Raw genomic sequence first — 105344 nt, 5'->3', positions numbered from 1 at the left:
TGATCAGAAACTGCTAGTGCACTTTTAAAGACAAGGTTACAGATTGACCTTTGACCCCATAAAGAATTAATCCAGGTTCCTCACCCTTTATCCTCAAAGGAAATTCAGTTTGCTTTTGTTTTATAAAATAAAAGCAAAGCTTGTTTTTAGAATTTTTTTTAATTATTTAAAGTTCTTTTCACAAGGAAAAAAAATTGATGAAAAATTATATTAAAATAAATATTATTCACATCCATATTTTCAAGGCTATGGCACATTGCTGCCCTTGTTGTCTACAGTCAAGCTTCAATGTGTTGATTACATATTGTTAGAGCTATTAAATCTATGTTGAGTGTTTTAGTAAAGCGAGCATGAGCAGACTTTCCTGAGCCATCTGTCATCTGGGCTTCCTCGCTGCGGGGTATTAAACATGCTGCACTTCTGCTTTTTAGACCTAAAAGTCTTAAACACGCCACCTGGAGTAAAAGCTAAAGGTGACGGAAGCTGTCACTTTAACTGAAGACAAATTTACAGCACACTGGCGGTTCCAGTTCACTCACACTGATGCCAGAGGTTGCTCTGTACAGGGACCATTAGAACAAACTGATCCCATTCATATTCTGCTGAAGAAGCAGTGGGATGGGTTAAGTGTCTTGCCCGTGACACATCGGACGTGTGGCTGCAGGAGCTGGGGATCTTTTTTTTTTTTTTTTTTTTAACTTGTCATAAAGCGGATTGATTCCAACAAATGGTGAAATCTCTGCAATCAGCGCATTTAAACATATTCACACATCTCTCTCCTCCCTCGTGTCCTCAGGGTTGGAATATCCAGGCTTCTGCTGAAGGTGAATCATTATTTGCTCATCTGATAGATGGGGGGAGTGTTCGCCTCGAGGTGAGGCTTGCTGAACTGTTCACTTGCCAGGTCAGGTGTGTGTGTGTGTGTGTGCATGCGCGCGTGTGTGTGTCCTGACCTGCCTCTGCTCCACACAGAGCAAAACCATACTGCAGTTAGAAACAGCAAGTCCACAGAAGTAAGTAAGTCAGACAGAGAGCATTTGCTGGAGATACTAAATTGATAGGAGATGACAGTGTGTGCTGGTTTAATTATAGGGCTGAGTCAAAGAATTTACGCAGCCACCAGAGTTTATTTCTAACCCCAGAGAGAGTGAGAGAAACGGCCCACTTGGCGAGGAGAGCTGGTTATTTTGCATCAACACTGAGACGAGGTAGCTGTAAACACCGAACACTCCAAAAGGGACGAGTGCAGACAGTGCAGTGAGAGAGAAACACTTTGACTAGCTGGAAAGTGTTCGTCAGACACATAAAACAAATCTACAGACATGTTTAAACACAGGACACAGAGCACCAGGATTGTTTCATCAAGCAGTCAGAGAACCAACAACCCCCGCTGTACCACAGCGCCCCTCCTCTGCTCTGATTAGTAGCTGCACTGATGGCAGTTAAAGGATGGACGTGCGACTTCTTCATGATCTTGTAGATGTCGCCCTAGAGCACCAGCATGAAACACAAACAACTCAAGCTGCATTGTTGCGCTAGCAGGCTAATGGTAGCGCCCCTTTAGTTAGCTTGTAGCTTCACACTGAATGCAAATTTAAAAAGTAATGACCACGATCTAAAAACGCTTGTGTGACGTTCAAATAAACAGTGAGGACAGTTTGTTATTCTTCTTTTCTCTAGTTCTTCAATTAAGCTTGATGAAGTTTTTATACGTAAGGGGAAGAGCTGGACGTGGAAACGTGACGTAAACACGCCTCACACAACATCACAGCGGGCAGTTATGACTCACAGAGATATTTGGATTTCTTCTGTAATTATGTAAAATGTCGCACATTCAGCCTGTAAAATAAAAACTGCTCAAACAAAATGGCTGCACTAAAAATAAACCCATAAATAAATGGTCCCTGCATTGACGTTCTCCCCACATGCTCCCAGTGCATCAAACCAGCATAATGTGAGTGCAACGCCACCTATCCTGCACTTTACACTGTTGTCGTCTTTTTTGGTCAAAGTGCTTCCGGACAGTCACGGCTGACATGTTGAATGTAACGCTGAGCACAGGGTTGAACTATTGTAGCCAGCGGTTTAACTCCAACATGTGAAGCACCCCCTGTAGATGAACTTTATTTGGTCTTTTTCCTTTGCTATCCTTGGACTACATGAAAAGTCTGCCACTCCTCCCCGGCCAACTCGGATGAAGAGAGGGAGCGGAACTCATCTAAGTCCTGACACAAAGAAATAAAACTTTTTCTTGTTTTTTTACAGGCTGCCATTCTACAGGGCGAATTAAAAACAAGTCTATCATGGAGTAAATAGTAATGAATGGAGTGACGACGAGTGAAGAGGAGGAGTCAAATTAAGTACCATGGACAGCTCCTGCATCATGACAGTCCTTCACAGCGACAGAGACTTCATAGTTCATCATGTTAAAAATCTCAAAGTGTTTCAAACTGACTCGGTAAATTTGAGTCCATAAAAAACAATTACCTCCATAATGTGTGTTCATTTAAGATTTGGAATGGCAGCCTGAGAAGTGATCGTGTCTCTCTGAGACATCTTATTCTGATTCTGTAAGAACGTTAGCATTGTGGGCTACACACTAACTCACGTCACTCAGCTAACAGCTCATCTTGCCCTCACTGGTAGTGTTAGCTGTAAACACTGACTGTTTTTTTTATCTGCTTTGGTATTGGTGCTACATAAAATGGCTCCGTTTTCAAACTCTGGCTATGATGTCACAAAGTTGGAATGATCTGAATTTTCCACCAAAGGTATTAATTGGATTGAAGGTCAAAGGAAACGATGAAAATTTCATTTTAAGCTGAAAATACAGGCCAGTTTGTCACCTAAATCAACACCTGCCAGAAGCTTGTTACGGTAGTAGTCGTAGTCGTGAAATGTTACGGGAGTAAAGTTATCTACAATGAGTACTTGAGGGCGCCCCTTGTGGTCATGACTGCAGCGAGTGTAGGTTTGAATCCAACCTCTCTCTTCAGCTGTCAGCAAGAAAATTAAACAACCCAGAAATGAGTACTCGAGTAACTCGAGTAGTGAAGAATATAACCTTTGAAATGCAAGTAACCCATTTGATGCAATATCAGGTTAAATCGTTGTGTAACTTAAAATGACTATCAGGTGAAGATCTTCGAAGAGAGATGGGAACAATGGGAGAAATACACCATTTCTGACACACTTCCTTGAAGTATGTATATTAAGAGATGTACGTATGAACTAAAATATGAATTTTGATGTGTGTGCATGTCAGCAAATGACATTATATACGTTGTTGCCTTTTATTCATGAATGAGATTCTCTCTCTGTACCATAAATGCTTCAGAGGAAGGACATACTTTCCTTTTGAATCCTGGCACAACATGAATCCAGGGTGCCTTGCACTGAAAAGCGATGTGGTGAAATGCTCATGTAACAGAAGAGGCGTGCGTGCCTACCTGGAGTAGGCTTGAGCAGCGTCCCGGGGGATCGGGGGGGATCCTGATGTTATCAGGTGACATGTTCCTCACCTTCTCTGAGAAGAGAGCTGGCAAAAAGACAAAACATAGAACAGATGAGGGATGTGTACGTTTTCACACCAGCCGCTCTCCTTCTCTTCTCTGCCTTGTCCCGCTTGTCTCTACATGCAGAGTAAGGATGAGCAGAGATAACACTGTTATAAAAACAAAGCGAATGTATTCCTGTTAGAATTAAAAGATGACAAGTAAGAGAAGAGGATGTGATTTCTATCTGAACTGGAGAACAAACAAAGGTGGACTGAGTGTAAACTTTAAACATATGTTGCTGAGCATCCTGTTGTGCTCGTGGTGTAACAGAGCAGTGTGGTATGAGGAGTGCACATCCTGGGCAGGGAGTGGCTGTTGTTTGGGCTTGTAAGGAGAAGGGAGGCTCCCCGACCCACCCTCCCCCCCCTCTCTCTCCCTGCCTTTGGACTCCCGTCTTGATTTGGCTCTCCCTGCTTGACTTGTCTGTCTCTGCTTTCTCTGACTGCAGGCCAGACATTCTTCAGTGTCACTCTTTATCCCAATCACACAGATAGTCGTCAATCATCCTCTGAATAAGTGCTGCATGCTGTGCGCAGTGTGTGTGTGTGTGTGTGTGTGTGTGTGTGTGTGTGTGTGTGTGTGTGTGTGTGTGTGTGTGTGTGTGTGTGTGTGTGTGTGTGTGTGTGTGTGTGTGTACAAACGCAAGGGTTCATCCTGCTGAAATTCTGCACAGATTGTCAACAAGTACAAACTTGACTGGACACGAGATGATCATTTTCTGCAGTGCTTTCTTTTTGCTGAGCCTGGCTGAACATTTGTTCTTATAAAACTTAAGAGGGAAAATTCCACAGTCCTGACATGTCGGAGCATCATCACCCTTTTTCGTTTTTTACTGTTTGTTTCTTTCCAAGTGTTTCGTCGTGATCGCAGATATCAACTTTCACTTGAGGTTAAAACTAAGTTGGACTTCAAGTGGTTTCACTGAGGGCTGGGCAATTTGACCTCAAATCAATATCACCATGAACGGAAGGTTTGACTTCAATATTTTGTTTTTCGCTCTCTACTGTAAATATGCTCCACTGTTAAAGCTGGAATATTAATTCTAATAAAAGAGTACATATCTAACTATTCTGAGGTTCTTTATTGAGTATTTTGAACTGAAATCAAAGCATTGTTTCATATATAAATGACAGTTTAGTTTTAAGTACAAATTAACTGTAATCTGCCGTTTTTCCACAGTGTTTACATATCAATTCTTTTCATTTGGTGTCGTCCTCCCTCAAGATAAGATGTGTCCATTGCTTTGATGTTGAGGATTGGATCTTTTTTTAACGTGCCCTTAGAATAACTGAAATAATTGACATGAGCGAGATTATGTCGTTTAATTGTTCTGAAACATGGAATTCAATTAATTTTCCATTAATTTGCATTTTCCCTATTTTCACTTCAGTGACCGGCGCCTGCATCCCAGAACACTTGACCCCAAAGAGCAGTTCATCTGATCAGAGTGAACGCCAACGTACCATAGTCGAGAACCAGGCACGATTCATGTGTACTCAAGTACGACCTGCGGGAGTTGTGAACCCAACCACGACGGTTTCATGACGCAATTCAAACCGGCTCCTGTCACTTCAAAAACTGGCATCCGCGCAGCACAACGCGGCTCGTCCTCCGAGCTGCACGGTAGATGTGGAAGTAGGAAGAGGGCTGTTGTTGTTGGCGTCTCAGAAATAACAAAACCCTTCATAGCAGCAGGATGGACTCAGCCTGCAAGTGGCTGCCATGGTTACGGTTTATATATAGTAAGGAATGATGTTAGCAATGTGGGCGGATGTGGATCAGTGGGTAGAGTAATCATCTCTCAAGCGGAAGGTCGAGGGTTCGATCCCCAGCTCCTGCGAGCAGCATGTCCGATGTGTCCTTGGGCAAGACACTTAACCCTGAATGTATGCAGTTCGCTGCTCCTGTGGTCGAACGCTTGGTGCGCTAATTGCCCCACGAGATAAATAGAGTGAACGCAAACCATCGTGCCCGGTATGAAACAACTGCGCCTAATGTGAAAACGCCCGTTTAAAAAAAAAAAAAAAAAAAATGTAACCACAATAAAGAATCTATTTGATTAAAAAAAAAAAATCTGAAACTAACTCAGACCACCTGTGAGCCTGACAGTTTACAGCGATTGGAGCTGAACGTGATGAAAACAACTATTCCAGCATGCACATGTTTACAGTTAGTTCCTGCAACAATTTGTCATCGCTGATGTCTTAAATATTGACTCAGTAGCTATTCTGTCTTTCGATGTGTGGACAAATCTGTAAATGTTTGCAATGATTGCAAACTGGTTCATTAAAAACAGATTGAGTTGAAGTCGTGACTGCACGTGCTCTTGTGTTAAGAGTGACGGACGCAGAGCTCTTTATTTTAATGTCGCTGACATTATTCTGATCAAGATGAGGTTCAGTAGCCGCAGTATAACACACTGTGTCTATACCTTAGCTACAACATGTCTGTTGATATAAACATTGCAACTCTGCAGTGAGGCAATCCCTCCTCGTGCGACTGTGCCAGATTTGAACTTTGAAGTGTTTGTGTGCAGACACACTCTCTCCCAACAGTCCCTCCCTTCTCCATCTTTGCTATTTACCTCGGTCTACCAATCATGTGGGACCACAGGTCCACACGTGTGGATCGACTTGCCACCTGAGCTCGCTTTGCTCTGGAAAGTTCATAGCTGATTTTGCGCTAAACGGCTCATCCAAGTCAAAGGTGGGGCAGGGCGTCGCCGTTTGTTGGCGAGACTCGTAAGTAATGCTAAGCATGTGCATCCAGTATGCATGCACATATGTTTTTGTTTTTTTTTGTGAGCAGGTATGCAGTTACATGACAATAAACGGTTCCATACATGTAACCGTTTTGTGCAAGCCTCATTGTAAAAACACGGGAGAGAATGTAGCCTCAAGGCACAGAAAAACCTGACAAGGCAAGCGAGATGAGTCACAGGCAGGAGGTGCTGGCTGTTTCTCACAGTCACACACATGCACATAAAACCACCTCAGACAATTACACATTGTCGCTGCCATGGGGGTTTAGTCTGCTAATCCACTCGAGATAAAATGGATTTAGTGGATTATTCCACAATCTGAACAAACTAATTTAACACGAAACACCAAAATAAACTCTGAAGCCTCCAGAACTGTGAGGCTGTGTAAATAAATATCCCTTTTATTCATTCAGATAAACATTCTCTCACATAGAGGGAGCACTGTCACAAAGTGCATGGAGACGCAGAGTGATGAACAGACGGAGGAAAGATTCTATTCTGCATGAAAATTTCCATTCCCCCCCCCCCCCCAAACACCACACAGAAAGTCTTCATCTGTGCCCTCGGGGTCTTTTTGGGCAGACAGACAAGGGCTGCTTCTTCAGCGAACAGACAAAGAGCCGTCTTCAGCCTGCTGACACGGAGGCCTTCTGTCAAGACTCGCTGTGACATTTACTGACTGACAAGCAGAGGAATCGAGCTCCGCTGCAGTCATGTCAAGTGTCGAAGCTGTGAGTCAGAGTACGCGCTGGGAATAGGAAGCCCAAAAGTTGCTCCAGCGTTTCCTCACTTCCCTTGAGACTTTTTTATGGCTTCATGGTATCAGAAGGCCGGTGCTAATGGAGAAAGTAAATATATGGGCAGCCGTCTGTCCCACGTGTACTGCAATGTGTCATAAAGGAAGAGTCCTTTGGATAGTTTGTCATCTTTAAAAAAAAAAAAAAAAAAAGACAGGAACTCAAAGTTCTCGCTTGTTTCTTCGCCTGTAAGAACTGGATACTAATGCCTCCTTGTGACTAAAAAGCAAAGCTTACCATAAGTTAAAAAAAGGATGCTGATCATCCCTGACAAAAAGTTGGCTAAAGAAAAGGAATTTGAGGCAATAATTTAATTTCCTCTTGTGTAATCGCTCCAGTAGCAGCTCCAGCTTCCTCGTGTTGACGTAACATCTGGTGTATCCATGGCAACGATAAAACAGTCCATGTCTGTCATGGCGATAGTCGCTACAAGAAACGGCCCGATACGACTACAACAGTGTGGATTTCTCTGGCCTTGATAACTGTTGGAAATATGTCAGGTAATGTAACAGGTTTAGTCCATTTTCAGTCCCAATAGTTGAGTGGAAAAATTAGAGCTGTCACTTTAAAGCGTTAAGATTAATTAATTACACTGCAAATTAAAGCGTTATAAAAAATGACGCAAAATTAATTATAGCACACCTGAATAGAAAAATCAATGTAAATTTTACCCAGAAACAATAGATTATAAGAAAAGCGCATTTCAAACTTGGCCCATTGAAGGACCCGTACTTGTCAGTGGCATGTCATTTCAAACATGCAATGCCATTGCGATCCAAACCCAGCGCCATACAGCTTTAGCCAAACCAAACAAAGCAGGACTGAGGTGAAAATGTTGTGTCCATTCAGCAGCTCGGAAGCAGCGCAAACTCCCCTGGAGGACGGAGCTCGGTTCATTTATAAAGTCAAAAGGGTGGAGACAGCGCGCAAGACGACGGACAGCAGCCAGGACCAAAACCCAAACCAGGAAGCCAGGTCACTATGTGTCTGCAAAGACCCAGGTTCTACATTTCCCCTGATAAAAGATTTGAGTAAAGAAAACACTGAGATAGTGAATCGTGATTAAGCAATAAAAATGTAGAATTCATAAGATTTGAACAATTTTAATTAAAGAGTAATAATTATAAGATTAAAGGGCATTTGAATTGAAATGTCATATTATGAAAATAACTTCTTTTTAATAAAAACTTTTTATTCAATCACAAATCTTCTCTTAGTGTATTCATTTTATTAGTTGTGCACTACAATTTTGTAATGTCATGAAATTTTAATTCTTTATTTGGGGACCTTAAACAGATATGAGATTAAAATGAGATTAATTAATTTCAAATCTGGTAATTAATTACATTAATTTTTTTTTTTTTTTTTTAATCGCCTGACAGCACTAGTAAAAATCTAATTCTACAGATTATACCTTTAAACTCAAACAAACTTTTAAAGGGCTATGAGCAATCATATTTTTGTAATTATTATGATTTAGCTCTACACCCACATTGCGTCATAGACGGGCTTCAGGAGTCGTTCACAGTTTTATTTTGTATTCAGATGACAGATGAGCGCTGTATTACATTCTCTGTGCTATCATCCGCATCCAGCCACGGGTCCACGTAAACAGGGAGCACAGAGGGAACCACACGTGGACGGGCTTCCATACTTGTGTGTGAGTGATGCCACTCCCTGCATCACTCATATCCTGTCTGATCAGATCCTCACTAACACACCTGAACTGGTCAGCCATTACTCACTAACCACTGCCAGCTCCTCAGGGAGCCTCAATCTGACTGTCAGTGGACAAAGAGGCTTTCATAAACACACCTCAGTGATTCATACGTTTACTGCAGTAACAGTCAGCTGACACGATCAAAGACAAACTTTGATTCTCCCGGCATGCTAGAATTGTTTTATTATACGTGCATAAACCTCAAGGGGTGGCTCTTATTGTGCTCCTTACTCCCACTCATAAAGATCAGACAACAGTAAATATTTTGTCAGAATTTTAACTCTCGGACCCAAGCTCAGAGTTTGTTCCTGAAAACATCATCTATCCTTTTGTTTTCTCAGACTGGTTGGAGTATTTTGCCGTCACTGTCGGGATACTTGTTTAACCCAAACAATAAAGTTCAAAGGATCAAAATTCATGGAAGACATTTTTAATATCATATAGAGAGGAACCAAGTCCAAAAACAGTTTCAAATTCAACTTGCTAAATTATCAAGTATAATCAACATAAATGTGGCCTGGAATGATTCAAGACTTCTTGAAGTTTGTTTTTTTTAAAGGTGCAACAACAACTCTTAGTACAATTAGGCAATAAAACAAGTAGAGGCAGCCCAATGAATTTAAAGAACTATTTAGCAGTAAACACTGGATTATCTGAAGTCATTCATTCTAAAACGTAAACTGATGCTCGTAGTGTGACGATAAGCTTTCTACATGTTGGAGTATTAATGAAAGTTAAATGGACTTGAACTTGTTTAGCTCTTTTCTGGTCTTGTAACTACTCAAAGCACTTCTCAGGTCACATTCATGATGGCAGAGGCTGCTATTTAAAGCGACTAATCAGAAGTAACTACATTCACACGCCTCCGACGTAGCAGTGGGAGCAACTTGGGGTTAAGCGTCTTGCCCAAAGACACATCGGGCGGGATCGAACCCCAGCTCCTTTGTTAGGAGACGGCCGACTCTGGCACTGAGCCACAGCCGTGTTAGCAGGCCTGACGCACCTGACTGAAAGAGCATCAAAAAAAGGACAACAACCCCTGATATTTCAAAATAAAAGCCTTTTTTTATGGCAGAGAAGAGAAACTACTACGACCTGTAATAAAACAAAACTATACATATCTGACCTCTTCAGTCTATCATCATACTGTTCCTGCTAATACGACACTGTTACCATCATTACTGACACTGCAGCTATACATCTACACGTATATTATTCATTGCTCTTTTTCGCATCCAATACGATACCGATAGTGCAGCCTTGAGTATTGGCCGATACGACATCAACGTGAATCATACTTACTTCTATGACTTAATTTTGTAGTGTGTTATAAAAAGACTTAATTAAGTGATGTTACTCAAAATGTCAGCAACAGCAGGTATGAGAAAAAGTGATGACCCATTAATCTTAACCTCCAACATAATATCTACAGTATTCTACGATTGAATAAAATAAATAAAAAATAAATTAGAATACCCTGAAAAATAACCCAAATAAATCCATTAAAAACAAATGAAAGTCTTTTAAAGTCTGTTGAATGGTCTCTGCTTATCGGAGTGCTTATATCTGAGATCTTAGATGCAGTCTGATAAAAATCCAATATTCGTTTTCTGGCTGATATCGCACCATTATCAATATGGGATTGGGAAACACCTGAATGATGGATTGATGTTAGCTCTTTGTGGATTTTAACTGCTCTTTTCTTAAGTGACTTGAGATAAGGTGTTATAAAATTGAGCTAAATAAAAATGGATCCATTGATTGACATCTAATACTTCCGTACTGCCTCCTAAAGCTGTGTAACTCATATTTTTTCTAAACGTGCAGATAAACAGGGATACGACCATGACGCCCTCATCCAAAGTAAGCTATGTATGTGAGGCAGACGTGTTCATTTCAATGACAGAACGAGTCCTTTAAACTGTGCGGCTAACTGAACTCTTCATAGTCAAGGTCTGGAGCTCTGCGGCACAGAGAAGGCTTCGTTTATGCACATGATTGTTAGTCTGATTGTTTCATTGTTGTATTAGATCCGTTCATGGAATTTATTGAAAACCGCTGCCAGCTTAATCCTGAGGAGTCGGTCAAAGGTACGTACGTGTGTGTGTGTGTGTACTCACCAACTAGCTCATTAGGATCCCTTTTTTCTGCTTCTGAAATCTGGGGGGGGGGGGGACAAGAGGGACAAGAGGGGAAAAGAGAGAAAGAGACATGGAGTTTTTAGGTCCCTTTAGTCAGAGAGATTCATAAACTGATGGAAGAGGCTCTTTAAAGCACCATTTAAATGTGATTCAGTACAGGGGACTACAAGTTGTGATGAAACCTACAAATCACAGGTGTGAAACAACAAACTGAGCAGAGCAGAGTCCGTCAGGAGAACAGATTGGAAACAAGAGTGAGTGAGTCCTGGCTGTTTTCAGTGAATGCCTGAGAAGTCTCGCACAGCTTCTCAAATATGTGGCCTGGTGTGCCAGCACTTTCAGGGCATAACACAGGTTTAGGATGGGGCGAGGGGGGGGAACAGTACTGTTATTCACAGGCATCATGATGTCACCTAGCAACTGCACGGGCAACATCAAAGAATCTTAGTGAGGGTGGACAAATCAAAGTGAGGAGGGGGGAGTGGACAGAGAGACGCGAGCGCTCAGCACAGCTCGCTGGCAGCCATCCAAAAACCAAAGAGAGTAACAGAAGCTGCTGTTTCAGAAAAAGCTTCAGTTCACCGATCCACAGCTCAAGTTTCTTCTTCGACTCTGCCGACCTTTCACTGGACTGGACTGAATTTAGAGACAATCGAAATGCCGCTACGCAAACAACCAATGCAAGCGTTACATGGCGGATGACTCCAGAATGTTTAAGACATTTTCTGAATAATCAGTCACTGTGGTTTAAATAAGGCATTTTTGCGGTGACCTTTTAATCCGTTATCCACCAGATGTCCAACTGTGTCCAGAAATGAATAGATAACAGCAAGGACGAAAGACAGAAAGAAGGAGAGCTCATGCAAACACTCTCTCTCATTCCATGAAATGATAAATCTCTATCTGACACATCTGAACATCAGTCCTATACCGCTTCAGGCTACATAACACAAGTCAGCCATTCTCTTTAACACGGTTTAAATTATAATTATTGATCATTATCTTGCAAAGTAAACAAGATCGTGACCAAAACTTGCCTGGAAATGTTCTCTCTCTCTCTCTCTCTGTCCTCAGTGGGAGAAATTATTAACATGACTGCACATGCATTATTGTGAAATCGCATCATGACGCATGCAGTAACAATAACTAAATCCCAAAGCCTGAAGGATGCAAGCGCTGTTTCTCTATTTAAGACACAGAATGCTCACAAACAAGCAGCTAATGGAATGATGAACGATCACAGGTGACACACAGAGCACAGTTACTTTTATTATTTCTGCTTTTTAGCTTTTGTGACTCAGTCTCACCTCGTGAAGCTGGACTAATCAAACACGTTCACAGGGTGGGGTTAGTACGATGTGCAGGTTGTATTAAAAAAAAAAAAAGCTGTTATGTTGAGCTCTAAACTTCCTCTAAGTGCAACTCACTGACCTCGGCTGATTCCTTAAAAAACAAAACAAAAAAGAAACAAACCCACAGCACCATCTAGTGAACGCGCTCCGTCACAACACACAGTGACAGCTTTAACAAGGCCACGTCTCTGGGGTTAGTATCACAGTGTGACGAGAGAAATGAGATAACTAATCTGAGGCCTCAGATTAGTTATCCAAATCCATCCATCCATCCCACACCAGGTGGGGTTTAAATACCTCGACATCGTCTGCGTCCCTCCCCTCGTCAGATTCCACCTCCTATAAAACAAACAAACAATGCAGAAGGTTAACGGCGCAAGGATTAGAAGGAGGGATGAGTGTGAGTGTGTGTGTGTGTGTGTGTGTGTGTGTGTGTGTGTGTGTGTGTGTGTGTGTGTGTGTGTGTGTGGGGATCATGTGAATCATATATGAGAGACGTAAAAATTCAACAAAGCCTGAAAAACATTTTATGCAAAGGCAACAATCATCACTGAGCAAGACTGGTTTAAGTGGCCATGGATGTTGGAAATAAGTAGTGTTTACAAGTTACCAGAATTGTAATTCTTCAAGTTTGATACTCGTTAAAATCAAAGAATATCAAGTCAACAAGGTAAACTAAAATAGAAGTCCTGGTATTCTTTTTTTAATGACTAAAAAGTTCAGACCAGCTCCTGCACAATGTTTAACCCCTTGACGCCTATTGTCGCGAATTTGCATCAAACCGCTTCCGCTCCAAATGCAGCCATCGTGTAGTGATAATTAATAGTGATGATTAATATTTACAGTCTATGACAGTGACGCACTCCCTACTGAAAAGGGACAAAGCCAGTCACAAGACAGAGGTCCAGACATAACAGTTGGATGTATTATGCTGCATTCATGTGCTGCTCGGGTGATCCAAGTTTCTGTGCTGGAACGACGCTCTTCTAGCTTCAGTGTGTTCACGTGACTTCAGTGTGGAAAACTACAAAAATAACAGCGTTGATGCTACGAAAAAGATGAGTGCAATGTCTCTGTTTCATTTGAGCAAAACATTTATGTGCAATAAAAGAATTAATAAAAAGTATGTCCATAATAAATAGCACTGAAAATGTATCAAATAAGTATCATATAAATGTCATTATAAAAACTCTTTATTTATGCTTATTATATCCAAATTTTATTATTTTCAGTTTTCTTTTGCAGTTCTAGTAGTGCTGTGTTTCATTTCAGTACAGAAGTGATCCTCTCACTATCAACGTATTTGTTCTGATTGCAGATCTGTTGACGCAGTCACTCAAAAAAGGCCTGATTTATAAAGTGATGTAGCTACCGGCAAAACAAAATACAAGTTTCTATGGGCTTCCTCAGAGTCAAGAGGAGACTCAAAAATCTCACATGTCATCCTAGTATGAACATGGAAACAGACAAATAAATAATCCACAGAAATGAATATTACAGCGGACGACAAGAACTCACAAATACTGACCGAGTTGCTTTCTCTGCTGTCTTCATCAGCAGATACTTTTCCCTCTCCATCCTCAGTGCGGTTCAGGTCATCATCACCGTATTCGTACACCAGACCTCCTACTCGCACCTCTGTTTAAAAAAGAAACAGACACCAACACATGAAGCAGATATCAGACAAATACAAGGGGTAATTAATAACAACACTTTATTTACGTAGGAGCTTTAAAAACAGATAATGGCTTTGACAGCTAAACGAATGAGCTGAGGAATAAAACATTAACGATAATTAATCATAAAGAATATCTAATAATAAAAGAGAGGACTACAAAAATCTAACAAAATGTAACCACAACATGCAAAGGTAAAAAAAAAAGAAATTATGAATTAAAGAAGAAACAAAATAGGTCTAAAGGTGAAAATAAGAACAGAAATAACACCTTACATTATTAGAGTGATTAACATGAAGTCCTGTGAGCTGAAACTGGACTGTGCGTTAAAAAAACAACAATATGTGTCCAATGTGTACCACAAATCAAAACCATAAAGACCCCTAAATTAATGGTTTACAAGCTTTCTGTTGGTATGTTTACGTTTTTATAAAAAGAAGGAAGTTAGCTGTGTATGCTAATGTCAAGCTAACGTTAGCCACCACATGAAACGCAAAGATTCGAGTTTTCCGAGTTTTTCACCTCAAAACTCAGAAACGACTTGATTGCTCAAAATGTTCAACACATACCCTCCTCCTCTTCTTCCTCCTCCTCCTGCTCGACTTCTGGATCTGAATCAGGTTCTGAATCGTCTCCATAGTCTGCCAGAGAGGAGAGCAGAGCACTCTTTTTGCCGCTCGCCATTGCTGTGTGCGTCGCATAAACGTCTGGACGCAGGATGATAACGTCAACAGTTAGCATCCTGTGTGTGTTGTGGCACCGGGAGATGTAGTCCTGGGCTGCATGTCCGTGTTCGCTCATGCTACAAACTTAAACCCTGAGTTTAATTAAACCATTTCTTTTCACTGAATAAAAACAACATTTCATTTGGGAACATAAGGGCCTATATGTTTTTACTGTTTGGGCTATACAGACAGAACACATGCATGTTTGGCCCGTATACAACAGAAGAACTACAGATGGGAAAATGTTATTTACAAGACTCCTCTCCTTTTTCTAGACAATCTAAGCATGCGCATACAGCTGTCATATTTTTTGCTTTAAGGTGTATTTACTATTTGATGCATTTTGTAATTCAATGTAGTTTTAATTCAATAGTTTCAGACCACCATGTTTTGTTTATAAAGTACTTTTATTATGTTGGCATTTAAGACATTCAAGACAGGCAAAATAGTTTGAAATGATGTTCCACATAGGTACGTTTCATGATAATTTTTGAAATTGAGAAATGTACAACAAATTTCTTCCAATCTGTTTTTGAAGTGTGTTGTGATTTTTCTATAGTACTAATAAGAAATTAAAATAGCAAAGAAATATCGAATACAACAGATGTGGCACACAGAAGAAGAAAAAATATCCATCTCAATTCTTCACCTTCACCTAAAAGAAAGCAGTTTAAGAGTACAAAAAAAATCGTTTTCATGTCAAACATTTATTTGCAGAGCACAAGTCAGCTTGCTTCACAGGTGTCTAGATCACCATGTTCTCTGACTTCTTCTTCGTCTCATGTTTCTCCAGCACTCGGCTACAGCAGCATCCATAAAGCAGAGCAAAGACAACCAGAGACAGAGTTCCAAGCACAAACACTCCTATGACCACAGCACCGCCCAGCGCCCACGGCTCCTGATGAATTCGATACAGGAACCATTCAACCCAGTCCTCGGGCAACTCTATGGGTTTGAGCTGCTCTGGTACACTGAGACATAAACATGAATCCATAAAAAGGATGTACTTGATGAGACCATATTAAGTGATACAATTAGTGATCACTGTTATATTATATGCAGAAACAATGCAGTAATATTATCAAATGATAAACTTTCTGCAATAAACAAGACATTAGCGAGCATATTTCTGCCAACATGCTTTGTAGATATTTGCTGATGTTCCAGGAAATTGTAGCCCAACACATTTCTGTCCGTAGACTCACCTTTCTACAGCCATGTCCTGCTGGGTGATCTGCTCACAGCTCAGTGACTCCCAACAGAGTGTGAACACATTACAGTGTGTGAGAAATGATTGTTTCAGCTACTGTTCTGATCCACTGACAGCCCGGCATTTAAGTAAGGCAGCAACAGTTAACTTTGAGTTGCTCTTTGAGGGCACGGCAAACTGACAGCAACGGCTCCTGGTTAATGTTTACTAGAAATACTGAGGGGTGGAGGCAAAGCAGAGATCAGATGATAAGGTATGCATACAAGAGTCAGCTTTTTACTGGTGTGTTATTGATTCAAGCTCATTTTGATGAAAATATTGGGATCATGTTGTGTATTATTTAGATTGGGGAACATACAAAGTTTTTACATATAGTTAAATTTGAAAATAAAAAGACACAACACAGAGTTATATTTATTACATATGGAACATTTACTGAATTTCAAGTCAACAAACACAATATCATATTTCCTCAAACGAATACAGAAGAAAAGAACATCTTTAGGTCGCAAAATAACAGGAATACATTAGTAACTTTTGTGTCAAACAATGACAAGCAAGAAAAGAAGGACTTGAATTGGCCAGCAGAGGGCACTCTGTATAAGCACATCAGAGGCTCTGCTTAAAACAGAATAACAAGAATACTACACAAACAAGTTGGAATGTCTGTACGTTGTGCATATTGTTTTCACTTTTCTGATGAATACCAATGGAATATTAAATCAGTTCATTTGTAAAAAAAATAACCGTGGCATTTAAAAATAAAATCATCTCTCTCTCTCTGTATCTTTTCATCCATGGCTCCACTGTAGGGTTTTTGTTGTTGGAAAAGGCTGCCATACAGAGTTTCATTGTTCTGCTCTGTAATGAAGCTTGATGACTCTTGCCACTCTGCTGATTTATGTGGATTCCAGTGGCATGGCTCTGTGGATTTGGATCCAGTTTTTTAGCCCAGAACTGGCAACATCATACAAATGTGCGACCAACCGGGTTCTCCTTTAAATATATCCCCCAACAACTCTAAAAGGACAAAACAAATCCAGTGTCACTGCTAATGAAGGCCCTGTGATTGCATGAAGGATGGTAAAAAAAATGAGTAAGGTTGAATTTACTTGAGAAATCTTTTCCTCCATCTCATGTTCAGACAGGCTGGACTCTGGATGCCTGGTATCTTGGCTTTCCAATGCAGCAGCAGTGTGTGCAGGACAGCAAAACCATGAAGAGAACTGTGGCTGAAAAGAGAGACAGGAGGGGCACAGAGCAGACAATCAGACACGTTTGAAAATGCTGGGGTCATATTTGTGTTATAATTGGAATGTTAGTGGGAAAAAAACAAGTAAACAAGAGTGAGACCAAACTTTCAGTATAAGAAGAAATCAGACGGAGAATAAATTTTACATTCATAAGGACGAAATATCAAGAAAAAGGTGAAATTGTAAAGAATTTTTGCAACATACTAAAATATCAGACATGTACTTTTTTAAAAAGTAATTTGAATTGCATAAATTAATTTTGAGGTCAAAATGTCAGGATTTAGTTAATCACTCAGTATTAGGGACAGGTGTTGAAAGGTAAACGCAAATCAAAGCACAGGATCATGAGCTTTAAACAAAACATTTATGCCTTGTACTGTAACTAGTGGAAACTCACCACCAAATAGGATGATCACCAAGAAAGTTGAAAGCTCTAGATAGGAAGCTTGTGGGAGGCCCTGTAATTTGGCCCAGGCCCTCTGAAGAATATCCAGAAACTCCCCTTTCACCTCCATGTTGACTCTCAGATGCAGGTTACACTAAGAGATGTTAATAAAACGCAGCAGGCAGCTGTCAGCAGGGGGGAACTCTACACACTGCACCTGAAAAAAACAGGATGATATATTGTAAGCACGGTCTTGCATACACAAGAAAGATGTAGAAGTTTATTTTCATCCTCTGCTCCACCCTTCACAACTGCAATTTTATACTTCCACCCTGTAATTTCCCCCCAAGCTTGGTAAGCATATATGCTCTTTACCCATAAGTACTTTATGTGATCTGGGAATACCCTCTTATCAAGTATCAGCTCCCTTAATTAGCCCTTTGACACACTTATATTATAAGGTGTGTGTATACATATAGTTGAAAACCATGTGTCTACAACCTGTATTGTCCTGCTACAGTGTTTGACTTTGATTCAGTGCTCGATGATGGTGGGTGCATTCGTATCCGCGAACAAGAGGCCCTGTCCTGTACTTTCAGTTTAATTATAAACAAGGCAGACTATTTCAGACATGGCATTTTAAGACTTGGGCCTGTCATCGTCATTGGAGCAGCTGTGTGTGTGTGTGTGTGTGTGTGTGTGTGTGTGTGTGTGTGTGTGCGTGTGCGTGTGTGGGTGGGATCCTACAGCCTAATACCAGAAAGGCTGCACAGGAGACAGGGACACAGGGAACAGGACACTGAAGACCACCAGTCATCAGAGATCAAGTTTAAATGCACGTGCCTTACTGATGAACTCAAGACTAATGTGTTAAATGTGTTAATTGTAGTTTATCATGACTGACAGAGAAGTGTATGCTTTTAATAGACAGTAAAAACAACACTGCCATGAATCCTTCATAATATAACAGTAATACCACAGTAATAAACCATGCAGGTAGTCTTCAGGAAGCAAGGAGAAACTTCATAAACCTCTCTACTAACTAAATGTAACTAACCAGATGTTGTATTACTTTTACACGAACAACATTGTCTACATTCATTAGTCAACTGTTAATAGAAATCGTACTATTTTCTTGTATATTATGTATAATGAAGGTGATTTAAAAACGTCATCCAAAATAATATTTAAGATTCAAGATAACCCGAACACCCGAGTTTAAAGCTGAAATATCAGTTAGGTTTCTCCTCGATGCTAACTCTGGAAAAGTGAGGAAATGAGCAGATTGTTATTCAGTCGTGGCTGAACTTAGATTTTGCTGCCTCCATAAGTAGTAGTAGAAGTAAGACATTAACTTACCAAAGTATCGGTTCACCAAGGTAGATGGTTTTTGACCACAAATGGCTGCAGTGGATAAATTAAAAATGCTATTTTAGTCTGAACTACAAATGGCTAAATCACAAATTAGCTTTATTTTAGCTAAACGTAAATTAACATCGGCGTAAAACGAGTGCAGGACTCTTCACTTTGTGTTAACGATATAAAAACACGCTGAATTTACCATTTTGAATTTGTCAACGTACCTGCACGTTTCTGCCGGTTAAGTTGCTAGGTAACAGCAAGCGCTAAAATAGGAGTTTAACACCAACCACAACCTGCTTTACTGTAGACTACTGTACTACACTATTGGGCCACTATACTAAACAAACTAAATTATACTAACCTACGAGACTTAACTGGTGGTGGGGAGTGGGGACGGTGATGACCCAAAGTGGGTCTGGAAAAGTCCTGATGTCAAACAGTCATTCGCATTACACGTTTGTTGTGTTCAAGTTCATATGTACACAAGATGCAAGCTGCAAACTGCAACATTTTTCAAGCTAATTAAATTTTATTTTACTAATCTAATAATAACTTTGGGTCCACATTTTTCAGGATTTAGTTTGTGGTGGGTAGCCTAATGTTAGATGAGTTGAGAACCACTATACTTTACTACAAAAGATACTATAGTATACAGCATAGTATACTATACAGGCTAATATACTATGGGCCTACTACAACATATACTATACCCTACCATACAACATACTGTTGTGTACTTTACTATGGACTACTACTACTGCACGTTTCTATCTGCATCACACACTAACACTCTTTCACTCAGTTGTGGCAGGGCAGTTAAACATGAGTCTGATTCTGCTGGAGGTTTCTGTCTAAAGAAGGATTTTCTGCGTCACTGTTACTTTGCTATAAGTGCTGTGTGGATAATGGGGGGTGGACCAGGATTCAGGTTAATACACAAAAACAGACACACATTACATGTACTGATATTATCTTTTGTTACAGGAAACTGATGTGTGAAACAAGGCGATATGGTGTAATCTTTTTCTTATTTTGGTTGTTAAACTGTCACAATCTTTTGGTTAAGAGATGAAACAGCAGTCTGCACATATTGCAGGAACAACTTAGTTTCTACATCTATCTTACTATATTTTTTAAGCTCTTTTTTTATTTCAGAAAAAACACCTGCATTGTCCATTTTTCTCAGACGTGCATTCAGACGTGTGTACATTTGTTTACAGATGTGTGTATACATGTTTAATTTTCTTCTTCTATATTTGAAAAGTCAATCACCTGCTGGTGTTAATCTGAAGAATTTCTGACCTTTGTTGCAGGCACTCTCTGCTTTCTTGTCTTTGTCCTTCCCCTGCACTCCCCCAAGACCAAAACATACAGCAAAAACCTCTTGGAATTAAAAAACAAAAAAGCAAAATAACTTATTTGCATTTACTTTTGGATTTCAAACGAGTGTATACGTTTCAGTCACTGAAATGTAACAGTTTTAACAGACCTACTGAGTTGTTTACATTGATATTTGCTAAAATAAGTTTGATATAAATCGACATATGAAAGCAGGTTCTTACCTCTTTAGTAAATGTGTACAACTTCACTTCAAGAGCGTCACTGTTTCCACTTAACTCCTCTGTGCAAGGAGAGCCAAACTCAGTACATAAAACTTCCCAAAGATGTTTCGCAGACCTTCACTCCTTGTTTTCACCCTCCCCCTCCTCTCACTCCTCTCATGCGTTTTTCTTGACTTTGTATGTGGTTCCTTCTAGTCTCACCGACTCCTCATCTAATGAGCCTACTTCAGTTCAGTCTGAAACCAGCACTGGATGTTAAGAGGTAATTTGACTCTTCAGCAGATCAGCAGCTGTTTACCAGCAACTGTTCGTCACTGTGTTCACGTTCTCCCCTTTTGACTGCTAACTCGTGTTCTCAACAAGTTTGTGTACCTCCTCCTTCTTCTCCTCCTCCTCTTTACCCCTCCTTCTCTCTCCTCTTTGCTTCTTTCCCTTCCAAACACTACCCAAATAGACGTGTTCACCGCTGCTTACGCTCGTCTCACACTCCCCCTCACCCTCTGTCCTGTCTGTACATCTGAGTACCCATTCCCAGTTTTTTTCCCCTCCTCTCTCGCTCATGGTTGCTAAAGACCAGCTGTGCCAGGGCCTCTTTTTTGTCCTCAGTAACCGTGGAGACAAGACTCCTTCTGAAAGAAGCAGGGGGTGGTGTGTGTATGCATCCATCTGGCGTCTGGCTAGAAATTACTCAAAACCAAGTATATTAGCTTTTGCTGGTGATCATATCTTAATTTCTCAACATAAACTCATGAGTAGTTGTGCAACTGTCATTTTCTTTTAAAAAAAAATCTGCAGTTAAATCAGTCCAATGCTGTGCAAGTTCCATCATCCATCAACACCAGAGTTGGGAAAAGAATCAAGTGAAAGAACAATGTGGTGGTTCCTTTCTCTGGCCGGTGCGCTTTCATATCTTACAGGATATTTAGAAATTCCAAGCAATACCCATTCATATGACTATTACCTACTCATTTCCTAAGAACTTGAAGATGAAGAATTCCTGTTATGGAAGTGTGCTATGTTCAGTAGTTATTGAAAGGGGATGTAAAACAGAAGTATGTGCCTTGGCAGAAAGCATAATATGTCCACACTTTACACAGAGGTGCAACAACACCATCTGGAGTTGTGTTTCTAGTGACAAGACAAATGTAACATCCAGTATTTGGTCAGCAACAAAACTACTTCTGAACACAATATTGACATATTTTAGCGTCATGTAGTTGCTAATGTAGAAGCAAACGGTTTCTACATGCAGAAGGCATTCCTCTATAACATTTATCTTATTGACTTTTCTTTGTGGTCGTTACAAACCCTCTGGTGTTTCAGACTTTTTTAAGTTTGCCAGGAAGTGTGGTGTTAGTATATTATAGCTTTTTTGTTTTAAAACTGAAAAAAAAGAAGTTACAATTGCAGGCAGAAAGATACTAAACTTTCAAAAAAAAAAGTGCAGAAAACAAGGGCAGTGTCAAGCAACACTCATTGGCTTATTCTTGTTATAAATCAACATCTCATCTTCCTTCTGAGCCCTTTAGAAGAAAAGATTGAGTTATCAGGGAGATTCAATGGACTTGGATGGAAAAGGTCATTAGTGTATGAATAAGATGTGGGGCACAGTGTGCGACAAAGGGATGATTTGCATTGACAGGATGAGGGGAGGTCTTGTGAAAGAAGGCATGTTGAGTCAGTCTTCATTCAGGCTTTGTTTTAAGCGGGCTTAGTGTTCAACATGATAGCACTTTGACCCTGTGACCCCTGACACAGACGTCTCTCAGTCTGTGCCCCCTCTATACCCTAACCTGCAGCCTTAAATGTGTACTTCAACATAAAAGAAGAAGTTCACAAATAATAATAATAAGCACAAGAAACAATCTCTGCAGGTTGTCGCCTTTACTGGAGCTAACTCTTACTGCCTGGAAATGTATAAAAAGTTTCTCTCCTGTCTGTAATAATCTACATATACCCCATTGATGGAAATGGCTCTCTATCTCTAGAAATGGCTCTCTATCTCTGGAAACAATGAACATAAGAGGAATCTTATATGTATGTATGTATATATATATATATATATATATATATATATATATATATATATATATATATATATATATATAAAACCCAAAGACACCTTACAAGCAGAGTTAAAAAGATAACATTATACAGTAAAACGTAGAATTGCAAGCATGAGTCTTAAATATCATTTGTATATATTTATTAGGTGGGCTCTTGGGGAATAGCCTGACATATAGTGGGCTTGTGTATGGACCTACATGGGTTTTTGCAGAATAATATACACAGACCATTTATCATCATACCATAAAGACATCAAAAACGGCCCTGCATGCAGCCCATTAAGTGCCCTTAATCATCTAATCTGAGCTAATCTTTTTGGGGACTTGGCTGAAACTGAGGACATAATGGACTGAGTGACTGTTGTTTTTTTTCCTTTGGGTATCACCTGTGCATCCTAAAAACACTCACACATAAAAGATAATCTAAGAAGAGATCAATTAACTGAAAAGTGCAGGAAAAAAAGATCACCATTTGGCTCATTGTTTTGGTTTTCTGGCTCAAAGCTTTACTCTTCTTTTTTCTCTCCATGGTGTTGTTTTGTTTTTCAGTAAAACATAATAAAGATAAACCAGCTGTAAAATGTTCATACCCAGCACAAAAGAACCCCATGTCCTCTGTGAATGATTTCTCTAACTCCCCTAAGCTTATTGTTTTCACCTTGCTCATAGTTTTCTATGACAGTAAGGAGATGCTGCATTTATTGAAAACTCAAATAAACCACTCTGCAGAGAAGATTTGTGTTTGTGAGGTTCATTATTTGGCATTAACATTGGATACATTAGCATTGGATACAGCCTAACAGAGAATAGGGGAAGCATAGATCAAGTCGCCTCACATCAACACAAAACTTTAGACCAAATGTTTTATTAGAACAAACTTGTAGGTAAATCTACAACATTATATTTCTTTTGAGTAGCATTATTTTTTTTCTGTCCCTTTATCAAGGGAGCTTAGTTTTTCTTTTAAAAATCCATCAACATGTTGAGTGGGATGCATAGAAAAGAACAGAAAGTCTAATTTTCTGTCCTCTGTGGTCTGATCTGGAGCAATGACCTGACTGCTGCATGTTGAGAGTTTTTTCTATTGGAAAAAAAAGAGAATTATTTATAGAAAACAAAACATCTCTGTTGCAAATTATAGATGGGATATATTGTATGATTATAGTGTGTGAATGACTGTTTCTGTTACTGTAAGCATCCATTTTCGTCTTTAAGACAGGGCCTGAGTTGATTCCAGTGGTTTACAACTTCCAATATCCTCATACAATAGTTGTTGTTTTTTTGGTTTGATGCTCTCAGGCTCACCACAGCAGCTCCATTAGCTGTAGAAAGCTCATCCATTGAGTCAGGCCGATGATATGAGGCGAATAAAACACACCTTGCTTTCATTACAGACAAACATCCATTTGAATAGCTCAATGTGTTCCTTCTGTTTTCAGATAAAACAGTGCTGCTTTGAATGATGGGTAAATGTCTGTCTTTAAGTCACACCTCTGTGTTTTTAACCCTTGGTTAAACAAAGAAAGGAAAAGTTCCCCTCCAGGGTAGTGGGACTGTGTTGGATGATTTAACCATGCATGTGTGTGTACAACGAATATGTATTAACTAAAAAGAAGATGTTTCAACAGAGGAGGAGGATGACACTCACAAAAATGTTTCTTGGTTATGACATGGACTCTTACACATAATGTTACACATAAAATGCAAAAAAACAAACAAAACAAAACATGCAGCTGAGTTTCACCATTAAAACTACTCCATTCTAGTCATCATCCAGACACATGGCACTCATAAACCAGCTATTTGTTGTGTCAAGTTATGCAACCAAAATCCTCAGATTCACTGGTTTGGGTTGCAGTTGCAGCTTTGTACAACTTGATGAAAATACAGATCGATAGATTACAATAGAAAAATGGCCAGCTGGGTAAAGCATGGCAATTTAATTCAGATAAATTACTAAAAAGCCAGATAATTGGGTTTTTTCTTGAATTGAAATATTTGCATGAAATTAAATTGTAATTGTCCAAAAAAATGTTAGTGTATTTAACATTTTTAGGACACTGATTAGTGCACCCTGGGGGTCCCCACTCTTAAAAAACACTGGTTATTTTTTTTTTATTGGGGGCTCCTCCAGTCAGCATTCTTTACCAATATGTCCTCCAGTTTCCCTATGCTAACTCATCTTCCTCTTTTTCTCTTTCTTTTTTTCACTCCCAGAAAGATAATTCCTGTTAATTTTCCTTCACAGACTTTTATCGTTGGTTTTCAAAGCAAAAATGCATGCCACGCTTAGCAGGGCAAGGAGAAGAAGGGCTGTAAGATGTGGGGCCCTCATTGAGCCTTCTGTCATTGCAAAATGTCCACATTTTGAGCCACTGTTGGGGTTTAAATCTTGTCAGCCCCTGGGTGCCTCCTACTGGCCTGGAGCCTCAAGCAGTTTTCTGCCTTGCCTATTTGCAAACAAAGCCTCTGATGATCCTCTCCAGTTGGTTAGAGCATTGGTATGGCATTCCCTTTTTTGGTTTATATTTTAATTTTGGGTCACTTTTGTCTTTATTAAAATAGCATATGTGAAAAGGCCAAAGGGAGGGTGAAATGACCAAGGGACAGAGGGTCATGGTCAAGCCTGGGTCTGCTGCATTCAGGACTGTGGCCTCTCAACATGCCACAGTCCAAACCAACCCTCCTGATATGGATTTTCTGTATACACTCATTCATTATAAGTGTAAAGACTTATGAAACAGCACTGAACAAATTAGCATTGTAAGGAGTCTTTGAAATCAAATGTAATTGAACTTGAGATCACTGTTTCTTGGCTGTAACCTTTTTATGTCCTTTTTTATCAATATAATAATTTATGAAATCAACAATTGACAATAACAGGATGATGATGTCATAAATAAAGGATGCACTGATGTTTTACTGTACTCACTCAAGCAACAGTGCTCAGAGGGATGTCTAATGTGGCATGTAATCGAACCTAAGCATGCCCCCTTGTGGTGGAAACGACATACTACACTGCAACATACACTGTTCAAAGAATCATTTGTCAGCAGTTACCAAAACATTTATTAAAACTAGCCTATCAGAAGTCTTTGTAAGGACAGTAAGGACAGCCCCTGCTGGCAGTTAGAAAAAATGCAGGTCTAAAGTAGCCTACTTGATTTTTGGCTTCGTCTAATTTATAGAGGCGACATCCAGTTTACATTTAGTCTTCATGCACAAGTTGGGCAGCCTATTGTTGAATGGAAGGAGATGTCGTCTAAAATATTATCTCTACTATGTGATACCTGTGTGGTTACCTTTAAACAGATGGGCCCTAAATAACGTTTTTTTCCCATGACGGTCATGTAAACAAGCAGAAATACAGAGGGCGCACTTGACCAATAAACTTGATTAGTGGGAACAATATTGCCGTTTACGAGCATCACTTGAATGCATCGCTGGTGTGCTGCTGTAGGGGAGAAAGGAAGTGCTGTTGTTGCAACATCGCTGCCACGTTTGAGGCTCCTCTGCACCAGCGGAGGAAGAAACAGCGGATGGTCTGAGGGCCGGGATGGGCCGGTGATGGGCGGAGGTGTAGTGGGGGGATGAGAGGGAGAGAGAGGTGGGAGTGACCGAGGAAACACACAGAGGAAACACGTAGAGCCACAACACACCGCCACACTCCCCGGCTGAGGAGGCACAGCTGAGCTCCAGTGTGAAGGAGCGGTCGCAGCTTTCTGGAGGACCCTGTCCGCTGGAGCTCCATTGTTCGCACGGAGGGGGGCTTGTTTCTGCGTGTTTTCAGTGGGATCCCCATGCTCAGTTCAGGCAGAATGGAGGAGTTTGTGACCGAAGAGGAAGAGCCATGGTACGACCAGCAAGACCTGGAGCAGGGTAAGAAAAGACACCATCCTCTTCCTACAGCATCCTCACTGTAAGCTCAGCGGTCAGCTGGTCTCCACGAAACAAAGGCTCTCTGTCGTGTAAAGAGACGGGAGAGATGTCATGTAGATGTCCTACCCTTCATTTCCATGTAATCAGTCGAAGATTGAAGCAGCCTTAAACAGCAGGCTGTGCTCCTTTGACAACAATGCATTGAAAGCATGCCAAGCTGGGCCTTACATTGCTGGGAGCATCAGACAGGATGTTAGACCCCAACGAGCAGTATGATAAGGCTGGAAAGAAGGATGTACTTTATGGACACATTTAAAAATTCAAAACAATTTCTGGTCCTGGCTTCTGAGAGCCTGTGTCATGTTAACTATTTAAAGGTTTGGCACTGTGGGTCAGTCGAAAAGGGGCCTATGTGAGATTATTATGGCCAGTTCCCTTTACACTTATTATGCATTGTCAATACAGACACCATATATTACACAAGTAGGTCTATGTATGACAAATTGGAAAAGTCAATGTCAAGGTTTTTTTTTTTAGGGCAAACCTTCCTGTAATGTTTTCTTATTTTACAAATCACTACAGATATAACTTGTTTTGAAAGTCTCAACTCTTTTTTCAAGCCAGTGTAAAGGCTGCATATACAATTTGAGCTTTTATTTTGAAAACAATTGCTGTATCTTGCTGCTTAAATGCTATTGATTATATGTTTAATGATGCACCAAATCTTCACACAGTTTGTAATAAATGGATAACTGTTTCAACAGACTGTGACAACATGGTGTTAGTGTATTATTATCTATGTCATTTCACATGGTGTTGATGTTTCTTTTTTAATTCCCTTAAATGATTTGATATTCACGGTATACTTATAAGGTCTGCAGGGAAAACAAGGTCTCAAAACACTAACATATGACATGTACTTTCATTTATAGACAAGTTAAAACACAACATCCACATTGACCAAGACCAAGCTAAACATTTATGAATGAAACATTTCATCAGTGAAAGAAATCACCTTTATCAAACCGATGATGCTCGAGTGCTTACATACAGCAAAACCTTGAAAACATGGAGCCAGCAGGAAGGTTTTTCTCTTCACTCTTTGTCTTATTAACCTCATTCATAGTCAGCTCATTAACCTCTCTCTTTCCATGAAGGCCACCTGCTCCATAGGCTGACAGTGTGAGGGACTCTCTCACAGCTTCACGAGGGAATCAATCTAATCTTCACATCTGGGGCGTTCATGGCCTTTATAGTTGAGTAGATTTAACTAGCTTAAGTGACCTACAAAGGAACAGGCTGTCAACTGAGCATGCAATATCAATTCAAAAGGTTTCCATTTTAATTTCAATGAGGTTCGAAAATGTATTTGTACCTAGTAAGTCAACCCAAAACCAGGGTTTTTTTTTTAATGTAGCGGTTCAGAGCACTGTAACGATCACTCACGTACAGGAAGCTACATTTTGAATGAGGCCTTCATAAATGGTAAATGGGCTTGAGCTTGTGTGGTGCTTTTCTAATCTTCTTACTACTCAAAGCACTTTTACACTGTATGTCACTCCGACACATTCACACACTGAGGACGGAGGCTGCTATGTAAAGTGAGCATCAGAAGTAATCCCACACTCTTGGGGTTAAGTGTCTTGCCCACGGACATATCAGACATGTAGCTGCAGGAGCTGGGAATCGAACCCCCGAACTTCAACTTAAAAGACGACTGATTCTACCGACTGAGCCAAAATCGTATGTTTTATCTTGTTTTCAATGAATGATAGCAGCCACAACTGAAGTTCCTAACGGACAGATGAAGCTATTGGAATTAGATTGAATGATCACATATTATAGGGAGAGTCGGGTCCATTTATGCAATATTTTAGTTTGACCTATGTCTTCTCTCCACTTTTGCATGGATATTGCTATGCAGAGGAACTCGGATGATTGCTCTCTTAATCAAAACCAACATTGTTAGAAAATATGTATCATTATTGTACATGTCAATCAATCCAAGTGCATAATATGGATGTCTGCTGTGATGCTCAACTACACCTGTACTACCCTCCTTGGGACAAACTCACCACCAGCATTCATCTGCATTATATCGTTTTGTCAAGGTTTTGCAACACATGCACATATCTATGCTAATGCCAGTATACTGTATATTTGAGAGGCCTGTTTAATATCAACTCATTTGTTAGGCTCTGGGGTTAAATTTGTGCAAATGAAACTTAGTCAAAGCATGAGGTTCGTTTATAAATTTGCATCAGTCTCATGCTGATGTTCATGGCTTCTTTATATCATTTTAAAATTATGAAGAACTGACTCATCACAGACAGAGATCCTAACTGTCGCTGCAGCGTGTACCGCATTTCCTGCCTCTCTTCATCTCTTAATCACTCCTCCTCATGGCAAGTAATTATAGTGATACATTTCCGGGCCTTAAAAGGTGAAAAGCAGTGTTACTGAAAAACATGCGTGCCAAAATAGGCAGACATGCACCTGCGATAATGGTGTCATGGATTAGGTTGGTTATGTCTTTTCCTGTCACTAATCATTGGATTTCAGTATAAAACTATTTTCTATTTTGGGCTTATTATGAGAAATCTGAGGACACAAAAGTTCCATAATGTCAAGATGGCCATTGTTAAGATGACCAGTATGTCCTTTTTTCTGCTCTACGTTGAATGAGAGGATGTCAGACCTCTAAAGAGAGGAGTGGAGCTTCAAAGAGCTGACTTTCTGAGCTCATGTTTTTAGTGTACATTTCAGGATGCCACGAATCATTCAGAGAGAAAGAGAGGGAGAGACACCACGGTCATTGTGTTACTGTCTTTGGTTTTCATGCAGGAATCACTGGCAGACTGACCCGAGTTCTTATCTGAAAATAAGGCCCTTCCATGAAGCTTCATACAAAAAGTTGCCGGCAGTAATTTTTTCTCAGTGAAGTGTTGTAAAAATAGTTAATTAATTGTTCAATCTTCTACACCTCTTTTAGTAGCCTTGTGATCCTGCAAAATTACGAAGCATGTTTCTGATTTCATTTCAGCCACTGACACAGAATACAGCAGATAATATGAATCCAGCGACTGCAGCCCTTTAGCCTATCTTAGCATAAAGAGATAGTAAAAGCTAGCCTGTGTCTGTTGGAAGCATGACACAAATTACCTTATTACAGCTCTAAAGAAGACTGCTTGATGTTTAGTGTGTCTTTCTTTACCAAAAAGCGAGGTTTCAAAATAAATATTTTAGTTTTTAGAGCTAGTTTTGTCCTGCTTAGTTGCACCGACTTCCTCAAGTCAATCTTTTGATGATGTTCTTTTGTAACTTAAAAGGCCCTGACACACCAAGAAGATGGGCGGCCGTCGGTTTTAGTCAGCCCTTCGGTGAGCGATCAGCGTGGTAAAGCGACGCCGGTCAGCCTTTGTCGCTACGAGTTCTTTGCCGTCTGCTTGGTGTGTCAGGGTCTTTAGAAAGGAAAAACGCTAACTGTTTCACCTTGACTAAGCTATGCTAACCAGCGGCTGGTGGCTGATCTTAAAGACCAGAGAGTGGTGCTCATCTTCTTCAACTATTGGCAAGAGATTCTCTTTTTTTGGAAGTTGATTGTTAGGGAAAATGAGAAGATATAAAACTTGGAAAGTGACGTCCCCTTGTGGAATACAAGAGGTTCAATAATGTGAGTGATGCAGCCATCTTATTTTGATGTGTCTTTGTTTGGGCCTTTTGTGTGTGAGCCAGAGTTGCCATTGGTCCAGGTCCAAGGAGTAAATATGAGGCTCTGCCAGCTGAGACAGGACACTTGTTTGTTTGACTGCAATCTAATGGGAGGCTTGCTAAAAATGTTGAAATGCTCTACTACATTTTTACACGTGTTTGACCAACCAAGCTTAAACTATTATAAAGCAAAGGTCGAGTTGCTTAACATTACTGCATAAAATCAGTTTTTAGACAGAAAAGCTGTTTGCTAAAGAGCTTCACATTTTCTTCTGTATGTTTCTTGAATCCTTAAGAAGTTAAGAAGTCAGGTTTGTGAGACGAGACAATAAGAAGAGGAGAAGTCATGTTTCCCACATTCCAATGATTCTCGAGGGTGACATGCACCTACAAAAACAACACTGCCTGTGGAAGACATCACCACAGACAGCATGGAAATGGATTTTCCTGTCTACATGTGTTACTTTAAAAGACCGGCTCAGAAGCTGTTTGCAATGTCTTTTTAGACCTGATCATTTGAAATGACCCTGGTCTTAACGGTGTGTACACTTCTGAAGAAGCCTTTGAACTAAGTCCCATCTGGTTGCAGCTGGCTTCTTTGCATGCAGGAAATGCATCCGTCATACATGAGGTGATTACCGGAGCTTCAGCCTCAGTGGTTTCATCCTGTTTGGGTTGAGCCTCAGGTCTGTGTGGAGCAGGCAGACAGTTATCTGTGGGGAATATCGGCTTGTTTGTGAGAGCGCTGAGTCGTATTGATTGGCCGTCTTCTCCTCCTCCACACTTACCTCGTCTTCCTCCTTCTACTGTATTCTTGTTTGGCTTCGCAGAGCTCACTCTTCTTTGGCAGCCATGGAGAAGTCAACATTTTAATGCAGGTTCTAACGCAGTGTTTGTTCGTTTGTTGTCTTTGTTTTTGACATTCAACAACAAATCCTGAAAAATAAAAAGATCTATTTTGGAGCTAAATTTAGATACCAGCTTGCTGCTAACTCCCCTTGTATGGAAGCAAAAACTTCATCAAAACATTATATTGTAGATTATGCTTTTTATTATTGTCTTCTAGGCCTTTGTGGTCATTGTATAAAAGTCAGTGTAAAGTTTTCCATGCTTTGGGTTGTATTGTGGTCTCCTGGGGCCTCCCTGGTGAAATCAGCTGCTTGATAGTTGGACATTTCTCTCTCCAGCACTGAAGAATCCAGTGGTACCTGAGCAGCTGAGATGCCAGAGCCCCACAGGAATTCATTAAGTTATCTGTAAAGAGGAAAGTGTGTGAGTAGGTCCATACAGAGCTGTTGGCAACAGCATGCTCAGCTTCCTCCTCATTAGTTTAATTGAAGGAGCTGAGGACTGCCAGGTAGAAGTAGGACCGGATGTAATAACATGCAGTGGCTAAAATAAAGAGTTGTTGAATCCTATGGCTGATAAATTATTTTAAAAATCCCACTGCATTATATCTGTCACTACCCACTTTTTCCATTTCTATCAGTTAATATATTAATGAGCAGCAAAACACTGACACATCTTCAGGGTATCTGCACATGAAGTTGTCTATGAAGTCATTATGCAGGAGAAAAATTAGCCCTAAGGGATTCTGGACACTTGATAAATGCAATCTACGCTGTTACATTCTACCCACACTCGTACCTGTGTGTGTGTGTGTGTGTGTGTGTGTGTGTGTGTGTGTGTGTGTGTGTGTGTGTGTGTGTGTGTGTGTGTGTGTGTGTGTGTGTGTGTGTGTGTGTGTGTGTGTGTGTGTGTGTGTGTGTGTGTGTGTGTGTGTGTGTGTGTGTGTGTGTGTGTGTGTGTGTGTGTGTGTGTGTGTGTGTGTGTGTGTGTGTGTGTGTGTGTGTGTGTGTGTGTGTGTGTGTGTGTGTGTGTGTGTGTGTGTGTGTGTGTGTGTGTGTGTGTGTGTGTGTGTGTGTGTGTGTGTGTGTGTGTCACACCCCTCACTTACATGCTCTCGCACCATTGGTCTAGAAGCAGACTTCAGATCATGCTTTGAGTGTGCATGCATGGGGTAGAGAGGCTTGATTGGTTTAATAAAACGTGGTCGAGTGCCGACATTGGTCGAAGTTTTTATGCGTTTACAACTGATACAGATGATGGATTTTTCTCGAGCACATGAATTATTAATTACTGTCGTCAGGACATGACGACAAGACAATTTCAACCAAAATAACTATATCTGGAGGAAATGACCTACCCTGCCTTTAAAGCCTCATGCAGGACCACTTTATAAAACATATTCATTAAAAAGGAGGGTAATCATACAAGGGTCCAGATTAATTAGATTTGCTCACCCTTACCCTAACCATTTGCTCGAAAAAATCTTTAAAAAAAACACGCTCCTGGCTCACCCATCACAGGCTGCATGAGCTCCTAATCATTTCCTTTTCGAAAATAAGTTTCAAAGGAAGTGAAAAGGGTCCTCAGTTTATATATATGAGCCCCTGGTAAAGTGCATGATGTCTCTATTTGCTCCATCAGCTGCACTGATGGTAAATGTTGCAGTGATAAAAGTCAGGACTTGGCATCATTCCTGGTGAGCAACATTCAATATTAAAGACGGAGTCTGGGCTGAATGAGAGATGACTTCCTCGGCTGTTCAGTTTAGTCCTCTGCTTTCTTTCTGAGAGGTCGCACACCACATTTAGCTGACTCAGTCCATCCACATCAATACAGCTGAGTCAGAGCACAGTTCGAATAAAGTATGATGACAGTGACTCATCGTAATTTGGACATGCATTAGCAGACCTGAAGGACAAACAACAACGCAGGAGTGCTGTGCAATTATAGAATTTCACTTTTAACAAGCTACTATTATTTAACACACATACATTTACATAGTTCCCAGTTTAAGTCTCCAGCGTTTCACCTGTTTTCCCTCCCATGTATCAGTGCAGAGGCCTCTCTCTCAATAGTCTTGGCATTATTCTCTGACCTTCATGTTCAGTCAGTGGAGAAAAGAGGACCTGCAGGGAGACATGCAGCAGGGAGAAGTCTGTCCTCCTGCACACCTCCCTCTATAATTGAACCAGTTCAGAGCAGACTGAGATGACATGATGGCCCCTTTGATCATTTTGTCAGACCCTGTTATAACCTTGCCTTAAATAGAACAAAGGGCTCTATTAATCATGATAGCGGGTTATTCTAAAATGCATGGCTGCTGTCTTTTTTTGGTTAGATTAAATTCTCTGTTCTTGTCCCCTTATTTTTTCACTTTCACACAGTTTTTTTTCATCGTACTCTTGCTTTATATTAATATGGACAGCCCTCGTCTGTCTTCATCTATAAAGTACAGCTGTATTACTCACGTGACAGGCGCTGACATATTGCACAAGTGACGCACTTTGGAGTCAAGACATGGGTAGAAGGGAGCTGGTTGGTGGAACCGCAGAATGACACGATCCTTCAAGAAGCTTAAGCAAACCCATCTTAGGGAGAAACTGGCAAAGACCCCTCAGGTCGTGGTGTCCATCGCACAATAGATTCTTGTGTTGGTTTGAAACAGACACATTTATGGAAGGTTCAAAGACTGTAGTTTTAGTTTTTATCCTTTCTCTTGCATTTCCTCCTCTTTCTCCTTGGGTGATATAAAAGATCAATATAAATGTAACAAATATTTAATAGAAATTCAATAAATTTAAACCTGAAATTACACCACCGCAACACTGGGAAAGGGGAGTGCAAATGTCTATAGTTTAATCACAGCAAAGGAAAGAAATGACTCTCCCAAAGTGTTGGTGGACCATCCACTGCAACAAACTGTCATAACAGCATTTTTCTTGCTTATGATTGTGAAATGTTTCTCTGTTCAAGTATAGTTTGTCAAATATATCAATAAAGAATGGTACAAACCACTTTAACCATCTGGTTTCTTCAACTTACATTCAGGAAGCCAGTCAGCAGGGGGAGCTCTACATTCATCATAATACACAATTTATGGTCTTTAAACATCTGGCTTAATCTACTCCATATTTTTCTTCACTCTTGACTTGCTTGTTGTCTTTCAGACCTCCACTTGGCGGCAGAGTTGGGGAAGACTCTTCTGGAGAGGAACAAGGAGCTGGAGGACTCCCTGCAGCAGATGTACATCACTAATGAAGAGCAAGTGCAAGAGATCGAGGTATGACTGGTTAACAGCTTTTCCTGATTTAAAATGTTTTAATTATCATTTAAACATACACATAAAAACTGACAAAATTGGCTTAAAATCGTTCATTTGTTTTTCCAAATCCAAGTTTGTCACAAACAACCCCAAAAAAAATAGTGCATTGTGGGAGTCTGACAATGAAAACATAGGAATCTGCAATTAGCTAAATTGTTATTTTAAACATTGGTTTCGATGTTTGAAACACTAATTAACAAATGCAAAAGTATTGAAGGTGCATTTGTGAATGTCCCATTATTCCCACATTCAGTGAGTTACAGTTTGTGTGTGGGGGAAACATGCCATCTTTTTCCAAGTGAGTGGTAAATGTACTTGTTTTCTTTGGTTTTAGAAAATATGAGGAACTACATCTTTTAAAATGTCAGGATCAAAAATGTCTTTTAACCGTAGACTGACCAAACTCTACATTTCAAATAACACAAAAAAAAAGTCTCCCTTCACATCTCAAGGTGTCTATGCTGGGACTTTTGATCACATGAACTTCAGGAAAATCTCTCCTGAAAAAAGTCAACAATCGGCATCAAGGGATTCTCAAACGTACTGAGATTGTTGCTCTGTTGTGTGGGTTTGTTTTGACTCACTGTGTAATTAGTAGAGATGAGCATGCATATATTTTTGTCCCACAGTACCTGTCTAAGCAGCTGGACGTTCTTCGGGACATGAATGAGCAGCATGCCAAAGTGTACGAGCAGCTGGATGGGACGGCCAGAGAGCTGGAACATACCAATCACACTCTGGTGATGAACAGCAAGGCTTCACATCAGAAGATAGAGAGGTAAGTGACAGAGAGGTAATTAGATGTTTTCCGCTCTCCTATCCTTCATCTTTCTGTCCACTCCATGAACATGTTCTCTACCTCATGGGCAGGCTTACAGGAACCATTGAGACTTTGCAGAATCAAGTGGAGTCTCTCTCAGGGCAGGTGGAGCAGCTTCAATCCATGGAGCAGCTCCGAGTCAGAAGGGAAAAGAGAGAGCGACGTAAGACCATCCACTCCTTCCCTTGTCTGAGGGAGCTTTGCACAGCACCCAGGTACTTTAATGCCACATATATCATTGAACTTCATCAACTTCATTAGTTTTCAACCTCATATTTGTGTGACATGTTTTCAGGTACGAGGATGAGTTTGTCGTGGGCAGGGCGGAGAGTTTTTCTGTGGATGTGAAACCTCAACCATGCGAAGAGGAGAATCAGCATCTGAGGGAGGCGGTGTCGGCTCTGCGAGCGGCTGTCCGGACTGAGAGGGGGCGTCGAGAGGGTGTGGAGAGGGAGTGCAACCTTCTACTGGCAGAGTTCTCCAGGCTGCAGACTCGAGTCCGGGTTAGAGCAGATTTGGATACTTAATCAAAAACCACAATAATCGGGTTCACAAGCTGAAGTGACCTCAGTCACTAAAATGTAGTTAAATAATTCTCGCATTTTTGCATTATTTGACATACTTAAATGTTTCCCTTTATTCCAAAAGTCGGGATTTGTGCACCTATATTATTAAAACATTGTACTGAAGGAATAGATTACAGCCGAAAGAAATAATGCACAGGAATCCTGAAAGCTAGAGATACACAAACTGGCAAACAGAGGACTCTTGAAAGGGAGTATATCAGCCGCTGTTGATTGTACCTGACATCACACCTTCCAGACTCTGTAACAAAAAGAGAAACACAGAAAACAACAAAAATCCTACCCTAAGCTAAACTGAACTCTACCCCAGAATAAACACATTCAAATAAATAATGAAACCCATACTAGTAACTAAACCAAAGTAAATAAAAAGAGTCCCAACCACGAACAACACAATCACAGCAGCAGTGGACAAGAAACTCCTGTTTTGGGAAAGGTAAGATAACTGTATTTATAAAGGAGTCTGCTGCCTCAGAAGACTTTCTGTGGCAAGCCAAAACAGCCGACTGCTGAAGCAAATTACTTCAGCAATTCCAAGAATTTTTGGACTAATTCGTCATTTAGATCTGATTCCTTTATTGGAAGTGAAATGAAACTCAATGGAACCTGTCGAATTTATTTGAATCTGTGTTTGTCTTTTCTCCCAGGATGCTGAGAGCTGCCAGGGGAGGGTGCGGGAGTTGGAGGTGGAGCTTCAAGAGCTTCAGCAGCTGCGCCGCGCTCGGACTTTCCTGCTGGGCAGCGAGGATGATGGAGTAGCTCTTACGCAGACTGTCCTCAATAGTACCCCCGAGACGGACACCTTCCTGGAGCTGGAGGCAGAGGAGACTGGAGGGGGCGTTCGGGAGGAGACGGAGGGTGGAGGAGGTGTTGGAGGCCAGGCTCTCCCTGAGTCCAGCCCTGTGAGGAAAAGTTGCAGTGACACAGCACTCAATGCCATTGTGGCCCGCGATGCGTCCGGCCGCAGGAGAGGCAGCTACGCTCTTCACGCCAACAGCGTGAGGAAGAGGGGGATGTCTATCCTCAGAGAGGTGGACGAGCAGTATCATGCTTTACTGGAGAAGTACGAGGAGTTGTTGGGAAAGTGCAGGCGCCATGAGGAGAGCCTTTGTCATGCCGGTGTCCAGACTTCCAGACCCGTCTCCAGAGACCCATCTATGAAAGACTGTGCCATGGGTCCCACCCCGGCGCCTCCCTCTACCCCTACGCAGTCGCCTTCAACCCCTGAAGCCATTGAGAGCATCAGCAAGCAGGTGGAGGCGGTGGATAAGCGGCTGGGACAGAACACTCCAGAGTACAAGGCCCTTTTTAAAGAGATCTTCTCTCGTATCCAGAAGACCAAGATGGACATCAAAGCTACCAAAAGTGCTAAGGCAAGCAAGCCAGGCAAATCTGGCAAATCTAGTAAACAGTAATGGTACAGTATGTACTCAGTGTTTGCTCATGAGAGGACAGGCATGTTCTATTACAGAGTGAAGTGCTGAGATTTGACAAAAGAGGCCTTTTATAGAGGGTAGAATTTAGTAGAAGTAATTATCTCAAAGATGTTTTGGTTTTATGAATGTCCGTTTAGTAGAGGGAACCTAATCCAAGCTACTATAGAGTAAGAGTCTCTGTTAGCATCACAAGTCTTCTTATACCCCCATGGAGTAGTACAGGTGGTTTACTCCAATTTATATCTTGACAGAAAGCAGAAAGCACAAGCTGTTTTATGCATTTAAGAACAGATTTAATCCTCAATCTGTAATGTGTTTGTTAGTGAGCTTTAGAGAATGATGTTGTTAGCCTCGGAAAAAAGCAATGCCGGTTGTTACTCCATGTTTTCACTCGTTAGCTTAGCAAGCTAACTAACAACTTGCTGTTTTCGTGAACTTTCAAAATAATGAATGATGTTGAGGAAGTGAAAATTTCAAGACATTTTTTTTCAAAGATGCTTTTGGGGGTGCTAATTAAAAAAGCATGCTAAAACTTAAGGAAGTGTATCCTGACTAGAAACTGAATTTAAATATATAAAATAAATACCTTCCCTACACTGTGTTAAAGTTATGAAGTATATCTTCTACTATACTACTTCAGCCCATTTGGGCAGCAGTAACGTTGTTAACTAAGATGCCAGAGGCCTTTATTTATAATAGTAAGTGACATCAGCATTAGCTTTAGGCTAGGTAGTTAAATCTGTGTTTGATTGTGTAACAGTAACCATCCTACTAGTGCTAAATAAGGCTGCTGTCTTGCAAAAGACAATCTCTGGAGATTGTTATGTTCAATATTTCCTGGGCATTATGAACACTCAGCATCTAAAATATAAACATCCTTAAGTGAGCTGTGTAATAAAGATTCAGACCTGATACAGCACCAATGTTTAGAGAAACGGTTCTGTTTCTATACGAAATAGACAAGACAATAAAAAAAGAGAAAATAGAAAAGAATAAATAAAAGAAGCGTCATTGTCATTGCGTCACTAAAACGGAACATTGAATGAAGACATCATTGTAATGTTCTAGTTAAGACCAGACTGACTGAGATCAAGACATAGCCGAGACCCTAGTGTTCAGAGAAAACATTCAGGGATTGAGACCGAGACAAGGTCAAGACTGTACAGATCACAGAAAGATCAGGAACTTGTGAAAAGTGGATGTGTGAATCACTTAGACTGTAACACCAGGATGGTTGCTACAAATTAATTGAAGTTATTTGATCTTTTAGAAAAAGGTGTTTCCTTCTAAACGGAGTAAAGACGAAAAAAAGAAAGCCTAACGTTGGTGGTCTTGACTGGCCTTGATTTAAAAGTCCCCTCCATTCTTACATTGAGACAAGACAGAGTGAAAATTATTTTGATTTCAAGATGAGACAGAGACCTTCAAAGATTGGTCTTAAGACCGGTCTTGAGACCGAGACTGATTTCGAGTACTACAACACTATGTCATTAACATTGTAAACAGGCAAGGATTAGGGTCCTTTTTAAATAATGAAAGGAGTACAGAAACTACAATTACAATGGTGAATAAAATATCCAGAGGAGCTTTTTATACAAGTGTTGAAACTATTTTTCCTTTACTAACACACAGATACGCATTGTGCAACCAGTATAAGGCTTAAACCAGGGCTTTGTTTAACACCTAGCAGTCTTATCAAACTATAAACTATCTTGCAAATATATTGCACCTTTTATCACAACATACAATACCTATGCCTTTTTAAAGTAACCTGGGTTATAATAATAAATGTTATTACAGCTTATTTCTTATCTGGTTCTTCAGCGATATTAAAGTCACAGCCAAGTTTGAAATGTTTCACATATGGGAGAGCAGACACTCGAGGGATCCTACACTCGTGCCTGGAGCTGATGTGTGTAGAAGAAACTAAAGGGTGCATGTTTGGCTGAAGCTTGGTCCGGAAATCAGGGAGGAATCTTGTCAAAGTTTTTCTTCTCGCTCTTGCAGCTTTGAGTATCTGTTTGACAACTGTGATGTTTGAAGTGATATAGAGTAAGTAGGTTGGTGCTCTTTTCTGGGGAATTGTCAAGCAAGTGGATGGAGGAATGTGTGTTGGCCTGAAAATAAAAGAATTGATGCCAAACCAGAGCCGTTCTTCACTGACGGAGGCTCACAGGGTTTCTGTACTGTAATGTCTTACCTATTGCACTTAAATGTGTCTGTTGCCTCATCTTTTGCATATTTAGACTAGCTAATATTACACTGTAGCTGTGTATTTATTTGTGCGTGAATGTTTATTTTTTCTACTTTTTCAGTGCCTGTATGTGAATGTCACTAACACATTGTCAGAATAAAGCTATTTAATTTGCTTTACTTTTCTTACCCAGTTTACATGTTATTAAGATCTTGGAATTAAAGTTAGGTCTGCTCTATTAAGACTTCATGTCACGACAGAGTCGAGACCCAACTTCCCCTGTCAATAAAACATTGATCTAATATGACCCTATGTTGTTGTTGTTTTTTTCTGTATTTATAGTAAGGAATTGAAAAAACTTGTAAGATAAATCAGCGGACATCCCATTGTGACATATGACTCTGATATCTGCAGAAAGATGCCACAAAGTTATTATAAATATTTCAATTCACAATGTTGTAAGTTGAGGAAGTAAGTTATCAACAGTCATACAATACAGTGATAATAAGCCCAGAATACAACAAAAACTTAACTTTTATAGGGACATACACCATATGGTCTGAATCTGATGATTGGTTTTGGACTTGTTTATGCCTTTATTCAGAGGAGAGTTAACAGACTCAGAAATTGAGGAGAGAAAGAATAAAGAGGACCCACGGGTCAGGCTTAAACCTGGAGGAAAACTGCCTTTATGGGATGTGCCAACTGACCACAAGCCAATCAACAACCCCTTCTTACCTGATTTTGAGTCAAATGATATCATTTTAAGGCGATGTTTGTCTCCTGAATTTAATTATGTTTATATATGCCGCATATAGCAAGATGTGCTTCTTGGTGGATCTGGGGCTTAAGGGTTTTGGTTGGCTATCACTTCACGTTATTTTTTTATTTAAAAAGACAGCATATTTGCCATAACACTGGATTTGTAAGCTGGTGTTCATTTCTGAAATGGCACAAAATTGTATTTGGTCAGGGTTACCATCTTGCACATTTCAAAAATAGCAACCAATGAGAGCCCTTTTCTAACTGGGCCTGTGCAAAGTGGCTTAAGTGAGCATCTGTGGAGGATCTGAAATAAAGTGTGGATGTCTCTGGAGAACCTTCCAAATCCAGGAGACCAGGATAGGCAGTTCAAGTATGCTGGAACGATGTCCAAAAATACACAATGTCATTTGCCATTTTCATCAAACAACTGTCAAACCACATACAACACCAAACCATATACATTTTCTTAACGGGGCATAAATGTTCAAGATTCCTGTGACCCATAGCTGGTCAGCTGTGTTTTAGACAGACCTCTTAAACAAACAGAAGCACACAACTAAAACATAACTTTTTTTGTTGGAGTCCATCATTGGATGTTTCCGGTCTCTAGTACCCTATTAAAAGACAGTTTAGAAATGTATTGATGCAAATGTACAACAACGACGAAAACGTGTTCGCCTGTTGTTGTGGATGAAGACTTGGTCCGAGGCTATCCAAACTCTTAATATGTAACCTGGATAACTTGTTTTAAGGCTGAATGCAGTGTGTTGAAGTTTGACAAGGTGGGTAGAACTACATCTAAATGATCTTTTTTATACTTTGGTCTCTGTACTAAATAACCTATAGTTTTATTGTGGTCGAAAATGCATCCACCCTTTAATTAAGTCAGACACTTCGAGTCAGCTCGTATCTACTCATTCCTCTAATATTGTCTCCTACCAAGTCTATAGAACAAAGGATACGTAAGATACGTATATCGTCTGCCTTTGTTACTGGTTACCGTAACACGGCTCTTTCACGATTTTTTCTACGAGATTTAAGTCTGCATTAAACACTCCGACCGCGTGGCCTAATGGATAAGGCGTCTGACTTCGGATCAGAAGATTGAGGGTTCGAGTCCCTTCGTGGTCGACTTTTGCTTAGAGTAAGAGCCAGCTCATCTTTCTCCGTGTGTCATTTTGCTATAAGACACACTGCAGGCCGAAGTGACCTGAACCATGTTTTTCTCCTCATTAGCTCTTCTGAAGTTCTTAATTACATTGTAAACAGTCTATCGCAAGTCTATGATCGCAAGAGTGTCCAAAGTGCGGCCTGGGGGCCATTTGCGATTCTTGATTGGATTTTTTTTCTATTGATGAATAATAGTATTTGGCCCCCCTCATACAGATGGCACATTTTATTATTTTTCTTTTTTTTTTTTGTTCTAAATTTATCTTGGGGATAAATTTGAGGGATTTTATTCCAGGGCGAATGCTCAACATTATTAGTTATTGACAGTTATTTTTCTTTTTAATGTTAGCTAGGGCTGAAATATTTATGAAATAGAAAATGTTCAGTACAAACAGATTTGACTATTTTTTTTACATAAGTAAAAGTGTAAATGGAGCAATACAGAACTAAATGATGAAAAAAGTAGATTATATAAATAAAAAATAAACAAAGTAATTACATAAATAAATGAAGAAATAACTAAATATCTTTATAATTTACAAAGTATATTTATGTATTTATTTCCTGAATTTACTTTTTTACATTTGTATTCATTTGTGTTAATTCAAGTATTTTTTTTCTCATAGCAAATAAAGTTGCTTGTGTCAATAGACGCCATCATTAGAAAATGAAGTTTTAACATTGGACAACTTTGTCAAATACAAAACGAAAGTTAAGACCAAATGTGATCTCATGAGCAGAGTGGCGCAGCGGAAGCGTGCTGGGCCCATAACCCAGAGGTCGATGGATCGAAACCATCCTCTGCTAGTTTTACTCCTGCTATTGTTACATGACCTCTCTCTTTCTACATCGCCAACATGTTTTAGTGTATGGCTTCAACAGGATGTGTTTATTAAAATGTCATGTCATGTTTTATTGTAAACTTTTATTTAGGTAGGTATACTACATTTTTAATGCATTACCAATTATATCATATATTTCCACAAACATAAATATGCATATATTCTTCTTTTTGATACATTGTCCATAAAAACAACAGTAGAAATATGAATATGTTATTATTGACCATACAAGCATAAGAAGTTTACATTTATTGTTCAATCCATTAGTCATAATCCAGTCGTCTGCTCTGCTTGATTGCTGAGTGAATCTTCTTCTGTCTGAGTCTCTCTTTATCCCTCTTCTGTAACCTGCACAGCAAGTGAGCTGTTAATAAACAATACATTCATGATCAAGGTGTGTAGATAAAGAGTGTGCAGCACTGGTTAATACCTGGCTGCCCTAAGAGCTATGTCCTCTGCTGTTGGCTCATGTGGCTTCTCACTAGCCTCAGCGATGATGGCAGAAATCTTTTGTACACAATCAGCAAGGTTTCTCTGCTGACTCCTGCTCAGCTCTGAGGTCACCAGCAGCTCCCCAGACTTATTGACGCGGTTTTTGTTCTGCAACACCAAGCAATGAATACATATCAGTTTACTTGAAGACATTTTACAGAGTCAAAAAGAAAAAAAAAAAAACTATTTAATTTAAAAACCTATTAGAAAACACTTACGACAAACGGATTAAAAAAATAATATACAACACTTTAATGTTAAGCTCTACGGTGATACAACTGCGTACCTTACAATAAAATTGTATTCAACAATTCAGGTTTTAATCATGATGACAGGGCTTGGTAAAACAAACCTTTTCAAAGATTTTGCGTCTAACATCTTCTGGGATCCACTCTGCTGTTAACAAGTGGAATCGAATCTCTGCTTTTGTGCTGACTGTGAAAAGAGATGACAATATAAAACAAGAAACTTAGTCAGACTAGCAGAAAAGATTTAAGATTCCTGATAAGAGCTGATTAGAGTCATGAATCTTCTGTTCAAGCTTAATTTAAGAATTGAGAACTTTTATAAATAATCAACTTTAAGAACCTTTATTTACGTGCTGACCACCAGGACCGCTGCTTCTGCTGTAAGAGACTGTCAGACGGTCTAAAAGCCAGGATGACAAGAAGTATAATGAGACAACAATACATAAAGTCGTGTTTCATTTTATGTGAGTCAGTGGAAAGCCTGCATGTATTTACCTACTGGAATGTGCACTTGGTCTTCCTGAAAATATGAAACAATAAGGTTAGTTTCTTGTTCATTTTCCAGTTCTGTACACCTGTACTTGAGCCTGAATATTTGATCCATTTAATTTGTGCTTTGGGGATGTTAAATGCACTTCTAAAAAAAATTCACTAAAAGATGTTTGAAGTTAAGACTTAAAGTAGCAACATGATGATGACATCATTTTTGTTAAAGCCTTACTCAGCAGATTGCTCCACCTGCACACAAATCCTGACTTATTTAGTAAGAGGCTGTTTTCGTTCACTTTGATAATGCAGTCGGTTAATAATGCAGTCGGTTAATTCCTTGTTTACTTTGGTCTTTGGTCAGTGACACTAGAAACGATGTCTGAATCGTGTTGCTGTTAATTCACTCACCTGTGTGACGTCAGTCCCTCGTGTCGCGTAGCCCACGCTCGGTTGTAAATTGATATTTATGTATCTTATAACAACACTCCTTAGGTTTTGAGCATGTGAAAAGATTACACTCCGGAGGAAAGAGGACCGTCGAGCTATGTGTGTCGCCATGTTGGACTGACGTCATTACGGCGCTGTGGTAGTTGCCTCTTGCGACCTGCTAATTAAAGTATGGACGCTAAAAATGTCACAGTAAGTTGTCTCTTTCTCCACACTGTAGTCCAACGTTGACACGGTTGGTGAGAGAAAGCGGTGTGGGGTAAAAAGTCAGGTTCCACCGAGATTTGAACTCGGATCGCTGGATTCAGAGTCCAGAGTGCTAACCATTACACCATGGAACCACACACCCCGCGTGGACGAACCTCAGTATTCTATAGCTAACAAGCGTAACGTAGCGCTGTGATGTTGATAATATGAGACCAAACAACATAAACGCCTGTTACGCAGTTACAAATGACAGATAAATGGTATACGATGTATACAAACCCCGGTCGGTGAATACAGGCTATGCTGTAAAGGTTTATTATTCATATTTTTTTTTTAAAAAAAGGGAAGTTACTAGAGTCAAAGGAGGAGAAACACTACCTTTCATGCAGCTGATAAATGTAAAATCCCATTGTATATAGACTATTTCCCTTGATAAAACTAAAGACAGGGACATGTTAATTTGAGCAACTGGGTTCAATTTAACACAAGACTATAGGATATTATGGCAATGTTTAACTTAGGTCCAGACATTTCATAATTTAGATCACAAACAGTGAAGTACAAAATAAATGTATGAAGCTAGAATTGACCACGAGGGGGCGCTTTGTGTTCAGGGAAGGTAGAGGCGGAACTGTTCTCTGATGGTCTCTGTGGAAGGAGGAAGCCATCAGAGGACGGAAAGTGATGGTGTTTTTTTTTAGGGAAACAAAACAGCCCAGTCGTCTAAATGTAGCTGTGATTAATGTTACATAAAGGAGATAATAGCTCCGCGTAACATGTTGAGTAACCGTTTTGTTCAAAACGAAGTGAACAACGTGTTTTTTATTATTTTGTTGTCGCGAGTTATTTATAACTAGTATTTTTTTTTACCTAGCTTAAATGCTCGACGCGCAAAGATCCAGCTGCTGCTCCCTTCGTGTTAACATGATCTAATGTGCTTTTAGTACTGACGAGTCACGTGCTGCAGCAGTGTGTTTGAAATCAACATAAAGCTTATACCTCCTCATCAGCGAAGACTGGACTGGATTACATTAACAGAAACAAACTAAAATTCTCTTTATCTTCAGCTAGCAGCTTGTTTACACGACCAGCAGGAAGACTTCGATTAGGCAATCAGTTAGGCAAGACAGGAAGTGATGATGTGACAGCAGGAGATGAAGCCAGGAGCCTCAGCAGTGATGAAGTGTTCACGGTCTGAGACAACCCAACCCTCTGCACTGTGCTGACAAGCTTCATAACCATCACTGGGATATTGAGGACCGGTTGATTTTCCAACATGCCTGGAATTGTGGTGTTTGGTCGGCGGTGGGGGATCGCCAGTGATGACCTCGTTTTCCCCGGATGTTTTGAACTCTTTTTTCGCGTGCTTTGGTAAGTTGGGCACATTCTTTAATCTCCACCATGCCTCAAGTTGAGCTCGTGAAACATGACACCAGGCCTGTCTGCAGATCTGTCTGGGCCATTTTATGTCATTTAATGATCTAAATGGATGAGTGTTAGATTAGTGGCCTTCTGGCTAGCACTCACCTCTTGGCTTGGCTCGGATCTTCTTTTGGGCCTTAGCCTCCTTTCCTTTGTGCCATAGGAAAGGCTGTGCACATACAAACATCAAGTTAAGTTCAAAGGGCCAGCCCAACAATTAATCAAATTTTGTGTTATGAGTATTTAGTTTAAAACATGTGTTATTATGTGTTTTTGCTCACCTTTATTGGCCCCTCTTAAACTGGGTCCCAGAAAGATCTCTTCTTATTGGGTAGAAAGGGGAACGATTAGCCAGCCGCTGACGACTCTGATGTGTTTTGATGAACTTCTTCTTTTCTCTTCAGGTGGATCGGCACCATGATCCTGTTCACTTATCACAAGGGTCACTTTGATTGTAATGGAAGAGGAGTTCTTCACAGCTATCTGGTCGGACTGTTGGTTGTGTTGTCGCTCATCATCCTGTCATTATGTGCCACTGTCTACGTCAGCGCCCAAGGTAAATGAAGCTTGAAGTCCGGTGATGGTAACACGTGAAGATAATCGGGCAGGTCAGAACATTTGCTGCAGCGGGAAATTCCCGGGTTACGACTCTTTTGCTTCACAATGCCTTTAGCAACGCGTATCAACACACAGGTTATTAAGCAATATGCAATGAAAGTATGCAAGACAGTTCCTCTGATTGATATCCACACATTCTTTATACTGAAAGACTGAAATGAATGAAAGAAAAACTGTTCAGTATTCATTTTTAAATGAATTCAAAGGCAAGTGGACGTCGGTGAAAATCTTGAAGTCATTTCAACTATCTTCTTAAAGGCTCCTTCACTCCTTCTTTTGAGAAAAAAAAATAGTAGTTAGGCTACCACATTTTATCGGAGGCTGATAAAATGGGATGGGTCCCATCCCAGTGTAACATCTTAATACACAGCAGCTTGTTAAATCATCATGTGTCGTGTGAATCATTGATATTTTAGAGGTTGAACAGAAGTCTTTGGTTTTTTAATATCCAGGTACCATTACTAACCCGGGCCCACGGCGCTCCATGCCGGCCCTGGTCTACCTGCGGGCTCTCTTGTACATCCCTGAGCTGGTGTGGGCGTGTCTCGGAGCTGTGTGGGTGTCTGACGACAGCAAAGGTTGCGATCCTGCCACGGTGGGCGCCGTCATAGCGGCAGTCGTTGCCAGGTTGGTTGTGTAGAGTTCTATAATATTACAAGTTGTAACGCGTTATAGTCAGGAAGGTGCTTTGGTTGAGTTTGAACTCTCTTTCTGTGTCCCAACAGCTGGATCATCCTGCTGTTCACCGCCATAGGTGTGCTGTTTGTGTTTGACCCTCTCGGTAACCCGCGGCCCCGGCCTGCCGCCATGGAGCCGCTGGGAGTGCGAGACCTGCAGAGCAACGAAGGCACCCAGTTCTTCTCCACAGCTCGCTCCCTGGCCGTGAAGGTGTGGGAGAGCAGGCTGCGGCTCCTGTGCTGCTGTCTGCCACAAGACGAAAGTCACCGAGCGGCGTTCTCCAGCATCGCCCAGCTCGTCAGCGGGTTTTTCTCTGTAAGTGGAGCCTTCTCTCTTCTGCCTGCTCCTTTTTCCGCGCCTCACAGTTAGTTACATATTGTGAACAAACAAGATAATCCCGCAGAAGAATCCTTCATGAAACGATGGTTTTGTTTCCTTTGGCCTTGCAGGACACGGACCTTGTCCCCAGTGACATCGCAGCTGGTCTGGCTTTACTGCACCAGGAGCAGGATAAGATGGAGCGAAGCAGAGACCCAGAGGTCACGGTTGATCACAGTCCTTCCTCCCCCATCGTGAGTGCAGGAGTCTGTCGTCTTTGTTGCTGTAGCAGACTGCAAAGAAGTCAGAAATATTAAGCCTGGTTTTACACCACAACGTTCCCACGAGAAAGCAACTAAATATTTCAATCAGATGTGCCTTTCGTTTAGACGGCTACGGCGTTTTCGGGGCTTAGAAAAAAAAAGAACCCACCCTCCAGAGTGGAAATTTTCAAAACACTGCACCGTCAAGTTCCCGTCTGAAGGGTTTGAAAACGAAGAGGTGTGCTCTGAGCTGCTCACACTGGCTCTCCTCGTGTACGCGTCGACGTCACATCCATGTCCAGTACGGAAAAAACCACAACAAACACGTCGGATTATTTCCATCAGTCGGACCAGGCTTACATTTTTCAGGCACTACTGAACTCAGCAGCGAGGCATGTGGCGTGAAATAATTAAATAATTAACCCATTAAACAGAAAAGAACCCGTTATGTCTATCTATAAATATTGCCAATGCTGCAGATGTCCTGCTGTCCTATGAGTAGCACCAGGTAGTCAGCATTTTAATGGATAACCGTGTTGTGATGAGGGGCAAGAAGACAAGAGACACAAGCAAGGAAAAAGAACCCTCACCTACTCTGTCCACATGGTGTCAAATCCTGCCAAGGTTCTTTTGCACCCATGTAATGCGGAAATTTAAGAATTATCCTCTGATTTGTACAATGTTATCGAGAAATCATCCAAACAGAAAGACATTTTCCGTTTTTGCCAATTGCCCTTGAAGCAAAATTTTTCAGGCTCAGGATTTTTCTTCACTTTAAAGCCCTGGTTGGACATTCAAGTTGCCCTCGCTGCTCTGATATCTATCCAGGTGTCTTTTCAGCAGTTCAGCCGAGTTAAAGAAGAATGTGTGTGCTCTTGGTGTTGTATGACAGAGCTCACAGTACCACCTCTCTACATGGCATTCACACGACTTAAAATTTCCTGCACTCTTTTGTCACCGTGTGCACATGTGCAGATTTCCACCCACAGATTCTCGTCTAAACGTGGAATAAAAAGTGGGAACGTAACACCCCTTCTGCGGTTTGTGTTCAGATCGTTGTCGCGTAAAGCTGTCTGTGTCATGTACGTCTCTGACACGTAACCCTAATCTTTAAAATCTGCATGTTCATCCTTGAACCTTTGAAGGGAGAAGATTTGGAGGCAGAGTTGGAGAAAGCGGCTCACTGTATGCAGTTTGCTGCAGCGGCTTACGGCTGGCCGCTGTACGTTTACTCCAACCTCTTCACTGGACCCTGCAAGCTCAGCGGAGACTGGTAAGACCCTTCGTACTTCTCCGAGCCAGTAGGACTTTAGGTGTATCAAAAAAAAAACAGCCCCGTTAGGCTCCCGGCAGCTGAGTACCCGTAGAAACCCACTCCGTAACCTAGGCAACCCCATCTTAAAATGCATATGGTTGTTGTTGTTGATTTATTTTCTGTATTTCTTGGGGAGGTCCTTTTTTAAGCCCATATTGAGTTTTATAACCTCTCCTGCACTTCCTATTCTTGCTTAATGTTTTCTTTTTTTGTGTAACTGTCTTTCTTGGTGAAAATAAATACCTGAAACATATCTTGTTTGTATCAGCTGTAGGAGTCATGCAGCAGAGTACGACATTGTGGGAGGAGACCACCTCGGCTGTCACTTTTCCTCCATCCTGCACAGCACTGGTCTGCAGTACAGAGACTTCATCCACGTCAGCTTCCACAACCAGGTCGACCTTTTCCCCACTCAGAAACACTCTCCTTGAGTTGTTGTTTGATTCCTGCAGAATATGTTTGTCGTCGAGTAAACGAGTGTTTATTTTGATTTGTCATTTGACAGATCTATGAGATTCCGTTCTTCGTGGCTCTGGATCACAAGAGGGAGGCTGTTCTGGTGGCTGTCAGAGGAACGCTGTCTCTGAAGGTGAGTTTGGACTCAGTCTGCCCTTATTAAAATCACACAACAGTCTTTTTTTCTCAACCGTTTATTTCTCTCATTTCCTCATGAAACATATACAGCAGGGGTGCCCAACCTTTTTTGATCCAAGATCTACTTTTCAAGTAGCCAACTTCCCGTGATCTACCAGTGCAGTGTCAACATCGCAAACCCACACACATTCTCTCCAGTCTGCAGTAACTAACTTCACAACGCTCTTTCTTGTTGTCACACATCCCCTCCCTCCTTACACACACACACACGTTAAGTTTAGGAGTGTGTAAACGCTCTGAGCGCTAGCTGCTAGCTAATGTTGACAGCTGCCAACTTCCTGTCATACATATCTCGCTCTGTCGCCAATCATAGCAAAGCGGTCGGCGCGAAGACGTCCGCATCATTGCAAAATCTTGGAGATGCGCGGCTGAGCTCTCAGACCCTCCGCGGACCGTCCTCGCCGGCTGTGATTGCGCAATATTTCCATTGACTCGCGATCGACTTGTTGGGCACTCCTGATATACAGTGTTAGTCTAAAATACGAGTGCAGAAAGAAATTTAGGTGCCAGTGCTGAGTGGGCGTGTGTAGATAATCTGCTATGTTTGTTACAGACATTTTATATTTTGCATAACTGTGTGATATGTTTAATTGTAACCGAGGGACTGCAGATGTAAACTAGCTCTGAGCTAAATCTGGTGCAACACATCAAATGGCAACATTTATGTTCAATATTTTACATGGTCCCTTTACAAATAAAGTTAAAGTTACATTAAATTAAAGCCTTGAGCATTCATGCCATGCGGGAACATGAAACATGTCCCTTCTTCTTCGTGGGCAGAGTCACTTCCCTGTCTGTACAGAGGGCCTGTCTCTGATGGACGTCTGAAGGTCACACTTTGTCCTTAAATAGTGTTCCTATAAAAAAAAAGAAGAAGAGTGAAAATAGGAAGTGAGAGTGCGATGAGTGAGTGAGATCACATGCAGGTGCGACAACAAATGTCTCCAAACAAACGTCAAAGTTTAAAGATCCTTTATTTATGTTTATTTATGTTACGTGTAGTTCAGTGGAATCTGCAGAGCAGAGGAGCAGAACAAACTGGCGAACAGAAAACGTGGCTGCAGCTGTTTAATTACCTGCACACACTTTAAGACCGGGCAGCTCTCACAGTGTATTAATGCCCCTCCCGTTGGCTTGAGGTAAATTCCCCAGAGGATATCCTGCTGCGTTCTCACAACCACACTTGGATGCTGGTAGGAGAATCTGTCGGTGCAGTCCGAATGACAAAGGCAGCGGTTCGCGTGAACACATACATTACAGCTTCTCGTGCAAATATCAGGAGTTGTTTTTTTTTTTTTTTTGCAAATGTGAAATTCCTATCCATCTGTCCTACAGGACGTCCTGACAGACCTGTCTGCTGAATGTGAGAACCTGCCGATAGAAGGAGTGACTGGAGCCTGCTACGCTCACAAGGTAAATGTCCATTTAAAACACACCGTGCATGAAAATAGCTTCTTAAAAAGCATATTCCTCTTCTTTATATGAAATTCAAACAAAAAGTGCAGTGCGTTACATCAGCAGTTTAAAGTGATCTTCAGTCTAACCTTCCTCTCTGACTCCTCTCCCTCCTCTTTCAATGGTTTGTTTGTTGTTCATTACTCCTTGTGTTAATGTTGCATTGTCCCTGACTCCTGCAGGGCATTTGCCAAGCAGCAGGTTACATCTACAAGAAGCTGATGAATGATGGCATCCTGAACCAAGCTTTCTCCATCGCACCGGTACGACGTGCCTCTTCAGCTGCAGACTTTACTGTTTTGCTTTAATCCAGTTTGTAAGGAAAGAAATGCACATCACGAGTACTGCAAATACATTTTAATTTCTTTAACGTACACTCACGCTAGTTTGGACAAAGTGCATACTTTGTGACGTAAAGTTTTGGGGGTTTTTTTGTGCTGTGGCAGATCCTTGATTCGAAGCAGAGGTCAAACATTATGAAGATGTGACATGTTTCCTGTCTTCCTCTGTTTGTAGGAGTATAAACTGGTGATCACTGGTCACAGTCTGGGAGCTGGCACCGCTTCACTACTGGCCATCCTCTTGCGCAATTCTTTCCCCACTCTGCAGTGCTACTCATTCTCTCCACCAGGGGGACTCCTCAGGTAAGAAATACTGAACCGCGAAGCTGCAGAGGAAAAACACAGACCATAGACGGCCCAGGGGTCGAATTTATAACAGGACCTGAAAGAGATGTTTTACTTTGAATTTAAAGTTTTACAAAAACAAACCTGTAAGTGAACTCTCATTCACTCTCCATTCACACAATCATTTTGAAGAAAGAGACAGCTGGCTGCAGTGAAGGTGAGAGGAATGATTGTACCTCTCAGGATTTCTTCTTGACTGTGTCAAATTAAGATAACAGTTTCCATTTGGCCTTTAAAATATAAAAAAGCAAAGTGCATGTATGGAGCCACAACCCTTCCTAAAACACTCAGAAGCCAAAAACAAACGTTCAATCAGTATTAACAAGGTGCTGCTTCACCATCACAGCTTTGTATAAACTCTCTTTCAGTGCAGAAATCCAAGATTACGTGGAAAGGCATTACGGAGCATAAACCGCTCCCAAGCTGCCTCGACTCCTTATTATCTTAACTTTTCCTCCTCTGTCTTTTTTTTTTTTTCTTCATCGTACAGTAAAGCTCTCGCTGATTACTCCAAGGACTTTGTGGTCTCTGTTGTGCTCGGAAAGGATTTGGTTCCCAGGTAAGAAAAAGCTTTTATTTATGTTCTTTTCTTTCTCCTAGGAAACACAAACAAATATAACACCCCCCCCCCCCCCACACACACACACACATACACACACACACACACACACACACCCCAAAGGCTACAAAAAAGAGATAGTGAACATTAAATAAATAGACATGTACAAGGGAAAGAAAACAACAGCAGAAAAGGATAATAAAAGTATGCTAGCAGTAATTTATATGAGAATACATAAACAAGGAATAAATAAATAAATAGAACCAATTAAGTCAACATGAATGAGTCAGGTCAAAGGTTGGTCAGGTTTGTCATTAACACTAACATTAATGTGGACCTACATTCACATCACTACACCCACACATGGATAAGAACTGAATATGCCTTTCTTCACACACCAGCGTGACAAACGTAAGCCCTCATAGCTTAGTTAAATGCGCAGTATGTAAATTCAGCCACCAGGGGGCTCTCAATCAAAACAAAGAGAAAGTCAAGAATCAAGGAAGTGATTCTCTCTCTCTGCTGGTGGAATAGATAGAGGGAATTCTTTGAATGGGACACAGGTGTCAAAACTCAGTTACAACAGATCAACATCAGAGTCTTGTCAGCAATGTTTGGAGTTTTTCCTGTGGCATTAGGGGTAAATATTTTCATGATTCAAACTATAAATAATGACGGCTTGTTGGACTTTCAATGGTGGGGAGTAATAAGTCTCTGGGCCTGAAGTGGGGCTAATGCCACTAAGTTGGCTTGGGAGAGGGGGAGGGGGTTACACAGAATTAGCCATAATTGGGTTGGTTCAATTGTCCAATGGCAAATACCTGAAAGGACTTGGAAAGATTTGGCTCCAAAACCAACGCCAAGACAAAAATCCCCAAAACGAGCGTCCAGCTGTGGTTGAGTTGACGTGGATCTCATACAAGAAGGATCTATATGAGGGTAACATGGAGAAAGTTCCTCTCTCTGTGAGACATAAACGATGGACGACTTTGAATTGAATCAGGCAGAGTCCAGAAGAGAGGGAAGTAATGTGGATGAACTGGACAGTGTGTTCCCAAACCGAAGTCAAATGTGTGGCCTGCAGACATCTAAAGACGTGTGTTTTCTGTATGCTATGATCCGTGTGGAGAGTTTCAAAGGACTCCAAAATGCAATCTATGAAGAAATCACTAAGACAAACTATTTGACTGCTTGTTTGTAACATCCACTGTTACATAAAGTGTGAATGGTTAAAGCTGTCTCTTCTAGCTCTGTAGATGTAGTGGTGGTTATGTTTTCACTGAGGGCACAAACGTACTTGAAGTGCACTGCAGACTCTGGTCTTCAAATGGCCAATATGAACGTGTTGGACTATTATAGACTCAAGCATGATAGAGTCTCTATATTTGGCTTGACCCTGTTATTACAGGCACAGGGGGAGGAGAAATGAGCACAACTCGCACACTCTTTTTTTTCCCCTCTGTTCCTTTAAACAGTTGTGTTTTTCTTTTGCAAGTATTCCTTTCTCTGGTGATAACTTTTCTTTCACTGTTTTGTAAAGATTAAGCATTCCCAATATGGAGGATCTGAAGAGGAGGATTCTTAAAATAGTTTCCAACTGCAATAAGCCAAAGGTGAGAGTCATTCAAAGCTCAGACACTTGGGCCGTTTTCACATCTCCAGGTAAATCTTTCCATATCTGCAGTCATTCCAGACGTCTTTGTCTGCGTGTGTTGCAGTACCGCATCCTGCTGCAGGGATGTTGGTATGAGCTGTTTGGGGGAGACCCCGACGACTTCCCCACTGAGATGGACAACAGGAGGGAGGAGGAGCTCAGCCAGCCGCTGCTCGGAGAGGAGTCACTGATTATACGCCACTCGTCATCTTATCAGAGCCTGGCGTCGGACGACTCACCCGCACACACAGCTGCACATTTACCTCTGTTCCTGCCCGGACGCATTCTGCACATCACAGAAGACGGCCCGTCACGGAGGTCTGTCTGCAGTTAGTCACAAAACTAGACAATATATTATTCTTTTTGTTTTTCCCCTTGTGGTAGTTTGAAATAATGTAGATTCTATTTGTTGATTGATACATTATTATTGAGAAAGCCTGTTGACCTTACAGTTGAATAAACGTCTCTGAAAAAGCATGAAAATGGAATATGTGTATAAAGTATGTCATCATGTTAAAGTCAAGCTAATACAGCAGCTCACAGATGCGAGGGGTTTAAAATCTAAATGTGTACTAGGGCTCGGTAGAAGAAGGCTGTAGACTCTGTTTAAATGACAATCAAAGAGTTGAATTGGCCACTAATTCCTGTCTTTTCCTCAGGTCCTGCTTTTCCCAGGTCCGGTACCGTGCTGACTGGTCCAATGAAATGGCGTTCAGGAGTGTTTTGATCAGTCCCAGGATGCTCGCAGACCACATGCCTGACGCTGTGCTCAGAGCACTCAGCAGCCTGACTAGTGACAGACCCTTCCCCCTGTGCCCGTCGTCTTTAAGCAACAGCCAGCACAATGCCATCTGAAATGTGTCATTAAGACTGGCCCTTTTGTGTCTGTGCTCCTTAAGCTGGATTGTTGTCAGAGCCGTGAAACCACACAGATTGACGTGTTGTGAGCTCCATGAATGCACCTAATTGGTTAACATCTTGGAGCACGAGGATTGTTGTCATATCGCACTTTTCATAATTTAATTTATATAATTTGTTTTATCTCAAGTTCCTCAATGAGCAACTTAATGCCATGATCTTTGAATGTTCATTGTGTACAGTATTTGACAGTGCTGCAGTTTAACTGTAATGTGATTGTGAACACTTTATGTTTGCGTGACTACCGTATGACTGGTGGTGAAGTTGCCCTAAAGTCACTGAAAGTGAGCGATACTGTCTTCCTGACGGGTCAACTGTGGACTATGAAGATGAGAGTTGTATCTGAAAATGTGGATGGAAGCATTACGTCTTTATTGTATAGTAACCGTTGATGGTCTTTTTATCCGTGTTTGAATATTTAAAACATCAGGACGAACAGTGCCTATGCAGGAAAAAGAATTTGCTTTAAAGTATGACTGATGATTGCTGTGTATTCCCTGCAGGTTTTCTTCTGCATTTTCAATAATGCAGTTTTCATAGTGCATGGTGTCTGGCAAAAAAGATAGCAAAGGTAGAGGGATTGTATTTGTACATTTTGTGGGAACCTGTTTACTTACCATGAATATTACATCTTTTTTTTCAGGTAATGTATAATATTAAAGTTGGGTTCAACTGATGCCTGCATAACTATTACAACACCTCAATAGATTGCATTGGATCCCTTGATCTAAATAAAAGCTTTTGTGAAGCACTCCTGTTTTATCCAGTAAGTTTTTATAAATCATAAAAATACAGTTTCTACCCCTCGATATACATCAACCTCTTCAATGTAGTTAAATATCGTATTTTAAAAGGACAGCTATTTGAATTTGATCCATACCTCGGCAAAATCTATATACACATATTCGCCTACTTGTGATATAATGATATAAAAATATGCCCATGCAATAGATTCAAAAGGATTACCTGTTTGTTTTTTTACAGTATCCCCCATCAACCCTGTTTAGCATGTGACGCAAGCGAGGCGTCCCGAAACAAACACATGACATCTTCACGTGTTCCTCGTAAAATCTTGTTTCATATCATTGGCGTGGTAAAATAAAACGCGTATAGTCTGTCTATGGTCTGTACAACGTCAAAGATGGATAAAATAGAAAAAAAGGACTTCAAATAGCAGGCTTAAACTGTAGAATTACGCGCTCAGTTTATACTGCAAATTAAAGGTGGCATGAAAGTAATAAAGCTAGTGGCTAAAATTGTTTGTGAGAAATTAGAATGGACATAAGTTTCTAGATGAACGCCATGCACTATTCTTAAGATACAAGTAAACGTTTTCAATTGAATAACTAGCTGATTGCCTGAGGCTGTTTTTTCCGCCCCCTTAAACGTCACATAACATCAACTATATCTCTGAGCATCAGGACGGATGAATATAATTCTTAACTACAATAACATGAAGTCAGTAGCCATTTCGACCATTAAAAGCAACTATTTACTATTATAAACCTGCGTTTTTGTCTGAATAACGTCGCTGACACCCGGTGTCCACTGAAATATTAAGTTCATCCAGCGGTGTTCTTTGCCGTGTCGTTTAGCTGCATGCGTCTCTGTTTCTCCGACAGTGCATGAAGGCAGCAGCAGGAGCTCATCTGTTGGACAGGGAAACTAATCAGGAGAGAAGTAAGACTTTTCCGTACTGCTAGCTACAAGGCTAGCAAGCTTTGTAAAGTCAGCCACTCAAACGACTAAGGTGAACAGTCTGTTAATGAAGTCTTTCAAGTACACCACATAGTGTAGAGATATGTTTTAGGAGCACTGTTTTGTGACTGTGCTGAGAGTAGACAGCCTCTGGCCAGCTGAAGCTTGTGGCTAGCTCATTAACGTTAGCTGGGAAATAAAGTGCAGAAAAATGGAGCTGGACGAAGTGGTCCTGTATCAGGACGAGTCCGGCAACTCCACCATGATGTCAGAGAGAGTCTCGGGTCTGGCCAGTTCAATATATCGCGAGTTTGAGCGGCTGATCGAGAAATACGACGAGGACGTGGTGAAGGAGCTGATGCCGCTGGTCGTCGCCGTCCTGGAGAACTTGGACTCGGTGTTCGCGGTGAACCAGGAGCACGAAGTGGAGCTGGAGCTGCTGAAGGAGGACAACGAGCAGCTCGTAACCCAATATGAACGGGAGAAGGCACTCAGGAAGCACACAGAAGAGGTGGGCTTCACTAAGTCATTTAAAAACCAGGATTACATATTAAAAAAACAAAACACCCATGGAGCGCTTCAGTATAAAACAATATTTATTGCAGAATCTGATTGGTAAATCTAGCAATTCCCTGTTGTGATGCTTTATCGGTTAGATATGACAACTCGATAATACTGACCAACAACCAGTTAAAAAAGTATAATGTGTGGTTTAATTCGGCAGACAAACACAAACTCTTAAAAGAGATTTAAGGTGAAGAATTATACTTTTTAGTCAGGCTGTCGATGTGACCGCAGCCGACTATCGGGCATGTCAGCAGAGGAGAAATTGAGGGAATAACAGGCACACTTCTGTAAACTGGAAATATGTAATACTAAAGATTATTTAAATGGTTTTATAGTGCGAGGAGGTTGTCTGGTGTCAGAGAACAGGTTTGTTTGTTGTTCTGTCAATTTACGTGAGTTTATGATGATGTATATATGTATGTATCTTAGGTTAATTACAGTTCAGTTAAATTCTCTTCCACATTACTGTGAGCCATGCCTACAAAAACCCCACAAAAAACGACTGTTTCACAATGGTCGTCTGTCTTGTATGTAATCTTGTATGCAGACTAAGTCTGTGTTAAATCCGTGGTACAAACAGGCACGCTGATAACATGAACGCATTTGCATCCACAGTGATGTTTGGTTCATTACATTCATTATTTGGACACACTCAAAAACGTGCAGCCCTGCGCTCTCACCTCGCCAACACTGTCCCGTCATTACTGTTGTGGAGTGATGAGTTGTGAAAGAGTAACTTCTGTCAAATCTCATTTAGTTTCCCAACGAACCATTTCAAGGTAATTAATGTCCATGATAAGTGGCCACTGTCTTAAAAAAATGTCCTTCAGACATCCATTTAAAAGAAACCCTTGAAAGAACAGTGATCAGAAAGAACAGTGACATGGCAGAATAGAGGGAGCTACACACATTCAATTCATTTTGAAAACATCCACAAAAATAAACCTGTTGATTTGGTCGTTTCAAAATTTTTCTTGACTGCACATACGTAGAAAAAAATGTCTTTGTAAATCAAATATTGTCGGGCCTGCAGGATTCCTCTGACAAAAAGTGCAACCCTGAATAACACAGTGGTCTGCTGCGTTTCTCGGTTAGTCAATGACGCTGTATGACTGTGTAACTTGGCCCATGTGAAGTTCCATCCAACACAGAGAGAAACGACTAGTCATGGAAACAGCCGTCCAGCCTCACCTGTCTTCAGTGAGTAATGGGAATGTCCCTTACATATTACACTTTAAGGAGGGACACTGACTCCCCTGCAATGTGTAAGGGAGGCTGAATGGCCGGTCGGACTCACTGCACTCCCTTCATCCTTTCTCTACTCACTTCCACTAAGTTTGTGCACTCCCATGGAGGCTGCTCTGCCACATTGAGTGCTGTCCTCTCCAAAACCTCGAGTGTGGAGTGAGAGTAGATTGTTAAACTCTCTAACAGCGAGTCTGCACCGATGCTTTGTTACTGAGCAGGTGTAACGCCTCCTATTGTTCGTCATGCAAGATGCACAAACTTTAACACTCAAAGTGGAGATTAAAAATTATATATATATTCTCACCAAAGATGGAGGTTTTTTTTCTCATTATGGAGTAAATTAAATGAGTCTCATCATATTTATGCGGACAAATAATTTAAAAGACATAAATTCAAAGTTGTATAAAGCTCCTGTTCCAGGTCTCCCTCCAGCTTCACAAAGGCTTCTGTACTCTGCTGTGTGCGTGACATCACAGTCAGGAGTTCACTCCATGCCGCAGTGTGAGTGTGGAGGGAGTAGTTTGAGAAAGGCCAGCTCTGTTTTTGATCCACCATCGGAGCTAAGTGCAACAGGCCCGATGGGAGGAAGGCTATGTGTCACACCGGGGAACGGTTACATTTACTGCTCTGTCTGGAGGAGTGTGGATTTTCGGAGCAGTGTAATTACCATTTGTAGCTTCAAGAATAGCCTCAAAGTCATACATGAAAGGTCTATTTCTGTAGGATTACTTTCTCTTATGATGCCAAACTCTTAGAATAACAATCAGGTCATTCTAGTTGACCAAACAAGCACTTTTACACAAGTTCCATGTACAAGCAGTAGACTTGTAGTGTCTACTGCCGTAGTGCAGTCCCAACAGTTTTATAACGTCTTGGTCATTTACACCCCGACATGAATTAAATTAAAGTGTCTGAGAAAAAGGGTTCGAGAAAGGCAGAGAATTACTATGTTGTTGCTTTTTTTAATATGAACTATGATTCTTAAGTATATCTAAGAGTCATAAACATTTTTCCCCAAATAATGTGATAAATAAGTGATGCCCATATTTCTCAACTATTTGACCTTGACAGACATTTTAGGCTTTTCTGAGTTCTTTAGGTTTAATTTTTAAGATTATAGAGCTCATATGCAAATTCCACACAGCGGTTGGGTCTGGATCAGTTCATTTCAGTTTGGATTGGTTCGGTTAAGCCTGATCCCGTTTGTGTTTCCACAGCCATCCGTGCCATATTTGGTAGGCGGCGTGTAAGCTACGTAATAGCGTCGCATCATAGCAACTAATAAATTCAACAAAAAAGAAAAACGTGACACATTAAACAAAACTAACGCTGGAAGACATCCAGCAGTTCATCTACTTTGACTACCATTGGGCTCTTTATTACAAAACACTATCAAGGAAGTGACAATTCTTTCGACCAATCAACAGGCTGCAGTGTTTAGCTCCACTTTTTAGTGTCGGCTTGATATTCTTGGCACCCCAACAGAAGGGTCGGACGGTACAGATCGGTTATTCGGGGATCTTTCACCTTTAGTCTATGGAAACACTGAGACGAACTGAACCGAACTGAACCGCCTGATGGAAACGAGGCTCAAGTGTCTCATTTGCATCTTCAAACTTTTCTGCGTTCTAACCTCTCTCTCCATTCTTCAAAAGCATCTCCATCGAGTAGTAGCCATAGTTTGAGCACGTTTCTGCTCGTGGAGCTTATTAGGAACATGCAGAGTAGAATTAGGTCGAGTAGAATCACTGAAATCTGAAGCAGTTCACTTGGTTGGCCTAGATAACTGCTCTCATAACTGGCAAACCGAGGGTCGAGGAGCGTTGTGGGGCTGCCTACCTTCGAACACAAAAACAAACCATTCAACACACACACACACACACACACACACACACACACACACACACACACACACACACAGACACAGAGTTATTTCCACTTTGAGGACTGTAAAAAGCAGTATGTTCAGTTTTTTGCCACTCCTCAGTGTTATAATCCGTTTGGTTGATCTCGACAGTTAAATGTCGAATGACAAGCGCAGCAGGTCACAAAGCCGCGTGTGAATAATTGATGTCATGTCTCAACACGTTGCTAAAGCATTCAGATAGATCTGCTCACACAGGATTCCTCCATTGGTGTTTTACGGACTTCCATTTCTCTCGTCCCGTCTGACCGATGCGTGTGAAATACCTCGTCCTCGGCGTAAGCGGCCTGTCACTCAGACACACAGACGGTTAGCTCTCATGCCTGTGTGATCAGTGATGTTGTTATGCAGGGAATGATGTCACAGGGCTCGTCCTTTAACATTAACATCCTCTCTATAGGAGAGGTCAGCCTCCGTACATGTCCGTGCAGGAGCGTGAGTGAACAATCACAATTCAGGATGTGGCGTTCACGGCGATAGGAAGTCCAGACTGAGTCAGGGCGAGGTCAGAGAACAGAGCTGTTCAGGATACTAACTGTGCTGTGGAACTATACGTTTAGCTTTTTTTATTTCAAGGAGACCTGGCTGAGACAGTCGGCAGCAAAAACACAAAGTAACAGAACGAGTCAGGCGTACAACCAGGCGAGCTAAAAACAAAGACAACCCACCGAATCTGTTTTCCGATTTTACTAAATTATACCAGGAACCAGCTGAATAAAATATAAATGAAGTAGATATATGATAAAGAAAATGATTCAAGTTCCAGTTCACACGATTTGCATCCAGGCAAAATCCAACCTGATGAACCTTCTATGAGTCCATCACAAGACGCTCCTTTCTTACTCCTGTCTCGCTGAAGTTTCAGTCGATGCTGATTGGTTAAAAAGTCCAACCGTGTTATGTTTCTAGTCTGAGGTGCGGTGTTTCTTATTTTCACAGACTGTCTGAGAGGTTGAATTATCGGAAGGTTCTGCTCACTGGATCTTCTTGTTTATTCTCACCGGCAATTGTTGCTGCCTGAGCCGACCGCCTCGTTCTCATCATCGGTCGAGTCACATCCCCGACCGTAACGTTGGCTTACGCTTATAGAACACTTGAAGGTCCCATGTTATGTCCTTTTTAGGGTTCACATATCTAACTTATGTGTCTACTGAAGTACATTCAACATCGCTAATGTTTAAAAAGTGTGTTCTCTCATCTCTCATCTGCCTGGATTTCGAACGCTCTGAATCCCCCACGATCAGGGTCCACACGTGGGCCGAGTCAGATCTGATTGGTCGGCCGTTCCGCTCTGTTGTCATTGGTCAGTCGCTCAGCACGAGCTTGGTCTTGCTACAACGAGCCAATGGGCTTGGATCAGTGACGTCACACTGGTAAATTTCATTGGGTGGAGAGTGTTAGGGACTGACTGAACATTACATGCAGCTACTGCTACAGCCAACATGAGAAGAGGCGTTTCTGTGGACTTTAAATTTGTGCACATAGATTGTGCCTAATCATGAGAAGAAGAAAAAAAAAAGCTGGAAACGCACAAAAGAGCATCTCAAACCAGGTAAAGCAGAATATGGGACCTTTAATGTTTTGTCGGTCCCAGAGAATAGGAAAGAAAATGCACATTTTTGTGAAATGTTTCTCCCACGGTGCATTGCAGTTCAGTCTTATTGTACGCGTCTGATAGAGAAAGCATGACTTGTGAATGTGCAGTAAGGGTTTGATGATTTCTCTTTCAAGAAGAATCAGCTCTTCTCTCTTTTCTAAACCTACTCTGATCATGTTTGCAAGAAAGAAGTCTTTTTTCTTTTTTTTTCTTTTTCAGATCTGGTTCACCCTGACAGAGTTCTTAACCTCCCCTCTGCCCAATGTGGGGGTATTTACATTTGCGTCATGTCTTTGCAGTCAAATATAGATGGCAGTGATTTAAAAAAAAAAAGGATTCAAACTATGTCAGTCATAAAAATGTGACAACTCCTACATGTGTAATTATAGATCCTGATGGAGACATCTTTGATATGAGAAGTCAGACACGCACAATCCTCAGCGGGATTCAGTAAACACAACTCGGTTAAGGAAAGTAAAACAAGATCACCACACGGCAAGAAGCTGCCGACTCCAAACGTCTCTTAATAAATCCTTCAAACATGAGCGTCTCGGTTTCTTCACCTGTTTGTCACTTAAAGAATCACTCAACAGCGCCTCATTTTATTTTAGTTAGTGTCACAGCTGCAGCCAAGTTGAACCAATATCATTCTGTGTGATTAAACAGTCACACGATGAAAGAATAAAAGACCAATCAGAAACACAGACTTAACCTTTAATAATTTCCCCAATGTCGACTCAACAACGGAAAATCAGTCGCCTGGTACTGACCCATATCGTAAGCTGCTCATTGGGCTACAGGTCGGCGTTAAAGCAAAAGAAGCAGATTGATCTCACCAAACAAACACGACTGTAGACTTTGTAAGCTGCTGCAGGCCCAGAAGAATTCCTCCTCCTTAGCGGCGCAGAGGAAAAGGCAAGGCAGGAAATTCTTTTATCAAACAGAACTTCCCTCGCTTCTTTTGTCCAATCAGGGATGTCAAGACTACACATTACATAATACTGGCTTCTTAATCATTTATCATTATCATGACCCTCTAGTAAGAGACAGCTGAAGACTCTCTGCACGCGTTGGCACAGCTTCTTGTTGTGTGACATGAGTAGAAGAGTTGCCTGAGAATAAAAGCAAATATGCTGGAAGGTAAAGCAAGCCGTCATCAGATTTGGTAAAAACGTTCATGTGTCAAACAACAACAACCAGCAGCAGACCAATATGATCGACTGCGAGCTTTGAAATGTCTTGACATTGGATTGAAGCCTTTTCCTATTTTCAGGACGGCCAGAAAAATAATCCTGTGACCTCCTTTTGGAGGTGATTTATATTTTTAATAATATATAGGTTTATTGTCCAGGCTTCACATTAACACCCAGCAGACTTTCAATGCAGGTGGATTTATTGGTCACGGTCACTCTATGATCCATTTTTGTGGGTTGAATTAGATTTTTCTTTCTTTTTTTCTTTCTCTAATAGAGTTGTCTCTAAAGGCCTCTGCAGACCTGCCAGTCCTCCGGATTTGAACATTTTTAACCCTTCCTCCCGATTGCGGATTTCTGAATCTCTCCCGATTATCTCCCTATTTCCTGTCCCTCAGGTCCTCTTGATTCAGTCTCTCTCTCTCGCTTTACCACTCACTCTCTACACACTCGATGACAGCGGGAGGAGAAATGTCATGCAGATCAGGGCCGGTTGGAACAAACAAAACTCGGTTTGTTCAGATTTGTACGAAACAGTAATGAGTTAAAGAAGTAAGACGCTAAAGTAACGTTGATGAATGATATTTTACATGATCTCACAGAAATGTTTACGTCATCTATTAAGAAAATTTTAAAATAAAGAGAGATGTGAGCAGATGCTCAGAGGTAGCCTCCACTGTGCAGACACTAATGTATCTGCACACGAAGGGAAACCTTTTTGTTACAGGGAGGAAATCGATGAACTTTTCTCCGAGTCATCATTAAATGTTTCATGATAGCCGGTGTGCATCAAATATACAATCGTGTTTTTGAAAGTAAATAAAGGGCTTACATGTCGTGAACACAACTTTTAGTTTTAACGAAAAATAAACAAAATGTTTTTTCTGCAATTCTATTATAATATGAGATCGATGTGCTGGATTACAGTGTGTGACAATGCAATTAGAGGAAGATAGAGACATGCAGACTTTGGCACTTATAGTTAGGCAGGTAATAGAAGATGAATAGTGCTGCACTACATGTACTGCATCTGCACATGTGTGCGTGTCTAAGAGTGAATAATACAAGATATTACAGGTTGAGATTTGGGTACAGTCGTCGTTACATTTAAAAGAGCTGCGCATAGCGTGCGAGTGAATTTGAGCTTGCCTTAGTCCACTGTGATTACCTCAAACATGTATTGTCTGTTGAAAGTTGCTCCTGCTGCTTCATGAATGTGTATGAATAGGAAGAGCCACTTTGGATGGACACTTGAAACAGCAGCCTCTGCAGTCGGTGTGTAGGTGTGTAGGTGTGAGCTGCAGTGTGAAAGCACTTTGAGGAGTCAGAAGACGAGAAAGGCGCCATACAAGCTCAAGTCTTATTTAGCGTTTGTTTCTTAGCAACAGCCAATACATTTATGACAAGTTGTAAGTGCCTCTGATTACTCACAGTTAGCACTTGTCTGGCCTCTTATTTTTATTTTTTACCAGAATGGTTGCATGGTTTGTCTCATGCATCTTAAGCTGTGTAATTTTTAATGGATAATTCGAGTTACTGCAGGAGCATCTTCATCAGTTTCTTGCTTCTTTGGCCAAGACTTTGCTCCCGCTTCCCAAATGTCCCAACAACAACCCGGAGCCAGACTAAAAGGAGTTGATTCCGCCCTCTGTCAATTGAGTCGCTGCACAGTGGAGCCCTGTCTGCGTGGCTGCGCTCACACTTGTCCTGGAGCCACATGTGTTTGTGTGTGTTGGCACTTAAGGACAAAGGCAGCATTATGCATGCAGTGTAGGGGGAAAAGTGCAGCGAGCACGTTAAACGCTGGAACACTCATTCTCTGGAGCGCCGTCATATCCACAAAGACTCCTTCTTGGGTCATATGATGAGCAGCAGGGTGAGACAGGAAGATGTTGGGAGATGTCCTGATGAGGCCGACGCGGCACTTAGCTGGTCTTGATTGTTGTGGATGTAAGGACAATAATGCATTTTCTTCTCCTGCTGTTTCTTTTAAAAGCACAAACACTGAACTCACTGTTAAACTTGTCTTCATGTTGTGTTAATGCACTAGTGTAGATTAGAGGTCGCACCCCCACTCTGAACGCTGCTGTCTGCAGTCAGTTAATGCTCTTAGTAGATTTACATGGCAAATGCTGCATTACTATCAGTACCTCAATTCTTAAGATCCTCTCTTCAGACCCGCACCTGGCCCCTCAGAAGTCCCTCCCCCTTTGCCCCAAATAAGCCCCGGTGGTTAAGAGAAGATGCATATAGAAGCTAAAACAGGGATGGGTACGGGTCGATTCATCATCAGACACGTACAGTGCCTGCCGTCCTGCGCAGCGTTGGAGGAACACTTTTGAACGCCCACTGTGCACACGTTGTCGTGTCGTCGTCGTGCGATTCTGGAGTTTTCTGAAGCAGACCGCACCAAAACGACGAGCTTCTTTGTGCAGTAATTGACATTTCTGTCTTTCTAAAATCTCCTCTCAGCTGAGCCTCGACACACAAAAAATCAATATGGCAATATATCGTCGTGTGCTACTTGCCAATACGTGTATGGATGCAGATTTTACATGATCGATACAGCCACAAAGCTGTTAGTGCCGTTTTGAAAGACTCTTTTGCCATTATGCTGTTGCCATTAAAGCCAATAGGGGGCAGTAGAAGTACGCAAAGTACTTGATGATCGGCATGTTCCAAATCAAAACAAAGAAGCATGGATAAAAAACTCTGTAAGCAAAGATGAAGGAAACGGTGTGTATTTTTACAAACACCAGACAGTCTGGAGTTGGACGTGAGTCATCCTAGCTTCGTAAAAACACAGCAGCAACACGAACAGAAGTTAGCAACAACAGCTAGGCTCGCGACACAGCGTGTGGCGTCTGTGCCGGCACTGAATGACGAGGCACAAGCCCTTCTCTGCTGTATTTCGTAAAGACTTCTGAACGTACAGTGTGTTTGATTAGGAAGGCTTCAGACAGCCGCTCAGTGAGTCCACACTGTGTAACTTCCCCTCGTTCATTCAGTACACTACGCTGTTTCCAGATGTAAATCAAAAAGACTTTCTGTTATTCTCGACAAAAAAAAGAACAGCTGTTAAAGGGAATTCTTTGTCGGTCATGATCCAAAACTAACGTGCATCGTATCGCGAGGTTGTGGGAGAGACTCAGGCCTAACGCGCAGACGCATAAGGATGCGAGGTTCCACAAGTGACTAGTCAGCTGCTTGACTGTCGGCCAGCCCTAATGGAAAGCCCTGCATTGAACAAGAGGGACAAACATAAATACTCATGAGAGCACCATTTGTCCAGGAGCTTAACGGTACTGGCCAATCACGTACCAATAGCAGGAAGCACCAATATTTAGGACCCGCCCCTTGAAGCCATTCATACATACTGTACGAAAGACTATTTGACTTCTTTGCATTTGTGAGATGTCACAAGATAATGAAGGCGTTCAAAAGTAATGTAGTGGTGGGTACGAGCTCAGGTACTTGTTCAGGCGTCAATCATTTTTTCACTGTATACCAGTCCGGTGATGTAATGTATTTTCACTATTCACTTTATGTGCATCCCTTCAAGTTAGTTCATTTCCCGACCTGCAGATCACTCCTAAAAGGCAGTGACTGACATTTACTCTCACCCAGGACTGAAGTTGATGAAGTCTGCCGGGTTCACTTTCAGAGTCGCCTTCTGTTGTTACTCTCCAGCCTGAGCGTGACGCGTTTCCAGAGAAGAGACTTGTTGTTAGTGGGCTCTCAGGTGATCCATCCCCTGCTCAGGGCCTGACCATCAGGCCTCCTCTCCAACGTGAGGGCCGACATCACAAGACTGCAAGCTTACGGCCACGGCAAGGTTTGTGTCTGTGATCAGACACTCCACTCAGCTAATCAACAGAGGAATGAAGAGAATAAGCTATCAAGAAAGCAACCGGACCATATTGTTCTTGTTGACTTGTTAAAGACAGTGTTATTAATCTGGACTGTGTTGGGCCCATCAGTGGGAGTTTGTTATACTTATGTAGTAGTGATGATTGTTGATTCATGTACCACGGGGGAAGACATTGGAAGATTTGGACGATCCCTTAAATCTCCCTGAGCGACACCAAGACATTTGAATTCACCTGACAGAGTGAAATCTCTCTCACCATGAAATCCTGACAGCATGTAACCCCTCAGGATGAATCCTTTCTTTCTTTTGTTGGTCTTTTACCATCAGGTCCAAATTTAAAATGTGCTTTTAAAACTACTTTTATTCTTATTGCATATGAGCAAATGCCAGCCTGCCTACAGGTAGAGAAGTACACAGCATGTTGAAACATAATTTGATATTTAGTATTTTTTTTCCAGGAACTAAAACTACATGATTTTTAAAGACAGGATTTTAGATGTTTCCTGAGACAACAAAGTTGGCCATAATTTGATTACATTGAGTGGATATGCGTTTGATCTGAGATGATATCATAGTAATGCAACGACTTAAATTTAACACATAAGATTGGACAGTTTTATATCTGAACCCTTCAGATTTCCTATTATATTATATTATTCCTCAGTAGAGCTGGATGTGCAAAATGAAAGCTGGTACAACACTCAGAGCTGGGATCAGATCAGATCTCGGGCTTTGTGTTGAATCAGCTAAGAGGAGTGGTAATGACATTAAGAATTTTCTACTGCTGTTCTTAGTTCATACTCTATTTTTATTATTTACTTTTACTCGCTTCACCAGTGTTTTCAAACTGTTAATATCAGTTTAAGTTTTATTTTTTCCATGGGGGGGAAACACCTTCAAATTGCCATCTGTGAGCAGCGATTGACCCCGTGTGAAATCGATTTTAGAGTTTGCGTGCATGTCTAAATGCTAGGGATGTAAACATTAATCATAAAACCTTGAAAATTGATTCAAAGGTTTCAAGATTCACATCAGAACAAAATGAATCTCAACAATATGGTGAGCGTCAGCAGCTGCAGAGCAAGAGTTAGAAATTGAGGACGCCCCGTCGTCTTTTAAATCGGAGGTGTGGAAGCGTTTTGGCTTCATGAGAGAAAATGAAAGAGGTGAGAAGATAACAGACAAAACTGTGCAAATACTGCAAGAAGACAGGGAACAAACCAACGTGATGCAGCATCGACACCACAATGAGAAGCTCGGATCACCTCCCGTTGTTACGAGAGAAAAAAACATGAAAAGGCCAAATCCCACTGACGAGCAGGTTAGCAGCTCCTAAAGAAATCTTCAGTTATAATTTGTCTATAGTCTCATTTTGTCAAATAAATTATGAGAATTGCATCGTGAACCCAGTGATGTGAATCATATAAAATCATAGACAGACTCGCACTAACAAACTTGTAAATGGATGAGATGTTGGGAGAAGGTTTGGTGGCTGGGACCGGTATGTTGAACCCACCGTCCAGTGAAGTTAAATGTGTTTCTCCAGAGAGGATGATCGAGGTTAGCAACAAAGGCTGCTGTGAAGATTGGGGAAAAAAAGAAAAAAAAAAGTGTGTGCGTCTGTACAGAGACTCACACAAACACAAAGCTGTTGCCGTTTTTTTTTTTTTTTTTTGGCTCCTCTGTGCTGTGCACCTGTCGTGGAAAGAAGTTAGATGAGCTTCACAATGGACCGAAGACAGATGCTATAAGCCCGCTGCCAGCAGGAGCATATGTTCACTACACACACAACTGTAGGATTTAGTCCAACACATCTCGATTACTGCTCTCACTGTTTTTTTTACCCACCCTCAAAACAAGTGACCTCAAAGATGATGCTGATGCTGAGTTAGGTCAGAGCTGAGCAGATGAGGAACGAACGGCCATGTGTGATATTTCTGTCTCCTGTTGCTGCCAAAACCGAATCATCTCATCGCTCTCACTGGGAGGGAGTTTTATAGGTCAACAGTTTTAGCTTTATAGTAAAGAATACCTTAAAGGCTGAACGTGCAACATTTTACTCATAAATATAGCAAAAAAATCCTTTGAAAATATCTCTGTGATGCCTGTCTGTCTACGATGAGTGTGACGCTCGAGTCCCGCTGTGACAGCTACACCGTGAGGACGTGACAGGCGGCTGGCTCCTCCCCTTGAGTATTAAAGCTGATTAAGTGAGGGACTATAGAAAAGAATAACATACTGTACTCACAGCTTATTTGAACATCACATAAGCATTTTTAGATCATGGTCATTTTCTGTAAATTTACTTATGATGTGAAGCTACAAGCAAACTAAAGAGTGCTCACATTAGCCTAAGCTAACACAATAATGCAGCTCGAGTTGTTTTGGGGTGACTTTAATACACTGCTCTGGCAGTGTTCCTGCTGTTCCTTCTTGCACAAATGCGGAGGTCGCGGTCCTGCTGCTGGGTTGTTGCCCTCCTATGGCCTCCTCCACGTCTCCTGATGTACTGGCCTGTCTCTTGGTAGTGCCTCCATGCACTGGACACTACGCTGACAGACACGGCAAACCTTCCTGCCACAGCTCACATTGATGTGCCATCCTGAATAAGCTGCACTACCTGAGCCACTTGTGTCAGTTGTATACTCGTGAAAGCACCGCTAGCATTCAAAACTGACCAAAACATTAGCCAGAAAGCATCAGAACGGAGAAGTGGTCTGCAGAACCACCTTCCTTTATTGGGGGTGTCTTGCTAATTGCCTATAATTTCCACCTGTTGTCTATTCCATTTGCAAAACAGCACATGAACTTGATTGTCAATCAGTGTTGCTTCCTAAGTGGACAGTTTGATTTCACAGAAGTGTGACAGACTTGGACTTACATTGTGTTGTTTGAGTGTCCCCTTTATTTTTTTTCGTGCAGAGTATTAATCTTATCTTATCTTTACACGTATTGCTTTTAAGTGATAGAGCTATCGGAAAATAATCCAACCTTTCTGTGTAAGGAAAACATTCATTTCTGCTCTTCATCATAGGTTCCATTGACACAGAATAAACAGGATTTAACAGAAGCAAAAAATAAATCCAGCCACTTTTTTTTCAAGTCAAAGATCATTGAAAAGTTCAAACTAAACGTCTTGTATAATGTGACATCTTAATTTAAAATAACACCAATACAGGCAGCTTGCTTGCTTCTCTTCCTCGAGGTGTAAAAATGCTTGACAGGTAATGTTGGGATCAATACAGGTTAAAGGAGAGTAACCATGACCATCCAAAACAACAAACCTAGCAACATAAAAGAGTCAGAATGTTAGATTTGTTCTTTACGCCTTTAAGAAAAAGCTAAAGACCCAGCTCTGTCACGAACACCTGCACTCTTAATGATGACAATAGTGATGAAGATGATGATGATGGTTTTGTTTGATGATGGGTCGGTTATGGTGATTTTAGGAGGATTTTGATGTTAACAAGAACTCTAATGAACAGCTGTTGATGTGCTCTGCCTCAGGTCACTTCCTGTCCGCGCCTGTTTGTCGGATTGGACTTCAAGCTGTTAGTTTGCACTCACAGACATTGTTTCCTCTTTTTTTATATCCTTGCTGGTGTCGAATGTTGGTTTGTGTAAAAACATCTTCTAAAAATTGTTCAAAAAGATGGATTTGAGCATTTACTTATGCACGATAAACCTGAACAAAAATGTCATGTGCCGACACAAAGACCCAACAAGAAATCCAAATTTCTTTCTCCTGGATAAGAATGATCGGACATAAAAAAGGATGTAGGAACCCATGGTTCTTGAATCATAAGTGATGTTTTCTTTCTTTCTTGCTTGTCTTCATATGCAGAGGTACATCGTCTTTGAAGACTCCCAGGATGGAGAGAAAAAAGACCTCCAGTGTCGACTGGTGACGTTGGAGTCAAACACTCGCCAGCTAGAGCTAAAAACAAAGAACTATGCAGATCAAAGTAAGTCCATCACATGTACATCTCTCCCTACAGGGATGTACTGGCTGTGTTATTGGAAAGTTTAACACAAAGACACACAGACACACACACACGCACACACAGGCCAGATACTATCGAACGTTTGCAGGTCCTGTGACTGTGTGTTAGCCTGATGTGCCAGAGGGCAGATGGACTGCCCTGTTGTTACTGAATAAAGACCATGAGAAACATACGACGAGTGTTTGCCTGCCAAGTCTGCTCAATGAGCTGTAACTGAATAGACCAAACATGTTTCAAGCCCAGAAAGGTTAAGTGAATAACAGGAGGATCTATGGCATTTAACCCTTGACAGACACGTTAACTCTCTCTTAGAAGTCTTTTTTCATTTCTTTTTTTTCTTGGGGGGGGCGGGGGGGGGGGTCGTTCAGATTCTGCATAACTCAATGAAAAACGATGGCTAAATGCACCTTTACAAATAACTTCACTTATTTAGTCTTTTTTTCTGAAGTCTTAGCAGCCTCTAAATGTTACGGACGGTTACGTCTTCAAAGGAAATGCTTCAACTTATTTTAGTGACTTTGAGATCTAAATGACAAACAAATGACTGTCAGATTGTCTCAGCTGGAAATCCATAAATGAGGTTTCAGTGGCTCCAAAATGAATCCTTAAGGTCTTAAGGTAATAAAACGCCATCAAACTTTGCACACCGGGGTTCTTTTTATCTTCAGTTACAGGTAGGATCTTTTTTTTTTTTTTTTTTTAAACTAAGCCAGCTCTTATTTGGCTTTTGTCAGATCCATCAGACTCCATGGGTGAAAACAATCATTTGAATAGCTGGTTTTCTGCAGCTACATCACCTGTTGGACTGTCAGTCTCGTCGTGTGACTGTGGTGTTATTAAATGCTTCGTTCGAGATCCAACAAATGATCAGTGTAACACGCTGACATAAAACCCTGAATAATGTTAGAACAGTCCATGTTCTTACTAAGTACTTAAACGACCCTGGAAGTCCCAGTGTGGTCGTGTTTTCAGGGTATTAGAAGAAATCCACATGACGTGTGCATGACTGTGTGACTGCTTTTTGTTCCTCCACAGGACCGTGACATACAAGTCGTTTATACAAAGGGGGAATTTGAGGACTCTCAGCAAATGTCTTTTTCTTTCTTTCAGTGTGAAACTTCCTCTTTTCCTGTTGAGCGGCTTTCTTTGTTTCTCATGTTTGTTAAAAGAATCAGCAGCTGTGTTAAAGGTATACCTCACCAATGTGCATCAAGCACGTGAGACAAGAAAAGTGTTTTTCCTTTTGCCTGAAAGTTTTCTTTACGCGACGAAAGGCAAAGAAAAATATATTTTTCTCGTCTCAGGGCAAAATGAGGGCTGGATTCACGACCATTCAACACTACTACCATGTTTCTAATGATACAAAGCTTAATGCACTTGGGTGAAGCATCCTGTTAAATATCAGCTGTTCTGACTCTATAAATCCAGGGACACTTGATGATGAGTGTTTTTTTTTGCATTCTGTGGCTTAATTGGATGGACAGGACAGGGGATGTAGAGTTGGAAATGAGAGAGAGAGGGGGGGGGGGGGGAAGCCACAGGTCAGATTTGATCCCGGGCCGCCCACATAGAGGACTACAGCTTGTGTATGTGGGCCGTCTGAACTAACCACTCTGCCACTGGCTGCTTGTAATATTTCCTTTTTGACATATTCCTCTTGTTGGATGGCAACGACCCAGAATCACACATCTCAGGGAGAAGCTGTGACTTCAACTTTGACCTGAGTTGTTCTCAAAATCAGTACACCTTTTTCTATTTTTTCATACAGCCGTTGTTTCAGTCATTCATCATTTCAGTTTTAGGTTTCAGGCTTTAAAAAGGGAGCACTAAACTACTGAATTTCTAATTTCTAAATCAAACTCAGATGATAAGAAACAATGTAAATAAAGTATTTTCAAATGCTCAATCAGTGTTGCCACATTGTTATGGTTACAAAGTGTCACTGTTAGTGATTGATATCTATCTATACTGTAAGTTTAAGTCCTCATGTTGGACATTTTTCTGAAGATCTGGAATTAATCAATTTAAATACATCTATTTCCACGTGATATTTCATCACATATTTCCCTTTTTTAATGTTGCCTTTAAGATTTGGACATTGCACTTGGAGAATGAGCTGTTTCGATAGTATGTCGATGAATTGTGCAGGCCTACAGGTTTGACTCAAATGATTGACTCTTTATTTCCTTTTATTCTCAAGGGAAAGATCAGTTCTAAATCAGGCTCAGATCACGTCCTTTCTACACCTTTTTTTAATCTGACCCAGGTTATTTCTGTTGAACAGCTTCCTCTTTTATCAGCTCTCTCACAACCACACAAATCACTCTGTGCAGCTGCTCGTTGAACACCTGGAAAAAAAGTCATTTTTGACTCGATGCATCAAGTGTGAAACGATCGGTGAATGGGCCGACGCTCACTGCACGAGCACTTTTATGGATCAGTTGACATTCAACACTTTGTTGATGGAGCCGTTTTGCTTGGCTGCCAGCTGAAAACACACACGAGGCTTCCAGGCTATTTTGTCTACAAAGGAATGAGCTTCAGACGATGGATGCGTAGTGTCGCTGACTGGAAGGTCGTTGTGTGGTGTTTTAACCTTTGTTTCTGTTCGTGAGTTATTTGACAGTTTAATTCATAAACGTTTGCTTTCTTATGTTTCAAGAGAGAACAAGCCGTTTACAATCTCAAACTTTTATTTCAACAAATGATGTTTAAAAAACGGAGCTCCTTGTATTTTAGATTTTTAGAAACAGATCCAAGAAGCTGCTTTGTCTTTTTTGCAGACATGTAAAGTTGATTGTTTGAGCCTTTAAAATAGCTTGATGTGTGTAGTGGTGATGATTTCATATCTCAGTGTGTTTCAGCTCGGAAGGGGCTTGTTGATGCATGGTGGCCCTCTTCTGGCAATTAAACGTTACTGCAGCTAACCTTTTAGGATCGCATCAGGAGCAACAGATCCTCATGACAGTCAAACAACAAGACTTCTTTATGTTAGTTTGATGATTTTTGATTAGCTAATTCACATAGACCCATATATATAGTGAAGACCCAGTATAATTATTTTTAAACTGTTCATGTCACTTGATTGTTTTTTTGATCAGATGTACTAATGATGTCTTTTATTTTTGTAGTTAGCAGATTGGAGGAGAGAGAAGCCGAGCTCAAGAAGGAATATAACACTCTCCATCAGAGACACACTGAGGTATGCTCCTCTGACTTACTAATGTACACAAATGTTGTTGTTTTTTAATCAACAATACATAAAAACAGACACAGAGTAACCAACTCCGCCAGTGGTATCTTTTATATTTTAGGTTGTGGGTGATAGAAAGAGAATAAAAACAAGAAAAGGGTCGGACAGTTGAGGATGATTAGTATACATATGAAGTTTCAGAACCTGATTTCTGCTTCTGCTCAGCCTCTGGTCGGCCCTGCTCTGTTGTACATGAAGCATCACAAACAGATGTCCCTGTGTCCAAACAAGCCTCTCAGGCTGCTGCAGCTCACAGCTGACATGAGTAATGTTGAATAGAGGAGATGAAGGTCAAACACACACACACACACACACACACTCTCACACACTCACACACACACACACACACACACCATTACCATTATTAATAGACTGACTGTCACAGCTGTGCCTGGACACAAGACAGTACACTTCATGTGTGAGTGACCAGAGTCTGGACTAAGATGCTGATTGTCTTTCAGGTGTTGAAGGGTTTCATCATATTCCTTTTTAATGTGCATGTCACTTTTCAAAGACTAGAAAGCAAACTCCGATGGAAAACATGCAATAGCTCCTTAACATTTGAAAGATGGTATACTGCCACCCACTGTTTGAAGTGTGTAGTGAGTCATCATAGATCAACTTGAATTGTCAACACCTTGCATAGAATTAACATTTATTTTTTTATTTTTGTTATCCGTCTGCTTTGTCGCCTGAAATTCTTCATGCAGGTTTAGTGCCAGAGCGATATGGGATACTGATCTATCAGCCCGTCTGTCTTAGGTCTTTGGTTGGTCTTTAGAGGTTGATTGACATGGATATAAAAACACATTTTATTGCGTTGATCCCTCAAATGCAGTTTTCAGAACTAGACAAAACTGAAACCCGACCCCGTCCAAAAACGAACGTCCCAGAACATAAATGACATATCTCATGAGGAGTTTGTGTTGATTTTGGCAACCCTTGTACAAAGCAATACTTTTTTTCTGTCATTATTAGTTAAAAACTCATCATGCTTTCAGTGTCACCCACGTTGAGCCCTGTCTGTGGAAAATATCAACTATTTTCAGGAGCATACTGAAACTCAGCACCAGCGTTTAAAAGCTTAAAAAGCTGTACAGTTTGTCATGGGTGCTCTCGTTTTCTTCTTTAGAATCACACAGGAACATCCATCTCTCTGTTTCGTAACTTCAAAACTCCTCACAGGACTATAAAAACAACAATGTAGTTTTGTAGCAACAGATTTTCCCCCTTTATATCCCTGTAACAGTGCAGGATCTTTGAAGAGTAATATGTATGTAATATTGTGTTTATCTTCCAGATGATCCACAGCTACATGGAGCACCTGGAGAGAACGAAACACCAGCATACAGTAACGCCAGCAGAGACCTCAGAGCCAGGCACAGGAACGAGCACTTCAGTCAGGACACGGTGAGATCACACAACTTCAAAATTCACTTCAACATAAGACATGTGTTTACTCCAACTGAAATAACTTCTTACTCCTAATTGTCTCCCGTACTACAGAACATCTTTGTCTTGATTTTAAACTGTGTTTCTAATAGAGCTGGGGATCTTTAGGTGTCTTGTGATTCGATTCTTGGGGGTCAGGATTCGATTCAGAATCGATTTTTGATTCAGAACTATTCCGGATTCAAAGTCTGTTTTTGAATTTGTACATAGCTTAGGATCTATTCACCTCTGTGAGACTGGCTGAATTTCTGGCTGCTTTGTTTGGCATGCTACTGAGTGAAAGTGTTCATTTTAGAACTTAGCAGGGAGTGACCAATTACCCTAAAAAAATAATTTAAAAAAAGCGATATTTTCCCACCTCTAGTTTCTAACAGTGCCATATAGATGTGTACAGATTTAACCGCTGCAAGCTCTACTCCCACACACATGCAGTCTATGTTCCCACAGGCGAGAAGCCGAAGTAGGTCAGAGAATCTGTCTCAACGAAGACATGGAGCAAAGAACGAAAAAACACAGTATAATAGAAGGAGAGCTCTAAAGCGTGCAAAACAACAAACTGAAGATATTGGATGCATAAAGAATGTTGAGTTCCTTTTGAAATGATCTTTTAATAAGAGAGCAAGCGGGAGAGATGGTCATTATGGGCTGCAGGAAGGAAATGAAATGGACTTCAATTGAAAAATACTTTAGCACCCAATAAAGATTCTACATATGAAACAATAATTACACAGATGCCGCCAAATGTTACGTTCATATCTGTTATGAATAACATCTGCTGGAGTGAACACTGAACTTCTCGTTTGGTCACTGATTTCTCTTTGTAGCTTCATCCATCACCGTCCTCTTCCTCAGCTATTATATCAAACTTTAGAGAGAGACATGCTAGTTGGCTTGTGTGTGAACTAGTGCTGTACAGCTTGTTGGCACTTCAAACGAGATGACCTTCGCCCGCTGCCGAACTTACACTCTGAATTAAATGTGATCAGACAAGAAAGAAACGCCATGTTGAAAGTTATTGTGCTGTTAAATCGACCTTTGAAACTGAAATTTTAAGGTGGAAAAGTTGCAAATTCTTAATCTTAAAATGAAAAAGAAAAAATGGAGCCTATGTTTATACATTCCTGCAATCTCATTGAAAAATAATCATGATACATGCCCCTACTTACGTTAATCGTAATGTTCTCCCAATTGCCATAAACCTTTTGTCCTCTGGGGTCAAAAAGACCCTGTCTGGTTTGACTGTTATTTAAAGCATTATAGTATAAAAATGAATTTTGTGTGACTCTTTTAGTCTTACTTCAGTCGAACCAATAATCACCCAATTTTCCTTTCTCTTTGGAATTTAGGGCCAATCGACGTTTAGATAAAAGTTTAGTCTGTTTCTGAGTGAAAATAAAATGAAACAATGAATTATTTTGACTTCATATCATTTTGACTGTTTAAATGATTACATAATGGTATCGGTCTATGTCTAGATATAAGTTTAGTGAGGATGCTGTTTTTGAATCTTTTGAATGGCAGCAAATAATATACACCTGCTGTACTCTGGAGTCAAAATGACCTCGTCTGGTTGGACTGTTATGTAAAGAACATAAATTGGTAATTTAACCCAATTCTGTATCACACACTTAGTAACAACTTCATTCAACCACATGAACACCATTTTCTTTATTCCATTTGAAATGTATTGCCTGTAAGAGCTCATTAGCATGTCTGCATGCAAGGCAGGTAGTTCTTTCGATGTTTTGAGGTCACTCTGGCTAGGGCAGAATCTGCGCCTCTCTGTAGGTTGATGGTTCAGGAGTGTCAGCTGGGCTAGGGGTAGCTGCTGCTGCAGGGGCCAAAAATGTACCTGCTAGTTTAACTAGTGGACATCAAGGCATTTGTTTGTTTACTTGTAAACTGTATGGGGCTTTACCGGTAAACTAGGAAGGTTAAAAACTGCTCTCACTAGGGTGACTAGTTGACATTTTAGCTATTACTAGTTAACTAGGAAACATTTCCATTTTCACTAGTTAACCAGTAGATATTTTCTACTTTACTAGTTAACATGCAGGAATTTTTGCCACCTAATAGTTTACTAGTAAATCTTTCAACTGTCTGAGTCTGTCTTTTTTTTTTTTTTCCGTCAGTTTGACCCCACACATCAAAGATCTAAGTTCAAAGATATTTTGGAAAGCAGTAGGCTATGGGGCAGACTTTATGCTGTGGGGTCTAATTCAATAAAACACCCATACTTTAATCAAATTACCGGTACTTCAAATTAAGTTTAATCACCAAGAGGATCGTATCGAACAACCCCCATTATTTTCAGACCATTTGATGAATAAAGAAACCTATTTGATGGCAAAAGATTTATTGTGGGGTCAAAATGACCCCAGGACAATACAAGGGTTATTAAAGCTCCTTGTTTCATCTTGTGCATGTCCAAGTGGTGTGAGTAGTAATAGGAATGGTACTGCACACTGTATTACACTGTATACACTGTGTTTGTTTATTCAGGCAGCGTCCTGTATATCCTAATGCTTCACTCTCTTCCAGTCAAAGACACACTGCCAACCCTCCCTCCCTCCCTCCCCTCCCCTCACTCACACTTTTAATCAGTCTCCCCGTTTTGCAGCCAGTAAGCTACAGCCTGAGTAGAGGCATATGGAACGAGCTGCCTCAGCATCCAAAAGACAGAGAGAGAGGGAGGGGGGGGGGGGGTATGGGGTGAGACAGAGAGGGAGGGATGTTGGTTGCTACCAAAGTGAGAGAGGGAGAGCGTCAGAGGATTCTACACTGCACAGCAGCAGCCGCCTCACATCTCAACAGAGAAAAGGAAGAGTGAAGAAGGAGGGAGACATAATCACCAGCTAGAGGAGGACACTGGTGGAGAGGAGCTGCTGCTCCTGCTTCCAGCCTCTCCCAGCGGGGAGAGTGTGCTGCCGCTCTGCTTTCATCAGTCACTGCTGCTGAGGCCGTCGGGATTACTGTTGTTGTGACTGCTGCTCGCCGATTCTGCCTCTGACCTGCTCTGTGTCTGCTTCAGTCCTGAGCCCACTATTTCTACAAGGATACAGCTTTTTTTGACATTAGCCGTGCCTGAACTTACAGAGGGTGATATCCAATCAGAGGTCTGCCAGTTTGATGGTTCAGTGACGCTCGCCTTGTCTGCTGTCATCATCTGTGCCCCCCAAACCTTCTGGTCCCTGTTTAGGCACTGGGCCATCATTTGGGGGGGCCATGAGCCCCGGGTGTATGCTGCTGTTTGTTTTTGGCTTTGTCGGAGGAGCGGTGGTCATCAACTCTGCTGTTCTGGTCTCTCTGTCGGTGCTGCTGCTGGTTCACTACTCTGTCTCGACTGGCGGCCTACCTGCCCTGCCTTCCTTACCTTCCTTACCCAGACTCTGCAGGTATTCTGTGTATCTGCATCATTTTATATTAGCTTGTGTTTTTTTGAATGGTATCCACCGTGCTGCTCCGTGTATTTGCAGCAGCTACCAGCTGGTAGACATGCAGTCGCAGTGTTTCTCTCATGTGGGTGTGTTACAGTCTGACAGTATGGGACCGCATGCTAGAAGTAGGTCAAGAAAGATGTGGAAAATGGCAGTGTCATACCTGGAAGACAGCATCACCTTAGTAACATCCACCTCATGAGAGTTTATTTTTAATCACCAAATCTTTCTAAAATGAACTTGCAGCATAGGACTGATTGTGGGCATCATCTCTCACCACTCAGCTCAAATATAACAAAAGACTGCATCAGTGACCATCAGTGGCCTGCATGTGACCTCTTCCTCCCCAATATGGTGGTGTGCCCTTTGTATTTTAGCTGCTGTTTTTTCATCCCTGCCTGCCGGCTGCTCTTGTCACTGTGGCAGCCATTGTTCTGCTCTCCCTTTACAATATATTTGAGAAGAGATGCTGGTTTGTCACTGGTGAAACAGAGGGTCCAGTGTAGTGACTTCAGTGTGTTCCTAATTGTTAGCAAATATTATTGGGCTTCATATGCTCAGAGCTGCTGGAAGATGGACGTTTATCTGTGAACACAAACAAAATAGAGCCGTGTGTTTTCAAGTTTACAAGTTCGACGTTTTCATTCCGATTTTTACGACGTGTAGCGACAGGATAGTGTCGCATATAAAAGTGTAAAGAATTCAAGAGAAGAGTGAACTTTTTCTGCAGTCAGTCAGAGCAGTCATTTCTGCACATGTTTTAAATCGTTGTTGTATGCTCCTGTGTAGGGACACTTATCATCATGTCATCTTTCTAATAATGAACATGACCGAGTATATCTGCAATGTGTCAGATACAAATGGATTGTGTTATCGCTTGAGCGAGTAGCTTGGGAGGTGATAAAGTTTATGAGACGAGCAGCTTCATTTCTCTTCCCACAACTTCACTATCAAGCTGTGTCAAGAAGCAACACGTCAGTGTGAAGCCTCGACCTGACGACGTCGCACTATTTGTTTAGTCGCTCCGATATTCTGATCCACTTCCAGTTCACTGAATGATGTAAAACCAACTATACAGGCTGAAACCTCAGTGACCTGCTCATTGAAAATAACAGAAGAAATCTGAAGATTCGTCAGGCAGTTTTGAAAAACAGAAGCTGCAACATAAAAAACGAATGAATCACTTCACGTCGCAGCTTTTTCTACACGGCGTCGCTTTCAACATAGAAAAAGATTTAGGACTCTCAAACCAGTGAAAACATGCCCAAGCTGCTTTATATAGTCTGAAATGTATTCCATACCATCCTCACTTTATTACTGAGTATAAATCACATGTTATTGCCCATACTGCTTTCCCTTATCAAAGCTTTACTTAACCACTAAAGCAGTTCTTTATTTTCATAAGGGTGGGACAAAATATCAATACGGCAATTTATGTTTGTCCTGACCCATGTGACACAGTTACTGAATCACTGATGCCAAATATTAATATTTCAACTAAAAACAATATTTGTGGGGCGCCAGGTGTGGATTTGAACCGCGGCCCTTTACTGCACATGGTACACCAGCCTCTCCTCCCAAGATGTTTCTTCTTCAGCCGCCCCGAAAGGACCCAAAGAATCCGCTAAAAAGTGTCCGTCTTCCAAACAGATCTCCCTGACACTTTGACTTATCGCACTGCTACTCCCTGACTCCTCACAGTCGCATCTCATTAACATGGCATCAATGAAGGTAGCATGAACTGAAGTTAAATGGCCAAATAGGACAGTGGGGTAAAAGAAGACGACGTCGACAGTGGGATCATTTCCATTAGTGGTTAAAAGCAAAGTTAAGTAGCTTGATTAGAGATTAAACCTGCCATCCTGCACTTTGGGGGCATTTTTTATTCCTCAGATGTATCAGTATATTATAACTCAGAATCACAGTATTTTTGTGTATGATATGTCATGGTACCATGACTTCTACTTTGACTCCTGGTCTGTCATTTGGTTTTACTGTCCGCAGTGTCCGGCTCTTAGGTCAGGAATATATATACATAATATATATATAATATTTAAAAAAAGAAAACATGACATGGATTTCACAGGTTTAAATAGAAATGTTCAAAGTATTCATCCCAACACTCCTCCTCCTCACATTAATTGTTATTGTGATGGATTAGAAGATTCACATAGCTGAAGGTCTGTTCAGTGGTTAAAGCGTTAACTTTGTGAATGTTCAGACATTTGTAACAACTGCAACTCTGTTATTGGCTCCTCAACTATTCTTTAGTTTGTGCTCTTTTCTTTTAGGAGGAAAAAAAGTTTTATTTTAGAGATCACACAGTGGATAGTCTGATTCGGTCAGAGGGAGTGGGGAGCGACGTGGGAAAGGAGCCACAGGTTCAAATTCGAAGCTAAGCTGCTCGCTTCTGTACGTGAGGCGAGCACACACACCACTAGGCTAAGGGCGTCATCCACACTTGATGCTCTTTTTTTGGCTGTCGATGCTCTTTGTTGTTGTAAAGCTGTAAGTGTCTCCGTTGTGGGATGAATAAAGGTTCATCTTATCTTAAACTCAGCAGACCCCAACATGTGAGCAGCACCTACGACTATCGGTGTAAATCATTTATTTTAATAAAGTATAGTTTCTCAATATCATCTTGTACAACTAAACTGGTCAAAGTTTTCATTTATCAAGTGCCACGTTCCCTCTAACGAGGGCTCGAAGGGTTTTTATAGGTGTTCAAGTTTGCAGATGACTTTGATGATTGTCTGAATTCTTCTGAAATGTATAGTTTGAACTTTGAAGTAAAGTGTCTTGACAAGATGTTTGTTTGTGAAAAGTGAACTGTCACCATCATAGTCATAAATCAAAATAACTCTTTGTTTTATACTGACATAACTGTGAATCTAACAATACATTCATTCTCAGAAAAGCTGTGTGCAGTGTTAATAGCATAACATCAGTTTGATAACATGCAGACATTAGCATTTAGCTTTGCGCACCTCTATGACAAAGTTTAGCCTCAAAGAGTAGCATTGAAGGCCCCTCTCTTTTTTAAGTCTTCCCTCGGTTTGTCTCTCTATCCAGGAAGGAGCGTCCCATCTCCATGGGCATATTCCAGCCTTCCGGGACTGATGGTATGACCCCTGACCTCCAGAGGGAACCTGTGGACACCTCTTCTGAACCATGGAGGTTCAACAACCTTAGCCATCCACGGTCCAACGCCAGTCTCAAGGTACGACATGATCCATAACACACTTTTTTATGATGATAAACATCAAATGGAGAGTTCAATCTACCACTTGTTATAGGGTGTAAAGTGTATGTCTGAAGTTGGCCAGCAGAGCTTCCCACGGATCATGCTGGTGAAATCATCCCAAGTTCACTTAGAACAGGTTGTGAAAACCAACAGCAATCGCCCAATGCCAGCAAACGCCAAAGAAAGAGTAGATTTCTATTCAGAGAGGAAGGATTGTTCAGCGTGTCGAGAATGTTTAGCAGCCTGTGTGTGTGTGTGTGTGTGTGTGTAAGTGTGTGTGTGTGTGTGTCTGAGTAACGGGGTGGATTGGAGCCCGGCAGGCAGAGGAAGTGGTACCATTCGGGGGGCCTGCCTTTCACCTAAAAGGAGGGTGGAAAGGACAGAGTGTCTTCACATTGTTGCTGTTGGATACTATGATGCCAGCAAGGCTCTATCATGAATATTAATGACCTCCTCATAAGTATTCATTTGCTGTTATTACACTAGTACAGGGTCACATGGACATTGTTACAGTGGAGGATTGGTTGAAGTTTCTTTTCCATGCATGTGTTAACAGTTTATGTTAAGTAGTTTCATGACCTTTTATGCACAATGACTTTATTTTTAAACAGAAGCCCTGAAACATAAGAGGTACTCTGTTTTTATTGTAAAGCTTTTTGTAAACCTGAGCACTTTGTTACATCCTATTTTACAGGTGTAAACGACAAACAAGTACCGAAGAAATGGAGGAAAACAATTTAAAAAAAAACCGTTTTAACTCAGGATTCATTTTAAAAGTCAAGAAAGGAAAAAAAGACTCTGATCCTTTCAGTGGACAAAATCAGCACATTTAAAGTGGACACACTGTGATCTGGCAGTTTGAGTCTGACTGCTGGCTGAAACATTTCACTTTGTACAGTTTGTCACTCTGACCCCAACATGTGTAAGTTAGTGTCAGTTAAAGCACTCTTATCAGGCACTCATGGACAACAGTATTTTTGGATTTCGGCCACTGAGTGTGTGTGTGTGTGTGTGTGTGTGTGTGTGTGTGTGTGTGGGGGTGGGGGGGGGGGCGGCGGCGGCGGCGGCGATGAAGCAGGGAAAGACAACCTATCAGCAGAGCTGCTGCAGAGGGAAGCTTATTGGCTGCTCAGTGCTACTATAGCAACAAAAGAATGATGTATTGATTTAAGGGGAAATCCTCCCATCAATAGAGACGCACAGATGGTGGGATAACTTTCACAGAACCAACCAGTTTAAATAAACGACTGTTACATAACATCACTTCCTTCAGCCTGTGATGGCTTTAAGACTCCTTTGTGTCTGTAACCCCCACTTGTCTATTTTCAAGGTGACCCAGGGATCAGTATGGAAGCATTGTTGTTGTCCTGATTGATTTGTTTCCATCAGGCTCTGAGCTATTTATAGAACTGAAGCGGGCTAGAATTACTGAATCAAAGCAATACAGGATTAGAAATTCTGCACGCCGCATGGGGCTGCTAAGAGCTGATGAAACCCCAGGGTTTGATTGGTACTATAAATCCATTTGATTTTTATTCATTTACACAGAAAGAGGTCCGCCTTGTGTGCCAGAGGATGACATAAATACTGCTCACAGCAGAGACGTCACAGAGTTCAGGCTTTTCCCACAACGTTGTTCTCTTCTGTTGTTACCTCGTCAGATGAGTTCAGATGGGAAAAATACTTTCTTCTGTTCTTTTAAGTTCATGCAACTCCGAAATAGAAATGTGACATCATAGTGTAGGTTTAATGAGTATGATTGTCTAAAAGATCTTTGATGTCCCTCAGCCTGAGGAACTATTGTCCCCGATCACAGTGGAGGATGGAAGTGTGAAGGCCCAGGAGCAGGTAGACCTCCAAGAGAAAATCTACAACTTATCTGCCCAACTTCATTAGTGGTTGTTCAGCTGACTGCTGTGGTGTGATTAAAGCAAAATAGTCGAAATAATTAACCCAAATTATGTTATGTAGTTCTTGACAATATGTGTGTAACCTGTGCATTTTGTGTTTAACAAGTTTCCTTTGTTGCTAGATTGGGAGATGTGCTGTGTCCTGGCTGCATGTTCTGGTTTGATCAGTGTTATTTGGCACTAGCTGCACCATGAATGCACTCTTTTAGACTCGATTGGTGCTTATATGTGCTGATTCCAGGACTGATGTGCTGATTTAGTAAATGGATAGATTCTGAAAAGTTTGAATAGGAGTTCCCGTACAGAGACTTATCCACCATCGGCCCTTTTGCAAATCTGCCCCACTCTCTCCTCCTCCGTATCCTGTCTCGTCGTTTCTCCCCTTAATAACAGCAAACGACAAAATAAATCATCTGGAGCACAGCAACTTTGAAAACAAATGAACAGTTTAACAAAAACAAGACGGAAATATTCTTGGGCGGCCCGTCCAGGTATTGTCTGTGTGAGAGACACGCTGGAACAAGTTCCTAACATTGGCGCATAGCTACGATAAAATTAGCCGATACCGATGGTCACTGGACAAGCTGATATCGGCCAATATTATTGGTGGAAATCAGATTACAATAAGAGTTCTCATTGATCATCACTCTTGGTAAAGGGTTTTCTGCCATTGCTTTATGAGGATGGAGAGATTTGATTCTTCCGTTTTTTCGCTGTAATTTGCACATACAACATTGTTCACACATAGCCGGTATATTCAGCTTAGTTTGTGGAAAGTACAACAAATATAGTAGTGCATGTTAAGATCATATGATCAAGATAATGTTGTTCACAGACTGCTTCTAAGAAAACTTGACTTAATTACTAATTGTTTTGAAGAAGGCCGTTTGTAAGCCTTTGGTTTGTAATATGGTGGCTGTCGTTTTCCTTTTTCGCAGAATGAAGTGACCGTGTTTCAGATGGATATACATAGTTATTTTTTACACATTTTTGTTTTACTGTTTGGTCTTTGCTTTCATTGTCCTCCATCTCCAGGATGAATTTGCAGGTGTTAACCGTGGAGCTGCCAAGTCCAGCACACATACCAACCAGGGAAGTGTCTCCAGGAGTGCAGAATCCAAATCCAACATGTCCTCTCAGGACGGCACCTCGAAATCGAACACCTCCTCGTCTACATTCAGCGCTAACTCTCAGTCGACCACACCACTGTCTCCTCATAGTGGAGAGTCTACCGACGCTTCGGATGTCGCCATGGAGTCAGTGGACAGGCCCCTGCAGGAACAGGGAGCTTCAGACGGACTCAATACGAACCTGGATATGAACAGCGGGAAACCAGAGAGCAATAAGGACATTGCAGCGGTGCAAGAGGGACAGCTGGGTAAGCTTGAGCATGAAAGTGGATAGTTGGTCAACACAAGGCATGCATTGCTTACCTTCTTGTTTTGTATCTGTGATGGTTAAACCAGATGGAGCTGATGACCTGGAGAAGTCTGAGGTGCAGGCCATCATAGAGTCCACTCCTGAGCTGGACATGGACCTCGATGGCTGCAGAGGAACAAGGTACACTTGTCATCACTTCGGATTATTACCAGGCTGGACGGCTTGATTTTGTTTCATCCTCTGTACTAACCCTGTGAAAAGAAGAGAGTCACAAGGTTCAAAAGATTTTTTTCTGCAAAAATGGATCACACTGTTTCAGAGATCCCCTCCCTCACGCCTTTCTAAGTTTTACACTTTCTTGAACTTGCTCCTATGTCGCTTGTGTCATGGAGGTGATATGGGTAACAACAACAAAAAAGTAATAATGGATGTTATGAGATGTTGATGAACTCCCACATATAAACACACTTATATGTGGGAGCTTTAGTGTTGCGAGTCCTTTTTTTGCAGTAGTGCAGCACCTGACTAAGTGATGTGTTTTTTAAACTAATCTAATAAAGGCACACTTTGTTGGTTACAGTATGGTAAACTACTTTAATAGTAATACTATACATTGTTACTAATTATTACAAACTTTTTGATTTAAAAAAAAAAAAAAAAAAGTGATTGTAATGATAGTCGAGTAACATAATTCGGGGTTATCATGGGTCATCATAATAGAATCAGTGCATGGATTTTGTTCCTGATGTGTGTTTTGCGTCGATGTAGTTAAAGTTGACATGCGTCCAACATCATGCCTCCTTCATTGTACTTACAGTTTGATTCCTCTCTTCTCTCCCCGTGTCTGTCCATCCAGCACTCCGACGAAAGGAGGAATCGAGAATCTAGCGTTCGACCGAAACACCGACTCACTGTTCGAGGAGCTGTCGTCGGCAGGAAACGACCTGATTGGAGACGTGGACGAGGGGGCGGATCTGCTGGGTAAGAAGCCTCAAATTGCCTCTAATACTGTCATCTTTGTCACAGTCTTTTCTTTTACTACCATTATTCTTTTCCTCCAACCTTCTCTTCTCTTTATTATTATTTTTTTGGGCTTTTCGTCTCACAGATGATTTTTCTGGTGTGTATTTTCCAATATCTCTTTTGCTAGCTTCTTCTTCTCCTCCTTTGTATCACTAGCCTGATTCAGACTGCCCTTTGATATTTACGCCTCTGTGACGTCCCCATCAATATGAAGGTCTAGGAGGTGTAATGGGGGATGAAATGACTCCCTCTCTGTTTCGCCTTCCGAGATAGTAACAGGGGTGAGACTGTATCGGCAGAGCCAGTGCGAGAGATCAGCGCTGTGTGTGTGCATGTCTGAGTTTCTGTTTATGTGTAGCTCTTGCTGTTTCTCGACACGCCATGACTCTGCATCCGTAACACGATGTAAATTCACAGACTGGGATGCGTTTATAGAATCGATGTGAATAGCGGTAAAGACGGCGGCGCTGCTGTAGAACGGCACTCTGAAAAGGGCTTGTGATTCTCTGCTCACTTCCTCGTTCCTTCTGTGACTTTCTTTAGTTACATAGAAGAGATTAGAGTGAAACTACTGTGGCGTGCAGAGCAGTAATACTATTGAACAGATGTTAAAATGAAACCATGTAACATATGAAGCATTGTCTCTTTCATGACCCTCAGACTTCAGCTTTCTAGGTAAGACTGTAAAAACTGTCGGTGCGTAGGATAGACATAAACACTTGTTTTAATGTGATTCTTCTTCTTGAGGGCAGGGTGACGTCACTCGCTTTGTTTTCTCATGATGGGTGTTCATTTTGCAGGTATGGGTCGGGAAGTCGAACATCTTATCCAAGAGAACACTCAACTGCTGGAGACCAAGTCAGTACTCACTATTACATCTGAAGTTTCCTTTTTTAAAGCTCTCTCTTTGTTTATACTGTAACTAATAGATGATGTATAGATCTCCTTGCATTTGTTATATGAACATGTCCAATAAACACATCAAATAACAATATGGTATAAGTAGGACTTCCAATTTATGTGCACACTTAATGCATTAAAACTCAGCATGCTGCACACAGACTTTACATTCACACAAATAAGCCAATAAGATGAAGCTCCGCCCTGCTGTCAGTGAATCGCTAACCTCAAATTTTGCTAAGGCAGACTCAGACCCTGGTGTGCATGAGAGCAGCCAGGCAGTGCTGCCCCCTTGTGTCAAAAGCTGTCAATACATTGGAATGCAACCTCTTTGCTCGTTTGTCCCCAGAAATGCTTTGAATGTGGTGAAAAACGACCTGATAGCGCGCGTGGACGAGCTGTCCTGTGAGAAGGAGGGTCTGCGTGGAGAGCTGGAAGCCGTCGCTCAGTCCAAGACCAAACTAGAAGAGAAGAACAAAGAGTTGGAAGAAGAACTCAAGAAGTGAGCCGCTGCGCACCGACGTCCTGTTCCACGTTTTACGTTGGAGTCCACTCACACTTTGTTTCCCTGTTTGCAGGGTTCGAGCAGAGCTTGAAGAAACCAAACAGAAGGTCAAGACTGTCAATGAGGACGATGTGAGTCCTTGTTTTTCTCAGCGTGTCGTACGTCTTTATCGATAAGAATGATACAGGTTGTTCAGGTACACTACCTAAATGTTCAACCAGTTATTACGATGTAGAGGTCACTCCATACCAGGGACGCCCTCACTACCTTCATTAAAAAGCAAGGTCATGGCAGTGAGCTTGTGATGAATTTCAAAGCCTTCTGTGAGCATGTGTTATCTCTTCTCATGTTGGTACGTGCAGAGCGACGTGCCGACAGCACAGAGGAAGCGCTTCACCAGGGTGGAGATGGCCAGGGTGCTGATGGAGAGGAACCAGTATAAGGAGAGGCTGATGGAGCTGCAGGAGGCGGTCAGATGGACAGAGATGATCAGGTGAGGCCGGAGGCAGTGAGCCGGAAGCAATGGTCAACCAGTTAAAAAAGTTGGTTAGAAAACGGGTTTTTTTCCATTTTGATAAGATAATCAAATTATGGTTGTTTCAGATTATTATTATTTAGATGATTCTTTTTCTTTAGTTGAGGTTTTTTTGTTTAGTTTAAAAAGGCCAATCTTTAGGTCTGCATTTGTGAATGCATCTTTCATAAAATGCTCTGAAGCAGATCCCAGTTCCGTGTTAAATGGGCTGAGAGCAGCGTTTAACAACAAACGGATTGCCTGCTCATCACACATCCTTGTTTGTTTGTTTTTTTTAGCACATGGATAATAACTATTGTAGTTGTATGATAATGTCAAAGACAATGTGATGGAATCATTCCCAAAAAGGCTCATTAAATGGCTTGGTTAAATAAGTGAACATAATTGAATAATGCTTAGATTAACTTTGATATGCCATTGTTGGTTTTGAATAGGGACTTGTGTCACAGCTGGTTAATGGCCACTAACAGTAGTGATGACAAAGGGCTGGTTAATTCACTTGATTAAATCTGAACTGTCTTATTTCTCTTATTTCTCTCATTCAAAGTGAATTGTCTCTCTCAGGGCTTCAAAGGAGAACCCGGCTCTTCCAGAGAAGAAGAAATCGAGCGTCTGGCAGTTGTAAGCGCCTCTTTTCTTTCTCACCTTCATCTCTGAAATGCCAACCTCAGCGTGATGTCTTTGTTTGATACGTTTCATCTTGCTTTTCTTTTGTATTCCATGTTGTGTGTTTTTATTGATTCTCCAGGATGTGGGTAAAATCTTTGACATGTTTGACATTGACTCGTTTTTGTAATGTTTTCATCTTGACAACTTAACTTCTGAACAGAGGAGAGCGAGCCAGTAAACAAAAACTCCGATCTCAGATCTGAGCTGCTTTACGAACCGTCTTTAAATCTTTATGAAACGATTGAATGATGAAGTCAGACAGGAGCTAAAGAACTGAGAATCCTTGTTAGCTCAAAGTCAAACTAAACATGATCCAGGCTCTCCTTTGTTGAGTATCGTAAGGAATGAGTGTGGGTTTTTTGTTGTTGTTTTTTATATTGAAGTATCACGCGGAGCAGGTTTATGGCCATGGGTTTGGGACAGTTGTTTGTAAAAAAAATCAAAGCACAATCTGATCAATTCAACATCTCTCCTGCCCTGTTTCTGTTTGTCCCTCTTCATTGTGCCTGATGTTGTGATGTCTGTGTGCAGGAGGTGTGTAGGGAGGGAGTGAGGGGAGGAGGGATAAGGGTGGAGTGTCTCAGTCAAAACAAAGCACATGTGCTTATGTGGCTACAATCAATTATCATAAAAAAAAGAATACTCTTCACTATTAATTGTTAATTAGAAACATGCTAATTTATAGACTGTCAGCTCTAGCATAGATACCAGAAGGTTTGATAATCACGTGTGCTACTTTAGAGTTAGTGGGGATTCAGAACATGTTATTGTCCAGGCCTGTTTTGCTCTGTGTTGTTGACTAACGTCCCAGTCGGTGCACAATATTAACCCTGCACTCCCTGCATTCAAAAACTACCTGTCTGGTCTTCACAAGTTAACATGCATTTAGTCCTTGATTGCTCCCCATGTGAAGGCTGGTTCTGTATGGTGTGTAAGCATGGGACAGTTTGGTGTCTTTAACCTCTGCTGCTGGAGCTACTGCTTGTGTCCACCCCACTATATGTTTGTTTGTGTGCTTTCTCCCCCTCCTCTTTCCTTTTCCACTTCCCCCCGCCCTTACACCTCCAGTTTCAGCCGTTTGTTTAGCTCGTCGGGAGGGGCGGCCAAGAAGCCAGCGGCCGAAGCCCCAGTGAACGTCAAGTACAACGCGCCAACCTCTCAGATTCAGCCGTCCGTCAAAAAGAGGAGCAGCACGCTGCAGCAGCTGCCCAGCGACAAGAGCAAAGCCTTCGATTTCCTCAACGAGGAGTGAGTCTTACCATAACACTTTGAGCACTCGAGGTTGTTACCTCCTCGTGCTGAGGATCTGTTAACAACCTTAACTGAAGATGCACGTAGTCAAAGATAAAACGGCACAGCAGAGTCAAGATTTTATTTAATCAAGCATCAAAGCATGTTTTCACATACAGTAATAAAACAACTTAACCATAAAATCAGTGAACGCAAGTCTAAAAGTGACTTTAAAGAAGGCAAGTGTTTTTGCTTCCTTGACCTCCTCCAGCAGGTCAGTCCATAATTTAGGGCCTGAAAAGAAAAGGGTCAGCTTTAGTTTGGATTTTAGTCCGAGTAAAGCTCCGCTTTACGCTTGTATGGGGGCTCATGGAGGGTCAGGAATTACAGAAATCTAACCAGGATGATAGAAATACCTGCATTTTTGTGAGTTTTCTTAACTGAAGAAAAATCACTGAGCCGGTGTAAGTACCAGATGTGCACGGTATGGCAGGCTAGCTAGCTAGTTAGCTAACTCGAAATGTACTGATAACTTTTGTCATGCTGCAGAGACTGTAATTTATATTTTCTACAGCACAAACACAGAGATTAACATTAACAGTATGCACACTGAAAACTATATGACTTTTAAGAAGAACCTATATAATTTGCAATGGATTGTGGGATGTGTGGATGGATTGTTCCTTGAGTTCGGACGAAAATCAGTGTACCATTGGATAAATAAATTCGCAAATCAGTCATTAGGGGTCATATAACACGAAAAAATACCAAAGCTGATAAAAGCAATAGCTGCAGAGGAAATAAAACAACAAATGCAGGGACTAAAACGAGGAAAATCACCTGGGGATGACGGCTTCACAAATTAACATGTAAAATAAACCTTAAAAGTTAAAAGCTTACAGTTTTGCATTAAGCACAGAAGGCAATTCACTGTAATAACACTGATGCATGACAGGATTCCCGATGAGCAGCGAATCACTGTGCTGCAGTTTTTTTTAATTTTGTTTTGGTTTGTTTTTTTTACAATATTATGGAATACATGTAAGAGATGCTTCTTTTTCTGAAAACAGTCACTCAGTTCTTTAAAGCCACCAGCCGCTATTCACATTTTAATATCATTTGACCTTGTAGAACACAGGAGCTGTTGGTCTATTTCAGCCTGCTTTGTTATCGTGTGTCAAACAGATAACGCACAATAACCTAAACACTGTCGGCTGCACTTTAATGTCACTCTGGCGTAGATACTAAATAGAGACAGTTTTTTTTCTCTGTCTATTTCCACAGGATGTTTGGTCAGTAAAAATGTGTCATGAACTCTCTCTGTACATCCCACAGTGTTAAGAAATCAATTCAACTATTGGCCATCTATGAGCGTTGTACAGTCTAGTCAATACTTTTCTGGTAAATCACTTTTCAGTGTTCACATGTACGGTACATCTGTCCTTGTTAACATACATTAAATTAAATGTAAAATTTCAGTCATCACCATCAGTGTTCATGAAGATTTTCTGATCTTTTTCTGAACCACTGAAATGTAAAAGTGGTGTCAGAGGCCACTTTTTTTTTTTACTTGTTTTTTTGTTTACATCAACTGAGTTTTTTATTTTTTGGTACTGTTCAATAAAATAAATCTTTACAGTCATCTGTTTTTCTCTTCCACAGAGTGGCGGCAGACAATGTGGTGTCCAGGCGAGAGCAGAAGAGGGCTCAGTACGAGCAGGTGAAAGCCCACGTCCAGAAGGAGGACGGCAGAGTGCAGGCTTACGGCTGGAGTCTCCCTAAAAAATACAAAGTATGAAGATGAATCAAACTTGAATCAGCTCCTCTGGTTCTCCTTTCTTTTAGCTCTGGAGTGTCTGCTTCTGTTCGGTGGATCTATAGAAATGTGTTCTATACTGAAACAACTTTTGTTTGCAGACTAACGGGGGTCAGACAGAAGGGAAGCTCAAGAATCTACCTGTTCCGGTCTTCCTCAGACCACTGGATGAGAAAGATGCTTCTATGAAGGTATTTAGTCCAGCTGCATAAATCCATACAAATACCAATATTAACCTTAAAGCCTCTCAATTCAAAATGCAAGCAGACTGGAACTGACCACTGGAAAAACTGTATTTCAGTGCATCACACCAGGAAAGATCTGCATTAGAAGAACAATTAATGTTTTCTTTTCTTTGAATGTCTCTGCTCTGAAACGTATCTCTTGATAACGGTCTTGGATTTTGTCAATGCAGTTTGATACCACTGTAATTATAATGAATTTAGTTTGTTTCTATTAGCGCTGTCAAACTACTAACATTTTAAATGTTAAAATGTTAGAAGTTAATCCCTACATTTCAGTAGTTTAATTGTGATAAATCATATTTCAATCGCACGTTTGGACTTACATTATTTTTAAAATAAAGTAAGGGCCTTCTGGTGGATTGAAGCTTACAACTTGAATTTAATAGGAACTTGTTAAAAGCTGAAGTCAAACTGCTCAAAAGGACCGCTAACAAAACTAAATGTTTGCTGTCATGTTACTTTAGACTTGTCAACTGTTTTTTTTTTTTTTTTTCTCTATAAACTAAAATGAAACATTCAAAGATGCAGCGGTGAGGTTTTTTTCACTATCACTGTGACAGGCACTGAGAAGGCTTATCTACGAGGCGCCTAAAGGGACAAAACAGCCTGCGATTTAATCTTAGTTTACTGTGATTAACCCGTTAATGCTGAAAGTCCTCGTTTCTATTGGAAGAGTGAAAGTTTAAAGAGCCACAAAAATCACGTGTTGGTCATGGATGATGGACGGGTCGAACAAAGATCATTTGTAGTTTTTATGATTTACTGTGTTTAAAAGGAAACAACCTTTCTTTATGAATCCTACCAAGAACTTCTTTGTGCCTTCACAAAACCAAACCAAGACCATTTTGATTTTTGGCTAAAAGAAACATGAACACTGACTTCATCAGCAAAAGCTTTTTGGATATAAGAGAAAGAAGCTTCTTACAGAATGCCTTTAAGATCGCTGTAGAACTTTAATTGCGTGATTCTTACTTAATGTTGTGCTGCTAACAAACAGAAAACTCTCTGGTGTTGCAGAAAAAATCTGACTTGGAAAAATAGTTTGAAATACTGTTACAAAAAGGGAATTTATGTTAATGAACCTTTTTAATCGTTTTATTGAGTTTACAGGGAGACTGCGTTTTGTGTTCGGGGTGCACTGACTCTTCTCCTGATTGTCTCCGTTTATGTGCGTCTGTGCTTCAGCTGTGGTGTGCTGCTGGTGTGAACCTGTCCGGAGGGAAAACCAGAGACGGAGGTTCTATCGTGGGAGCCAGCGTGTTTTACAGCGATGTACCCGGACCACAGAGCCCTAAAAAGAAAATAGGATCTCAGAGCAGCCTGGACAAACTAGATCAGGAACTCAAGGTACACACTCAGATTATCCTTTTACTATCACAAGGACTTGTGATGAAAAAGGATGATACAGCACTTATCGCTACATGCACAATGTTTTGCTTTTTCCTTGCTGTGTGCAGGAGCAGCAGAAGGAGTTCCAGCAGCAGGAAGAGTTGTCGTCGCTGGTTTGGATCTGCACCAGCACTCAGTCCACAACTAAAGCTGTTGTAATCGATGCAAACCAGCCTGGAAACATTCTGGAGAGCTTTTTTGTATGCAACTCCCACGTCCTCTGCATCGCCAGTGTACCAGGTCAGCAGATTCATATGGGTATCAGAGTCAACGTGTAGCGAGACAGTTTTATTGACATCTGTTTGCAAGCAAATCGTCTTTGCATTTCCACATCTCCTTAAACTTCTGCGTGATTTGATTCAGGCGCAAGAGAGACAGACTACCCTGCTGGTGAGGAAGTAGCTCCAGACTCGGAGGCAGAACCAGCAGGAGGAGGCGGCTCACAATCAACCAATAGCATTTCAGCAGGAGCAGACGATGTGCTGGGAGGCATCACTGTAGTTGGCTGTGACACTGAGGGGGCGTCGGCTGTTCCTCAGACAGCAGTCAGTCCAGGTGAACGATAAAAACACAGCATAGAGATGTTTACCCTTTGATTCCATTTCCCTCAACTCTAGCATGCATTCAGAAATAACCTATATTAATAACACCCTCTCCTTAGTCAGATGTATATGTGTTTATACTTGTGTATATTATGACTTTGACAGTCACAGGTTAAAATGTAAGGCAAATCAGCTCACAGCAGATTTATTATTCAGAAAATACGACTTGCTTCACATGACAAATAAAAATCATTTGGATGACATTAAAAAACAATTAGATCAAGAGAGAAAAGACTGTTTAAACACTTTTGTTGGATTTCTTAAGTAGCCCGAAGTCCAACTACAGGACATCAATGTTCCACCGAAAGCATTTAACGACGATCAAAAAAAACGGGAAAAAAAACGGGGGTTTCCTGGGATGAGATCGGATTTATAAAACAACTCAAGTAGTGGACGAAGCAACAGAGCAGCTATCTGATGCCATAATTTAAATATTTGACTTTCTATCAATGTTAATGTTAGTTAAATGGAATCACAAAGACAACAAAAAGAGCGGAGAACAACATCTTGCCGCACAGACAATGTATCACAGCCTTTTAGCTACGTGCACAGCGATAGTAGCCGTCTCGTGCTTACACTCTATGCATGGTGGCAGTATATAAATATCACTCCTCCCTCTCTTTGGCTTTTTTCTTTAGTAATAGACACTCTGTTTATTGATGGATAGCCCCTTAAGATAAACCATCTTGTTTTCAGGGGTTCATCATACATAACATCCGGCTGTGTTCTCGCCTCAGCTGTTTAAGTTAACATATACAACCTGCTGGAAAAATCCACAGCTTTTCAGGAGTTTGATAAACCATCAATGTGTATGTAATGTAAGAAGTTGTATAAAGACTTTACTGCTGAAAAAGTTAAGTGAGACATGATGAGGATAAGAGAGCCTCCTGTTTTTTGTCTGTCGTGTAAATATTGTTATTATATTATCATTTTATCATTTTCACCAAGGCATTGTCAGCAATAAACACACAGACTCCTACAGAATATGGTCATGACTGCCATCTGCTGGCTAAACCTTTATTGTTCCTTAACTTCAGCAGAGACAGTTCTGAGGAGTCTTCGGTGCAGAAAGTTCCAGGTCTTTTTTATATGTTTATTTCACAGTGTAAAAACATTTTCCAACCATTCAAAGCTTGATATATACTGAACAGTTTGGATAAAATTAATGAGGAAAGTTAAGAACCTAAAAAAAAAAGACATGCACATCAATCTGAAGTTTAATACAAGGATAAATCAGAGCATGAGCACACTTCTTTCTCACACAATCTGAAAACTTAACTAGAACAAGGAGAAAGGTCAGCATCCATTAGACCTCTGAATATGTTTGGGCCCGTTTAACTGATAGATTTATCTCTTCTACAGAATCCAAAACAGCAGAGGAAGCCACTGAGGCGACAGAGGCCAGCTCAGGCTCTGCTGACCAAAGAGAGAACCTGAGGGGAGTCTACACAGAACACGTCTTCACCGACCCTCTCGGAGCTCAGCAGACAGCAGAAGTTCCAGCCAACTACTCTCAGAGGTAACATCATGACGCCCATTATCCGCCGCTGTGTCGTTACTCTACTACCGGTTCAATAAAAGTTCAATTTTATTAGAGCAAGCCATAAAAATAACACGGCAAGCAACAGCGTCAAGTCACTGTAACACTGCCTGTCATCTGGTCATGAAAGTAATGCTGATGTTTGTTGGATTGTAAATCTTAATTGCATGACATTAAACTCTTACATCGCTGGACTGATGTGCTCTGCAGGCCAGCAAAGTCTTTGAAACAAGTGAAAACACAATGTGCTAACAACTCCTGCTGATTAATCCTGACAATGAGTACAGAGCGTTTTAAATTCAGTCATTATTTGTACAGCACCAACTCATGATCCATCTCAAGTCACTCAATAAAAGAGCAGGCAGAAAGACCTTACTCATTGGTACGTTACAAAAACATTTAGCAAATGACTGCTTCATCTCCCTGGAGTGTGTACGATCTAAGCAACAGTAAAGAGTGATGTAAGCAAATAAACCATAAAAGATTATGGGAGAGATTATGAAAAGATTTAAGATATTTTTTTCTGAAAATGAGCTTCCAAAAAAATAATGATCCAACCAAAACGATGATAGATAATATTTATCATCGCTTAAAGTAAAGTCCTTCATTGTGCCTTGTATGTTTATTTGAGATGTTCTCATTTAACTGAGCTTAATGGAAAAAAGCCACCGGATACTCCGATCAGCATTACAAATAGAGAGCTAACATTATTTGTGCTTACAGCCTCAGGTTATGCAAGCTACATAATTTTATACAATTGACATGGAACGACTTTTCATTTTAATTTGAAAGAATTACCAGGATACAAACCATGATGTCCTCTGCCCATATAAAGGCAGGCACCCCCTGCTGTTCAGGCTGTTCAAGAGTGTTATTGGTCACATGGTCATACAGATGTTCCACAAGGCCATGCAATAAAACAAGTTACTCTTAGTAATTACTCTTTTCCTCCCATTTAAAGACCCTAACCTCTCTAATAAATCAAGAATGAAGCCTCTGGCTGATGCTTATTTTATTAGTTCACTTATTGAAACGAATAATGACTGAAAATAATCTCTCATGGCCATGAGAATTAGTGGTCCAAAAGCAGCAGCTGTAATAATCTCTTTTTGTCTGTGCTAAGCAGAGAGAGTGACCTGCTGAAAGACGGAGTCAGTTCCAACCCCAGCGCAGAGGAGCAGGACCTGATGAGAGAGGAGGCTCAGAAAATGAGCAGCGTTCAGCCCACTATGTGGCTGGGTGCACAGAACGGATGGTGAGTGTCAGGAGTCTTCCGCCCTCCAGTACTGACATGTATGGACCGTGTTTGTGTAATTCAGATGATTGAGAGAGAACACTGCTGTGATTCTTAGTGTGTACGTCCACTCCTCTGTGGCTCAGTGGAAGAAGTGCCTGCACTCTATAAAGCTGAAGGACTCTGTGCTGGGTATAGTGTAAGTACATAGACTGATCTCAATTTCACTCCTCACGCTTTGGTGTTAAGCAGCTGGTTGAAATCATTCATTTGTCACCAACAGACATGTGAAAGGGCGCGTGCTGGTCGGCCTCTCTGACGGCACTTTAGCAATATTCCACAGAGCTGAGGGTGAGGACTCGTGAGCTCTGAAACAACTTCTGTTCAAATAAACCGAGTCAACCTGATCTGTAAATGTAATGTTGAGCGTGTTTGTCTTTGTTTTGATCAGATGGACAGTGGGACCTGACCAACTACCATCTGTTAGACCTGGGCAGACCTCACCACTCCATCCGCTGCATGACTGTAGTGCATGACAAAGTGTGGTGCGGCTACAGGAACAAGATCTATGTGGTTCAGCCCAAAGCAATGAAGATAGAGGTATAGTGAAAGTGGATTTTGGCTCACTTGTTTAATGCAGAGTTCAGAGGGGATCCACACCCAACTCCTTTAAATCACAATCCATCCATTACCTATACTGCTTATCCAGGTCGGGGGGGGGGGGGGCTCTTTCTTTTTTAACTTCATAAAAAGTCCATGAAATCCAAACTCTCTCTTTCTTCTCTTAAACTTTTGTCATATCTGTTTCTTCTCAGAAATCCTTTGATGCTCACCCTCGTAAGGAAAGTCAGGTACGTCAGCTGGCCTGGGACGGGGATGGTATCTGGGTTTCCATCAGACTGGACTCCACTCTCAGGCTGTTCCACGCTCACACCTTCCAGCACCTTCAGGACGTCGACATCGAGCCCTACGTCAGCAAGATGCTCGGTCTGTTTAAAAAGTTTCCAGACTTTGTCTCCTTTATGAAACACAGAGATGCTCATCAGGAGCTTGACAGACGGGTGTTCACTATCTCAGATTTAGTTTTGAATGTGCTCTTTGTACTATTGTTCTCAGGTACGGGGAAGCTGGGCTTTTCATTTGTGAGGATTACAGCTCTAATGGTGTCATCTAACCGTCTGTGGATCGGCACTGGGAATGGTGTCATCATCTCCATCCCCCTGACAGACAGTAAGTGTAGGAGCTACTCGGATTCATTTTCACTGCTTGTTCTCTTGTCTCTTATAAACATTGTGAGAATCATCTGAGAATTATGGTCTGACTCGTTCACACCTGCCTCTCCCTCTTTCTCAAACTCATTTTCATTTGCAGCCAACAAGACAACCAAGGCCGCAGGAAACCAACCAGGAAGTGCCGTTCGAGTCTATGGTGACGACACGACTGACAAAGTGACAGCTGGGACGTTCGTTCCTTACTGCTCCATGGCTCACGCTCAGCTCTGTTTCCATGGTCACAGAGATGCTGTGAAGTTCTTCACTGCTGTCCCAGGTAAAACAGAAAGCCAGGCTGGATGCTCAGTTTTCCCCTCTTTATTTATAGGTCATTTACAAGTCTCGGTCCACAGTGTCTCTATAATGTCTATGCCCAACTCAGCGAGACCAAATTGATTGGACTTTAGTATGAAAGGACAAAACAAAGCTCTGAGTCGTAGCAGAGCATCAGAGACTGATGAGCCTCGTTCACATATCTTCTTTAAAGGATTTTCTTAAGTTATATTTTGAAGATTTCCAAGAAGACTCTGAAATATTGGCAGCTGTGTTCTTACCTCCTTGTGTTCGTAAATTGAAAGTGTGGTACTGTAGATTACCACCCCCGGAGATTCCTCTTATCAGCATGCCCTGGATGTGTATTCATTGTAATGACCTGTTTGCATATCGGATTATTTAATAAATATTTAGAGTTTAATTGGCCATAGAGCGGGGATCTCATATCAGTACAGTGTTACGCTGAGAAAATCTGCGCTAGAAAAACACAATCTGGACTTGTTTGTTGTTCTTTACAGTTTGTGGCTCTGTGCTCTCAGGTCATGCGCTCCCATCTGCGTCATGTGGAGGAGAAACAGTTGGTGACAAAGCGACAGATGCCGCAACTCAGGAAGGAACCAAGTCTGTGTTGGTGATGAGCGGAGGAGAAGGCTACATCGACTTCAGAATGGGTATGTTGATGAGATGTAACTGAGCAAAGCACCGCGTTATCCCCCCTCCTGCCGGCGTCGAGACAAATCTCTGTTTGATTTTTAGGTGACGAGGATGGCGAGGCAGAGGACGGAGAGGCCCCACGCATGGAACTGCAGCCCTTCCTGGCTAAAGCCGAGCGCAGCCACCTCATCGTCTGGCAGATCCTGGCCAGCGAGGGCTGAACTCTGACCTCAGACCCCTGAGGCCCGATTTGCCTTTTTCTCATGTCGTGGAGGGATGAGTTTGTGTGGACGACTCTGCTCTGCTGGCTTGAGTTTAATCAGCACTTTTTTCTTCCTCAAACCTGAACAAAAAAAAAAAGAAACATGCAAAAGCTTCTCTCAGAGCAATCGGTCCTAAACTGGACTGGTGCAGTGCAAACAGAAAGAAACTGCATGATATGGATTTATTTTGACTTTGTTTTATGTTTTGTTTGTTTTTTACTTTTTGAATTTCCCATCATAATGCCTCTCTCTCAATTATTTTGAGCTCTTATAAAAACAAAAAAATAGTTTTTGCAAAAAGAATGAGTCTTCCTCCTGACATCTTCAGGTTCCCCTCACACAGTTCAGTCATCGCGTGCTCAGGCTGGACTTGACTTGATTCTAAATCAGCTGGTGAAAACATGAAATAGTCATTTGTTTGCTCCCTGTTGCCCTTTAAGTCACATAAATGTTCTTTTGTTCTCCATCCTTTGAGAACTTGGCTTTTGATTGTACGCAATATATATTGAATAGGTTGCCGGTTGTATTCCAGTGCAGTACATCAGATTCATAGGTAGCATCTGTTGGCGCAGAGGATGGCCCAAAACGTATCTAAATACACAAGCTGACACAGACTCTACTCTCATCTCTATGTAAGCAGTTTAATTCCAGAAACTGCTTTGCAGTGTTTTAAAAAATCACTGATCTGGAGCTTTTCCCAGAATCTTTGAAGACACTTCTAACCGTCCTGACACTATTTGACTGGTAAATAAATTAAGTAATATCTGCTCATATCTTTAATGAAATTAGCCGATACCGATAGTCACTTGATAAGCTAATATCTGCTGATTTATCAGTCGAGCTCTAATTGTCAGGTCAAAATGTCACTTCACTCAAAACTTTACCAGCTTAACTAAGAACATTAGATTATTCCTAATAAGCAGATGTTTACATTATACACGTTGAACATCAAAATGGTGGCGCATGGTCGCATGCTAACCTTAGATTTTAGCTTAAAGCTAAGTGTAGACTTAAAGAGGCACAAACTGGAGGTTCAAGAACTCAAGAATATTTTCACAAAATCCTCAAATATAAATCAAAAGCAGCAGCGCCTTCTTTATTTAGCACTTTAATGGGAATCCTTTTTTCCTTTGAGTCATCTTTGGTTCCAGCACTGAAACACCGACCGACCACAGACTTTCTGTCCATCCTCTGCCCAAGTTTGCTCAGCAGCTCCAGCTTGTAGACACTTAAAAAAAAATCTGCCTTATGTATCAGGGGTTGGAAGGACTATCTTACTATCTCAAGTGTAGAAAAAGTATTTATTTTTTCTCAGAAGAATGTGTTTGATACCAAAGGATAAAGTCTGATAGTTTGGCACATGCTGGAACACATTGACCAGTGTCTCCTCCTGAGTGGCACTTTCAGAGCAGCATGTTTGTGTCTGCCTCCATGTTGATCGTAAAAAAAAAAAAGCTTTTGTAAAATAAATCCTCATGTAAAGATAAGATATATTTTTAAACTTTCATATCAGGACATGAAAATATTTTTCATTGAGCGAGAGAAGAGAAAGTGCAGGACCTGTTTCTATGAGAAGATAAACAAAAAAACCACTGAGGGTTGAATAAACCCCGCCCCCTCTAACTCTTGGCATTTAGAGGTCAAAATAGTAACTCTGACATATTTTGTTTTGCAGCACTGCTTCTGGCTGCACCGTTTGTACAGAATGATGACGTTTATTTGACATCTCCTGATTTGCAATCAGATTTCTCAGAAAACTAGTTTTATGTCTATTTTTATGAGCTTGTTCTTCTGGATGTCTGTAGAGATCACTCTGAGTACAGTGCACAACATGTTCAAGTGTTTGCAACATGAGTGTGTTTCTGGCTTCTGCACCAGTACACTGCACTGGTATGTTTTTGTCCTCTTTGTATTGAACTGTGTCAGAGGAGGCTTTTCCTCATAATGTGTGTGTGTGTGTGTGTGTGTGTGTGTGTGTGTGTGCGCGCACAAGTGTGTACGTGTCTGTCCTCTCTCCAAGAGAGGAGTGAAATATCGTTGCAGTTTAGCCATTTCAGTATTTATTTCCAACGATTGAGCCTTTGCGATTCAGAATGTAACTTTGTACATTGAATATGAATTATATATGATGAAATATGTATGAAACAGGAAAATGGTTTGGGTTTAATGTTTTGACAACAGTTAACTGCTGTTGCATTATTATGAATTTATTTTGTAAAGTATAACCTGTCTCAGCTATGCACAATGTCTGTGGGGAGGAGGGAGGGGGGGGGTCTCTTATCTCTGCAGTCTGTCCACAGCCTGAATTAATCAGTTTTATATAATGTAGGAGTTCTGAGTGCAGTGAGCGACTTCATCCCACTGCAGCATGATGGAGTCTCATCCTCCTCCACAGGTCCCTGTCATCCCCTCTTATCTGCAGAAATGTCATTAACTTGGCAAGAAGTACACACACCATATTGTACTTCTGCTGCTTCTCTAGCCTTATTTTTAACAGTAAATTAAAGCAATTTTTGTGAGACACTTTTGTCTGCTCGCAAGTGTTTTGTTCTGTTTTTCATCCGATGTAATTGCAGCTTGATTTTGTAGCAACACAGTCAATAAGATTACCATTTAAAGGGCCCATATTATGCGAAGTACAATTAACAATATTTTCTAACACTATGTCCCTAGCCTGTCTATAAACGCCCACTTATAAGAAAAGTCCGTCCACTTCATCTTTTGTGTGCCCAACTTTTCAGAAAATGTGTGCTCTATTAGGCCGTATGGAGATTTTCCTTTCATGACATCACAAGGAGCAGTGACTCCTCCCCCAGGGGGGCGACACTCCCTCAGCCGGGTGTTTGTTCTGGATGAGTCTGACTTTCTCCCGTAAGGGTTTATAGGAATAATCAAATACAGGATCAGAGTGGATTTTAACAATAAACTTCACACTTTTTTTATTTGGGGGGGGGGGATTCTGAGTTTTATTTTATTATTTAAACTGGTTGAAAAGGAGGATGATTTAAAACAGGCGTTACAATCTCTTCACTACAGCTCAGGTAATGTTTAATTTCACTCAGTCAAAGAGGTAGTTATTTACCTCCAGCCAACTGGTACAGTACAATCTTACAGACCCTTCTAGAACAGTGGACTGAGCATGAACTTCTTTGAGGGGTAGAAAGTATTCTGTCATCTGGATGAGAAAATATAAACCAGTAGTTTGAAAAATTCCCTCTGGGCTTTGCTGAATTATCAAGCGACCAAGATGAGGTCCCGGTGACCTTGACCTTTTAATGTTTGACCCACCAAATGGTTATACCTTATGTCAAAGTAAATCTCTTTGCCAAATGTCCAGATATTACTTTCAGATGTTGCTGAAATGTGTTCACAAGATCAGGATGGCAAGAAAAGTATTTTTCCAGGACGTCAAACTGACACAATGAAGTTGACCTTTGTTATTTCTGAGTGAGCAAGTCATTATTTTATACTATTGAGCTGTTTTAAAACATGAAGTAGCTTCATAATGTGCAGAAGTCTGTGATATAAACATCACACCTGCCCACTGCCCCAGCCCGTGGTGAAGTTCTTGCTGCTTTTGCACATTGGCGCACCATGAGTTGTGGAGCTGGCAGGGAAAAATCATTGGTGTGACAAAAATTGGCTGTTATCCCTCACAGTAGTAGCTCAAATCCAAAACATTTCTGAAGAATTTTAGGAGTGTTGTGTGAAAACAGATGTAGTCACTATTGTGTGGATTTTAGGTTTAGTGAGCTAAAGCATGCGATTTAAGGGATCAGAGAGAACTTTTACCACTGAATTTACAAGACATCTTCCATTAATCCAAATGGACATTTATTTTTATTTGTAATTCTGATGTTGGTGTGGAAGCATAAAAGATGAAATCTTTCCCATGACATTACTATACAGAATACTATATACAGAATTAAATTATTTGATTGTCCTCTTTAAATTTAGCATAAATGAAAGAGGCAAATGTGCCATTTATATTAAACTAGAGCTAATCTGAAGGTGTTTAAAACATGTTCTTTCATGGGTACAAAACAAAAATCCTGCTTTTCTATTTACAATTAATTTTTTCTCATGTTTAAATGTAAGTTCCACTCTCAACCCCATCATGATGCACCTCATCCCAGATTTGATGCACATCAGCTACACAAGTGTTCTTTATCAACACTAGGTGGCGTGTGTGAGCTACATATCAGTCTTTATCCAGCGAGTTCATTAGAAGGACAAAAGCACCCCTCCCCCGCCTATGATTGGTCCACCAGTGTTCTATTCAGGGCCTTGGTTTCAGCCTGTTGAATGAGGCTGAACGAGTGCTTAGCAGGCTGACAGACAGTCGGAGGGGCTTTAACCTCATCCTAAGCTCTTAGCAGAACACCTGGCTGTCATGGATCACAGTCGTGATGGTAAACAAAGAGGTTAACGTGACAGACCCCTGTGTGCTATGCCTGTGTTGTGCAGTTTGCATGGCAGGACTTGATTATCTTGTCTCGCTTTGTGATGACAAAACATTTCCTAACCAACAATGGTTTGGTTGGTTTTTCATTTGGCTTGAGAGATTTTGTCCACACATAGAACTATTTTGGAACAAAAGTAGATCTTCAATATTGTATGTACACCCCCAAACTGCGGAGCATGAAAAATGTTGTTTTAGCGCCTGATAATTAAATTCAAAAAAGGCAACTACTACCATACCTAAAACATGTGTGGTTTAATGTGGTTTAACTTTTTTTGACTCAACTGCCCACGTTAAAAACCCTTGCCTCAACTTCTGCTCATATTTTTGAATTTTTTTTGATAACTCGCAACGAGTTTAGAGAGTTCATACCAATCTTACATGAGAAAAATCTGCACGGCCAGTTTACATAACCTAACGGTACCATTTCACAGACTCTGCAGTTATGTAAGCAAGCCAGATGGCAGCTCCAGGGTCGTACGTGGGGATGGAGGGGTTACCCAGGTCCTGCAACAACCAAAACCTCTTGATCCTGTGGAGGGAACTGCTGCCAAGGATGCTCCAGGTGAACTGGCCTACTAATACATCTGCAAATGTCTGTTAACAGTAACACTGCTCAGAGGTAAAGTACATGCAGTTAAAGTGTGTGTGTGTACATATATATATTTCATAGAAGGTCACTTGGGTCTCATGAGTGAATGACTTAGCCTATTGTCATATTTTCACCACGAGCAGGCAAACACATGAGGTAGTAATAGCTGCTCCCAGAAATTCTCCCTCTCCTCTTGATAGATTTGCTGTGATGTGTCTATTCAGTATGAATCAGGGGTAAGGCACAAATGCGCACACACTTCAGAGACGGAAAAGCAACACACACCTTTGAGTGTTGTCGTCTGCATTGTGTGTCTCAGCTGGCTTGACAGTCTTCCCTGGTGCAGGATAAACACACAGTTGGAGTCCCCTCACACACACACACACACACTCACACACACACACACTCTACAGAACTATTTCTGTCCTCTCATTATTTCTCATCATTTTTTTTACGTTTCACCCCCTGCTTCCTCTTTGTCATTCCCCTCTGTTAGTTTTCCTCTCATGATGCAAGGACCCCAGTCCTCTGACAATCATCTCTGTCACCAAAGGAGGTTTGTGTCTCTTTGTAAGTGTGTGAGTCTCTTAGATCACGTAGAACTGAGCTGACAGAATATGTGACGCTGTTAACAACCCCAAAACGCCACATTCAGCACACATAACATTTGGCCTTCATTGACCTCCAATCTCTCTCTCTCTCTCTCTCTCTCTCTCTCTCTCTCTCTCTCTCTCTCTCTCTCTCTCTCTCTCTCTCTCTCTCTCTCTCTCTCTCTCTCTCTCTCTCTCTCTCTCTCTCTCT

General features: G+C 41.2%; 5 protein-coding genes and 1 long non-coding RNA gene across 8 annotated transcripts in view; 3 read left to right on the top strand and 3 right to left on the bottom strand.

The window, feature by feature from the left end:
- The window catches only part of sap30bp (SAP30 binding protein), a 20976-nt gene extending 6258 nt beyond the window's left edge, over positions 1 to 14718 (bottom strand). Inside the window, 6 exon segments of the mRNA XM_079333866.1 lie at positions 3450 to 3538; positions 10956 to 10995; positions 12626 to 12667; positions 13857 to 13956; positions 13958 to 13966; positions 14570 to 14718. Of these exon segments, the coding sequence (XP_079189992.1) occupies positions 3450 to 3538; positions 10956 to 10995; positions 12626 to 12667; positions 13857 to 13956; positions 13958 to 13966; positions 14570 to 14688 (399 nt within the window). The 5' untranslated portion in view covers positions 14689 to 14718.
- A 399-nt stretch (positions 14719 to 15117) lies between these two features.
- Positions 15118 to 19142, bottom strand: LOC306817366. The gene is made up of 5 exons (XR_013778017.1): positions 18937 to 19142; positions 17590 to 17794; positions 17052 to 17171; positions 15935 to 16959; positions 15118 to 15700 (listed from the first exon to the last, which is right to left on the bottom strand). It is a non-coding gene; the product is annotated as an uncharacterized lncRNA (long non-coding RNA).
- Positions 19143 to 25998: 6856 nt separating this feature from the next.
- On the top strand, positions 25999 to 39537 carry LOC306842366 (cerebellar degeneration-related protein 2-like). Its single transcript, XM_079372567.1, has 6 exons — positions 25999 to 26446; positions 34174 to 34286; positions 34958 to 35106; positions 35199 to 35363; positions 35444 to 35651; positions 36380 to 39537. Exons 1-6 carry the CDS (start codon positions 26368 to 26370, stop codon positions 37145 to 37147), a joined length of 1482 nt encoding a protein of 493 aa, XP_079228693.1. The 5' UTR covers positions 25999 to 26367; the 3' UTR covers positions 37148 to 39537.
- A 2665-nt stretch (positions 39538 to 42202) lies between these two features.
- On the bottom strand, positions 42203 to 44103 carry mrpl58 (mitochondrial ribosomal protein L58). Its single transcript, XM_079333721.1, has 6 exons — positions 43777 to 44103; positions 43375 to 43399; positions 43220 to 43279; positions 42984 to 43066; positions 42570 to 42739; positions 42203 to 42487 (listed from the first exon to the last, which is right to left on the bottom strand). Exons 1-6 carry the CDS (start codon positions 43924 to 43926, stop codon positions 42403 to 42405), a joined length of 573 nt encoding a protein of 190 aa, XP_079189847.1. The 5' UTR covers positions 43927 to 44103; the 3' UTR covers positions 42203 to 42402.
- A 527-nt stretch (positions 44104 to 44630) lies between these two features.
- Positions 44631 to 55313, top strand: daglb (diacylglycerol lipase, beta). The gene is made up of 15 exons (XM_079372768.1): positions 44631 to 45393; positions 45849 to 46000; positions 46515 to 46689; positions 46788 to 47055; positions 47190 to 47312; positions 48467 to 48594; positions 48905 to 49031; positions 49142 to 49225; positions 50626 to 50703; positions 50928 to 51008; positions 51262 to 51389; positions 51922 to 51990; positions 53531 to 53603; positions 53709 to 53962; positions 54304 to 55313. The coding sequence occupies exons 1-15, from the start codon at positions 45299 to 45301 to the stop codon at positions 54497 to 54499; spliced, it is 2031 nt and encodes a 676-aa protein (XP_079228894.1). The 5' UTR covers positions 44631 to 45298; the 3' UTR covers positions 54500 to 55313.
- Positions 55314 to 55362: 49 nt separating this feature from the next.
- On the top strand, positions 55363 to 102012 carry spag9b (sperm associated antigen 9b). 3 transcript variants are annotated; one of them, XM_079372761.1, is made up of 29 exons: positions 55363 to 56771; positions 70505 to 70625; positions 73796 to 73866; positions 75218 to 75327; positions 81879 to 82026; positions 84996 to 85338; positions 85433 to 85520; positions 86197 to 86321; positions 87164 to 87221; positions 87613 to 87765; positions 87842 to 87899; positions 88131 to 88261; positions 88868 to 88924; positions 90041 to 90220; positions 91865 to 91994; positions 92120 to 92209; positions 93449 to 93610; positions 93721 to 93892; positions 94016 to 94207; positions 95617 to 95773; positions 96921 to 97049; positions 97147 to 97227; positions 97312 to 97379; positions 97480 to 97628; positions 97844 to 98015; positions 98145 to 98258; positions 98400 to 98576; positions 99091 to 99243; positions 99329 to 102012. In XM_079372761.1, the coding sequence occupies exons 1-29, from the start codon at positions 56472 to 56474 to the stop codon at positions 99445 to 99447; spliced, it is 4008 nt and encodes a 1335-aa protein (XP_079228887.1). In that variant the 5' UTR covers positions 55363 to 56471; the 3' UTR covers positions 99448 to 102012. The 3 variants fall into 3 exon arrangements, with proteins under 3 accessions (XP_079228887.1, XP_079228888.1, XP_079228889.1); XM_079372762.1 differs by having other exon boundaries at positions 55365 to 56771; positions 99112 to 99243; XM_079372763.1 differs by lacking the exons at positions 55363 to 56771; positions 70505 to 70625; positions 73796 to 73866; positions 75218 to 75327 and adding an exon at positions 78065 to 78764.
- Positions 102013 to 105344: the final 3332 nt, after the last annotated feature.

This window comes from Symphodus melops (genome assembly GCF_947650265.1).
Source record: "Symphodus melops genome assembly, chromosome: 21".
NCBI lineage: Eukaryota > Metazoa > Chordata > Actinopteri > Labriformes > Labridae > Symphodus > Symphodus melops.
The sequence above is the reverse complement of the archived record's forward strand: the minus strand, read 5'-3'. Positions and strand labels throughout refer to the sequence as shown.

Coding starts and splice junctions, on each gene's coding strand:
- LOC306842366 (XM_079372567.1), top strand. CDS start 26,368: ATGCTCAGTTCAGGCAGAATGGAGGAGTTTGTGACCGAAGAGGAAGAG. Junction 26,447..34,173: donor CCAGCAAGACCTGGAGCAGG/GTAAGAAAAGAC, acceptor GTTGTCTTTCAG/ACCTCCACTTGGCGGCAGAG. Junction 34,287..34,957: donor AGCAAGTGCAAGAGATCGAG/GTATGACTGGTT, acceptor TTTGTCCCACAG/TACCTGTCTAAGCAGCTGGA.
- mrpl58 (XM_079333721.1), bottom strand. CDS start 43,926: ATGGCGACACACATAGCTCGACGGTCCTCTTTCCTCCGGAGTGTAATC. Junction 43,280..43,374: donor CCAAGTGCACATTCCAGTAG/GTAAATACATGC, acceptor CCTGGCTTTTAG/ACCGTCTGACAGTCTCTTAC. Junction 42,488..42,569: donor ATAGCTCTTAGGGCAGCCAG/GTATTAACCAGT, acceptor CTTGCTGTGCAG/GTTACAGAAGAGGGATAAAG.
- daglb (XM_079372768.1), top strand. CDS start 45,299: ATGCCTGGAATTGTGGTGTTTGGTCGGCGGTGGGGGATCGCCAGTGAT. Junction 45,394..45,848: donor CTCTTTTTTCGCGTGCTTTG/GTAAGTTGGGCA, acceptor TTTTCTCTTCAG/GTGGATCGGCACCATGATCC. Junction 46,001..46,514: donor TGTCTACGTCAGCGCCCAAG/GTAAATGAAGCT, acceptor TTTAATATCCAG/GTACCATTACTAACCCGGGC.
- spag9b (XM_079372761.1), top strand. CDS start 56,472: ATGGAGCTGGACGAAGTGGTCCTGTATCAGGACGAGTCCGGCAACTCC. Junction 85,339..85,432: donor GGTGCAAGAGGGACAGCTGG/GTAAGCTTGAGC, acceptor AACCAGATGGAG/CTGATGACCTGGAGAAGTCT. Junction 87,900..88,130: donor AGACTGTCAATGAGGACGAT/GTGAGTCCTTGT, acceptor TGGTACGTGCAG/AGCGACGTGCCGACAGCACA.